This window comes from Myxine glutinosa, chromosome 1 (genome assembly GCF_964187855.1).
Source record: "Myxine glutinosa chromosome 1, kmMyxGlut1.1, whole genome shotgun sequence".
NCBI classification, from domain to species: Eukaryota; Metazoa; Chordata; class Myxini; order Myxiniformes; family Myxinidae; genus Myxine; species Myxine glutinosa.
Window position 1 is genome coordinate 12,644,086 of NC_136261.1, and position 116,721 is coordinate 12,760,806.

General features: G+C 42.9%; 2 protein-coding genes and 1 long non-coding RNA gene across 4 annotated transcripts; 2 read left to right on the forward strand and 1 right to left on the reverse strand.

The window, feature by feature from the left end:
* The first annotated feature begins 11,699 nt into the window (after nucleotides 1-11,699).
* Nucleotides 11,700-49,520, forward strand: LOC137414573 (uncharacterized). Of its 2 annotated transcripts, none has more exons than XM_078782556.1 (4): nucleotides 11,700-11,819; nucleotides 44,166-44,749; nucleotides 47,608-47,712; nucleotides 48,532-49,520. In XM_078782556.1, exons 1-4 carry the CDS (start codon nucleotides 11,702-11,704, stop codon nucleotides 48,730-48,732), a joined length of 1,008 nt encoding a protein of 335 aa, XP_078638682.1. In that variant the 5' UTR covers nucleotides 11,700-11,701; the 3' UTR covers nucleotides 48,733-49,520. The 2 variants fall into 2 exon arrangements, with proteins under 2 accessions (XP_078638682.1, XP_078638723.1); XM_078782597.1 differs by having other exon boundaries at nucleotides 44,196-44,749.
* A 13,914-nt stretch (nucleotides 49,521-63,434) lies between these two features.
* On the reverse strand, nucleotides 63,435-93,520 carry LOC137414572 (uncharacterized). Its single transcript, XM_078773031.1, has 6 exons — nucleotides 93,410-93,520; nucleotides 82,673-82,761; nucleotides 82,223-82,433; nucleotides 78,804-79,008; nucleotides 65,899-66,008; nucleotides 63,435-65,627 (listed from the first exon to the last, which is right to left on the reverse strand). Exons 1-6 carry the CDS (start codon nucleotides 93,518-93,520, stop codon nucleotides 64,662-64,664), a joined length of 1,692 nt encoding a protein of 563 aa, XP_078629157.1. The 3' UTR covers nucleotides 63,435-64,661.
* Nucleotides 93,521-94,262: 742 nt separating this feature from the next.
* LOC137417976 (uncharacterized) lies at nucleotides 94,263-110,216 on the forward strand. The gene is made up of 3 exons (XR_010982547.2): nucleotides 94,263-94,384; nucleotides 109,782-109,874; nucleotides 109,997-110,216. It is a non-coding gene; the product is annotated as an uncharacterized LOC137417976 (long non-coding RNA).
* The last annotated feature ends 6,505 nt before the right edge of the window (nucleotides 110,217-116,721 follow it).

Sequence of the window (116,721 nt, forward strand, 5' to 3'; positions counted from 1 at the left end):
ACATCTTCTATATTTAATTGTTGAATGTTTTCAACTTTTTTCATGTCTGTTAAATAATAATCTCAAATGTTTTTGTTTATATCTGTTTTTTCTGATATTTGTATACCTAGTAAAGTTTTATTTATTTTTTTGTATACAAAATCGAGGCTCGTGTAAGAGCTAACACATTAAACACAAAAAACATGCACGGACCCATAACATATACAATAAATAAATGGAGTGGGAGACAAGAGGGGAAAAGAGATGAAAGCACACAAACACAACAACAGTAGAGAACAGGAATGTCGGTAGATCTGTGGAAGGGAAGGGGTTGGGGAGGGGAGGGGGTTGGAGGGGGGAGGGGGTTGGGGTTAGGGGAGGAGGGGGTTGGGGTTAGGGGAGGAGGGGTACACAGTATAAAGCAAATTGACACTACTAGGAATTTCAGGAATGAAGTCAGAGATTGAAAAAGATGGATCTGGGATGAATTAGTGGGGGTAGAAAAGATCAATGTTTTGGATGGTGGAAGATAAGAGATGGTGGTGAACAGTTGTTTTAAAGACCTGGAGGGAGGACTGGGATCGAAGAGAGTGTGGGAGTTTGTTCCAGAGGCGGGAGAAAAGCGGATTGAAAGAGTGAAGGTGAGCAGAGACAGGTAATTTGTTGTTATTTGCATGCTTGTGGTTGATTTTGAAATGTTATATACAACAACAGGCATTTTAAGGCCATTTTCCCTGCGAGAGCGGGGGTTAGCCTTGCGGTCCCCATGACAATCTTCTCCATTTTGCCCCATTTTCTGCATCTCTCCTTGATAACCCCCTTGCCCGCATTTCTTCTTCCACCACCTTTAGCCAAGTCTTTCTCGGTCTTCCCCGTCCTCTACTTCCTTCTACATTCATTTCCATCACTTTTCTCAACCAGTCACTTTCATCCTTCCTCAACACATGACCAAACCATCTCAACCTGTTTCTCTTCACAGCATCCATCACAGGCTCTATTCCCATCATCTTTCGCAATTCATCATTTGTCTTCCTCTCTCTCAACGATACTCCACACATCCACCGAACCATTCGCATTTCCACCCTTTCCAGCCTTCGTTGCTGCTCTACGTTCATTACCCATGTCTCGCTCCCATAAATCATTACATTTCTCACACATGCAGCATACACCTTTCCCTTCAGCTTCAACGACACTTCTCTCCTCGTCAGCATGCCACTCAGTTCCCGAAACTTCTTCCATGCACATCTCACTCCAGCAACTGTTGCCGAGTCTGATCCACCTTCTCCATTCAACATGTCTCCTCGGTAGAAAAATTTGCTTTTTCATTCATTGTAAATCGTTCTAGCCTGGTGTTGGCTTAGCGGTTAGGGTGCCGGCTTGGGATCCTAGGATCCTGGGTTCGAATCCCGGTCGATCACTGAATTAACACCAGGGGGGTTGACTCAGCCTGTCATCCTTCCGAGGTCGGCAAATTGAGTACCAGTTCACTGGTAATTCCCTGTGTGTCGCAAGAGGCGACTTACAGGGTTGGTGGCAGGAAGGGCATCCGGCCACAAAACATTGCTTCAAAAAAGGGGACCATGGTGTCTGAAAAAGGCCAACCCCTGCTCTGCGGGGGAAAATGGCCTCAAAAGGCGGTTCTATTCATTGTAAATCGATTTTCTCATTTTAATGTAAACATGACCGTTTTAATCTCCGGACTTGTATGCTTTTTATGTTAATAAAACCAATTTATTTTTATTATTATTAAGGAAGGCGAAAGGGAAGGTTCTGATGTCACGTATGTCATGCTGGCCTATCTTTACAGTTTGGAAACAGCACGGACCCCACTCTGGGCATTGACAGAGAGAGAACAACAGAGGCTGCAGATGTGCGAGAAGAACTGGGTCAGGAGGATTGAGGGAGTGAAGAGAGTGGATAGAAGGAGAATGGATGAACTGAGGGAGGAGATTGGTGTGCAGATGAGCTTGACGGGGAGATTGGTGAAATTCCGGCTGAGATGGGCTGGACACTTCGTTCAGATGGGGGAAGAGAGAGCGGATAGGTTGAGGGAACAAGGTAGGAGGAAAAGAGATAGACCACGGTTGAGATGGGAGGATTGCGTGAAGAGGGATATCAGTAAGATGGGGGTGGTTGGAGAGTGGAGAGAGTTGGCTGAGGACAGGTGGGAGTGGAAGGAGTATCGTGGTCAAGGCCGGGCAGAAGCTTGGTACCGTCGCACCTCACCCCATATAAAAGGAAGAAGAGGAGAGAGAGATACTATATATCATTTTGGCCCCATCTCCCAAAGGTGAAGAATCATGTAAAACTAGAACGGGCACTCGGTAGAGCGCATACCTTCGCCGCAGCTACTGTTCTGTACTTGGCATGGGAGTGTAGGGAACAGAACAGTGAACAGTTTGGTGCTGATTTCATGCAAATCGGATAAGAATTGACCGAGTTATGACAAAAAACGCACATTTTGCAAGGTCGTGACCCCCCTGACCTTTGACCCCAACCGCTAACAAGGGTAATGTCTTCACTGGGTCATGTCGTATATCACAAGATCGGGCATTGAATTCTGAACATTTTGGCATTAGTTGCATGCCAATTGGATAAAAATTGACCGCGCTATGGTAAAAATACGATTTTGACCTTTTCGTGACCTTGACCTTGACCTTTGACCCGATTGCTCCCAAAATCTAATCAAATGTGTCCCGTATAATAACCAATCATCCCACCAAATTTCATGCAATTCGGTTGAATACTTTTGAGTTATGCGAATAACATACACACACACACACACACAGACATACAAATAAATACACAGCGATCAAAACATAACCTTCCGCTTTTGCGAAGGTAAAAATAAACAATTCACGTGTCCAGATGTGCAGTGCAATACTGGACATATACATGCTTATGACGATACTGGATGGGACTATCCTCACAATGTATGTACTTGTAGTAAGTGAGTGATGTATAACAGGTTACTTAACACTGATTCAATTCTAAATATGCTCAATTGCTTTCATTTGCAAATGAGAATAAGTGTCTGGGTTGTAATAGCAATGGTGGAAATTAAATAAAGTGAATTGCTTTTATCATTCATGTGTTGAATACATGTATCATTAAATAGCTGGATCTTTAAATAAAGGGTTCTGGAACAAAGTTGTCATTGATTTATTTAGCATTACATAATGGCACTAGAAACACCTCCCCTTCGCCCCTCTAAAAAACACTCCATAACACTTGGACATACTCCCCTCCCCCCTGTAACACTCCATAATGCTTGGACATAACCCCTCCCCCCTGTAACACTCCATAACACTTGGACATACAGCCCTCCCCCCCATAACACTCCATAATATTTGGACATACACTCCCCCTCCCAACCCCCAAGGGGTTAAATAATGTCGAATGGCCCCTTTTCCACAGCTGTTCTATTTATTTTCTTATGTTCCTTTAGATTAGACTTATATCTAATCTTGGTGAGGATCAGTTGGATTTTATTCGCTTCAATGTACTCATCACAAACTGGGACTACAGGCCATTGTTTTACGAATTGTCTTCAAAATGTACACTGCAACAAATGACGCTTGAAGCACTTGGGCCATGCCCCATTCCCCCTGGTCAGTTTTACTTTGTCTGTCCAAATTTTCCTTACAGCTGGATCTTTTGGGAAAACATGTATACTTACACCATCTTTGGTTGTGCCGTATTACTACAACCAGCAACTATCCATCGAGATGGCATTCTCAGTATTCAGAGTTCAGTGAGCGTATGTACGGCACACGTAAAAATAAGTCCCTACACAAAAGTATCCTACAGGTGATGTGGCGGGTCATGTGATATATGACGTATATGACGATGCCGTTTTTGGGGGGGGGGGGGGGGGATGGGGGTTGTAACTTAACTTTTTCTACTCCTCGGAAAATTATATTGAGTTAAGAAAATATAAAAGAATATGGCCAAAGCTTAACTTCATTGAGTGCAAAGAAAATAATTAAGCAGCGGGATCGCCGCGGAGGCTCCTGTCGTGACCGTGGCTGGATTCTCCATGGGGAAATCCCCGGAGTTAGGAAGGCAAAATAAATTATATTAAATATCAAAAAAAGAGCGATTAATATAATGGGAGGATTAGAATGAGTAAAACAATGAGACAAGTGAACTATGACTTAGAGAGTGAATTAGAAAATGTTTTCAGTGTATACAAAGCAATGCTTTCTGAAAGGAAGAAGAAAGCAGTGCAGAGCCTCTCTTTGGCTTCTGCCGGAAGGATGAAAGGCCTCGAGCTGATGAGCATACAGTATCAACATCCTCAACTTTTTTTACAACATCAACACCAACTCCTTCACCAAGAAGAAGTGCAAATAAGAAGCCAGCATGTCCTCTTGTGGACTTCTCAGACATAGAGGAAGGGGCAGTCAAACCTGAGCCTCTGCCTGACGAATTATCGACACCATGTAACCCCCACACCATGGCAGGATGGTTGAGAGGTATGCACACTCGTTTGAATCTCAACCCAGCTATAAACGGTGTGCTGTGCGTGCCGTCCCTCAGATGGACATTAAACTGGGTGTCACATGCGGAACTAGAACGGCACTCAGGAGAGAGAATACCTCCGCCAGGTGAACAGTTTACGTTTTGTATCCCTGAGTAGATCATAAAATCACAATACAGAATCACATTTAATCAAAATCATCCATCGACAACTTTTTGACATATCCTGCTATATATCGTTTTCGGCCCTATCTCCCAATTGTGAAGAATCACTTTTAAAATTCTATGAGCCGGATCCGGATCTTCACCAAAATTGAATCGATTCTTCCTGGTAACACGCACAACCTGTCCAACAAATTTTATCCAAATCCGTCCATAACTTTTTGAGATATCCTGCCATGTATCGTTTTCGGCCCGATTTCCCAATGGTGAAGAATCACTTAAAAAATTCTAGTAGTCGGATCCGAATCCGGATCTTCACCAAAATCTAATCATTTCGTCCTTGTCACATATGCTACATCTCTGCTAAATTTCGTCCGAATCCGTCCACAAGCTTTTCAGATATCTTGGTCACAAACAAACATACAGACAGACAGACAGACAGGGGTGAAAACATAACCTCCATCCACCTTTGGTGGTGGACGTAATTAGTTGGTGGACGTTAAAAATCCCTTTTTGGTGTCCTTTTTTTTTTTTTTTTTTTGTATACAATATCGAGGCTCGTGAAAGAGCGAACATTAATCACACAGAAAGACAAACCGACACATAAAACATATAACATAGGGAGCGGTAGACAAGATGGGGAGAGAGGGGGAAGGACACAAACACAACATTTGAGAGCAGGGACCGAGAGACATGGAGACATCGAGAGATCTGAGAGAGGGCGAGGGCTTTGGGGGGGGGGGGGCGTGGGAAGGGGGCAGTGGGAGAGGTATAAAACATATGGACACGGCCAGGACTTCCAGGAAAGAAGTTGGAATTTCAAACAAGGTGGATCTGGGGTGAATTAGCGGGGGTAGAAAAGATCAAGGTTTTGGATGGGGGAAGATAAGAGATGGTGGTGAACAGCTGTTTTAAAGACCTGGAGGGAGGAGTGGGATTGAAGGGAGTGAGGGAGTTTGTTCCAGAGGCGGGAGAAAAGAGGAATGAAAGAGTGAAGGTGAGCGGAGAGCCGAGATTTCGGCAGTTTAACCATCAGAGGGTTGCTGGCAGATCTTGTGCGACCTGTAGGAATATTTGGGGGACAGAGCACAGAGAGAGCTGGGGGTGCAAGGCCGGAGAGGAGTCGGTAGAAGACAGAAAGACCACCTACCTGCCTGCGGTGAGTGAGTGAAAGGCCCTCAGAGATAGCTTCATCGCGGGAGATTCCAATAATTCTGAAAGCTTTGGTTTCAACAGCGTGAAGCCGAGCTAGGTGTGAGGCAGGAGCACCGGCCCATAGGGGAGAACAGTATTCCATTGAGCTGCGGATGAAAGCCTTGTATGTGGTGAGGAGCTCAGGTGTGCCGAGGAAGGACTTCGCACGACGGAGGATGCCCAGTCGGCGACTGGCTTTGGAGGCCAGCTTGGAAATGTGGTTTTCCCAAGAAAGATCATGGCAGATAGTGAGACCCAAAATCTTGAGCGACAGAACTTCTTGGAGAGGATTGTTGAGAAAGTAGATGGGAGGGTTGTCCAGTCGATCTTTTCGGAGAGACATAGTAAGAGTGTGAGATTTGTCAGGATTGAAAGACATGTTCCACTTGTTTGACCAGTCTGTGATTTTGTCCAGGTCTTCAGAGAGTGAGGAGGCAGCAGACTGCCGATCTGAGGGAAGAGGAATGGAGCGGCAGAGAGTGGAGTCATCAGCAAAGAGATAGAGAGGATTTTCGAGAGAGTCAGAGAGATCATTGATGAAGACCAGAAAAAGCACGGGGCCCAGAACACTGCCTTGGGGAACTCCAGCCTGAACAGGAAGAGGAGATGAGAGAAACCCATTCAGGGCCACACGTTGACGACGACTAGAGAGGAAGTCCGCCAGCCATGCGTGGAGATTTCCATGGATACCAAAGGAGGAGAGTTTTGCAAAGAGTCGGGGGAGCTAACGCTGGCATCCTGGCCAAATTCCATCCCTAACCCATGGAGGCACTGCATCAGCAGCACTGCCACACCTCGGTCAATGATGCTACTCGCAGCTTTGTGCTGCACAGGAAAAAAAAAAGATTATGACCTATGTATAGTATTTTATTGTAATAATAATATTGTTATGAATTAAGGGTAAAGGAATATCTAGATCCAGGTAGATCTGCATAGGTAGGTGCTCGACTGTTGTGATAGGGAACCTCACCTGTAATAAGGTCTGTGTGTAGCCCGAATGTCGGATTAAGCTTGCATCTTCGTCCCCGCCACGAGGGGGCGGGGCATGCTAATTAGTACAGGGATTATGGGTAAAATTCCCTTGTGTGTCGTTCCCTCTGTGAGCAACCCAGTGTCCCTTATGGCAATGCATCCCATAGACATTAGATAGGCCCATTAGCGCACCACACATTAAATAAATCCCCGCCGCCACAATGACTTTGGAAGGACCAACAAGCAATAGCCAAGCCCAGGAGAACGTGTGATTGGTTGGGGTAAGAAGCTGGCCAATGATTGGTGGAAGGAAGCGGCACACTGATTGGCCACCGACCATTGACACCTCTGCCAATCAGTGCGGAAGGCGCGAACATTCGGCCAATCAGTGCGGAAGGCGCGAACATTCGGCCAATCAGTGCGGAAGGCGCAAAACCACTACTTAGAAGCAGGTCGCTGATTGGAGGGCAAGGGCCGGTGACGTCAGAAGGCGGGAAAGACCACAAAGAAACGAGGACTGGTTGGTAGAGGGAGAGAGCTGACGTCACACCGCAAGTGACAAAACGACTCGCTCGCCGGCATTTTTCTCCCTCTCTCTCGCTTTGGTATCTGCCCATCCCAGACCTTCCTTCTGCCCTTGCTTTTCATTCCGTTTGGACTTTTCTTCCTGTGCCATCTGAGAATTTGCCTGCTTGACGACGGACGTTGGAGTGCCGTCGATTCTCCTCCCTGGCGTCCACATACGAGCGAGGCTTGCTGTTGAAGCAGACGATACCGGGGTGAGCGAGTGGCTCGGGGCCTGGCAGCAGGTGAGCGGGGGCACATCGAGGCCTTTCTTCGTGCCAACCACAGCCGCGTTGGACGACGAAAGCTGCACATCTAGACAGATAAGCACAGACGCGCAAATAACGGTTCCTTTAATTCGTTCTCCCATCGTGTGTATTTGAAGTGTGTGTGTGTAAGAGCGCTCAATAGGGGGTGTAGTTTTTATCGTCGCGTTCCATTGTTCTCGGGTTCGGTAATAAATATTTCTTTCTTGTACATTTTACCCCCGTGTTCATTTGAGTTCATTCCCTACAGGATCGGAGCTGCTGGTGAGATTGCTACAGGTAAGAGCTCGCCGCTTCTTCCTCTTCCTTCTTCCTCCCGTGCTTGTATAGTCAAAGTCCGTCATTGAATAAATGCCTCCATTTAAGTTCGTTTGGCCATCCGCGAGCCCACGGTATTAACCGAGGACATTCGCGCGACAATATTTAAATTCATTTACTCTGAAAAATTTCCACTCAACGTTTTTTTCCACTCAAGTCAGGAATGCACTCCCCTTTCAATACATTAATCCAATGGGATTTTGAAGTTCAATTTACATTATTTCGATTTAAACGATGTTTTCCAGGAACGCATCCTGTATATATATATGTGTACATATGCATGTTTGTGTGTGTGTGTGTGTGTGTGTGTGTGTGTACATATGCATGTTTGTGTGTGTGTGGGTGTGTGTGTGTGTACATATGCATGTTTGTGTGTGTGTGTGTGTGTGTGTGTCTTTGTGTACATATGCATGTTTGTGAGTGTGTTTGTGTACATATGCATGTTTGTGTGTGTGTGTACATATGCATGTTTGTGTGTGTGTACATATGCATATTTGTGTGTGTGTGTGTGTGTACATATGCGTGCGTGTGTGTGTACATTTGTGTGTGTGTGTGTGTGTGAACATATGCATGTTTGTGTGTGTGTGTGTGTGTACATATGCATGTCTGTGTGTGTGTGTATGTACATATGCATGTTTGTGTGTGTGTGTGTGTGTGTGTGTGTGTGTGTGTGTGTGTGTGTACATATGCATGTTTGTGTGTGTGTGTGTACATATGCATGTTTGTGTGTGTGTGTGTGTGTGTACATATGCATGTTTGTGTGTGTGTGTGTGTGTGTGTGTGTGTGTGTGTGTGTGTGTGTGTGTGTGTACTTATGCATGCTTGTGTGTGTGTGTGTGTGTGTGTGTGTGTGTGTGGTCATAAAGCATAACATAGCATTATCTTTGCTAACGGAGCCGATTACAATATCCCTCTTTTTAGCCCCCGTTGGACTTCGTCCAAAACGGGTTATGGATTGGGTCTCGTCCATCCGTCCGTGCATCAATGCATCCGTCCGCAACTATATCTCAGACATGTATTGACCGACTTTGTTCATACTTGGCACAAAGACAATACATGATGACATGCATATGCACCTCATTTTGTTTCGCGATACAATGAAAGATGGCCGACTGGCAGCCATTTTACTTGTAAAGAAACCTGATGTTGAACATGCCCTCAACCATTTCTCGGACATGCATTTATCGATCTTGTTCAAACTTGGCACACAGATAATGAATGATGGGTTACATAGGCACGTCGTTTATTTTCGAGATCAGATCCAATATGGCCGGCTAGCGGCCATTTTGTTACTTAAACGTGTCCGTAACCATTTCTCAGACATGCATGGACCGATTTTGTTCAAACTTGGCACAAAGACAATACATGAGAGTATACGTATGCAGAAGATGCAGAAGATTTTGTTTTGTAATCCGATCAAAGATGGCCGACTAGCGGGCGTTAACACGGACAGAAAAATTACTAAAAACACATGAGCTATGCCATTTTATGTCCTTTTCTCTTTTTTTCAAAAAGTGTCAGGATAATTATTATTATCATGATGTACCATTAATCATTATCATTTCAATGGCATGTAATTAATCCACTTACGGACAGACAGACAAACTGACCCAAATGCAATACTCTCTTCTCTGGCGAGGGTAGATACAAGGATATAATGGCAAAAAATATATAGCATAATTATCTGCGCACTCTCTATCCATGCACTCTCTAGATACACACTCTTTATCTACACACTTAAAGATCCATACTCTTTAACCACACGATTTGTCTCCCACGAAAGTTTCTTTGGAAAATGTCTAACCATGTGAAACAGAAAGTACTCAAATCTCCGTGCCCGTGTCGTTCTGCCTTCGTCTCCTAGTTTCATATGTACTAGCAACGGTACCCGCCCTACGGGCGGGGCGGGGCTTCAATTGGGAGGCCCAAATGAAAAGGCAAAATATCAGAAATTGAAGGCTTTTATTATATTAAACGATTTTTATAAACATCCGTTAAATCATATCACACGCGAATCATCAAAAGCTAAACAGTATTTGTAGAATTTCAATAAAAGTCACATCACTGTTCATATCGGTAAATATTATTCCATCGTGTTTGGAAAAACTGGAAAATTGGAAAATTGGAAATTGGAAAAACGATATAGCCTGTTTTAATCCTGGGGGTCCCAGATTTACCCACCCAAAATTTCGTTGCGATCGGTTCAGCCGTTTTTGTGGTACCTGGGAACAGACCGACAGACATTTGGTGAATTATTAATATGTAAATGTACATGTCTTTACTAAACCTCGACTTGTCATGAAAAGTTTGACGGAGGATAGTCTGTTATAGGATGGATAGATAAAACTATTAATTATACCCAATGATGTCATTATCCCGCGCACGCGAAGAAGCGAAAAGCCGGGTTAAGCAATTGGTTCACTTTGTCTGTCTGTCTGTCCACAAACATCGGTTTTATGATCGAGGGACAACCTAGTTTCAATTTAATCTTGGATTTTGAACACGAATCGGAAAACAAACCTGTAGCTTAGTAGCACTTTAACTCTGAATTTGGCAAATTGTACGGATTCGGAAAAAATCATTCCAAACGAGAAACTTACTGTTTTTAGGACGTCATAAATGACACAAACAACAGGCATGAAAAACGAATGTAACGTGTTAATAAGATGGTGTGCAAGACGGTGCATCAATGATGGTAAAGTTCCGATAAAAGAAGAAAAGGCCTTGTTCAGCACCTCGAGCACTATATCCACAAGGAAACCGAGACACCGGAGGAGGTCACTCGGCTCATCAAGCCCGTGTCATCTCCACTATCCCAACAACCCAGAGACACATATTGGATTAATAAGAGAGAATTCTCCTTGGAAATAACAAAAACTACGGGGAAGTGTACAAGGCAGTCTTGATTTGGGGTGGATACTCGTACCTCCATGCACCGATAGTCCAGAGGTCTTGCAACCACAGCACCATCACGCTCCATGCATCGCCCTTTTAGTTTACATTGGGGAAAATGAACGTTGTACGTGGACATAGACTGATCAAACCTGGAAAGAGCTCATGGAGAGATCGAACGGAGACCAATGTGACGTCACAGCATGATTTTGACATCACAATGATCACTACCTCACAATGACTTGGTTTCACTCGCTTCCATCTCCAGGTGCTGTTTACACAGATAATGCTACGTAGAGCACATCCTTCAACATGTTACATCAGTGAAGGATACCAGTACATGGGAGGGATAGAGACTCAAACAGCTTAAAGCTCAGAGAGAGAGAGACAGAGACAGAGACAGAGACAGAGACAGAGAGAGAGAGAGAGAGAGAGAGAGAGAGAGAGAGAGAGAGAGAGAGAGAGAGAGAGAAAGAGAGAGAAAAACCCTGAAAATCATTATGTGGAATCACCATTAACGATGACTAAAGTATGATCACCTTGATGACTTTGTGCAATCTTCATGATACCTGTGGTGAAGCAACTTAATTTAAATTGGTTTCAAGAAGGGACACCCAACAAACGAGCTTGAAGAGACGCAAAACGAGGTTAAAATATTGGTCAGCTCTTCCATGAGCCTCGAACATGGTATCAAAAGCATCACGGGAAGGTCCCCGGAGGCTGCGCAACCATAGGTCCTGCCCAGTGCTTGCCTCTTGGTAACATTGATCCCACCCTCCCTTGCTTCCTCGATCCCTCAATCTTCGCCTCCCTCCTCGCCCCCCAAAAAACCTTAAATCTCAGGCCACAGCGAGCGGGCTGGTCAATGGGACATGGAGCGTCAGGCAGAGAGGGTTCGGAGCGACGACCCACGGACGGGCGTGCTTCCTGCGTGTTGCTTTGAACCTCGGGCGTCCTGTCCCTGGCAGAGACCACCAAGCGCAGAACCCGGTAAGAGAGTGAGATGCATGGAGAGTGAGATACAGGAGAGTAGGACGCATGGAGATGGACATGTGGAGCGGTACACGGGAAGCGGGACACGGGGAGCGGGACACGTAGAGCGGGACACGGGGAGCGGGAAGCATACAGAGGGACATAGAGAACAGTACACATGGAGCGTGATGGGAGCGGTACATGTAGAGTGGGGCAGCAGGACACGGGGAGCGTGACACGTGGAGAGGACCACATGTGGCAGGACACGGGGAGCGGGACATGTGGAGCAGGACACGTGGAGAGGACCACATGTAGCAGGACCCGGGGAGCGGAACACGGAGAGCGGGACGCGTGGAGCGGGACGCATGGAGCGGTACACAGAAAGTGGCATGCATGTAGTGGGACACGGAAAGCAAGGAGCGGGACGGATGGAGCGGGATGCATGGAGCGGGACATGGGGAGCGGTAGACAGAAAGCGGGATGCATGTAGTAGGACACGGAAAGCAAGGAGTGGGACGGATGGAGCGGGATGGATGGAGAGGGACGTGGAGAGCGGGATGAGGGAATGAGACGCGAGGAGCGGAACACATAAAGCGGGATGCATTGAGCGGGACGCGGGGAGCAGGGAGCGAGAAGCATGAAGCAGGACATGGGGAGCGGTACACAGAAAGCGGGATGCACGTAGCAGGGCACGGAAAGCAAGGAGCGGCACGGATGGAGCAGGACGCGGGGAGCGGGACGAGGGAGCGGGACGCGGGGAGCGGGACGCGGGGAGCGAGACGAGGGAACGAGACGCGGGGAGCGGAACACATAAAGCGGAAGACAAAGCGGGATGCGGGGAGTGGGACATGGGGAGCGGTACACAGAAAGCGGGATGCATGTAGCAGGGCACAGAAAGCAAGGAGCGGGACGAGGGAGCGGGACGAGGGAGCGGGATGCGAGGAGCGAGACGAGGGAACGAGACGCGGGGAGTGGAACACGTAAAGCGGGAGACATAAAGCGGGACACGGGGAGCAGGGAGCGAGACACAGAACAGGACACATGGAGCGGAACGTGGGCAGCAGGAGAGCCGGCCTGTGGGACAGCGTTACCACTCCATGGACTTTATGATCCTCTACATATTCTTTGTTAAAAGTACCTAATGATGCGATGATTCACTCAGACTTTGCGGGAGAATCGTCCATCGGTGCGATTTATCGGACTCGTACATTGGGCCTTCTAATTAATTACCCTCACTTGGTGCGCAGCCTCAACGTGTTTTATGAACAATGATAAAATAAACAGGAACTATTCCTGAATCCGCAGACTATTTCTGAATAAATGATAGAAATTTGGCTTATTTATAGGATACTTGCAGAAGTACTCGATGTTGCCCAGTCATGTTCTAATCTTGTTGGCAATTTTTAGAAATCAAATATTTTGTTTTTTTCTAATTTTCTGTGGGAGCCTAAAACAATGCCCTACACCCACTAAAGAATGGGGTCGAGAGCATTTAATATTACCTTTTACCTAACTACAAAGGCGTAGGCACTCTCAAGCGATAAAAGAAAAATCCAACTTTTTCTTTGAATTTTTGAAATTTCAAAAACTTTGAAAAAAAACGTTTTTTGTTTTTTTTTGTTGCTTAAATCACTCTTCACCACCCACTGATGAACCTCTGAAAGTTTGACGAAGATCCGTCACTCGGCTACAAAATGGCGATACACACCCACAAACACAGACAGACGCTCTCGTGTAGCATCGATTGATAAACATCATCCAGCTCATCGTGTCTGTCCGTCGTTTAAACGTAACGGGAGGCGAGCACGTGGTTATGTCGAATCACTGGAAGCAAATAACGCGCGAAGCAGTATGCGCACATTGTGGTTAACGATTTATTAAACTCTTCGTACAGTAAACGCACGTTGTGGTTAACGATTTATTAAACTCTTCGTGCAGTAAACGCACGTTGTGGTTAACGATTTATTAAACTCTTCGTGCAGTAAACGCACGTTGTGGTTAACGATTTATTAAACTCTTCGTACAGTAAACGCACGTTGTGGTTAACGATTTATTAAACTCTTCGTACAGTAAACGCACATTGTGGTTAACGATTTATTAAACTCTTCGTACAGTAAACGCACGTTGTGGTTAACGATTTATTAAACTCTTCGTACAGTAAACGCACGTTGTGGTTAACGATTTATTAAACTCTTCGTACAGTAAACGCACATTGTGGTTAACGATTTATTAAACTCTTCGTGCAGTAAACGCATGTTGTGGTTAACGATTTATTAAACTCTTCGTGCAGTAAACGCACGTTGTGGTTAACGATTTATTAAACTCTTCGTGCAGTAAACGCATGTTGTGGTTAACGATTTATTAAACTCTTCGTGCAGTAAACGCACATTGTGGTTAACGATTTATTAAACTCTTCGTACAGTAAACGCACGTTGTGGTTAACGATTTATTAAACTCTTCGTACAGTAAACGCACGTTGTGGTTAACGATTTATTAAACTCTTCGTACAGTAAACGCACGTTGTGGTTAACGATTTATTAAACTCTTCGTACAGTAAACGCACGTTGTGGTTAACGATTTATTAAACTCTTCGTGCAGTAAACGCATGTTGTGGTTAACGATTTATTAAACTCTTCGTGCAGTAAACGCATGTTGTGGTTAACGATTTATTAAACTCTTCGTACAGTAAACGCACATTGTGGTTAACGATTTATTAAACTCTTCGTACAGTAAACGCACATTGTGGTTAACGATTTATTAAACTCTTCGTACAGTAAACGCACATTGTGGTTAACGATTTATTAAACTCTTCGTACAGTAAACGCACGTTGTGGTTAACGATTTATTAAACTCTTCGTACAGTAAACGCACGTTGTGGTTAACGATTTATTAAACTCTTCGTGCAGTAAACGCATGTTGTGGTTAACGATTTATTAAACTCTTCGTACAGTAAACGCACGTTGTGGTTAACGATTTATTAAACTCTTCGTACAGTAAACGCATGTTGTGGTTAACGATTTATTAAACTCTTCGTACAGTAAACGCACGTTGTGGTTGACGATTTATTAAACTTTTCGTACAGTAAACGCACATTGTGGTTAACGATTTATTAAACTCTTCGTACAGTATACGCACATTGTGGTTAACGATTTATTAAACTCTTCGTACAGTAAACGCACATTGTGGTTAACGATTTATTCAACTCTTCGTACAGTAAACGCACATTGTGGTTAACGATTTATTAAACTCTTCGTACAGTAAACGCACGTTGTGGTTAACGATTTATTAAACTCTTCGTACAGTAAACGCACATTGTGGTTAACGATTTATTAAACTCTTCGTACAGTAAACGCACATTGTGGTTAACGATTTATTAAACTCTTCGTACAGTAAACGCTCGTTGTGTACAACGTAATACATTATGTACGACAGATCTGGCACGGTATTTGAAACGCGTCGCTTCGTGACCGGCCGTGTCTTTTCCCTGGTTATAGAAATCTCAAATGATCATCGAGAGCTCAGTCGAGGAGATTAATTAACGTTTTAAACCACCAAACCACACACCACATAATCGAAGGATATTTCATTCTCTCACCAAGCATCGACTCACTGTACCGACGAGTTAAAAATAATAATCTAAAATGTACAAAACAAAACCATGGAAAAAGATGTAAAACGACGAGTAAATGTAAAGACGACGCAATGAGGAAAGTAAGAATAATTGTCGAGTAAACGATTAAGTTCTCACAAGGGGTGATTGGTGTCCCCACGGAGCTGTGATCGCCGTGATGGTGATTTCCCACAACCTGCCCGGAGTAATCAGCACGAGTCGGTGTGACGAGCCTAATAAGTGCGATAGACCCAGGGAGTTGTTAGTGTCGGAAACCCCTTAATGGTGAGTGGGTAAGAGGGAAAGAGAGAGGGGGAGAGAAATGGGGATGGAAGGTGAGAGAGAGAGATGGAAGGTGAGAGAGAGAGATGGAAGGTGAGAGAGAGAGATGGAAGGTGAGAGAGAGAGAGAGATGGAAGGTGAGAGAGAGAGAGCTGGAAGGTGAGAGAGACAGAGATGGAAGGTGAGAGAGAGAGATGGAAGGTGAGAGAGAGAGAGCTGGAAGGTGAGAGAGACAGAGATGGAAGGTGAGAGAGAGAGAGAGAGATGGAAGGTGAGAGAGAGAGAGATGAAGAGGGGGAGGGTGAGGAAGTAAGCGAGAGGGAGAGGGAGGAAGAGAGAGGGAGAGAGGGAGAGAAATGGAGATGGAAGGTGAGAGAGAGAGAGAGAGAGAGAGAGAGAGAGAGAGAGAGAGAGAGAGAGAGAGAGAGAGAGATGGAAGGTGAGAGAGAGAGAGAGAGAGATGGCAGGAGAGAAAGATGAAGAGGGGAGGGTGAGTGGGTAAGAGAGAGGGAGAGGGAGGAAGAGGGAGAGAGAAAGAGAGAGAGAAAGAGAGAGAGAAAGAGAGAGAGAGAAAAAGAGAGAGAGAAAGAGAGAGAGAGAAGGGGAGAGTGAGAGAGGGGGAGAGAGGGGAGGGAGGGAGAGAGAGGGGGAGGGAGAGAGAGAGAGAGAGAGAGAGAGAGAGAGAGAGAGAGAGAGAGAAGGGGGGAGAGAGAGGGAGAGAGAGAGAGACTTGTAGGGCACATTACAGCCACGTCTCGGCAAACCGTTCGCTTTGCGCAAGAATTTGCACATTGCATGAAACTGAGCTGGATCGAGGATACACTGGGTGATGTAAATTTATAAATACCGAAAATCAATTAACATGTTAATATGTAAATGCATAAAATGCTGATATGGGTGTAATATGTAAATGCGTACTTTGAATAAGCGAATGAGTTGATGTGTAATCACGTGGATCTGTAATTCCTGCGTAAAAAAGATTGTGTAAATGCATTAAAAAAAACACATGAAAGTGTAAATATGTAAAACAATGATGGTATAAATAAATGTGTAAATGTGAAAAACAATGATTGCATAAATAAATGTGTAAATGTGTTAAACAATGTGTAAATAAATGTGTAAAGCAATGATTGTCTAATGAAATGTATAAATCTATAAAACAATGATTGGGTAAGTAAATGTGTAACTAAAGCAATGATTGTCTAATGAAATGTAAAAAACAATGATTATGTAAATAAATGTGTGAATGTGTAAAACAATGTTTGTGTAAATAAATAAATGTGTAAAACAATGATTGTGTAAATAAATAAATAAATAAATAAATGTGTAAAACAATGATAGTATAAATAAATAAATGTGTAAATGTGTAAAACAATGATTGTCAATAAATAAATAAATGTGTAAAACAATGTTTGTGCAAATAAATAAATAAAGGTGTAAAACAATGATTGTGTAAATAACTAAATAAATGTGTAAAACACTGATTATATAAATAGCTAAATGTGTAAAACAATGTTTGTGCAAATAAATAAATGAATGTGTAAATGTGTAAAACAATGTTTGTGTAAATAAATTAATGAATGTGTAAATGTGTAAAACAATGTTTGTGTAAATAAATAAATAAATGTGTAAAACAATGATTGTGTAAAACAATGTTTGTGCAAACAAATAAATGTGTAAATGTGTAAAACAATATTTGTGTAAATAAATAAATAAATGTGTAAAACAATGTTTGTGTAAATAAATAAATGTGTAAAACAATGTTTGTGCAAATAAATAAATGTGTAAATGTGTAAAACAATGATTGTGTAAATAAATAAATGTGTAAATGTGTAAAACAATGATTGTGTAAATAACGAAATGAATGTGTAAAACAATGATTGTGTAAATAACGAAATGAATGTGTAAAACCATGATTGTGCAAATAAATAAATAAATAAATAAATGTGTAAATGTGTAAAACAATGATTGTGTAAATAACGAAATGAATGTGTAAAACAATGATTGTGTAAATAACGAAATGAATGTGTAAAACCATGATTGTGCAAATAAATAAATAAATAAATAAATGTGCAAAACAACGTTTAAATAAATAGATTTGAGTGAGGGCCATGATACTCTAAGGTGAAGGTGGAGAAAAAGGGAAGTGAGTGAAAGTTGAGGAAGAGTATGCATGAGGAATTGGGGGCAGTGGAGAATGAGGGACCATGGGGAGTGGGTGCAGCAGGAGGGAGTAGTGGGGAATGGGGGACAGTGGTGTGGGAAAAGTGGGAGATCAGTTGAGAATGCGGCTCGGTGTTGAAGCCATGGATACACAGTACAATAAACCTCTGTGTAAAAGATTGTGATGTTCTCCATTCATTCTGATTGTTTATTATGACGGAGTGTCTAGATGCACTAAAAGCCTAGCATTCCCTCATCGCTACCATCCCCTCATCATTACCATTCCCTCATCACCAAGACCCTCATCAACCAAACCACTCATCACTACAATTCCCTCATCATTGCAATAATTCCCTCATCACCCAAGCCCATCATATCTACCATTCCTTCATCACCCAAGCCCCTCATCACTAATGTTCCCTCGTCACTACCATCATCCCGTCTTTACTACCAACCACTCATCACGACCATTCCCTCATCACTATCACGATAATGCATCATTTTGACAAACTATCTTGTTTCACATCCCGTTTGTAGATTTGAGTTTTTATTCATTTGATAAGTTATCTTCGGAGGATAGTTGTTTTTCATGTGGAATCGGAATTGCATCACATAATGAGATAACATGCAGGAACATATCAATGCAGGTGTTTTAACGGTGCTGTGGTGAATCGTCATGCAAGGTGAATCGAAAACACGGGTTGTTTAACGATTTGTGAACCATGAAAAGTTTCCTTTACGAGTCGATGGTTCGTGTATCCCTCGTAAATGATTCAACAAGCATGGAGATGCTTTTTATATACGTGGTGTTCCAAAACTCGCCCCCATGGGGATTTTAATGAATACCATGACAAATCATTTTTAAAAATGTTTAAATACATCGTGATGTTAATTAATACAAGGAAAATCATCATAAATGTTTAAATACATAGTGATTTTAATTAATACAAGGAAAATCATAATAGATGTTTAAATACATAATGATTTTAATTAATACAAGGAAAATCATAATAAATGTTTAAATACATAATGATTTTAATTAATACAAGGAAAATCATAATAAATGTTTAAATACATAATGATTTTAATTAATACAAGGAAAATCATAATAAATGTTTAAATACAGAATGATTTTAATTAATACAAGGAAAATCATAATAGATGTTTAAATACATAATGATTTTAATTAATACAAGGAAAATCATAATATATGTTTAAATACATAATGATTTTAATTAATACAGGGAAAAATCATAATAAATGTTTAAATACATTGTGATTTTAATTAATACAAGGAAAAATCATAATAGATGTTTAAATACATAGTGATTTTAATTAATACAAGGAAAATCATAATAGATGTTTAAATACATTGTGATTTTAATTAATACAAGGAAAAATCATAATAAATGTTTAAATACATAGTGATTTTAATTAATACAAGGAAAAATCATAATAGATGTTTAAATACATAGTGATTTTAATTAATACAAGGAAAATCATAATAGATGTTTAAATACATTGTGATTTTAATTAATACAAGGAAAAATCATAATAAATGTTTAAATACATAGTGATTTTAATTAATACAAGGAAAATCATAATAGATGTTTAAATACATTGTGATTTTAATTAATACAAGGAAAAATCATAATAAATGTTTAAATACATAGTGATTTTAATTAATACAAGGAAAATCATAATAGATGTTTAAATACATTGTGATTTTAATTAATACAAGGAAAAATCATAATAAATGTTTAAATACATAGTGATTTTAATTAATACAAGGAAAATCATAATAGATGTTTAAATACATTGTGATTTTAATTAATACAAGGAAAATCATAATAGATGTTTAAATACATAGTGATTTTAATTAATACAAGGAAAAATCATAATAAATGTTTAAATACATAGTGATTTTAATTAATACAAGGAAAAATCATAATAGATGTTTAAATACAGAATGATTTTAATTAATACAAGGAAAAATCATAATAGATGTTTAAATACATTGTGATTTTAATTAATACAAGGAAAAATCATAATAGATGTTTAAATACATTGTGATTTTAATTAATACAAGGAAAAATCATAATAAATGTTTAAATTCATAATGATTTTAATTAATACAAGGAAAAATCATAATAGATGTTTAAATTCATAATGATTTTAATTAATACAGGGAAAAATCATAATAAATGTTTAAATACATAGTGATTTTAATTAATACAAGGAAAAATCATAATAGATGTTTAAATACATTGTGATTTTAATTAATACAAGGAAAAATCATAATAAATGTTTAAATTCATAATGATTTTAAATAATACAAGGAAAAATCATAATACATGTTTAAATACATAATGATTTTAATTAATACAGGGAAAATCATAATAAATGTTTAAATACATAGTGATTTTAATTAATACAAGGAAAATCATAATAGATGTTTAAATACATTGTGATTTTAATTAATACAAGGAAAAATCATAATAAATGTTTAAATTCATAATGATTTTAATTAATACAAGGAAAATCATAATAAATGTTTAAATACAGAATGATTTTAATTAATACAAGGAAAAATCATAATAGATGCTTAAATACATAATGATTTTAAATAATACAAGGAAAATCATAATAAATGTTTAAATACATAATGATTTTAAATAATACAAGGAAAATCATAATAAATGTTAAAATACATAGTGATTTTAAATAATACAAGGAAAATCATAATAAATGTTTAAATACATAGTGATTTTAAATAATACAAGGAAAATCATAATAAATGTTTAAATACATAGTGATTTTAAATAATACAAGGAAAATCATAATAAATGTTTAAATACATAGTGATTTTAAATAATACAAGGAAAATCATAATAAATGTTTAAATAAATAGTGATTTTACTTAATACAAGGAAAATCATAATAAATGTTTAAATACATAATGATTTTAATTAATACAAGGAAAATCATAATAAATGTTTAAATACATAATGATTTTAATTAATACAAGGAAAAATCATAATAAATGTTTAAATACGTAGTGATTTTAAATAATACAAGGAAAATCATAATAAATGTTTAAATACATAATGATTTTAAATAATACAAGGAAAATCATAATAAATGTTTAAATACATAATGATTTTAAATAATACAAGGAAAATCAGAATAAATGTTTAAATACATAGTGATTTTAATTAATACAAGGAAAAATCATAATAAATGTTTAAATACATAATGATTTTAATTAATACAAGGAAAAATCATAATAAATGTTTAAATACAATGATTTTAATTAGTACAAGGAAAATCATAATAAATGTTTAAATACAATGATTTTAATTAGTACAAGGAAAAATCATGATAAATGTTTAAATACATAATGATTTAAAATAATACAAGGAAAATCATAATAAATGTTTAAATACATAATGATTTTAAATAATACAAGGAAAATCATAATAAATGTTTAAATACATAGTGATTTTAAATAATACAAGGAAAATCATAATAAATGTTTAAATACATAGTGATTTTAAATAATACAAGGAAAATCATAATAAATGTTTAAATACATAGTGATTTTAAATAATACAAGGAAAATCATAATAAATGTTTAAATACATAGTGATTTTAAATAATACAAGGAAAATCATAATAAATGTTTAAATAAATAGTGATTTTAATTAATACAAGGAAAATCATAATAAATGTTTAAATACATAATGATTTTAATTAATACAAGGAAAATCATAATAAATGTTTAAATACATAATGATTTTAATTAATACAAGGAAAAATCATAATAAATGTTTAAATACATAGTGATTTTAAATAATACAAGGAAAATCATAATAAATGTTTAAATACATAATGATTTTAAATAATACAAGGAAAATCAGAATACATGTTTAAATACATAGTGATTTTAATTAATACAAGGAAAAATCATAATAAATGTTTAAATACATAATGATTTTAATTAATACAAGGAAAAATCATAATAAATGTTTAAATACATAATGATTTTAATTAATACAAGGAAAAATCATAATAAATGTTTAAATACAGAATGATTTTAATTAATACAAGGAAAATCATAATAAATGTTTAAATACAATGATTTTAATTAGTACAAGGAAAAATCATGATAAATGTTTAAATACATAATGATTTTAATTAGTACAAGGAAAAATCATAATAAATGTTTAAATACATAATGATTTTAATTAATACAAGGAAAATCATAATAAATGTTTAAATACAATGATTTTAATTAATACAAGGAAAAATCATGATAAATGTTTAAATACAATGATTTTAATTAGTACAACGAAAAATCATAATAACAGAATGATTTTAATTAGTACAAGGAAAAATCATGATAAATGTTTAAATACAATGATTTTAATTAGTACAAGGAAAAATCATAATAAATGTTTAAATACAGAATGATTTTAATTAATACAAGGAAAATCATAATAAATGTTTAAATACATAATGATTTTAATTAGTACAAGGAAAAATCAAAATAGATGCTTAAATACATAATTATTTTAAATAATACAAGGAAAAATCATAATAAATGTTTAAATACATCATGATTTTAAATAATACAAGGAAAATCATAATAAATGTTTAAATACATAATGATTTTAATTAATACAAGGAAAAATCATAATAAATGTTTAAATACATCGTGATTTTAATTAGTACAAGGAAAAATCATAATAAATGTTTAAATACATAATGATTTTAAATAATACAAGGAAAATCATAATAAATGTTTAAATACATAATGATTTTAATTAATACAAGGAAAATCATAATAAATGTTTAAATACATAATGATTTTAATTAATACAAGGAAAAATCATAATAAATGTTTAAATACATCGTGATTTTAATTAGTACAAGGAAAAATCATAATAAATGTTTAAATACATAATGATTTTAAATAATACAAGGAAAATCATAATAAATGTTTAAATACATAATCATTTTAATTAATACACGGAAAAATCATAATAAATGTTTAAATACATCGTGATTTTAATTAATACAAGGAAAAATCATAATAAATGTTTAAATTCATAATGATTTTAATTAATACAAGGAAAAATCACAATAAATATTTAAATACATCGTGATTTTAATTAATACAAGGAAAAATCATAATAAATGTTTAAATACATAATGATTTTAAATAATACAACGAAAATCATAATAAATGTTTAAATACATAATGATTTTAATTAATACAAGGAAAATCATAATAAATGTTGAAATACATCATGATTTTAAATAATACAATGAAAATCATAATAAATGTTTAAATACATAATGATTTTAATTAATGCAAGGAAAAATCATAATAAATGTTTAAATACATCGTGATTTTAATTAGTACAAGGAAAAATCATAATAAATGTTTAAATACATTATGATTTTAAATAATACAAGGAAAATCATAATAAATGTTTAAATACATAATGATTTTAATTAATACAAGGAAAAATCATAATAAATGTTTAAATACATCGTGATTTTAATTAATACAAGGAAAAATCATAATAAATGTTTAAATACATCGTGATTTTAATTAATACAAGGAAAATCATAATAGATGTTTAAATACATAGTGATTTTAATTAATACAAGGAAAATCATTATAGATGTTTAAATACATCGTGATTTTAATTAATACAAGGCAAAATCATAATAGATGCTTAAATACGTAGTGATTTTAATTAATACAAGGAAAAATCATAATAAATGTTTGAATACATAATGATTTAAATTAATGCAAGGAAAATCATAATAAATGTTTAAATGCATAATAATTTTAATGAATACAAGGAAAAATCATAATAAATGTTTAAATACATAATGATTTCAATTAATACAAGGAAAAATCATAATAAATGTTTAAATACATAATGATTAAAATTAATGCAAGGAAAATCATAATAAATGTTTAAATGCATAATGATTTTAATTAATACAAGGCAAAATCAAAATAAATGTTTAAATACATAGTGATTTTAATTAATACAAGGAAAATCATAATAAATGTTTAAATACATAGTGATTTTAATTAATACAAGGAAAAATCATAGTAAATGTTTAAATACATAATGATTTTAATTAATACAAGGAAAAATCATAATAAATGTTTCAATACATAGTGATTTTAATTAATACAAGGAAAAATCATAATAAATGTTTAAATACATCGTGATTTTAAATAATACAAGGAAAATCATAATAGATGTTTAAATACATAGTGATTTTAATTAATACAAGGAAAAATCATAATAAATGTTTAAATACATAATGATTTTAATTAATACAAGGAAAAATCATAATAAATGTTTAAATACATAATGATTTTAATTAATACAATGAAAAATCATAATAATTGTTCAAATACATAGTGATTTTAATTAATGCAAGGAAAAATCATAATAAATGTTTAAATACATTGTGATTTTAATTAATACAAGGAAAAATCATAATAAATGTTTAAAAACATAGTGATTTTAATTAATACAAGGAAAAATCATAATAAATATTTCAATACATAGTGATTTTAATTAATACAAGGAAAAATCATAATAAGTGTTTAAATACATCGTGATTTTAATTAATACAAGGAAAAATCATAATAAATGTTTAAATACATAGTGATTTTAATTAATACAAGGAAAAATCATAATAAATGTTTCAATACATAGTGATTTTAATTAATAAAAGGAAAATCATAATCGATGTTTCAATACATAGTGATTTTAATTAATACAAGGAAAATCATAGTAAATGTTTAAATACATAGTGATTTTAATTAATACAAGGCAAAATCATAGTAAATGTTTAAATACATAATGATTTTAATTAATACAAGGAAAAATCATAATAAATGTTTAAATACATAGTGATTTCAATTAAAACAAGGAAAAATCATAATAAATGTTTAAATACATAATGATTTTAATTAATACAAGGAAAAATCACAATAAATGTTTAAATACATAGTGATTTTAATTAAAACAAGGAAAAATCATAATAAATGTTTAAATACATAGTGATTTTAATTAATACAAGGAAAAATCATAATAGATGCTTAAATACATAGCGATTTTAATTAATACAAGGAAAAATCATAGTAGATGTTTAAATACATAATGATTTTAATTAATACAAGGAAAAATCATAATAAATGTTCAAATACATAGTGATTTTAATTAATACAAGGAAAAATCATAATAAATGTTTAAATACATAGTGATTTTAATTAATACAAGGAAAATCATAATAGATGCTTAAATACATTGTGATTTTAATTAATACAAGGAAAATCATAATAGATGCTTAAATACATTGTGATTTTAATTAATACAAGGAAAATCATAATAGATGCTTAAATACATTGTGATTTTAATTAATAGAAGGAAAATCATCAATCGATGTTTAAATACATAATTATTTAAATTAATACAAGGGAAAATCATAATAAATGTTTAAATACATCATGATTTTAATTAATACAAGGAAAATCACAATAGATGCTTAAATACATTGTGATTTTAATTAATACAAGGAAAATCATAAATCGATGTTTAAATAAATAATTATTTCAATTAAAACAAGGAAAAATCATAATAAATGTGTAAATACATCGTGATTTTAATTAATACAAGGAAAAATCATAATAAATGTTTAAATACATCGTGATTTTAATTAATACAAGGAAAATCATAATAGATGCTTAAATACATAGTGATTTTAATTAATACAAGGAAAATCATAATAAATGTTTAAATACATCGTGATTTTAATTAATACAAGGAAAATCATAATAGATGCTTAAATACATAGTGATTTTAATTAATACAAGGAAAATCATAATCGATGTTTAAATAAATAATTATTTAAATTAATACAAGGAAAAATCATAATAAATGTTTAAATACATAGTGATTTTAAGTAATACATGGAAAAATCATAATAAATGTTTAAATACATAATGATTTTAATTAATACAAGGAAACATCATAATAAATGTTTAAATACATAATGATTTTAATTAATACAAGGAAACATCATAATAAATGTTTAAATACATAATGATTTTAATTAATACAAGTAAAAATCATAATAAATGTTTAAATACATCATGATTTTAATTAATACAAGGAAAAATCATAATAAATGTTTAAATACATAGTGATTTTAATTAATACAAGGAAAATCATCATAAATGTTTAAATACATAGTGATTTTAATTAATACAAGGAAAAATCATAATAGATGCTTAAATACATAGTCATTTTAATTAATACAAGGAAAAATCATAGTAGATGTTTAAATACATAATGATTTTAATTAATACAAGGAAAAATCATAATAAATGTTCAAATACATAGTGATTTTAATTAATACAAGGAAAAATCATAATAAATGTTTAAATACATAGTGATTTTAATTAATACAAGGAAAATCATAATAGATGCTTAAATACATTGTGATTTTAATTAATACAAGGAAAATCATAATAGATGCTTAAATACATTGTGATTTTAATTAATACAAGGAAAATCATAATAGATGCTTAAATACATTGTGATTTTAATTAATAGAAGGAAAATCATCAATCGATGTTTAAATACATAATTATTTAAATTAATACAAGGGAAAATCATAATAAATGTTTAAATACATCATGATTTTAATTAATACAAGGAAAATCACAATAGATGCTTAAATACATTCTGATTTTAATTAATACAAGGAAAATCATAAATCGATGTTTAAATAAATAATTATTTCAATTAAAACAAGGAAAAATCATAATAAATGTGTAAATACATCGTGATTTTAATTAATACAAGGAAAAATCATAATAAATGTTTAAATACATCGTGATTTTAATTAATACAAGGAAAATCATAATAGATGCTTAAATACATAGTGATTTTAATTAATACAAGGAAAATCATAATAAATGTTTAAATACATCGTGATTTTAATTAATACAAGGAAAATCATAATAGATGCTTAAATACATAGTGATTTTAATTAATACAAGGAAAAATCATAATAAATGTTTAAATACATAGTGATTTTAATTAATACAAGGAAAATCATCATAAATGTTAAAATACATAGTGATTTTAATTAATACAAGGAAAAATCATAATAAATGTTTAAATACATAGTGATTTTAATTAATACAAGTAAAATCATAATCGATGTTTAAATACATAGTGATTTTAATTAATACAAGGAAAAATCATAATAAATGTTTAAATACATCGTGATTTTAATTAATACAAGGAAAAATCATAATAAATGTTTAAATACATAGTGATTTTAATTAATACAAGGAAAATCATAATAAATGTTTAAATACATAATGATTTTAATTACTACAAGGAAAAATCAAAATAAATGTTTAAATACATCGTGATTTTAATTACTACATGGAAAAATCATAATAGATGTTTAAATACATCGTGATTTTAATTAATACAAGGAAAAATCATAATAAATGTTTCAATACATAGTGATTTTAATTAATACAAGGAAAAATCATAATAAATGTTTAAATACATAGTGATTTTAATTAATACAAGGCAAAATCATAATAAATGTTTAAATACATAATGATTTTAATTAATACAAGGAAAAATCATAATAAATGTTTAAATACATAATCTATCTATAATTCCAGTAATCTCTGTGTGTGTGTCTGTCTGTATGCGACCGCTGTTTCTCAACAACTACCGGTCCGATATACTTGAAACTTGCCAGGTATATTGCTGGGGACCCGAGGATGTGCCTTTTCAAGGTTTGAAATTAATCGGACAAGTGGTTCCCAAGGTATGGTCACCGTACTCGCAAGCCGTTCGCTTTGGCTTTGCGAATGGACCAAACCATTTCATGTAAATAGAGGGGGGGGGGGGGGATAGTCACCGTACTCGCAAGCCGTTCGCTTTGGCTTTGCGAATGGACCAAACCATTTCATGTAAATAGAGGGGGGGGATATAATTTTAGATATATATATAGTACGGGCACACCCTAGTGATTTTAATTAATACAAGGAAAAATCATAATAAATGTTTAAATACGTAGTGACTTTAAATTAACACAAGGAAAAATCATAAATGTTTAAATACATCGTGATTTTAATTAATACAAGGAAAATCATTATGAATGTTTGAATTGTTGGCTGGTTCATTCACACACATAACAGGCTTCACACTGAATCATTCAGAATCAATCCTAGGGCGCCAGTTATACAAATCCGTATGCGGCACGACTTTTCAGCCACCCTGTATTTACTCGATTTACAACAAATTCAGCAGAATTTATCATCAAATTTACATTTACTAGTTCACCCAATCCCCACGGCAGTGGCTTAAAGGGTCATGTTATTATCCTCTCTGGGCTATATACTATATAGATTACAATAGATCCAGGCTCTGGTCTGATAAGCAGATAATTCCTAAAGAACATTGGGTTTACTCCCTTTCAGATTTGTGTTAAGCAGCAGTAGCGATTGTTTAAAAAGGTAATCATAAGTGTTTGTGGTTTGTAATTTTTTTTTTTAAATTCTGGTGGGGGTTCCCCACAAACGCCACGATAAGCTATTTATACACGATTACACGGCTTTTTTTTTCCAAGGAGGAAAAACCCCTTGGGGAGAGGGGATATTGTTCGTATTAATATTGTTTTGTAATAACATCAATATTGTTACGGACCGCGGATAAGATGTTGTTTTGCCGAGCGGATGGCACCGCGGCAGAACAGTTACGCCGACAAACCCGATTCCTGGACGTTGGCCGAAATCGCGCCACAGGTATTCAATTTGGAAACCTCTAAAGCGACCGAATGTAAAGAGGAAGAAGAAGGAGACATACAGAAGAGTAACAGGATTTATTATTTACACACACTAAGCAAAAGGAGCAGTCAAGGTTATATACAGGGAAAATGGAAAAAGCAGGTGACACAGTGCAAATATTAACTTATACAAGCTTAATTAATACCCAGGGACAAGACACACAGAACAAACTCAGGTACACAAAAGGATGGAAAGGCAGGGATGGTTTGGGACGGCAGAAGAGGGTCCAGGCAGATGGTAGGTGTCGAGGTCCGGCTCCAAGCGCGCGCTCCGATCCACGCTTTGGGGTCGAGGCGAAAACCCGGCAAACGCAGCCTCGCGTCTCACCGACCGGCGATAGGGCCTAGAGGGTGTCGGCCTATTGCCGTAATACAGGCACCCCCTCACGTCTCTCTCTCTCAGTCTTGCTAGATCACGCCTCTCGTTCGTGCCTTCCACCGCCCTTGTACCTACTTTGTCAACTCTCATGAACCTTCAAGCAACTCTCTTCACAGAACTCTCACTTCAGAACTCCCTCTGTAGAACTGCTCGTGGGGCTCCCTCACTCATCTCTCTCTTGCGCGATCTTCGCACGCATATATCATCCTCAAGCGCGGGTGTGACACGCCCTCGTCGGTTTCGGTACCACCCTCCCCCCGTGCTCTGTGACCTTATATGGCAATGCCACGGGCTTGCCTCCTTATTTGGACATGGCGCCGAACGGCGCGCCCCTCGTGGCGAGCTACGGGCTTGTTCCCTTATTTGGGCATGGGGCTGAACAGCCCCGCCCCTCGTGGCGCGCCCTGGGCTTGCCTCTTCCCGGCGACCCCGCCCCTCCTGTTCAAACAGAGCACGGAGCACGTATTCACTATTTGCAGCGAAATGAGAGGGCGCGCACCCCACGCTTGTGAAGCTGCTTTACCCAGAGAGGGAGTTTGGGCTGGGAAATGTAATTATTGAAGGGGAGCTATTCTTATTTGATTCGGTGCAATGGAGTGTCAATTAATGGCCAACAGAGCCTTAAACTCACATAGAATAAAGAGATAACTACTTAGAAGGGCTTAAGATTGGCTAGGTGTATGCGATGAATTAATTAAGGGGACGACCTTTGACCTTTACAATTATGGAGGTATTTACAATGATCATGACATTTACAAAGAGTGATCTTTACAACAATTTACACTACAACAACAACAAAAAAAACCATTCTCATATCCACAACACTGCACCCTCCTCCTCTTAGGCACGTCCCGGGCCTATAACTTTAACTTTTAGTGTGGCACGTAGGTGTAGTTCCCTCGACATTTAACCTGACCCTGAGTGCGACAGTTTTAAAACATAAATAAATATGTCCCGCTGCTCCATTGCACCCTACCTAACAGACTCATGCCCACAGCTAACCGAATTGCGGAATGGTCTTCAAACTATACATTGACGGTGGGGAGCATTATTTACAATGACGTTACTTTATTTACAAAACTAACCCAGGACCTGTGATTGTTCTTTTGGGGGGGGAGAGACAGTCTGCTCTGCATGAATGCACCATGAAAGCACCCATAAACGCACCAAAACACCCTCAAGCACCAATCGGTGCACAGTCATCTCAGTTCATAAAAATAAAACCAACAAACCCTGGGTGGTGTCTTGCTCTTCGGCTCCCTCTGCTGGCTATTGCTATCTTCCTGGTGTTGTCATCTTCCTTTGCTGGCGGCCTATTTGCAATAAAGCTTGCACAAAACGTGTCCATTTTTATTTTATTTATGGCCCACAGGGCCGACTAGTGTGGTTCACCTGTGGGGCATCGGTGCCCTGTGATCAAGGTCTGCCAGCAAGATTTCGGGCCTTCATGGCCGGTTCCAGCAGAGGGGCCATGCCCCAACCCATGGGGTCCATAAGTGGTGCTCAGCCACAGATGTGTGGTCCATAATGTAGTGCATCGATGCAGACAGCTGGTTCTGGGAGCTCCGGGCGCACAATGGCGGACGCACGCACGCTCCCCTCGGCGCCCAGTGGCGCACAGGTCCTCATGTGGGAGACAAAGGGGGGAAAGACAGATGAGCGAGGGGTAAGGTCACAAGGGTACACATCAATAAGGCAATGCAAGGCGAAGTGCGTACGGAGAGCGAAGTGAGAAAAACTCGTCCCTACCGTACGTCACCCCCCCTTGTCACCTACTCTACCCTTGCCCTTACCCCATATTTACAACAATCTACACATTTACAAATCCGGCGCTACCGTCACATCTTCCCCCTATACCAAATTCGTCTTCACCATCCCACTATTCAAAATTTGCCATCACCAATTCATCATCAATCCTCATAAGGAGGGAGAGATAGAACAACAGCACAGTGTCACACCCACGTCATGATGCGTCTCACATTCCAAACATCTGCACAATAAAAATAATAAAAACAATCTGGCATGGTGTGGAGGTACGTCATCTCAGGTGAGTGGATGCAGATGGTGCGAGGAGATCTTCATCCTAACTATCCTCTAAATGACATTAACACACTTTACACTACCCGGGGTCTTTCCCTGCCAATCCATTGGCCAACTTACACTATGGGTTCTAAAAACCAATTCCCATTGACCAAACTGTGGTGCCTCTCAATTTGGGGTCTCACTCCCCCGATTCATCTTCCTGTGCCCTTGCACAATTTCAGGACTGGGGCGTGTAGCTCTCCCAGCAGGTCTACCCACCTGCACACCTCCACCACTGCAGTTGCCACCCGAGCTTACCTAGCTCCTCACCCTAACCTATCTAATTGGGGAAGGCCCCTCCTGGCTCTGTCACCCCTCGGTGCCCTCTGGCACTGGGCTACCCGGGTCCGTCCTCCGGATCCTCGGGCCCCATCCACAACAACTCTACCGGCTCCCAGAGCCCACCTGCGGCCTCACCTGGCCGACATCCTCACAGTGGTGGAGTGCCCAAACCAACTACACACACTAACAGGCTACACGCCCAGCCATTTCCACAACACTAATGCACCCATCCAAATACCATTCCTTCACCCACACCACAGATGCCAATATCCAACCACAATTTACCTATACCCTCTACCTAACACTTACACTACCCTCCCCGGGTATTCATGATGGGGGTCCATCCTTCCCCCATTCACACCTTCGCACCATCCACTCCACTCCATAGTTTCCACCATACTCACTCCACGACCATCCATTCCAATACTCCATATATTCCACACTCCATGTCTTCCACACAACCATTCTCCATACACCTGTCATTGCACACCTGTGCAATCACACCTGGTGCCACCTGCACCCTCCTTCCTTCCTGGACCATTTGGTCAGCATAACTCACATCACTATCACTCACTCACACACTGCTCCATACACCTGTTCAGTTGCACACCTGTGCAATCACACCTTTTAACTACACACTTTTCACAATACACTTCTGAATACACCTCCAACACTCACACGGCATCATCTAATCTACCTATTGCCCTGCTAACTTAGTGCTCCCCGTCTTCCCTGTAAACTAAGCACATACCACGTCATTATCATCCACTCTAATCTACCTGCGTCCCCACTACAGGTATCATTGTCACTACCTAATCTTAACGTTACCTATTGTCATCTTCTCTAGATCCCTACCGTTATATCCTAACCCTCCCGGGCTAGTTCTCACTGCCAAACCCCATAAACTAGTGCTCCTTTGCCCCCGCTGTGAGGGATGACAGAGTTGCCATCCCACCACATCGGGGACGTCCCACTATCAATTTTACTCGTCCAAACTCAACGAATCAAAAATTTGCCAATCATCTGCCAATCATTCTACCAATCATGAAATTTTTGCTTTTCAATTTCGGGTCCAAAACACTATCCTCATCATCACAGTCTGCTTTATCTGAGCCTCTCGGTGCGCCAATTCACTTCTACAGCCCGGCTTCGCACGGCCGAGCAATGAATGCGGGTTGCTTGGTGCCGGCGGTTGGATACGTCCGGCATTCGGTGCAGGGAAGGACGCTTACCCGGACCGAGATCCCACGCACCATCTCGGCACAGAGCCGTCCAATGGCCCGATCTCGACCTGCCGGAACGCCTCAACAAGAAGGGGTCGCCATGATGACCCTTCCTATCGGGCTGCCCGCTCCGCCTAGTGGAGCACGGACGCGGCCGTTCAAAGCGCGGCCCGGCGTGGATCTCGCACGGCGGTTCTTTCGAAACCGCCGCGGATCCCCTCGGCACGCAAAGCTGCCCGGCGCGCACCGAGGGCCCGATTCGGCTATACGTCGCTCTAACCGCTAACCCGGTTAGCGTCGATGCTCCATTCGCATGCTTACACCCCGCAGCCCGTTCCTTGCTCACACATCCAGCTGTCTTCATGCTATTTGTCATTGCACCTTCCCTGACACACCCAGGTACACTCATTGACTTGGTCACACACCTGACCACCGCACACCTTTGCACACACTCGTCGTTCGCATACCTCACCAACACACCTCTTCGCTCCCCCTCCTCGGTCACCTCCTCTGTGACAACCACAGGTGTGCTCTTACTTGCACAGCCAATCACGTGCCTCACTACCAACTCAAGTGTGCATTCCCACACACGCTCTACCATTCCAGGTGTACATCCTCTCTCACCTGCCACAACCAACTCATGCTCCGTGTCACTCTCACTACTCTTACCTCCACACTCGGTCGCGCATTCACCCTTACTCTCGACAGCGCACTCTTTCCTCATGCATCCATCCGTTACACACGTTTCTCACGCATCCTCTTGCGCACACTCTCCCGTTACACCCTCTGTAACACTCACCATGGGCGTGCACTCTTGCATCCACCCACTACCGCGCTCCGATGTGCTCCCTCGCACTCGCGCTACCACCAACTCAGGTGTGCTTCCTCGCACACGTTCCACCACCACCTTACTCTCCGTGTCACACTCACCCTCGCACGTACACTCCGTATTGCTCTCACTCCCTGTGTCACACTCCGTACACCCCGACGTGCATTCTTGCTCGCACTCGGTATCACACTCGCGCTTCGTAACACGCTCACCCCTTGACGCACACTTTTTTTTTTTCACACGCGACCCTTCACCAACGCCCGGGTGCTTCCTTGATCCCAATCGCGCGACAATTCTCTTGTCGTCAAACATCCTTCTACAAAATCTCCCCGCACAATACACAGCACGACTCACCTGGGGGATCCTTTTCTCCACGCGCACCTGTAAACTTCCATTTGGGTTAAGCACCGCATCGTGATGTGAGCAGGGACTTTGTACATAATCCATTTCTCCCTGCAATTCCCGGGCTACCTCCGTCGTCTCTTCAATTTTAATTCCCAGCACTTTTGCTTTCTCTTTATTCACCTCGCCGACCGCTGGCTTTAATAAAATTCCCTCTTCTACCTCAACGGTCGCCGGCTGCCCTTTACCCCGGGTCGCGATTTCTACCCCGGTCCAGTTACCCGTGCTTTTCTCCACTTCGCCCAACCAGTGCTTCTCGACCCGCGTTACCTCCTCGTGCACCCCTGGGACCTTCTCGCCCACCATGCGATCCATGGTCTCCCCACATTTTTGCATGCGGTCACCCATTCTGTCCCCAATTTTGCCGATTCGCTCCATTTTGCTTCCTAGCCTCTCAAATTTGCTGTCTATTCCCCCGATTTGGCTTCCCATCCTATCCATTTTTGCATTCAGTTGGGTCAAGAATAATCTGAGGTCAAACCCGGTTTGCCCAGCGTCCCCAGCCGCCACCGCGGGCTCGCCCTCCGCGGCGCCGCCATTTTGGGACTCTTCAACCATGTGCGCGAGAGCGCCAGATTGTGCGCCTGATACTCCCTCAACCACCTCCTCATTGCTCCCCTCCATTTCTTCCCTCTGATCCTGGGTTACCCCTAACCCCTCTTCTAGTTCCCCCACCGGCATCCGATCGCCTTGACTAGCCATGGCGCGATTTCAAAATTTGGGTTTTTTTTTTTAAAACAAATTTCGGAAGCTCGTAATTTTGAGCGCGTTAAGCGCGCTTCGGGTCCGATCCCGCTCCCGACACCAATTGTTACGGCCAATTGTACAATTGGTGTCCCCAAAATTTGGGCTAAATAAATTTAGTCCCAGGTTCGAATCACACTCCTGACACCAATTGTTACGGACCGCGGATAAGATGTTGTTTTGCCGAGCGGATGGCACCGCGGCCGAACAGTTACCCCGACTAACCCGATTCCTGGACGATGGCCGAAATCGCGCCACAGGTATTCAATTTGGAAACCTCTAAAGCGACCGAATGTAAAGAGGAAGAAGAAGGAGACGTACAGAAGAGTAACAGGATTTATTATTTACACACACTAAGCAAAAGGAGCAGTCAAGGTTATATACAGGGAAAATGGAAAAAGCAGGTGACACAGTGCAAATATTAACTTATACAAGCTTAATTAATACCCAGGGACAAGACACACAGAACAAACTCACGTACACAAAAGGATGGAAAGGCAGGGATGGTTTGGGACGGCAGAGGAGGGTCCAGGCAGATGGTAGGCGTCGAGGTCCGGCTCCAAGCGCGCGCTCCGATCCACGCTTTGGGGTCGAGGCGAAAACCCGGCAAACACAGCCTCGTGTCTCACCGACCGGCGATAGGGCCTAGAGGGTGTCGGCCTATTGCCGCAATACAGGCACCCCCTCACGTCTCTCTCTCTCAGTCTTGCTAGATCACGCCTCTCGTTCGTGCTTTCTCATCGACCATGTACCTACTTTGTTCAACTCCCATGAACCTTCAAGCAGCTCCCTTCACAGAACTGCTCGTGGGGCTCCCTCACTCATCTCTCTCCTGCGCGATCTTTGCACGCATATCTCATCCTCAAGCGCGGGTGTGACACGCCCTCGTCGGTTTCGGTACCGCCCTCCCCCCGTGCTCTGTGACCTTATATGGCAATGCCACGGACTTGCCTCCTTATTTGGACATGGCGCCGAACGGCGCGCCCCTCGTGGCGAGCTACGGGCTTGTTCCCTTATTTGGGCATGGGGCTGAACAGCCCCGCCCCTCGTGGCGCGCCCTGGGCTTGCCTCTTCCCGGCGACCCCGCCCCTCCTGTTCAAACAGAGCACGGAGCACGTATTCACTATTTGCAGCGAAATGAGAGGGCGCGCACCCCACGCTTGTGAAGCTGCTTTACCCAGAGAGGGAGTTTGGGCTGGGAAATGTAATTATTGAAGGGGAGCTATTCTTATTTGATTCGGTGCAATGGAGTGTCAATTAATGGCCAACAGAGCCTTAAACTCACATAGAATAAAGAGATAACTACTTAGAAGGGCTTAAGATTGGCTAGGTGTATGCGATGAATTAATTAAGGGGACGACCTTTGACCTTTACAATTATGGAGGTATTTACAACGATCATGACATTTACAAAGGGTGATCTTTACAACAATTTACACTACAACAACAAAAAAAAAAAACCATTCTCATATCCACAACAATATTAAGCTATCACAAGTGTTGTTATTACTTTTATTATTACAAGCGGCCTTGGAAAAACGGTAAGATTAGCTATCTTAACACGGATATACACCCTCACATGGATTTTGCCCAAGTTGGAAAACCTCTTTGGGGAAGGGGATGGGATGAAATTTCTACAACCTCCATCGTGTGACCCTTAGTCTTCCTGTTAAGTTTGGTTGAGTTTGGTTGAGATTGGGTAAGTAACAACCGAATATGGCTAGACAGACACCAAGTTGTGTATTTTAGTATGATAGCAGTTTAAACCTTTCAGCCACATTTTAACCGCATAAACAGACACGTCATGGATTTACTCATCAACCCCAATTTAGGACATTTATGGAGACATATCCATGAGTTCTTATAGGATTAGATGATTCGCGACTCCTTTCCCTCCCCCTATAAATATAATATCCTTTTCCCCCACCCCTCGCCCCCATAAATATAATATAATTAATTCTAGAGTACAAATAAATGTGTAAGCGTGACTTCATTTGCAAAAACAGAAACATACATATCAACATAAATGAGCATACCGACAAATATATACACAAAGAATTAAGTTAAGCACCCCCCCCGTTTTTTTACAACCTCGCACATTACAAGTTTGTTGTCGTCAAAACAGTGTAATATACCCATGATATTGCTATATTTTCTGGAGAAGTGATATTATGGTCACATAAAAACATAACAATCATGCCGTTTTCAATATTTTATTCTGAATAATTTAAGGTGAAATTTTTTGGGAATTTTAGGCATATTTTCACCTCAATTTAAGTATGGAGCTATAGGTCCATCACGGACAGTGTGGATGACGTTTATGTTTTCTAACGTACAGTCATTGTTCTGAGAAGACCTCTAGCGATCTTTGCGTCAATAACGTGTGTAGGACCCACGTGATCGGATCACTGACTCAACCCTACGTCTCATAGACCCTGTAAGCCGTCGTATGCGTTGCTGTGGCAGGTTGTTCCATTCCCGATGTAATGCACGTTCCAATTCATCCAGATTGGCTATTGGAGGGACCATCTTCGCAATTTGTCGTCCCAACATGTCCCAAACGTGCTCGAGGGGGTTCAACCTGCCACAGCAACGCATACGACGGCTTACAGGGTCTATGAGACGTAGGGTTGAGTCAGTGATCCGATCACGTGGGTCCTACACACGTTATTGACGCAAAGATCGCTAGAGGTCTTCTCAGAACAATGACTGTACATTAGAAAACATAAACGTCATCCACACTGTCCGTGATGGACCTATAGCTCCATACTTAAATTGAGGTGAAAATATGCCTAAAATTCCCAAAAAATTTCACCTTAAATTATTCAGAATAAAATATTGAAAACGGCATGATTGTTATGTTTTTATGTGACCATAATATCACTTCTCCAGAAAATATAGCAATATCATGGGTATATTACACTGTTTTGACGACAACAAACTTGTAATGTGCGAGGTTGTAAAAAAACGGGGGGGGGTGCTTAACTTAATTCTTTGTGTATATAAACAAATATACACACAAACGAGCATTTACTTTAGCAATTGTTCATAAAAAAAATTCCGTCACTGTGAATTTACTAACTAGAGTTCATAGAACACCTTACACCATGCAGTCTTCAGAAAAAGGATATGGGAGGGGTCTTTTCAACTCTTTGCTTTGTGTTTTGGACTAAACAAACAGTGCTGGATGTCACCATATTTAACAGAATGCTCAATCTCACGTTACTCTGCCCTCAAGGCATTAAATGGTGTGAATATATATTTTATCAAGTACTGCAAAACAGAAGGTTTTGGAAAGTGCCCAAAAGGCAGTTTGTGCTCTTCAATGTTCAAGAATATAATTAAACTAGCAGAGCCTACCCGTCGCTTCGCTGATGGACCAATTAGTCGTCCTGTTTGTCAAAATGAATTTACCTGTGCAAAGAGTGCTTTAACCTCAGCGTTGCTCAGGTAAAAAGGGAATTGTAATACCCTTTGCCACCTCCACCAGGTGGCACTACAACAACAACAACAACAACAACAGGCATTTTAAGGCCATTTTTCCTGCAAGAGCGGGGGTCAGCCTTGTGGTCCCCATGACAATCTTCCCCATTTTGCCCTATTTTCTGCATCTCTCCTTGTTAACCCCCTTGCCCGCATTTCTTCTTCGACCATCTTTAGCCAAGTCTTTCTTGGTCTTCCCCGTCCTCTACTTCATTCTACATTCATTTCCATCACTCTTCTCAACCAGTCACTTTCATCCTTCCTCAACACATGACGAAACCATCTCAAACTGTTTCTCTTCACAACATCCATAACAGGCTCTATTCCCATCATCTTTCGCAATTCATCATTTGTCTTCCTCTCTCTCAACGATACTCCGCACATCCGTCGAACCATTCGCATTTCCACCCTTTCCAACCTTCGTTGCTGCTCTACATTCATTACCCATGTCTCGCTCCCATAAATCATAACACTTCTCGCATACACCTTTCCCTTCAGCTTCAACGACACTCCCCTCCTCGTCAGCACGCCACACAGTTCCAGAAACTTCTTCCATGCACATCTCACTCTAGCAACTGTTGCTGAGTCTGATCCACCTTCTCCATTCAGCATGTCTCCTAGGTAACAAAATGTTTTCACATCTTCCAGCTTCACGCCATCTCCAAGATCCAACTCAACATTACCTCCATCTGCAGCTCCCTCTGTGCACACCTTACACTTGAATGTAGCTGCCACACTGGTTAATGACCCTCTCAAACCACTACATTTTTGATGAACCCACTCAGCGCATGTTGTGCATTGAATGGAATTCACTCCGACACCCTTCCTGCACACAGCACATGGCCACTTCCCAGTTCTTTCCACCTCACCACATGCTTTACCACTTGCCATCACCTTCGTTTTTCCAATATTCACCTTCAGAACTTTTGTCTCCATACATTCCTTCCACTTGTTCATCTTCTCCTTCAGTCCATCCATACTTTCTGCAATCAACACCAGATCATCTGCATACAACAACTCCCACGGTAAACCCTCCTTTACGTTCCGAGCCAGCACCTCCATCACAGCTACAAATAGTAGTGGACTTAGTACGGACCCCTGATGCACTCCCACCTTCACCTCAAACTCACCACTGTTCCCGTTCTTCGTCCTTACAGCTATGTGCACTCTTTTGTACATTGCCATCACGACTCTGATCAACCATTCCTCCACTCCTAACTTCCTCAATGCCCATGTCACTACTTCATGTGGAACCCCATCGAATGCTTTCTCCAGATCAACAAACCCAAGAAACAACTCTTCCTCTTCTCCATGTACTTCTCCTGCAACTGTCTCACAATAAAAAGCGCGTCTGTCGTTCCTCTTCCTGGCATAAATCCAAACTGCATTTCGTCGATCTTCACTTTCTTCCTTATCCTCCTCTCCAACACCCTTTCCAATACCTTCATTCCATGCTCCAATAACTTTATCGCTCGATACGAGCCACAGTCCAGAGGGTCACCTTTCCCCTTGTATAGAGGGACGAGGGTACTCAGTTCCCAATCCACTGGAATGCGGCCTTCTTTCACCACCAGATTGCAGATCTCTGTCATTCTCTTCACACCACAATTTCCCACTGCCTTCAACATATCTCCCACAACTCCCGTCGGCCCTCCCGCTTTTCTACTCTTTATTGCTTTTATCGCTTCCTCAACTTCTTTCTCGGTTATCTTCTCTGCCGGTCCTAAAACTGGGTCACTCTCTATGTTGCCATCCCATTCATTCTCTGCATTCAACAGTATTTCCATATATCTCTTCCATCTTCCTTTAATTCCATCTGGGTCCACAACGATTTGTCCCACTTCATCCTTCAAGCAACTCAGCCCCATCACATCACACCTCTCTTTCGCTATCTGCTTTGCAATCCTGAATACCGCTCTCTGACCCTCTTCCAAATCCAAGCGTTCTCCGAACATTTTTATGCATGCCTCCTGCACCTTTGCTACCTCTTTCTTTGCAGCCTTCTGGCTGCCTTATAACTTTCATGCTCTGCCTTTTCTGCCCCCATACCCTTCGCCTTCTGTCACTCCTTGAACTTCTTCCTCGTCTCATCAATCTTCTTTCCAACTTCATCATCCCACCACCATGTTTCCGAGTGCCTCGGTGGTCCTTTTGTCCATCCACATACCTCACCAACGTCTCCCAACAGACTATCTTTCATTGACATCCAACCACTTTCAAGCTCAACCACATCATCCTCGACCATAGTCAGCCTCTCTTTTAATGCCCCCCTCACTGTCACCTCTTTCAACCTCCACACCTTCATTCTCGGTTGGTACTTCACCCGCCGAGCTCTCCTCGCACCTTTCACCCTTATGTCGCAGACAACCAAGTGGTGCTGTGAAACAGCCTCCTCCCCCGGGATCACCTTTGTGTCCCGGAGGTGCCCCCTATCTTGCCTACGCACGAGCAGGTAGTCAACGGTTGTCGTCGACCCACCTGACGTGTATGTAACAAGCTTATTATCCTCTTTCTGGAACTGAGTATTAGAAATCAACAAATCAGCTCCATCAGCAAACTCTAAAATCCTTTCACCTTCTCCATTTCTCACACCATATCCGTAACCCCCATGAACTCCCTCAAAACCGTCCATACTCCTTCCCACATGTCCTTTTAGGTCTCCTCCTACCACAACAACTTCCTCATCGTTCACGTTTTCCATCAGCTTCTCTATTGCACACCAGAACTTGTCCTTCTCTTCATCGCTCCGACCAACCTGCGGAGCCTATCCCGAGATGACGTTCACCAAGAGCTTTCCAATCATCATTCTCACCATCATCAACCTATCACTCACTCCAGTCACACTCACCACACTATCTACAAACTCCTCAGAAAACAGGACACCAACACCATGCACGCCCTCTGGGCACCCTTGCCACACAAACTTGTATTTCTGTCCCTGCCTACCCTTCACCATTCTCACACCACTTCCCTTCCATCTCGTCTCTTGCACACAACATATGTCCACTCTTCTTCTGACCAATACTTCCACCACTTCTCCTGATCTCCCTGTCATTGTCCCTACATTCCATGTCCCAAACCTCAGAAACCGATGTCTACGTCGGGCATCAGACGTTTCGTCGTCATAAATGGAGTGATTTCCACCCTTGCTTCGATTGGGTGGCACTACAGGGTACACATTTCCATAGAGAATTTATGTCCCTCCCCATTCCTTTGTGAGACCGCGGCCACATAGCCTATGTTACTCCCCACACAAAGTTGTATTTGGACCCTGAGTTTGGCATTTGTAACTTAAAAGATGTGGCCTTGTATGGAACACATACAAACAGAGAGAGAGAAAGAGAGAAAGAGAGAAAGAGAGAAAGAGAGAAAGAGAGAAAGAGAGAGAGAGAGAGAGAGAGAGATAGATTTGCCTTTTATATGTGTAGATATTAATAAAATAAAGATTTTTAAAGTTAGAGAAATAACTCTTTTTTTTGGAAGTTTACCGCTGTTGATTCACCCTCTTTTACACCACCTTATTTAACACATTACAGTAGCTCTTCGTGCCTGTTGTTTCTGCCCTTTATTATGTCCCTAAAAACAATAAGTTTCCTGTTTGGAATGATTTTCAATTTTGTTTGACTGGCAGACAGAGCAAAAAAAACCATCATACTTCTCTGTGCACATGCGTAATCGGGATGAGTTTCCATACAATTTGACAAATTCAGAGTCAAAGTACTGCTAAACTGCTGGTTTGTGGTACGATTCATGTTCCGATTATGTTCTGGAATCTAGAGTGTTCAAAATAACATTCCATTGAAATCAAATAGTTCCTCAATCATAGGCTGATGTCTGTAGACAGACAGACAGACAAAGTGACCCAACTGCTTAACCCGACTTTGCGCTTCACACGTGGGGTTAACAAGCCTACATACTACCTTGTATATATGTATACGCATAGCACAAGCACATGGATGTAGATAGATGATTTGGAGAGTGAAAGTAAATGATGAACAAACATATAACTTGGTTCAAAATGAGAACGAGTTGCATTGTGGGTACGTGAATGGATCTCTCCGGTTGTACAAAACTATAATTTAAAATCAAGTGGGTTGCGGATCTCACAACTAGCTTTAATTAGAAAACTCGGGGTATAACACGATTATTATTATTATTATTATTATTACGAGAAGTATCCGCTCCCGACGGGAGCCGCCAGGGGGGTCATGGGTCATGTCTTTAAATTTATGTCTTTTAATACCACCATTAGTACCATAGAAGAGTACCCACCCTATGGGCGGTCTTGTTCCAAGTGTGCAACACGTTCTTGTGACACATCCCTTTATTTGGGCAGTGTACTGTGTAGACAACAGACCGATGTCTCGATCACTCCTGGAAATAGAATTAACCAAGATTACGTATATGATTTGAAAACATGCATACTGCTTATGTGTATATGTAATACATTTTGGTTACATAGCTCGTATAATTCCAATTGCACCCACCCGCCTCCTGAAAATGCCAATATGGGCGAAATATATATTTTTTCAAAACTTGAGAGAATCAAATAAAACTTGCACATGCACAACTTCAGAATGCCCTCATTAATCCCTGAAAGTTTAAGCTTCCTAGGTCAAATCCTCTTGGAGGATTAGATCATACATACATACATACATACATACATACATACATACATACATACATACATACATACATACATACACCTGCTCCATTATATATAGATTAGTACTGACTATACAACCTTTTCCCGGTCCCACCTGTGACTTCACTTTCCCCTGTATTATAAATCTCTTTAACTCCTTGAGTGCTGAATTTTTTCCATATGCGATACAAAAATATAGTAATTTTTCAGGCAAACTGAATTAGCTAGAATATAATACATTCAAATCCAACATGCATACATGCTGACAAATAGGACCAAACAATATAGATTGTTGAACAATGACAGCACACGCTCCCGTGAGGCCACAATCATGGCAAACAGTTAATAACCCTTCATCTTTGTATAAAAAAAAATACTATTATATAATATACTGTTATGCACAATTTTGTATAATCATATTATATCAAGAGAGTCGATCAGTCATTGTCATATACCATAAAATGGGGGGAATATGGACAGCAAGGTGAATAGGGACACAAACTGAAAAAACGTTCGGAAACCTTTTTCGCTGAAAATCGATAACCACACTGATTTGTTGATATTTGGGTTGAAAGTGTTCTCTTGTTTTTTTAAAAAGCAACTTATAGTCCCTATTAACCCCATATATGCGTTAAATAGGAATAAATAGGATTTTTATGGCTGTCCCTATTCACCCCGTTTTACGGGTGAATAGGGACAGTCACTAATACAAAAAAATAATAATCAATAAACAATCCTGAGTTTCCAACTTATTGCTAAATTGATAGCTCAGATGGATGCACATAATATACACCCATAATATAAACCACGGTGGCAATGAAAACAAATATGGGATAAAAAGTTTCTCCAAACTGTCCCGATTTCTTGATTATTATTATTTTGTATTAGTGACTGTCCCTATTCACCCGTAAAACGGGGTGAATAGGGACAGCCATAAAAATCCTATTTATTCCTATTTAACCCATATATGGGGTTAATAGGGGCTATAAGTTGCTTTTTAAAAAAACAAGAGAACACTTTCAACACAAATATCAACAAATCAGTATGGTTATCAATTTTCAGCGAAAAAAGTTTCCGAACTTTTTTTCAGTTTGTGTCCCTATTCACCTTGCTGTCCCTATTCCCCCCATTTTACGGTACAAGATATATATATACACAGACACCTTCTTGTTGCTCTTGTAAGTTCGATAAATGTTTATATATTTACCAAGGATCTGTTACATATGGTCCTTTGTTTGTGATGTTATAGGAACAATAATGGACTGATTGCTCTGAGTAATGACACACTAATACACTCCATGTCATGTCCCTCCGACTCAAGTTTGTGAGACCATTATGGCCGCATTTGCAGATCCTTCGGTCAAAGCACCGAGCAACGCGGACCTCAAAGAAAGCAAAAGTGTGAGCATTCCCACCAAATTCCCGTTGATTCCAGAAGGTGGGTTTTGCTCCAATGAATCCGGGCAGGGAGCATTCCCGGGAGCGGCGAGGAGAGAGGGTGGCCGGGAGAGGGACGACCATTTGCTTTGGGGCTATGCCGTACACCCTGGAGCTGGGCTTCGGGGAGGATTTTCCCAGCACTGCTTCCCCGAGCGGGGACCCATCGTAATGGCTAAAGGAGATGCAGTTACGGGGTCTTCGGGCAGCGCACACCAAGATGGGACGACACTGCTAGCTGGTACCTTTCCCAAGGAGACCTTCCGCAGGCCCACCAGGGGTTCCTCTGAGTCGCCGTGTCCTGGTCCAGGCATCGCCCAGCGTGGAAAGAGGCGCCGCCAGAGAGCCACGTTCAGTGCTGCACAACTACGCGAGCTGGAGCGTGGGTTTGCTAGAGCGCACTACCCAGATGTAGCTGCGCGAGAACTGCTCGCCTCGAGGACCGGGCTCAGCGAAGCCCGCGTGCAGGTGAGCATTTAATGCAGAGTTCAGGTGCATCACTGTGCGTACATGTGTGACAGAGCCTATGTAATAGTGCAGTGTGCCACAGAACCTTTACAATGTGTACAGTGTGCCACAGAGCCTTTACAATGTGTACATTGTGCCACAGAACCTTTACAATGTGTACAGTGTGCCACAGAGCCTTTACAATGTGTACAGTGCATTACAGAACCTATGTACAATGTGTAGTCGAGTGTGTCACATATGGCCTATACAGTGTGTCACCTTGGGTCACATAACCTACAGAATGTGTACAGTGCATCACAGGGCCTTACAATGTGTGTAGTCAATCACAAAACCTATACAATGCATACAGAGCACCACATAGCCTATCTATACAATGTGTCACTGTGGCCACATTCTCACAGAACCTACACAATACATATAGTTTGCCACGAGCCTTTGCATCATATACGGTGCATCACATAACCTATACAATGCATACTATGTGCCACAGAGCCTATACAATGTGTACAGTGTTCCACATAACCTATACAATGCATACAATGTGCCACAGAGCCTATACAATGTGTACAGTGTTCCACATAACCTATACAATGCATACTATGTGCCACAGAGCCTATACAATGTGTACAGTGTTCCACATAACCTATACAATGCATACAATGTGCCACAGAGCCTATACAATGTGTACAGTGTTTCACATAACGTATACAATGCATACAATGTGCCACAGAGCCTATACAATGTGCACAGTGTTCCACAGAGCCTTTACAATGCATACAATGTGCCACAGAGCCTATACAATGTGTACAGTGTTCCACAGAGCCTTTGCAATGCATACAATGTGCCACAGAGCCTTTACAATGCATACAATGTTCCACAGAGCCTTTACAATGCATACAATGTGCCATAGAGCCTTTACAATGCATACAATGTGCCACAGAGCCTATGCAATGCACATAGTGTGCCATAGAGCCTATACAATGCATACAGTGTGCCATAGAGCCTTTACCATGTGTACAGTGTTCCATAGAGCCTTTACAATGTGTACAGTGCATCACAAAGCCTATACAATGTGTCCCAGTGTATACAATATGTACAGTGTGCCACAGTGCATATATCAAATGCACTGTGGCAGTGCATATGCCACAGTGCATTTTTTTTCTGCAACCGCTGGTCCGATCGATGCGAGACTCTAAACATAGGAGGGACTCCCCATGGAGAATATTTCATTGATAACTCTGATGTCATAGGTCACATGGTATGGCAGCTATACTCTATTGGATTAAAGGAAAACAATTGGACATCTTTTTACAATGAGACAACTTTTTCTCTGAAACCGTTCAACGAAAAAAAATTGAAACTTGGCATGTCATCAAGTCCCAATGAGATATATAGGGTGATAACTATGACGTCATCGGTGAAGTGGTACTCCAGCCATAATCGTTTCAGTTTTAATCATTTTCCCAAAAAATCTGAAACTTCATATATCTGATCTACGATCCGATGCGAGTGCATATTTAAATTTATGACGTCATTGGTCACGTAGTCTGGCAGCCATATCCAATTGAAAATAATAATGTAAAAGATCTTCTTCTCCAGAACCGCTTAACAGATTGAGGCGAAACTTCATACATATGATCGACTAGCCATGGGGAATATTATTAGTTTGGATTTTTTTCCATATCCACCTTCATTGATCCAATTTATCGTTAATATGTACAAAAGCGGTCATTAAATATTCTAATAATCAATCAATAATATCAGTAAAGCTATGGATAATAGCAATGTATGTGACATAATAGGGTGCATCAATGATACGTGTATATGGGCCATAATAGCAGCGTGTTCAGTTAACGATGGAATTTTTGTTCAGAATGAGTGCGAAAATTGAGACCATGCGCTCCACCGAGTATCGTTATAGTGCATATTATGTTCGTCCTTCGAGTGGGACGTTCGAGTGGGACGTACAAACGAGTGGGACGAGATCGTACGGTTCTCAAGGGTGAAGGTGGTTAACTGAGGTGTACTATAAAACTATAAATACAAGCTACAGATACACTTAGGACATTCTTTCTTCTAGCAACGGTACCCGCCCTACGGGCGGGGCTTCAATTGGGAGGCCCAAATGAAAAGGCAAAATATCAGAAATTGAAGGCTTTTTTATTTTAAACGATTCATATAAACATCCATTGAATCATATCACACGCAAATCATCAAAATCTAAACAGTATTTGTAGAATTTCAATAAAAGCCACATCACTGTTCATAATCGGTAAATATTATTCAATCGTGTTTGGAAAAACTGTAAAATAGGAAATTGGAAAAGGTGGGAAAAAATTGGAAAAACAATATAGCCTATTTTACTCCAGGGGGTCCCAGGATTACCCACCCAAAATTTCGTTGCGATTGGTTCAGCCGTTTTTGCGGTACCTGGGAAGACGGACAGACATTTGGTGAATTATAGTAAAATTGTTGACTCACTTCTGTCATATTCGGGACATGAAAACAGGGCTGGAGAGTAAAATAGGTGATTTGTTATGTTATTGTGACGTCACAATTAGGTTTACAATGACTGGGGGATTTTAATATCGGAAATGTATTTGAATATAGAGTCGAGCAAAGGGCACATTTGAAATGACCGTTAATGAAACACTTCTAAGCTTTGACAGTAATGATCTCATGATGAAGTAATGTAACACGCACACTTATGACTGTTCGTCACACCTATACAGCGATCAGGTATATCAGGAGGTTGTACCTCTGACTCGGTGAATTCTTTTATTTTATTATTATTCACAGCAAATTAACTCCGTTTGCCATTTCCAGACATAACGCCGCATATACCTCCTGTCCCACAGGTGTGGTTTCAGAACCGCCGCGCAAAGTGGCGCAAGAGGGAGCGCTTTGCACTGACGGCCGCACACAGCCTCTCTACCTCTGCACCTCCAGAGAGCCTTCCCCAGGTGAGCCCCACCGGCACAGATCCAAGCTTGAATAGGAGGCTTGTGGTTATTCATTCGTCCATGGTTCTCCAAAATAAAAAAAACCACACCATTATGTGGTGTTCAACCTCAGTGTATTGTAGGACTCCATCATGAACGCACCTGGTTCCATCCACTGGCCATGCCAACTAAGGACGTGTGAGATTGCAGAGGTCTTAAGCAATCTCACGGTGTCCACCAATAGGGATGATAAGTGGCTCCTTGGTCTTCGTGCGTCGGTAGTCCTTCAGAGAATGACATTTTTTGTCTGGACTGCAATGTCTTGTTCGACGATGCAGAACAGGTGTATCGCTCTGTAATATTGGAGCCACGGGAGAAACCTTAGGGTAATTTGTTCTCTCCAAATGCCTCTGCTTACCTGGTGGTAAGTACCTGGTTGATAGTCCATTGACGGACCACTTTTAGGTGTAATGGTTCTGACGGTGTGGCCAGAAAGTGGTGTGCACTTATGCACCACAATTGCTGTCTCAGAGTGTGGTTGTTTTGCTGAAATGACACAACCAGGTGTTCGCTTGTCACCTGTGACCGGCCACCATCTCACCTACAAAAGGCAACCGTTATCTCAATATAAATGCATTTTTTGGAGATGTTACAATGGCCTCCACGCATCGTCTTAAACTGTCTGTTGTCGCCAACGTTGTTTGAAATGACATTTTTATAATTCCATAGCATGACACTACAGCTGGAAAAAAGGAATGATTGAAACCTTGAAAAAGCGAAGCCACGTGTGCCAGGTGACTGCCGTGTGTCATCGGAACGGTTGTTTTCCTTTCTCCACAGGCTTGCAGCCCGGCCTACCTTCCGCCCCAGTCTTTCCTCGGCATTTCACCACCACCTCATGCCTCCCCATCACCGTCGACGCTGGCCTCGCCTGGCCGTGGAGGACTGTTCGCCGGAGCCCCCTGTGTAAGGGGAGGCGGCGTCCTCGGAGGAGCTGCGGTCGGCAGTGAATGGCTTTTCTGGGGAGGGGGTTGGAGTTAGTCGACTATGCGACGCCGGCCTTCGTGGTACTTCACACTGTTTACTCCATTAAGCCTCCATCACCTCCACGAGACCTTCATCTGACTCGATGGAAACCTACTTGCCTCCATCTAGCTCTTACGACATCCCAATCAGTTCACCCTAGCTCGTTTTTTTGAGATCTCCGTCACTTCCATAACATTGTCATCCGGCTCCCTGAAGCTTCCGTCGCAGCGACTCAGATGGACGAAGCACCCGTCTCCCAGATGACACGTCCATCTCCACAATTCCATTCCGCAAGGCCTCCATGTGCTCCATCCGTGTCGATGAAACATCCATCTGGATCCGCTGACACGATTCGTTTGCTCTCCATCGGTTCGAGAAGCCAATCAGCGATCATACACTTCGTTTATCGTTTCCCTCCGATTCGTCCGGAACTCATGCGAGCTTCTTCTGCTTCCCACACCCCGTCATCCAGAAAACCTCCTCACCGCTCATCCCCTGGGATTACATTCCCCATACACTGTACACGTACAGTATATGGATGTATGTACACAGCAGATTTACCGAATGACCCTTCGTTTTGTCCAATTCGTCCGTAGATTGTAACAGTAAAGATGATGTAAATACGTATTGGTAACGTGTCTGATTTCACAGCGTTCATGCGGATTGTCTCTCGATGTATAATATGGACTCCATCTTGGATCGTTCATAGTACGCGGTCACGATCCGGTGGTTGCAACTTGCACGGACTGTCGATGCACGAAACGAATTCTGGGTGATTTGTCGAATAAATACACTCAACCAGTGGGACGCCTCGCCGTGCCCGATAATTGCACCGCGTGACCGGCACGCGCCATTGTTTGTGAAGTTAGTGTTTTAGGGATTGATACATTTCTGCCAAACTAACCTTCGGCCGAACGTCAGGCCTCAACAGCCGGTGGGTATTAGTAGTTGTAGTTATTCATTTCACTGCGCTCGCGAAGCGAAAAGCGGGGTTAAGCATTCAGTTACGTACGTACATGTGTGTGCCGTGTCTGCATTTTAAAAGTTCATTTTCTCGGCAACCGTTGGTCCGATTGACATGAAATTTCCTCCTGTAGACATTTTTGATTCAGAATTATGACGTCATAGGTCACGTGGTACAGACGCCATCTTGGAAAAATGTTACACCTCTACATCTCCCAAACCGCTCCATGGAAAAAATGGAAACATGGCTTATTGTAAAGTACTCCCCATGGGGAATAAGATATGTTGATGATGATGTCATCGTTGCCTTAATTATGACGTCATAATTCGACGAGTACAACGCTTCAGCTGATCAGTATGAAAAATCAAAAATTCCTCTGCAACTGTTAGTCCGATTGGCACGAGATTTTCAGAATATGAGCGGATCCTCCTGTGCAATTTTTAAAATGATAATTGTGACGTCATAGGTCACGTGGTACAGGCGCCATCTTGGAAAAATCGAAAAAAAGTTGCACCTCTATATCTCCGAAACCGCTCCTTGGAAAAAAAAATTGAAACATGGCTCATTGTCAAGTACTCCGCTTGGGGAATAAGATATGTTAATGATGATGTCATTGGCACCTTAATTATGACGTCATAATTCGACAAGTACAACACGATTCGATCAGTATGAATTTTTTTCTCTGCAATTCTTGGTCCGATTGACATGAAATTTTCACCATGAGAGGGCCTCCTCCTGTAGAATATTTTGATGATTATTATGACGTCATAGGTCACGTGTTACAGGCGCCATCTTGGAAAAACCTAGCACCTCTATAATCCCCGAAACCACTCCATGGAAAAAATTGAGACCTGGCTCATTGTCGACTACTCCCCATGGGGAATAAGATATGTTAATGATGATGTCATCGGTGCCTTCGTTATGACGTCATAATTCGACAAATACAACACTGATCCATCCGATCATTTTAATTTTTTTCAGCAACTGTTGGTCTGATGGACACGAAATTTTCACCATAGGAGCACCTCCTCCTTTAGAATATTTTAATGAAAATCATGACGTCATAGGTCATGTGTTACAGGCGCCATCTTGGAAAAACCGAAAAACGTTGCACCTCTATATCTCCAAAACCACTCTATGGAAAAAATTGAAACGTGGCTCATTGTGAATAACTCCATATGGGGAATACGTGTTGTTAAAGATGACGTCATTGGTGCCATAATTATGATGTCATAATTCGACAGGGACAACGCTTAGTCTGATCAGTTTGAAATTTATTGAGCATGATCTATGCAACAATTATTTAGAGAATATAAATTGATGATGTCATCGCTCACGTGGTCTGGCAACCATATTGGATCAAAAAAAAAGAAACGTTCAAAAACAGAAGAGTTGGCTCGCACCAAGTTGACTGCGCAGGGTAAGTATTATATGAATACCATCTAGTTCATTACCCAGCGCTCGCGAAGCGAAAAGCGGGGTTAAGCATTCAGTTACGTACGTACGTGTGTGTGCCGTGTCTGCATTTTAAAAATTCATTTCGTGTGCAGCTGGTGGTGGCATCATTGGCATTGCTGGGAGTGACTGTACCGCTGATGCAGTGCCCCCTGTAGGTAAGAGTGAGAGCAATAATTAGTATTTTGTCCAGGTGCCCGAGAAAGCTCGCCGACTCTCCGTGAAAGACACCGTGGGATCTTTGCCGTCCACCAACTGGTGCCGGCAAACGGGACGGCCGGCTTAGCATCCATCCGAGGGACACGCACACACATTGATGAAGCACCCTGGATGTAAAACACCGGGAGAGCAATTTATACGAGCTGGGTCAGGATTCGAACCCAGGCTAAGCGGCTTCGAGGAGATTGTGCGTACATCTCGGTCTAAGGCCTCAGGCCTAGGCCATCCTGTATATTACTATTAATAATTACATTAGACTATTAAGTAGTGCTAAGGTAATGGTAGTGGAGGTTGTGGTGAAACTGAATAAATCTTAACGACGACGCAACCTTACAAACACCGAAACACAACTCTTCTCCAGGAGATCTTCCACCACCCGCTATTAGCCGAAGAACACATTCTTCTCTCATTCCTCTCCTTGCTCTCACTATTACCCTCCTCTTCTTCTTCCTCCTCTTTCTCCTCTTCTTCACCTCATTTGTACAAAATTATATATTTTTAATCTTCTCGAGTGGAAACCTCGAGGCTCGATCTCCTCAACTTGGTGTGACAACAACTATTAATACGAAGAAGACGCTTGTTTCGTTTATTAATTCATTCCAAAGTTCGAAATGAAGGATTAATGAACTTAAGTCGTTTATTGTGATACTAGCAGAAGTACCCGGCATTGCCGGGCGGGGGAGTGGAAGGGAGGGGGAAGGGGAGGGGAAGGGAGGGGGAAGGGGAGGGGAGGGGAACGGGGGAGAGGGGGGGAGGGGAGAAGAGGGGGGAGGGGGAGAGAGGGAGGGGGAGGGGGAGGGGGAGGGGGACAGAGGGAGGGGGAGGGGGAGGGGGACAGAGGGAGGGGGAGGGGGGAGGGGGACAGAGGGAGGGGGAGTGGGGAGGGGGACAGAGGGAGGGGGAGGGGGAGAGGGGGAGGGGGAGGGGAAGGGGTAGGGCGGAAAGGAAGGGGTAGGGGGGAAAGGGAGGGGCATGGGGGAAAGGGAGGGGGAGGGGATGGGAGGGGAAAGGGGAGGGGGAGGGGGGAAGGGGAGAGGGTAGGGTGGAGGGGGAAGGAAGGGGGAGGGGGAGGGGGAGGGGGGAAATGGAGGGGGAGGGGGAGGAGGGAAGGGGAGGGGAGGGATAAAGATGGTTACTGGCAATTGATCACATCCACAAATGATGTAATCCACACAATTTATGTACTTTACATAACGTTAATAGGAATACATGGCCGTGTAGATGGGAAATACAGTTTGTTTGAAATAAATCACAAATATCAGATGAAAGTGAAAAAAAACCTTTGTGGTGTGAATGGCAATGTTCCTCGCTGAAATGTGAAAAAACTGAATTACGTGCGAACGCATAACTGTGAGATTATGGCGGCAAAGTTGGGACATCACGTGATCGCTCCGAGCGAATCAGCGCGATGCTCTGCCACCAGCTGAGATTCCGTGTATAATGTTCCTCGCTGAAATGCGCTGAGGTAAATATGAATAAAACATTCGATATATTTTCACTTTTACGTTTTGGCTAACTCGCTCGCGAACCTGACGAAGATCCTGAGCAAGGATCGCTACGTTATGCTAACGCTACGTTAGCTACGCTACGTTACGCTACATTATGGCTAAAAATATGGATCTAAAGATGAAAAAAAAAAAAACCTATGTGGTGTGAATGGCAATGGTCCTCGCTGAATGTGAAAAAACTGAATTACGTGCGAACGCATAACTGTGAGATTATGGCGGCAAAGTTGGAACATCATGTGATCGCTTTGAGCGAATCAGCGCGCTGCTCTGCCACCAGCTCAGATTCCGTATATTATATTCCTCGCTGAAATGCGCTGAGGTAAAAATATGGTGAAAAAAAATATTATGAAATTTTTTTTTTTAGGTCGGCCATGTTCTTCCCAGGCTCAATGGCCATGTCTATGCGAAATATCAAGCACGTGAGCCTCTCCGTTTAGGAGTCTATCGGTAACATTACACACACACACACACACACACACACACACACACACACACACACACACACACACACACACACACACACACACACACACACACACACAGTGTTTTATATATAGAGATTTTCTATTTTCCTCTGTGGGTTACACAATGAGTGCACGTGACGGGTTGTTGATCGCTGGTCGATAAGAGATGGACCTTCCCACATAGGCCTACACCCATTGAGGGTCGTGATGGTAAACCTTTCCACATAGGCCTACACCCATTGAGGGTCGTGATGGTTGACCTTCCCACATAGGCCTACACCCATTGAGGGTCATGATGGTCGACCTTCCCACATCGGCCTACACCCATTGAGGGTCGTGATGGTCGACCTACCCACATAGGCCTACACCCATTGAGGGTCATGATGGTCGACCTTCCCACATAGGCCTACACCCATTGAGGGTCATGATGGTCGACCTTCCCACATAGGCCTACACCCATTGAGGGTCATGATGGTCGACCTTCCCACATAGGCCTACACCCATTGAGGGTCGTGATGGTCGACCTTCCTACAAAGGCCTACACCCATTGAGGGTCGTGATGGTCGACCTACCAACATAGGCCTACATCCATTGAGGGTCATGATCGTTCGACCTTCCCACATAGGCCTACACCCATTGAGGGTCGTGATGGTCGACCTTCCCACATAGGCCTACACCCATTGAGGGTCGTGATGGTCGACCTTCCCACAAAGGCCTACACCCATTGAGGGTCGTGATGGTTGACCTTCCCACATAAGCCTACGTTTGTGAAATAAATGTTAGCTCTTTCATGAGCCTCGATTCAGTATACAAAAAAAAAAAAAAACCCATTGACATTGAAAGTCGTGATGGTCGACCTTCCCACATAGGCCTACACCCATTGAGGGTCGTGATGGTCGACCTTCCCACATAGGCCTACACCCATTGAGGGTCGTGATGGTCGACCTTCCCACATAGGCCTACACCCATTGAGGGTCGTAATGGTCGATCTCCCCACATACACCCATTGCGGGTCGTGATGGTCCATGACGGGATTTGCGACATTTCGTATCCTAAACGGAGCGAGCTTTTTGTGCGGTGTATGTTCGTAATCCTGTTGGCGATCACCTCACCCCATATTACAGTAAATTTGTAAAGCGCATTAATCAGCAGTGGGGGTTACCTGAGCAGTGTGGCTTTATCCGGGTCTTCCCTGGGGACGTATTCACCGCCGGCTCATCAGTCACACGCACTCATCGTCACGTCCACGGCGGAATGTCGTTGTCCCGGGAAACGGTTTCTTCCCCTATTTTTGTAACGTCCGCCCCCAGGCTCCAGGTTCAAGTTCTGGAGACCCGACGATGTTTACAGCCGTGTTCGAATCGACCCGACTGATCGTGCTTCGAACCACAACCACAACCACCACCACCACCACAGATTTGCTTTTACAAACTAATAATTATCAATACGGGTCGTCCTGGTGACTTTCAATGCTTTACGAAGTCTTAAGCTCACGCAAACAAAACTATTGCGTCATCATAAGTTAACTTATGACGTCATCGGTGACGCAAAAGGGGATTAAAAGATGGTTTTCTCTCTCTGATGTCAGTGCGATGGGCACTGCACGTGTGGAGTTGAACGAGTGCAGAAGCAGCTGTGAAAGCATGGGGGGGCGTCTGGGGGGGCATGTGGTGACGGACATCCTCCAGCTCTCTCTGCTTCACGGGTCGACCGGTCGACCCTACACGGGTCACCAGCACCTCAAGGGTCCTATTCTAAAATCAATATTCGAATCGACTTTCGGATTCAATAACTCGATTCGAAACTGGGATGAGCCCTGACGTTTGAATTTGTTCCACTGAAAAAGCGCGAATATAATGGAGATTTGCACTCATGCGTGAGGAGCCGTCTATTTATTACATACGCACATATGGCGGATTTTGGACCCTGTTCCTCCCATACTTACTCCATTAAATATTAATACAAGTCTCTCTCACCACCCACCCTCCCCCTATTCCCTCTCCCCTTTTACTGATTCTCTGAAACCTTTCCTTCTCTCCCAACACAATCCATTTATCTCTCGAAACATCCTTCCTTCTCTTTGTTTTCTCAACATACGTGATCTTAGTTTATCAGTATCGGCCACCGTGCGGGTGCGGTCCGAGCAGGCTCAGTCCGCCCCAACGCGGTCCACCTCGGGTCGTCCAGCGGGGCACAGACTGGACCTGGCTCAGCTCGGCTATACGGCATGGATTGGCTAGGCTGGGTACAGCTCAGATATGCACGGCTCGGATAGGTATGGCATGCCTCGGCTAGGTACGGCACGGCTCGGCTAGGTACGGCACGGCTCGGATAGGTATGGCATGCCTCGGCTAGGTACGGCACGGCTCAGATATGCACGGCTCGGATAGGTATGGCACGGCTCGGCTAGGTCTGGCACGGCTCGGTCTGGCACGCTCAGCTCGATACTGCTCGGCTGGGTCCATCATTTCTGTAATGGAAAAGTGAAACACGGAATCCCAAAGTATCGTATAACGGGTTGGATGGGGGGTGAAGATAAGCAGAATGAACATTCCTCGGCCTGCAAGGCCTACATCAAGTCCCAAACGTTTGGTGAATCCATTTATAGGACAGTTCCAGTTAAAACCCTGGGAACACGACCCATGAATCTCACCCCTGTGCAATACTCAGCCGGTCCTGAAGAAATCTGAGTTGATGTTGGGATGGAGCAGGAGCTGAAGGAGAGGTTGTTGTTGTTGTTGTTGTTTCATATGCAGCCTGTGGCTGCTGGTTGCATCATTTCCCTGGAGCGCGTTGTTTTTTTTTTGTGCCGCTGATGCAGTGCCCCGTACTCAATTTGCCAACCTCGGAAGGATGACAGGCTGAGTGAACCCCTTTGGCGTTATTGCAATGATCGACCGGGATTCTAACTCAGGATCCGAGGATCCCAAACCGGCACCCTAACCGCTAAACCAACACCAGGCTGCAGGAGGGGGTGAGTTTGTACAACACCAATCACAATAAAGCAAGAAAATGGCGCCTCTTCAAACACGTGCGTGTAAACCCATTCACTAAAACTTGTTCTGTACTTCGGTACAAATTAAAATATCAACTCGTGAAGACCATTTGGGACTGAGCGAGAGCACGTGAGGTTGTTCGCAACCAATCAGATCGGTCATGGGCGGTACGGAGAGTAGTCACCTGCTCGAACCTCAAGGACTTGTGTGGAGTGGATTTGGGCTACGCACAAACGTCCGGATGACGTCATCATGGAGAAGTAATCACGCAAGTTCATTCGGAGAAGAATACAAAATGGCGGATTTGGCAGTGTGTGTCGGCGTCGCGAAGACAGTCGCAAAACACGCAAATTAAAGTATTAGTCTCACATTTTCACCCTGTAATCGGGTTTTGTACACTCGACTCGACTTACACACCATGAAATATAATAAAGATTTTGTTTTTATTAACCCTTTCCTTCAGGCCATCTGCATCAACAAGGTCGCGTATTTATAATGTGCATCGCAGTTTTTGTAATGTGCACCATATATTTAAAATGGACCACAACACTTTCATACCTCATCATGTTAAGGGTCCGATGAGGAAGAGTGACCACACTGGAGATGGAAACAAAAATATGCAGCAACACCCTCCTGGAAGTTATTGCTCTTGGAGGGTTACGAGACACGGCCTACGTGACTCTGCCCTCGTGAAATGCAAGATTCCAGAGACAGACTTCTCACTTTGCGAGCGTGGGGTCTCAGTCATCGGTGAGCGTGGGGTCTCAGTCATCGGTGAGCGTGGGGTCTCAGTCATCGGTGAGCGTGGGGTCTCAGTCGTCGGCCAGCGCGGGGTCTTCCTGATAAGTGGCGCATCACCACCATCTTATTGAGCTATTTATATTCCATCACACAAATTATCTCAGAATCAGCATATGATTCAACAAATACCTGAGCAAGGTTTGATCTTGATGCTGGCCAAGGCTGGTAATAGCACCCATACACCAGTAAAGATCACAAGTGGCTGGTCTGGTTGGCCCATAAATAATAATGGCAGGGATAGACATGGTCGGGACTGACCCCTCGGAAGTGTATGTCACCAAACTGTGTATTAAGTGTATGTCACCAAACTGTGAAGTGTATGCCAAAGTGGTCACTGACCCAGCATGTCACCAAAAGAACATCAACTGAGTCCCTGGGTTCCAAATTAATGTGGGGTCCCAGTCTTCCAGGTGGTCAGCATGCAGGGTCCCACATCTCTCCAGGGTTTCACATGTGGTCCCTCCTATCACAAACCCACCTAAAGCATGAAAAAGTGAAAAAAGTCACTTGTTACGGGCACCTCACATCCATTTGTTCCTCTCCTGTCTGGTTGGCATCTAAATAGCCTTTGACATTTTTGCCATTGGTGCTGGAATATTGATCCTGTCGCCGACAAAGTTTAGCAAGCACATTTTCATACCGACAGTTATTGTACTGAGCATTGGAGAGGAATCTCCACTCACACACGCCTGGAATTGGAGGTGACCAGGTACAATATGTGTAGTGCGTCCATGCTGTAAAAAGGGCACGTTTGGCCTCCCTCCTGAGTGGTGGTGAAGATTTCCAGGTTATCCCTACACCGATTCCCATGAGTATTTCTCTTGTGCTTTCTGATACAACGCTCTCTCATCACGGTCAAAGCTCTTCAGGTCTTGCCTCTATATCTCAATGATGGCCCATGGGCAAGGGAGGAATTCTGTGGTCACTATCCAAAAGGTAGCTGCTTGAAAACGTCATTCATTCTCGCTCCATGACCAAACAATCTGAGCCTGCATTTCAAAAGGTTTCTCTCCAAAGAAGAGTGAAGTCCAAGCTTGTTCCTCACTTGCTGCGTTATCTACTCCTTTATCTGGTGAGCTCTGGTGGTGCCAAGTATGCATCACATGCAACTATTATGGAAGACCTCAAGCTTCTTGCTGGTCCTCTTCTTGTCACTCCTGCCATTTTTTATCCATAGAGAAGCACCCCGAGGACTACAGAGACCTCGACCAATGACTTCGTGAACACTGAAACGTCCCCATCCTCAAAGATAGACTTATGTAGTACGATGCCCCGGCATGCTCTCGAAACCATGACTCAATCTCGGGGCGACTTGTCGCACCACATCCCTTCTACCTGGTTACAATTGCGCCAAATTCCTTAAACTCGTGACCACTTCAATGGTTATGTTACTCATGGAGACAAAGTGCTACATCATTCCTTCTACAGACACCATCAGCTTAGTCTTTCATAGACTGTCAATCCCTTCTGATGTTACTCTCAGAAGCACCTCAATCACCTCTTCCATACTGGCTCTTCAGGTAGTGGCTGTACATGTATCATCAGTGAAAGGTATCCATCATAGTTGCCCGGCCTGGTAGCCAACCTTGTTCTAGTCCCTACCAAGTTTCCATTGTACCCTTGGAGTACTTTCACCCCATGTGGCTTCTGTTCATTAACGGGGTTAAGACAAAATTAAATGAAGGTTGAGGAAATTTTACATCCCTACCTAAGTCTGTTATCGACTTGGTTCTGTCGGTTTTCCCTGCCATTCACCGTCATGTCACCTTTACGAAAGGGCTTGATTAAGTCAACCATCACAGGTGGAATGCCATATCTCATTATCACAATCAGGATAAGCTGTTGGGTCACAGAATCATAAGCTTTGCACAAATCTAAAAAGTGCACAAACATATGAGTTTTGTGCTCAAAGATAGTCTTCACCAGGTGTCTGTCACAGAAAATCATGTCAACACATCCTCTACCTTGCCTGAAACAACACTGGGAGTTTGGAGGCACATCCTCAATGATCTTCTGCAAATGCTCTTCAGAACAGGTGAAGAGACTGTCGGTCACATCCAACAAACAAATTCCCCACCAGTTGTCACATCTACTGTCAAATCATCTTTCTTCGGTTTTAGAATTATCATCGCATCTGTCCATCCTACAGGTACCCACCGCTCTTTCCAGGCTGCTCGAAATAAATCCAACATTTAGACCGATCACTCCCTTCCACAATTTCTGGCAATATCCCATTTCCCAACTGTAGCCTTTCTTCTCTTTAACCTGCCTAAAGCCTGACAAAGCTCTTCTTCAGCGTGGATGCGACGTACATGTCCTCACGGGCCTCTGCTGCACAATCACCTGTTCATCAATGATACTTGCAATTTTGAGTACAGAAGGAGTGACTATGCCTTCTGTGAAGCGCAGCATCTGAGGCCCTGCATAGTGCCTATCTCTGATGTCTTGTGGGGCTAACCGGACCCTTCAAGGAACCAGTCTCCTCTTTGTCGCATATCTCTTCTGAACCAGTTTGTGATCTCAAACAACCATGAAAAAGTTCATTTACATTTCTGGATTAGCTTCTCTAACATTCTATACTAGTTTGGAACCAGTCTGGTTGTCTTCTTCCCTCCTGTCCTAGAATGTCGTTCTTCGCAGCTGTCGATACTTTTCCTTGAAATACTTCCCACTTCCTTTCACTTACATCATTCTCTTGTTTCTGTTAAACCAGCACAAACTTCTGAAACTCTTCTCTCCTGTCTGCATTCTGAAGTGTGTCAACAGTAAAACATTCCATCCTTCTTTACCTGTGATATTTTGGGGAGACTTAACAGAAGTTTCTGGTTTCTTCAGCATCAACAAGTGCATCAGGTGAGCATTACAGCCAAGGTGTTACTGTTGCTGCCTCATCAAGATGTAATAGCTACCCTGCTTGCTACCAGGATGCTGCCACATATACTTATGTATATTCCTCTTTGGAAACGAGGTGTTCATAACGTGGCCCCAGTCTACTGTCATTGGTCTTGCCCAAACGAAGATGGCTGTGTACTCCCTCCCAATCCATACAATCATCTCTTCTCTCACAGACATTCCAGTCTCACATTACTACCAAAACATCCGTGTCTGCAGCAAACTCAAAGATGTTCTGTAGTTCATTAAAAAAGCAAAAACTCCATCTTTTCTTAACCCCTGCTGTATGCGTGGGCATGTACACACTGATGACAGTGATGTGTGCTCCAAAGTCTACTCTCGACCACCATGATGCCTCCTCTGCTTGTGACCTCGATCCATATGGTATTGACAAGTTCAGTTGTCACCACTAAAAGGATGCTAATCACATCCCTTTCTTCCCCAAATTCTCCCCATACTTACCAAGTACAATGCCCACTTTCTCCTCGATCAACAGCCATTCCTTTGCGTGGTGTCGGTCTTCCTGAGTGGAGAATCGTATACAATGCGTGTCCAAGCCACTTTGTCTCACTGCCACCATATATCTTCAGCTCTGCTACCATCAGTGCTGCTTTCTTGTCCACCACATACTCATTCCAGCAGAGGTCACATTACCTTCCGCTTTCACTGTTGTTCGCATAGTCCAAAAGCCAAGACTTAACCGGTGCTTCATTCACTGTGCAATGTCCCTTCAAATGGAGCTATTCCCTGCCATGCCGGCCTAACCCGTGCTTCTTGTGCAAATTTTTTTTTAATTAAACACACCCAGGGTTTGCAAATCCACTGCAGTGTGACTGTGGCTGCCACTCATGTAGTGCCTGGGTGAGCCAGATCGGATACTGCATGGGCAATGGGCAGCCCCAGCACCAGTCACGTTAGCCAGCAACAACACACCAATCAATGATGTTGTTGTTTCTGTCCAGAACCATAATGTGGTATGACTTGAATTTAACAAACGCACACACAAAAATGAAACTTGTAAACAAGATTCAAAAAAATGTTTTTGAAAGCTGTCCCAAATAAGTAAATGACACCAGTCCTCATTTCTGGCCAATGCTTTCCCATTTGTTGTCTTTATTTCCAGCCAATGCTCCTATTCATTGTCCTCTCCAGTCAATGCTCCTCCCACTTGTTGTCTGTCCTCTCTCGTCATGTTGCTCCCATTTGTTGTCTGCTCCCATTTGTTGTCCTCTCCCGTCAATGGTCCTCCTCCTATTTGGTGTCTGTCCTAATTTTTGGCCAATGGTCCTCCTATTTGTTGTCTGTCCTCATTTCTGGCCAATGGTCCTCCTATTTGGTGTCTGTCCTCGTTTCTGGCCAATGGTCCTCCTATTTGGTGTCCGTCCTCGTTTCTGGCCAATGGTCCTCCTATTTGGTGTCCATCCTCGTTTCTGGCCAATGGTCCTCATATTTGGTGTCTGCCTTCGTTTCTGACCAATGGTCCTCCTATTTGTTGTCCTGCCTCGTTTCTGGCCAATGGTCCTCCCCTTTGGTGTCTGTCCTCCTTTCTGGCCAATGGTCCTCCTAATTGTCTCTCCTTGTTTTTGGCCAATGGTCCTCCTATTTGGTGTCTGTCCTAGTTTCTGGCCAATGGTCCTCCAATTTGTTGTCCTGCCTCGTTTCTGGCCAATGGTCCTCCTATTTGGTGTCTGTCCTAGTTTCTGGCCAATGGTGCTCATATTTGGTGTCTGTCCTAGTTTTTGGCCAATGGTCCTCATATTTGGTGTCTGCCTTCGTTTCTGACCAATGGTCCTCCTATTTGGTGTCTGTCCTCGTTTCTGGTCAATGGTCCTCCAATTTGTTGTCCTGCCTCGTTTCTGGCCTATGGTCCTCCTATTTGGTGTCTGCCCTCGTTTCTGGCCAATGGTCCTCCTCTTTGGTGTCTGTCCTCCTTTCTGGCCAATGGTCCTCCTAATTGTCTCTCCTTGTTTTTGGCCAATGGTCCTCCTATTTGGTGTCTGTCCTAGTTTCTGGCCAATGGTCCTCATATTTGGTGTCTGCCTTCATTTCTGACCAATGGTCCTCCTATTTGGTGTCTGCCCTCGTTTCTGACCAATGATCCTCCTTTCTGGTCAATGGTCCTTCTATCTGTTGTCTGTCCTCGTTTCTGACAAATGGTCCTCCTATTTGTTGTCCTGCCTCGTTTCTGGCCAAATGTTCCTCCTATTTGGTATCTGTCCTCGTTTCTGACCAATGGTCCTCCTCTTTGGTATCTGTCCTTGTTTCTGGCCAATGGTCCTCCTAGTTGGCGTCTGTCCTCGTTTCTGGCCAATGGTCCTCCCTACTTGTTGTCTGTCCTCGTTTCTGGTCTCCTATTTGTTGTTTGTCCTCGTTTCCGGCCAATGATCGTCACTTTTGTTGTCCTCTCCAGTCAATGTTCCTCCCATTTGTTGTCCGTCCTGTTTCTGGCCCATGGTCTTCCCATTTGGTGTCCACGTTTCTGTGAAATGCTTATCCCATTAGCTGTAAGCAGGTGGAGGCAGGTGGAGGCTTGAGGTATGCTGTTTTGCTTAGTGTCTGCATTCTCTGATTGTTGAAATGTAATATGCTAAAATGGTGATGGAATGATAAATCAACCGATCGGTATAGTCTGGGGCAGAATGAGCAATTCGATAAAGTTCAGATTGCTGATCAAACAACGCAATTGTGGGACCATGCACGTACGGCACAAAATGGACGTCTCTAAGCCCCAGCCTTTCGGTTCAGGATTCCCCAAGACCACACTCCTCCCCCCTCCAACCCCTCACTCAGGATTAGCGGGTTTACGAGGCTCGAGTGCAGCGGTCTGACTGTTTACTCTAGCCACATGACCCAAAGCCGGTGGGAGATACTCGAGTAGCACCAAGGGGGTCGCAAACTCTCATCCATTCTCTCTCGTGGAAAATTAAGTGTGTATAAGTAATTCTGGGATATGAATTGGGTGATCTAGGAAGTTATAAACATGCATATGTACAAAACCCATGAAGCAAAAGTCCTTCATGACCTCCACGCTGATGATCGAGCGAGGAGATCCTGTACAGGAAAAGGAGATGAAAGTCTTGAGTCTGGGATTTAGTGGAGTCTGGGATCCACAGCCCTGTGGAAATCAGTTTATGGTAAATAGGGCAGGAGATTGGTTCAGAGAGATTATTTAGGGATTTATGGATTCCGCCCTGCAATCCCACGGGATGGGGGCTGTATATCAAAACACAAAGGGTGTATATGTGTGGGAGTGCGATGTCATCCGCATTCTGAAATCTTATTCTGTCGTAGTTACTCCAAATGTTAACGAGTTTAGGCCAATCGGTCGTGCGTCATAAAAAACAAGTCAACCATTCCTGGTTATGCGGCTAACCTTAATAAAAGTTCATTAGTTTACAATATCTTCAGGAAGCCATGCTGCAGATTTTGATGTGATTACCTTTAATAACTTTAGATTCACATTTCAATAGACGAGCCAAACCATGCACAGGGCTTAGCACTACATTACCGGCTGAATTCAAGCTGGGTTCATAGGATGGCAACTGTTGTGCAGGTATTGATGGGCCCAATGGCCTTGTCCCGTGTTGAAGTTCCTTGTAAGGTTTTGAGTGCACCAATGTTGTAAATCCACAGTAACCAGTCCAGAGAACTAAACATAAACCCAATCGAACCACTGGCTTTTACCTGAAGGCTACAGTCAGGAGAATATAAAATATAATCTATTTCTGAACTTGCATCCGATATCCCAAGCGCTTGGTACATCGGGTTCGCAAAATGCAGACAACATCCTATAAGGCATCAACTAAACAGACTGTGAATTAATAAATCCAGGATATTTCCTTGCTGACCCAATACTTTCGGAAAATAAGTGTAGTTTAAAATTGATATTTAAAATTAGTAGGTAACCAATGAAGTCTTCGATACTTGGGAAATATGATCAGAATGGCAAAAACAATCCTACTATATTAAATAAGGCAATTCTCTGTACGCGTGTGCGTGTACGTCTGAATATCATAGGTCATGGCCACAACCCACTCCCGTGAGGTGGCGGGAGCCTACCTACAATTTTCGCTTGTACACTTGCCACAGTGCAAGTGCTTTACTGACCCCTGCTGCAGACAAGGAGAACTATTAGCCATGGCACAAAATGTATTTTCCTCCCCCCAAACCACTGACCCCAGCTCTCCACTACCCTCCCTCCACCAATACTACTACCGCATCCCAGGAGGTACAGATTATGTCAGGAGAAATTTCAACCACACAAAAGATCAGCTCTTTATTGGCCATTAACCTGTTCAGTGTTACTCTGTGGAAGCCCAGGCTCAAGATCTGCCAACTCTCAGTGCTTATCAGCTTTGTTCTCGCACTTCCTGATACTCAGTTCAAGTACATGTGCAAACATGTGTGGGTACGAGTAACCGCCAGAGAGCCTACAGCCAGTTTCCGGTCTATGTCGCTATAGATCATGGACCAGTCTGTGGTTGAACACAGCACTAATGATCTCAACCAGGATGTTAACCCTCACCTTACTGATAAAAAAAAGCCTGAGAGTCAAACCTCAATCTTCACAGACTAGAACCATGAAGCTCTCTTATTTAGTCTGGTTTTAGCTTCGAATGTGTTGACATGTGATCAGTCAAACTTGCTAAGCCGTCCAATGTTGCAGGATAGATGAATTGTAACCAAATAAGTAGTAGTCTGCAGCGTACATCTGAAGTGCATTTTGCAGGATCACACTGGGAACACGCGCAGCTTCAGCTGCAGCAGAGGAGTCCGACACCGGTTTGTACCAAGTTTGCCTTTTGGGGAATTGCACATCCGGCGGAGCTTTGACGTGTTGCAGGACCCAATCCGCCTCTTCCGGCAGACCAACGTGACGTCCGAGGAAGTTGTAACGGACCGCACAGGGTTGACAGAGCTTGAAGGCAGCCATCCAGTGCTCATCGTGTTTCGCTGGAATCAGGTCTGTTATGTATGCGAGGAACTGGGTGAAGGACACCTCAGGTGGAGAGGCAGGGTCGCTTTCCGGTTTCCTGACCTGGTTTACAAGCTCACGAGGAAAACGTGGATGATCTCCCAACGATTGAGAACTTGGATCGAGATGTTCACCATTAAAGGGAGAATGTAAAGGTGAAGGGACATGGCGATGCCTTCTACCGTCGTTTGTGCCATTGTGCAATGCACTCAGAGGTTTTCCCAAAATGGATTGCTCAGCGGCAATCATGTCACTGGTTTGATGTCGAGATGTAGCCCGATGCAAATCACCAATCGTTTTATCAGCTTTGGAATGGCCAATGTGCGAAGGGCCGTGAAATGAGTTATGGTCACCTGCAGCAAACACCTTTGGACGAAGTGTACTTTGCGCCTCTGAGCCATTTTGTACATCGATGTTCGTATGCATCTTGTCATTTTCAGCCAGTGTCTGGAGCTTCTCAAACTCCGTCAAGAGCACGTCACGCCTGTTCCGTTTAGAGGCGTAGTGCTGCTCCCAATGGTGCCGGATGTGAGGAGCGTAGCGCTGCTTGAATGCTGGAATCTCCAGCAGCTTGTTCCTATAGGCGGACACCAATCGCTCCAAAGGCTCCCGGCTAAACATGAACTTGTAGTAATGCTGTGGCGGTGAGAGTCAAGCATGAGAACGAATATTGGCTTACGGTAAGCAGATAATGAAATAAGAACCAACCAACCTATGACCTAAGTCTATGAAGAAATAGTTCTGCACCAATCAAATTTGACTCAGATATTAGTGGTCGGTGAGTCCTGGAGCCATTGGCATGGAAATTATGTTCTTTCCTCTGAAATAAAGATTTGTGAGGGAGAGGGGACAGGGGTTTTTGACTCTCCCTCAAATTTCATCAAAATATCAAGGTAAACACTCTTACCTGAAGTCTGTACTCTCTCTCCTTGGGAGAAAAGCTCGAGAGAAACACCAAGTCCTTCTTGTGGTCCATTTTCACATGTACATCGACATTGGGCAGCGAGCCACTTAGGACTGTATAACACAATAATACAGGAAACTCAACAACACCACAAGCAAATGTCCTTATAAAGGAAAGAAAGCACTTCAAAAGTTTAAATCAACCACAAATTTAACCATTTTACTAATTTACTCAAACTGGATTAACAGAGTGGGGTGTCGGCGTGATGCGACCAGCATGGGACGATTCCTGACATTCAGCTCCCCTCTTGTTGATACGAGGGGGTGTCAAAAAGTTGGGAATATTATTATAAACACCAATTATCAGCTGAATTTCAGGTCCTCATTTCAGAGGTAACTAGAACGGCACTCGGTAGAGCGCATGCCTCCGCCAGGTTGAACGGTTTACGTTTAGTATCCCACCGATAGGCCGGATCTGGATTCGGACCCGAATCAAAATCAAATCAGCTTGTTTTCGTCACCTAACCAACTCGTCCAAGAAGTTTAGTCATAACTCGCCCATAATTTTTTTAATATCATGTTATTTATCGCTTTTGGCACTATCACTCAATGGTGAAGAATCACTTAAATATTAAATAATTCTCATATCAGAGTCCATATTCAGATCTTCACCAAAATCGAATCGATTAATCGTTGCCACACACCCAACCGGTCCACCAAGTTTCGTCCAAATCCATCTTTAACTTTTTGAGATATCCTGCTATGTATCGTTTTTGGCCCTATCTCCCAATGGCGAAGAATCACTTAAAAAAATTATACCAGCCGGATCCGAATCCGGATCTTCACCAAAATATATTCATTTTGTCCTTGGCACGTACACTACACCTCTCTGCCAAATTTCGTCTGAATCCGTCGCAACGTTTTGAGATATCTTGTTCACAAACAGACAGACAGACAAACAGACAGGTGTGAAAGAAAATATAACCTCCATCCACCTTCAGTGGCGAAGGTCATTAAGAATCAACAAAAAGTATGAATGAATGGGCACCACAGATGTAAGCCAGTCAGGCAGGCAGATTAACCCACCCTGGAGATCATTCATCAACTTTGGGTCTTCCACCCACTCACCCCTCTCCCCCAATCGTATTCTTGAGATTACCTTCCTTTCCAGAAAATGCAAATATTTTAGGATAACATTCGAGCGCCTTCAGCACTCGGTAACCGAACCCGTGATACCAATAACATGCACAACAGAGTTATTTTTATCGTTCAAAACGGGATTTCTGAAACAAAAAGGTAATTTATTTTCCACGGCGTTTGGAGGAAGGAGCTTTCAGACGCATTTCATGGAGGACAAAGATATTAGTGGACGACTGACAAATCAACACCTTTTACAGGATTCGAACTTGCGATCCCAGAACCACGTGACACGTGCTCAAATAGGAATTCAAACTAGGATAACCGTTCGAATGGTCTGGTCGGTCATTTCCCATGGAAATAATCCTGGAAGACAGTACTTCCCTCCTCCAGCATAAATTTGCTTTAACCACAGAAAATATCATTCATTTGTGAGAATAATGTGGGTTGTACCATGTGCTTGGGCTGACAGGATGGCCGAGAGGCACACACACACACTCACCTCTAAGCCGTCTATCCTGGGTTTGAATCGTGGCCCAGCTATAAACTGTCATGCCGGTGTTTCACAGGTCAGGCGATTCATTAATGTGTGTGCCGTCCCTCAGATGGACGTTAAACGGGCGTTCCATCTGCTGACACTAGTTGGTGGACATGAAAGATCCCACAGTCCTTCGCAAAAAGTAGGTGAGCTATTGCCAGTACCTCACAAATTACAAATTCCTGCCCGAACCAGCAGAGGGCACTACATCAATGGCACAGCCATGCCCTCAGACTTGTGCTGCCTACGAACATAGGGCCATGTGCTTCACAAGCCTGAGCTAGCTCCAAGCATTCGGTCCGACATGTCAAGTCCACCTCCACGACACCAAATTTGTCGACGAAACAAAAAATATGGTTTGGGAGAAGCCAATCAGAATAAGTTTTTTTCTTGACAATCAAGTCACAAGATTCATGCAATTAAAGTGCATTGAGGTTAAGACCGAGTTGTTATTAAACATCGGGGCAATACCCCTGGTGCTCACCTGGTAGAATAATAAGTACACTGCACTGACAAAAGGTATTTTAAACAAATTTCAACGCTTGCTAGAAGACAGGGCAGCATGTAGAATCATACCAACATAATCATATGACTTTAAACAAACAAAATAAATACTTATTTTGGGGAGCAAACCCCTCAAGCCCCCCCAACCCCCTACCAGGAACAAACTTTGGTACAACACGGGTGGTGAAGGTTGTGGTCAAGTTTCATCGAAATCATGTGTGTAGTTTCAGAGAAGAAAGCAAATATCTATTTTGGGGGGTGGGGGGGTGGGTCAAACCTGGACATGCTTTGACCCCCCGTAAACCCCCTCAGACTTCGATTTCCTTAGTGCTGTGAACAATCTTCGGTAGATCATGGGGGATGAAGGTTGTGGTCAAGTTTTATCAAAATAGTGTGTGTAGTTTCAGAGGAAAAAGCAAATTGCTATTTTTTTGGGGGGGGGGGGGGGAGGGGGGGGTCAAACCTGGACCCACTTTGACCCCAGTAAACCCCCTTAGACCCCGATTTTTTTTAATGCCGTAAACAAACTTTAGTCACAACATAACAAATATAATTTGTGCCAAATTTGGTCGCAATCCCATAAGCGGTTTCAGAGAAGAAGTTTCAAGTGTTGACGGACGGACGGACAGACTGACGACGCGCCATCGCATAAGCTCCCCTGAACTTCGTTCCAGGTGAGGTAAAAAGCTCACCTGGATCAGGAGTAAGTGACTCAAACCCCCCAAAGACCCCTCAGACCCTGATATTTTTAATGCCGTGCGTGAATAAACCTTGGTACATCATGGGTGATGAAGGTTGTGATCAAGTTTCATTGAAATTGTGTGTGTAGTTTCAGAGAAGAGAGGAAATACCTATTTTAGTGGGTCAAACACCCCCACCCCATAATCCCCCTTAATGAGCGCAGATTTTGATGTGGTCAATACACCTTCATCAGGCATTAGGTGTGAAGGTTGCAGCCAAATTTCATCAAAATCGTGAGTTTCGTGCAAGCAATAATGGCTGAAGTGTTCACTCACTCACTCACCCACGGACACTGCTGATCGCATAAGCTCAACGGATCTTAAGTACAGTTGAGCTAAAAATTAAATACTCCAACAGGATTGTCTTTTTTGCTGGGGGGGGGGGGGGGGGGGGAAGACGTGGAAGCTTATCGCCTTGCAGTAATCAGGATGATCGCAAGGATACCGGAATTAAAGATCGGAGCAATTCATACTCACATCATCGCCGATTGGTTCACGTGGCTGACGACGATTGCCTTTGGTGAACGTCATGACCATGAGGCACTGAATGAACCGACTTGCTACAGTGCTGCAGTTGTCTCAAAACAAGCAAAGCATTTGTACAAGTTATTTTTCCTTGCAGAGAACAGGACTGTGTGTGTTTGGATGTGGCTTCAAGAATGCGTACATGTGCTGCACCGCGTGCTCGGGCTATGATCTGAAATCAATCCACACGATAATTTTCAGCGCACTCAGTTATTCAGCAAATGCTGTCCGATTGCATTCGGGACTCAGAGTGAGAATTTTAATTGGGATCCTGCATGTGCGAGCTGGTTGTACACGACCTGTAGCGACTGGTGGAGTCGTAACTGGTGTAGTCGTGACTAGTGTAGTGAGTGGTGACCTGTAGTGTAGTACTAGTAGAGCCTGTAGTGTGGTCGACTTTACGACAAACCACACTACAAGTATTCATATTCAAACCCCTTGAATTTTTCACATTTTGTTGTTACAGCTCGATTTAAAAATGGGTTAATTTGAGATTTTTTTTTGGTCACTGATCTACAGAAAGTACCCCGTAATGTCAAAGTGGAATTTATATTTTTTTATTTTTAGAAATTAAATTGTTTTTTTTTTTAATGAAAAGCTGAAATGTCTCGAGTCAATAAGTATTCAACCCCTTTGCTATGACGCTCAGGGCTCAGGTGCATCCAATTTCCTTTGCTCATCCTTGAGATGTCTCTACAACTGGATTTGAGTCTAATTGTGGCCAATTAAATTGCTTGGACATGATTTAGAAAGAAACAACTTTCTGTACAAGATCCCACAGTTGACGGTGCTTGTCAGAGCAGAAACTCCACCATGAAGTCCAAGGAACTGTCCATAGAACTCAGAGATATAATTGTGAGAAGGCAAAGATCAGTAGAAGCGTATAAACAATTTATCGAGGGTTGAAAGTCCCTAAGAGCACAATGAGCTCCATAATTAGGAAATGGAAAGAATATGGAACGACCCAGACTCTTCCTAGTGCTGGCCGTCCGACCAAACTGAGCAACCGGGCAAGAAGGACCATGGTCAGGGAGGTGACCAAGAACCCAATGACCACTCTGACAGAATTACAGAGTTCATTCGCTGAGATGAGAAATCCTGCCGGGAGGACACCAGTCTCTGCAGCCATTCAAAAATCGAGGCTTTATGGGAGAGTAACCAGATGGAGGCCACTCCTGAGAAAAAGCCACATGACAGCACATCTGGAGTTTGCAAAAAGGCACGTGAAAGACTGAGAGCATGAAGCAAAAGATTTTGTGTTCTGAGGAGATGAAATTCGAACACTTTGGCCTGAATGAAAAGCGCTACATCTGCCGGAAACTGAGCACAGCTCATCACCCATCGAACACCATCTCTACCGTGAAGCATGGTGGTGGCAGCATCATGATATGAGGATGCTTTTCAGGGGCAGGGATTGGGAGACTTGCAAAGGATAGAGGGAACAATAAATGGAGCCAAATAAAGACAAATCATTGAGGAGAACCTGATTCAGAGTGAAAAAGGACCTTAGACTGCTGTGAAGATTTACGTTCCAACAGGACAATGACCCCAAGCATTCATCCAAAGCAATACTGGAATGGCTTCAGAACAAGAATGTGAAAATGCTTGAGTGGCCCAGCCAAAGCCCGGACTTGAATCTCATTGAGAATCTGTGGAAAGACTTGAAGATTGTTGTTCATCGACGCTCTCCATCCAACTTGACAAAGCTTGAGCAAATCTGCAAGGAAGAATGGGAGAAACCTCACAAATACAGATGTGCATATCTGACACAGACGTACCCAAGAATACTTGAAGCTGCAATCACTGCCAAAGGAGCTTCGACAAAGTATTTACTTGGGGTAAGGGAGGGATTTTTTGTTGAATACTTATTTAAATGCTATATCTCTGCATTTCATTTTTTATTATTTTGTGAAAAATTCTAAAAATAAATTCCACTTTGACATTATGGGTACTATGTGCAGATCAGTGACAAAAAAGATCTCAATTTAATCAATTTCAAATTCAGGCTATAACAACAAAATGTGAAAAAGGTCAAGGGGTGTGTACATCTGAAGGCAGTGGACATATATATCTATATATATATAAAACACAGTTTGTGTGTGTGTAATGTTACCGATAGACTCCTAAACGGAGAGGCTTACGTGCTTGATATTTGACATAGACATGGCCATTGAGCGTGGGACGAACATGGCTGAACTCAAAATATTTGACGATCCATATTTTTTATTCATATTTACCTCAGCGCATTTCAGCGAAGTACCCGCTAATTTCAGCCGGTTCCAGAGCAGCTCGCTGATTCGCTCAGAGCGATCACGTGATGTTCCATTCCCACCGCCAGACTGATTCGCTCAGAGCGATCACGTGATGTTCCATCCCGTCACACGTCATACGTTTTTTCACCTTTTATGCGATCGTGTTTTGTATCGATTTTGTGCGATATGAATTAAATGTCTTTGAAACAGCTGTGAAACGTCTTTCCACAACCCTTCCGTAACCGATTGGAGCAGTTTATTGCCGAACAAAACGAGATCCGCGAAGCGAGTTGGTCGAGTCGTGCTGACCAAGATGGCGACACGGCGGCTCCACTTTTATCTATCTATAATTCCAGTAATCTCTGTCTGTACGTTTGTACGTTTGTACGTCTGTTTGTCTGTGACCGCTGTTTCTCGACAACCACGGGTCCGATATACTTTTAACTTGCCAGGTATATTGCTGGGGACCCGAGGATGTGCCTTTTCAAGGTTTCATATTAATCGGACAATTACTTACCGAGCTATGTCCAAAAAACGATTCAACCAATCAGAGAGCAGCGAACGATCGCGTGTGCCGAACGTGGCGGGCACACTCTGCCTCGGATGGCACATTTGAGAGCGTATTCATTTATTTCACGTTTGCAAACTATGTTGGCGTTAAACTATGTTTTACAACTAATAAAAACGAATTTGCGATTCATTCGCTTTCCTGCGCGTTTGTGCACGCGATGGCGATTTCTTTACCAAACTCCGGAAGCCGTTCGCTTTGGACCAAACCATTGCATGTAAATAGAGGGGGGGGTTCTGTGGTCGTTGCGAATGGACCAAACCATTCATGTAAATAGAGGGGGGGCATTGTCACTGTACTCGCAAGCCGTTCGCCGTTCGCTTTGGCGTTGCGAATGGACCAAACCATTTCATGTAAATAGAGGGGGGGGATATAATTTTAGATAGATATATAGTACGGGCATATATATAGTACGGGCATGCCCTAGTAATATAATAATAATAATGCATATATTTTATATAGCGCTTTTCAGGAAGCCCAAAGACGCTTTGACAGAGTGCAAAACATAATGCATAGCAAAACATAAAAACAATTGCAAAAAAAGAAGAATCAATAGGGAAATATTCAAAGCACAAAGGAGGGAGAAGGAGAGGAGATAGTCAGGGGTTAGATGCTGTGGGTTAAATGTTGAATGCAGTGTTGAACAGGTGGGTCTTGAGTGATGTTTTGAATGTGGTGAGTGAGGAGGAGTCTCTGATGGTGTGAGGTAGCGAGTTCCAGAGGGTGGGAGCAGCGATGGAGAAGGCCCTGTCCCCCCAGGATCTAAATTTGGTCCGGATGGGGGGGGGTCAGGAGGTTGGTACCAGCAGAGCGGAGGTTGCGGGTGGGAGTGTGTCTGGAGAGGAGGTCAGCCAGGTAGGATGGGGCCAGGTTATGGAGGGCTTTGTAGGTCAAGAGGAGGATTTTGTACTGGATTCTCTGGGAGATGGGGAGCCAGTGAAGCTTGTAAAGGACGGGGGTGATGTGGTCACGGGTCCGGGAATGGGTGAGTAGACGGGCAGCGGAGTTCTGAATGTATTGGAGTTTATTGGTGATTGTTGAGGGTGAACCATAAAGGAGGCTATTGCAGTAGTCCAGACGGGAAGTGATGAAGGCGTGGATGAGGGTTTCTGCAGCCACGGAGGAGAGGGATGGACGGAGACGGGCGATGTTTTTCAGGTGAAAGAAGGCTGTCTTTGTGATCTGTTTAGTGTATTTGTCGAAGGAGAGGGTTTGGTCAAAGATGATGCCAAGATTCCGGATGTGAGGGGAGGTGGATACTGGGAAACCGTCGATGTTGAGGGCAAAGTTATGGGTGGACTTGGTGAGCGTTTTTGGGCCAATGATGATTATTTCAGATTTATCACAGTTAAGTTTGAGGAAGTTGATTTAAAGCCAGGATTTTATTTCAGTGATGCAGTTTGTCAGGATAGAGTGGGTGGCAGTGGAGATGGACTTGGTGGAGATGAAAAGCTGGATGTCATCGGCGAAGCAGTGGAATTGGAGACCATGACGGCGGATTAAGTGACCGAGGGGGGACAGGTAAAGGATGAAGAGGAGGGGGCCAAGAACTGAACCTTGGGGGACACCTTGGGGGAGGGGAGCAGTGGGGGATTTGCAGTTATTGATGGAGATGAACTGACGTCTGTCAGAGAGGTATGATTTAATCCAAGAGAGGGCAGTGCCGGTAATGTTAAAGGTGGTTTCAAGTCGGGTGAGGAGGATGGTGTGATCGATGGTGTCAAAGGCGGCGCTGAGGTCGAGGAGGATGAGAATGTTGAGGTTGCCAGCATCAGAGGAGAGGAGAAGGTCGTTGGTGATTTTGAGGAGAGCAGTTTCAGTACTGTGGTAGGAGCGGAATCCGGATTGGAATGTTTCATACAGGTTATTGGCAGAGAGGTGATGTTTGAGTTGAGTGGCTACAGCGCGTTCCAAAACCTTTGACAGAAAGGGTAGGTTGGAGATGGGTCTGAAGTTATTTAGGGTGTCAGGGTTTAGTCCAGGTTTTTTCAGAATGGGGGTAACAGCAGCAATTTTGAGGGATGGTGGGACGATGCCTGTAGACAGGGAGGAGTTTATTGTTGCAATGATAAGTGGAGAGAGAGCAGGAAGGAAGGCCTTGACAAAGCTAGAGGGGATGGGGTCAAGAGTGCAGGTGGCAGTTTTCATTCCGATGAGGAGTTCAGAGAGGTCAGTAGGGGAGACTGGGGAGACTGGGGAGAATTGAGACAGGGGATGGCAGGATAAGGGGGGGCAGGTGGTTTGAGGGGGAGCGGGTGCGGCGGTGGTCAAGCTGTTGTAGATGTTTTCAATTTTGCGTTGGAAGAATGAAAGGAAGGAGATGCAGTTGTCTATTGTGAATGACTGGGTGGTGGTGTTCAGGGGGCTGAGGAGTTTGTTTATTGTAGAGAAGAGTGCTTTTGGGTTTCCGGAGCCCGAGTGGATAATTTGAGAGTAGTAGGCAGAGCGGGCGCGGGAGAGGGCATCTTTATAGTGTTGTATGTGGTCCTTGTAGGCCTGGGAGTGAACTGTGAGACCTGTTTTATTGCGGAGTCTTTCAAGTTGGCGAGCATGAGTTTTCATCAGGCGGAGTTCAGGGGTAAACCAGGGAGCAGAATGGGTGAAAGAAACTGTTTTGGTTTTTATAGGCGCAAGTTGGTCAAGGCAGGAGGAGAGAGTGTGGTTGTAGTAGTCAGTGAGGTCAGAAGGGGTGTGGAGGTCAACGAAGGGAGAAGTGGACATTTTTTCAGAGGGTCGATGAGAATGAGGTAGGTGAAAGAGCGTTTAGCTTACGGAAGTTGATAGTGCGATAATGCCTTGGTGCTGGGGTGGGGATGTTGATGGTCAGAGTGATGGCTAGGTGGTCAGAGAGAGTGAGGTCGGAGCCAGAGAGATGGTGCAAAATTAGTCCAGTAGAGCAGACAAGGTCCAAAATGTGACCACGGTTATGGGTAGGAAAGTTGACATGTTGAGTGAGGTTAAAGCAGGTGAGTAAATCAGTGAAGTCAGTGGTTAGCGTGGAGTCAGTGGAGTCCATGTGGATATTGAAATCACCAAGGAGGAGGATTGAGGGGGAGAGGGAACATAGCTGGGTCAGAAAGTAGGAGAAGTCAGACAGGAATGATGGGTGTGGTTTGGGAGGGCGGTAGACAACAGCCATGACTGACTGTGTGTGACCAGAGAGTTTAAAAGCCAGGTGTTCAAATGATGGAGCAGATGAGATGGAGATGAGGTTGGTCTTGATGTCTTGTCGGTGAATAACGGCAATTCCACCACCTCGGCCCTCCGAGCGTGGTTTATTGATGTAAGAATATCCATTGGGTGTGGTGAGGTTGAGCGTGTCGTAGTCCAGTGGTTGTTGCCAGGTCTCAGTGAGACAGAGAAAGTCCAGTTTATTTTCCAGGATGTAGTCGTTCAGGATGAGGCATTTGTTGTTGAGGGACCGGGTATTGAACAGGGTGAGCTTGATGTTGTTTTGTACGGCGGGTATGAATCCAGGTGATTTGGCCAGGGTTCGCAGACAGGAGGTGCGATTTTGTGCATTGTTGTGACCAGGTGTGTTGGGACGATGAGTGGGAGTGCGCTGAGCCGACCAAAGGATGGGGATGGAGTGACCTGATTGTAAATAAACAAACTTACGACCGGAGCCACGGTGAATGTACCTGGGTCGACGCAGGAGTCCATTCCATTTGATTGCAGAGATGCATGATGGGGTGGAGCGGGTTTTAAGCAGGAGAAGCCTTGCGGCGGAGTACCGCAGAGCCATGCCAGCAGGAGCGAAGGGACGAGCACGAGGCCAAGGGTGAGGAGGCGAAACAATCGTCACAACCCACGGGAGTGGGCCCGAGGAAACAGCGAAGGAGCCGAGCAGGTGAAGCCAGGAGCAGAGCCGGGACCATGCAGAGGGCAGACAGGAGCGAAGAGACGAGCACGAGGCCAAGGTTGAGGAGGCAAAGCGGCAAATGCAGCGGCAAACGACCGCCGCCGCTAATCAAGATCACGGCGGCAAACCGCCACCACCGCCGCTGCAAACAATGGGCACAACCCACGAGAGTGAGCCCGAGGAAACAGCGAAGGAGCCGAGCAGGTGAAGCCAGGAGCAGCAGAGCAGAGCCGGGACCGTGCAGAGGAAGACTCAATGGCCAAAAATCCGCCACGACCACCAGGAAAGCAAGATACGGACAATGGTCCAGTCAGAGAAGCGGCGAGCAAGTGACGCCAGCGTCCTCTCACGACCGGACCGGAAACGGAACTTTTCACGGAGTATGAGCGTTCTATATATTTTCAATTCAGTGCGCCCGTGATTTGTGGCATAGACATGACCATTGGGCCTTCACGGTGTAATTTGTGCGAGGCTTTTGTCCGAGTGAGCTTGAGTCGAGAGGGCGAATGTACGGGTTGGGAATGTACGGGTCTCCCTTCCCCCGCCCGGCAACGCCGGTACTGGAGGACGTCACAGGATCGGCGAGTCTCCAAAATCCGCTTCGTGCTGTTGCGAATATGCAGGACTATGTCCGATTGTTGTGTTGCTCTCCGACCATGAGAACTGCAACGTCATTGTTGACTGGCCCTCCCCTTCCCTCTCCCCATCCCCATCCCCCCCCTCCCTTCCCCCTCCACCCTACCCCCTCCACCCTACCCCCTCCACCCTACCCCTCCCCTTCTCCCCTCCCCCTCCATTTTCCCCCTCCCCCTCCCTTTTCCCCCTCCCTTTCCCCCTCCCCCCTCCATCCTACCCCCTCCCCTCCCCATCCCCCCCTCTTCTCCCCTCTCCCCCTCCCACTCTTCTCCCCTCCCCCCCGTTCCCCTCCCCTCCCCTCCCCCGCCCGGCAATGCCAGGTACTTCTGCTAGTACCATATAAAACACAGTCAGTTTCTGTGTTTGTACTGATGTCTGTCCCCATTGATAAGGACGATTCGAGTCAGGTCTTAGAGGCCAATCTTTTAGCATGAATGTGTGTTCACTACGGCCTATTTTTGGGGATAAAACAAACTCGAAAAACATTTTCCATAAAAGATTAATGACGTGGCTTCTATTGGAATTGTAGATGGTGGCTTGCAAACCGAGCCTCAAGGGCGGTGTACAAAAGCGTTTTTTTTTTTTTTTTAACAATAAATAAATACAAGGTGCAAGGGAGGTGAAATTCGCTGCATGTTATGGGCAACGAGCACAGAGTAAAGCGAGTATTCATTTACGTCCATAGGATGTCTAATAAGTAAAGAAGACTTAAGCACACATGACACTAGGCCGAGGCTTCAGACTTTGGCACGCTCACGAGGCTGCACCGTCGAATAAATTTTTCCAACCTGTCATTTTTGATGGGCTTCTTACTAGTGTATATATATATATATATATATATATATATATATATATACACAAAGAATTAAGTTAAGCACCCCCCCCCCGTTTTTTTACAACCTCGCACATTACAAGTTTGTTGTCGTCAAAACAGTGTAATATACCCATGATATTGCTATATTTTCTGGAGAAGTGATATTATGGTCACATAAAAACATAACAATCATGCCGTTTTCAATATTTTATTCGGAATAATTTAAGGTGAAATTTTTTGGGAATTTTAGGCATATTTTCACCTCAATTTAAGTATGGAGCTATAGGTCCATCACGGACAGTGTGGATGACGTTTATGTTTTCTAACGTACAGTCATTGTTCTGAGAAGACCTCTAGCGATCTTTGCGTCAATAACGTGTGTAGGACTTACGTGATCGGATCACTGACTCAACCAATCACTTTTTTTCACTTTGATCACTCAATTTCATCAATGGATAATTGCTAATGTCATACCAATCATTATTTGATCTCACATACCTTAGAATATATGCCAATGTATACATATACACAAAGAATATATATTAGGGGGTGCTTACCTTAATTCGTTGTGTAGGGGTGCTTAACTTAATTCTTTGTGTATATATTAGTAATCTCAAAACTACAAGAAAGTTACCAAGAGGTTTTAATTGATACAGATGCAAATGAAACTTCATATCTTTTGTATGAATCCAAAATGCCTGGCAGGTTTATGTATTTATTTATTATTTTACCAGAGCTCCATCCTCATCTTGCTCCTCCTGGCCGCTCACCGCTTCATCCAGCCCCTGCTCCTCCAGGTTGCACAGTTTTAACTAGAACACTTTCTCTCATAATCTTCCACAGGTGAAGACCAAGTCTGAACTCACCGCTCACCAACATGCTCATATAGGCCCTCGATTCTCACCTGTTAAAGTCTTCCTGAGTCGGTCTCAAGCTCGTAAATCTATGATTCCATGCCCGTTGTCCATCGGCACCTCACGGTGTCAACCATTTCCACTACAGAGCTTTATTACAACCTCTGAAACCCCGATCTCGCCCCTCTAAAATTCCTGTCTGTGCTGTGGTGCATCCGTGTGTAGACGCCCCAGTGTTTCTTTCCGCTTTGACCCATTTTGTCTCTTTATTCGTTGCCACCATGTCGTTCTGCTCTTTTATGAAGCTCAATACCCATATTAAAAGTGAATTCATTTTGAATGTGACAAATATGCACTGCTCAAGTGCAGGATTCGAAAGCCGTTTTGATAATAATTCAGAACTAAAAGCTTTTGCATTTTGAAAAGTTAAAGGAAAAGCAACAACATGAAGCAAGATTTTCCTGAAAATGCAAACGCACCTTTAATAACACGCTTCCAGTTGGAGCATGCCACTTTGGGTACGTAGCAATAGATGAATCCATAACGATCATTCACCAGCAAGTGGCGAAACAGCAGCTGTCTCTTTCCTGGACTGAGCTCCTGCATGGACCGCCCGATATCACCGGTGCCCGAGTGTTTCTCACACTCTTCCTCCATCTTGCGAAGACGGTAGACTTGATCAGCCTGAAAGGCAACATAATCCATGGTAAATGAAGATGGTAATCTTGCTCATCTCGGCGAAAAGGAGCATATGCAGCCAAGTATGATATAAAATTCAAAAGAAAAATTCACAGACTGATTTTATAATTATAATGCACAAAATGTTTAAAATACTGATCCCTCCAGGTCTTCAAAACAGCTGTTCACCACCATCTCTCATCTAGTTACCCCGATCCAAAATCTTGATCTTTTCTACCCTTGTTAATACATCCCAAATCCACCTCCTTCAAATTCCGTTGTCTTTCCTGAAATCCTCTGTAGTGTCCATCTTGTTTATCCCATGTAACCCGCCCCAGCCCTGTCCCTTCCACAGATCTCCCGATGTCCATGTTCTCTACTGTCGTTGTGCTTCCCTCTCTCCCCCTCCCCCCCCCCTCTCGTCTCCCACTTCCTTAATTATATGTTACTAGCAACAGTACCCGCCCTATGGGCGGGGCTTCAATTGGGAAGCCCAAATGAAAAGGTAAAATATCATAAATTGAAGGCTTTTTTATTTTAAACGATTCATATAAACATCCGTTGAATCATATCACACGCAAATCATCAAAATCTAAACAGTACATGGCTAAACAGTACATGGACGATCACGTACCACGTACGTCTCGCGTCTCGCTCGCTCTCATGTTGTACTGATAATGATCCTTCCGCAGGTTCACCTACGGAAACCTTGTTACGACTTTTACTTCCTCTAGACAGTCAAGTTCGCTCATCTTTTCGGCGCACCGGCACGAGCCGAGAACGGCCCGTGCAGGGGCTGATCCGAGGATCTCATCAAACCATCCGATCGGTAGTAGCGACGGGCGGTGTGTACAAAGGGCAGGGACTTAATCAACGCGAGCTGACGATTCGCGCTTACTGGGAATTCCTCGTTCGTGGGACACTGTCTCAAGCCCCAGTCCCCATCACGGATGGGGCTCAGCGGTTTACCCGAGCCTGACGGCAAAGGGCAAGGTACATGCTGGCCCGTCCAGTGTAGCGCGCGTGCGGCCCCGGACATCGAAGGGCATTAAACGTTCATTAAACATTAAACGTTCATTAAAGGATTACGAAACGAAAAACATTATGAAATTACGTTCACACCATCACGTCAAACACTACCATGAACACATACATCGTCACAACATCGTCACAATGAGAACATCGTCACAATGAACGTTATGCGACCGCGAATGTTATGCGGGAGTCCAAACCTGAGAATACTGGAGACCAAAGCTGAAATTGGAAAAACTAAATAGCCAATTTTACTCCTGAAGATCCCAGGATTACCCACACAAAATATCGTTTCGATCGGTTCAGCCGTTTTTGCGGTACCTTCGAACAGACAGACAGACATTTGGTGAATTATAGTAAGATATGTATTAGCTCTTACACGAGCCTCGAGTTAGTATACAAAAAACAACAACAACAACAAAAAAAAAACCAACACTGGAATGGCTTCAGAACAAGAATGTGAAAATTCTCGAGTGGCCCAGCCAAAACCCAGACTTGAATCCCATTGAGAATCTGTGCAAAGACTTGTGAAAAAGGACAAACAGGCACGAAGAACTAATGTAACATGTTAGACAGGGTGATGTAATGGACACTGGGTAAAACGGTGGTACAACCCGGAATTTATTTATATATACGCCTTTAAACCGTTATTTAAATTGGATTATATGGTTGAACGCGGGAACACACATTGCCTTGATACTTCCGAGCACACAATACTTCCGAGCACCATGCTATACATCGATATATAGCACGAGAGGGCGTGGCATGCGAGAGGGTCGGGGTGAAGAAGATGCCGATTGATGCTGCGTTCTACGTTGATCAATAAAGCCTGCACCTCCCAAACCGCAATTCACAGTCATGTTATTACAGTGTATAAAGGTGATGTATAGCCTGGTGCTGGCTTGGGATCGTAGGGTCCTGGGTTTGAATCCCAGTTGATCACTGAATTAACGCCAGGGTGGTTGACTCAGCCTGTCATCCTTCCGAGGTCGGCAAATTGAGTACCATTTCACTGGTGATTCCCTGTTTGTCGTAAAAGGCGACAAACAGGTTTGGCGGCAGGAAGGGCATCCGGCCGTAAAACATTGCTTCAAAAAGGGGACCAACAACAAACAACAACAACCACGGTGCCCAAAAAAGGCCAACCCCTGCTCTGCGGGGAAAAATGGCCTCCAAAGGTGGTTCTTCATAAAGGTGATGTATATGAGACTGCTTCAGTTGCGCTAAACTTCTGGATTTAAAAAACAAATCTTTTAAAAATCACTATTTCATTCAAATTGAAGTACATTACAGTATTATACTTGAACACTGCACCAGGTATCGTGTTCTATGGCCTCTCTAGTTACCCATGAGATCAAGCTATCCAGCAATCATCATAAAAATAGAATGACTATCATGATAATACAACACCAAAAACAAAACATTTGGATCCTCTGATGGACGGACCATACTCTTCACAAAGTGTTGACTCTGCCAAACCAGTTTCTTGGCAAGAGTTACAAGGAAAGCCATTGCTTTCCCAGCAGTAGTTATGACAGGAATTTGGAATGTGTTCAGGGTGCTGGCGATCAACTTGCCTAATCTTCGCAGGCGACACCGTGCGATCTTTAACATCCGCCAACAAATGCCGGCAAATACGAAGCTCCGTTTAACGTCCATCCAAGGGACGGCACACACATCGATTAATCTCCCGACCTGTGAAACACCAGGATGACCGTTTATAGCTGGGTCGGGATTCAAACGCAGGGCAGACAGCTAAGATATGTCTGTGTGTACCTCCATGACATCCTGCTAGCCCGTGCAAAAACGGCAGTAAAAATGTATCTTGTTCCTCTTTTCTCCCATTTGTGGAACTATCTTCCAGAGTCCATTCAAAATCGATCTTCCCTCCAGGGCTTCAACCAAATGGTGCACCACCAACTCGTGTCATCGCCCATTCTTATCTGCAATTTTTGTCTACCCCCCATGAACCCGACCTCGCTCGGTCCTCTTGCGGGTTCCTGGATTTCCTCCCGTCCCCTCATTTGTTGTTCACTCATTCCCTCGATTGTTGTATACAACTGTCGTCCCACTGTCACTGCATTGCCATATTTGTAAACTCGCTCTCTCCTGAGCCTCAATCTTGTAGACAAAATAAATAAACGTAACACCTCAGGATAAAACCAAACTTGCACCATCAAGGAATTACCTCTATCCTGAGGAAATCTTTGGTGACATCCACCACGCTCTTTCCTCCAAGGCCGTCCAGACGAGCCTCTCCACTCAGGTGTCTCCAGAGTTTCCCATGCTGGAGTAAAAGCAGAAGCAGAGCTGATGCCAGGATAAGCAGGAGCATCAGAGCCTTGGGGACTGTGAATCGCGACCATTGCCCACGGAAGCGCATTGCCAATAGATGGGAGCTGGAAAGCACAGACACAAGGAGAGCAGCAAGTACCGCAACTACTCTCCATTGGTACAAATGAAACGGAACTTGCATAACATCTACAAACTATCGGTACCATGGCTACACGTGAAAATTAGTCAGACATGTGATGGTATGACAAGGAAATGTGGAATCGCACTTAGTACAATATGATGTGTGACTAACATGTCCAAGAATCACCCACATTTTAACCTGACCTTTTATTTATTTTCTCACCTGGATTTTGAGGTGTGAGTTGAGGTGTGCAGCACACCTGGATTTTGGAAGTTTAACCAGGAGAGGGTTACTGGAAGAATCCGTGCATCCTGGAATTGCTCGAGAGGGTCAGAGGACAGAGAGATAGAGCAGAGGGAGCAATATTGGAGAACGGACAATCGATAACCACCGACGTGCTTGTGATGTGAGCACGGTAGACTGTGCGATAACAAAATAATACCTCCTATCATGAGAAATTTCCACTGAAAGATTATATTCATGGCTAATGCCATCATTCATGAAAATATAATGAAACATAGTGAGAGCACTGTTTTAAGAGAGGGTTCAGTGGAAATAAACAAAAATGCTTCCAGGGCTCTTAGGTATTTTTCATCTTGGATTAAAAAATAATAATAATCAGGGCTGTTGACTTCTTCTTTCACATCATTGTTGCAACAATTGCATCATTGCCTGGGTGCACGGCCATGCTGCTGATGCAGTTCCCCCTGTAGGTTACCAGAGGAATTTGTAAGTGGTTCATGGTGTTTGTTCGTACGCAGCATAAGGCTGTGGGGTAGCATCATAGGTTGGGGATGAGGCTGTGCCGCTGATGCAATGCCCTCTGCTGGTTAGGACAGGAATTTGTAATTTGTTCAGCGTGCCAGCAAAAGCTCACCTACTCTTTGTGAAGGACACCGTGGGATCTTTAACGCCCACCAACTAATGCCAGCAGATGGGACACCCAGCTTAACGTTTATCCGACAGACAGCACACACATTGATGAACCACCCTGCTTATAAAACACCAGTATAGCGGTTTATACCTGGGTCGAAATTCGAACCCAGGCTAGACAGCTTGGAGGCGAGCATGAGTACCTCCAAGACCACCTGCCAGCAGGGCTGTTAATATTAAAGAAAGTGGAGTTTACTTGGTGATATGATAGAAGCATAACAGATATCAAACATAAGGCCAATACCCTTGGATGCTCACCTGGTGGAATAAACAGTATACTACCCTGACTAAAGGTATTTTAAATCAATTTCAATGGTTGCCAGAAGACAGGGAAACATGTAGAATCATACTAACATAATCATAAGACGTTAAACAAAAAAATGCCCCCCCCCCCCCCATCCCGTATACCTCCTCAGATCCCAATTTTTCCCGATTGGTACATCACGGATCATCACGACCCCAATTGGTACGTCACGGGTGATTAAGGTTGTGGTGAAGTTTCATTGAAATTGTGTATGTAGTTTCAGAGAAAAGAGCAAATACTTACTTTGGGGGGTTGGGGGGAGGCAACATGCCCCTCCTCCCAAAGACCGCCTTCGACCTCGATTTCTTAATGCCGGCAACAAACGTTGGTACATCATGGGTGATGAACGCACAGTTGTCGTCAAGTTTCATCGGAATTGTATGTGCAGTTTCTTAAAAGAAAGCAAATACCTATTTTGGGGGGGCAACCCCCCAGTAGACCCCTCACGGCCAGATATTTTTTCATGCCGTGAACAAACTTTGGTACAACACGGGAGATGAAGGTTGTGGTCAAGTTTCATAAGAATAGTGTGTGTAGTTTCAGAGGCGGAAGCAAATTCCTATTTTTGGGGGGGGGGGGGGGGGGGGGGGTGGGTGGTCAAACCTGGATCCACTTTGACTCCCCCGTAAAACCCCTTAATCCCCGATTATTATGATTATTTTTATTTTATTTTTTTAATGCCGTCAACAAACTTTCGTCAAAGCACAACAAATAAGTTTTGCACAACATTGTCACATTTTGCACAAATAAGTTTTGAACAACATTGTCACATTTTGCACAAATAAGTTTTGCACAACATCGTCACATTTTGCACAAATAAATTTTGCACAAATAAGTTTTGCACAACATTGTCACATTTTGCACAAATAAATTTTGCACAAATAAGTTTTGCACAACATTGTCACATTTTGCACAAATAAGTTTTGCACAACATTGTCACATTTTGCACAAATAAGTTTTGCACAACATTGTCACATTTTGCACAAATAAGTTTTGCATAACATTGTCACATTTTGCACAAATAAGTTTTGCATAACATTGTCACATTTTGCACAAATAAATTTTGCACAAATAAGTTTTGCACAACATTGTCACATTTTGCACAAATACGTTTTGCAACATTGTCACAACAAATAAGTCACAAACAACACAGCACAACATTTAGTCAACCCAATGTGTGTAAAAAAAGAACACTAACCCATCCTTCACAAAAAAGGAGAAAAGAAAACCCAAACACCATTGCGTCAGTCTAAAGTGTTCTTGAACGTGGTGTTTGTCAGCACGGGATACCGCACAGGTGATCTGAACATCCTCGTCCTATATCCACGGTGACAATCTTATCAAAGTCATGAGTAGATGCGATTTTATTTACAATGCACCAATAGCAAGCGTCTGTGTGTGGCCATTTAATATGTTGTAGGCCAGTAGGGCCTCCTCATGCCTCAACCACAGCCTGGGGCCTTACTCTTACATCTGTTACGAGTTTTCGGTGTGCTCGAAGGGGATATTTCAGTCATTCCTCACAAAGTGCTTTCCTTAGTTCCTTCAGATTTTTGTGGTCTTTGTTGTTGACCCTGAAAATGGCATTTCAACACATTCCACAGACCCTGCCGTCACACTTGGACAGTGTCTGCCTATACTTGTCCAGTTTCCACATTTTGAGGCCCCAGGATAACTGTTCTTTGCATCAGGTGATGCGATGCATTGATCACACCTATGAAAGGCTTCCATGCAACCGATCTTTCCTTGTTTTTAACGGAATGGTCGATGAACTAAATGAGGGTTTGCCCGACATTCCTTCTTTCACACTGCGGTGGGTTTATGTGACGTCTGTTACGTATAAACAATTCGCCCAAGTTTTTCAAACATCTTGCTGTGATCATTGATGGTCTTTCTAGTCAGGTTCACTATGTTTTTTCATTCAAAAATTTTGGAGATTAGCAAAACTATACATTTTTGGAATATTCAGAGCATGAGGAATCCAAAAATCAATGTTGGCATTTGCGTAGACACCTGCATGGCCGCCATTTTGGATTTTCAAAATGGCCGCCATAAAATACATAAATTGCGCTATCTTGGCTTCGAGTCAACCTGGAATATTATTTAAATATGCTAATCCTATGTTTTCTGGGTCAATAAAACCATTGGTGGGATCATTAGACTTCTAATCCTAACACTTGCTTCACTTTTAGGACTTTCCAGATGACACTCAGGACAGTGATGAAGATCTGTAAAAGCATATTCCTGAATGGTATAGACCTAGTAGATCCTGTGTATAGGACTTATAGTTCAATCTGATACTAACAAGGCTGCTTTCTTGCTTTATAAACCCATACCTATAACTTCAAAGGACTTGCAATATCATGTATTATGGAATACAGTTACATCACAAATATAAAGACAATGGTTTTCAATTACCTCTGTTTGTTGCTTTTCTATAATCCTGAGCACTATTTTGAGGCCTTTATTGGATTCCTTGACCCAGAAAACATAGGATCGGCATATTTAATTAAGTTTCTAGGTTGACGAGAAGCCGAGATAGCGCAAAATATGTATTTTATGGTGGCAATTTTGAAAATCCAAAATGGCGGCCATGCAGGTGTCTGTGCAAATGGCAACATTGATTTTCGGATTCTCCATGCTCTGATGATTCCAAAAATGTACAGGTTTGCTAATCTCCCAAAATTTTGAACGAAATTAGATTTGTTAACATAGTGAACCTGACTATTCTTACAGATTGACAGTCAAGGTTGGTGTTACCAAGATGGTCTTCCACTTTACGAAGACGGCACTCAGAATTTACATGTGGATGGGCCAAGATGGTTGGCATCTTCAGGCCGGGGGTGACCCACATGGGAAAGGAGATTACCATTCCTCATCGAAACTCCATTTGCTCCGACCTCTGGGACCTTACGCTTCAGAACCGAGCAACGGGACAGTTCCCTGACTAATTATACCGAATGTTGATATTCACGGTTGTGCAAATCAGATGCAGGTGCAGCGATTCTGTAAAGCGAATGACGCGAATGACGATTGACGTCTCTTCAAAGCTGTCCATGCGCGCACGCTTTCGAAGTTAAGTAATTTTTCACAATTGTGTTTTTGTCGAAACTGTATCTTTCCTTCGGTGTGAGTACCTATTGGTGTGTCTTTAATAGGATTCTCGGTGTTAGTTTTTCATACCTGTGTACAGAATCGTCGGTTAGTTCGTGTCGCGTATTCTGAGGCCTAGTGTAGTAGGCTACCGTGTCCGACCTTGGCTTGAGGCTTTGTTTTTGTCTCAGCGGTTCTTCGATTGCGCTGCAATTACTTTCGGTCTCTGTTTTTCCCGGTCTTTTCACCCCATACTTCCTTGTTTTAAAATCTCAACTCAAAAAAAAAAAAAAAAAAAAAAAAAAAAAAAAATTCCTTCTCTGTTCTTATCCGTTTGTTCGTTCTTATTTGTTCGTTCGTTCTTCGACCACGTTGTTCGTGATCACGTGATCACATTGTTAAAAAATGTTTAAACTGTCCCCTGAAGAACTGTATTTCTGTCGTATACTATAACACCTTTTTCTTCTTCTTCTATAAAAGGATGCTTTCAACTTGCTCACCAAATCTATTCATTCCAAAAAAAATTTCGATCTCTTACAGTGCCTCTTTCATACATTCCCTAAACTCTCCAGCACTTCACCCCTCCCTCAGCGTCCTCAAACGTATTTTTGACTCGAAGCTCTCAAGAAACTCATTTTGCAATAAATGTTCGTTTCCCATTAATCGTACACTTTTCAAAATCCAATCTCACCCCTTCCCTCCAAAACTTCCCCATCACCCCTCCCCTTCAAAACTTCCCCATCACCCCTCCCCTCCAAATCTACCCCCTTGCCCCTCCCCTCCAAATCTTCCCCATCACCCATCTCTTTCAAATATTCCCCCTTGCCCCTCCCCTCCAAATCTTCCCCATCACCCACCCCATTCAAATCTTCCCCCTTGCCCCTCCCCTCCAAATCTTCCCCATCACCCCTTCCCTCCAAAACTTCCCCATCACCCCTCCCCTCCAAAACTTCCCCATCACCGCTCCCCTCCAAAACTTCCCTTTTGCCCCTCCCCTCCAAATCATCCCCATCACCCATCTCTTTCAAATCTTCCCTCTTGCCCCTCCCTTCCAAATCTTCCCCATCACCCATCCCTTTCAAATCTCCCCCCTTGCCCCTTCCCTCCTAAACTCCCCCACACCCCTCCCCTCCGAGACTCTCCCTCGCTCCTCCCCTCCTAGACTCCCCTCTCACCCGTCCTCCTCAAAGCGTCCTCCCCGCTTCTTCCCCCTTCCAACTTCATCCCCCTCAACCTTCTGCCTCGCTCTTCCCCCTCCTCAAATAACACCTCACTGAGCCTCACCCAATCACCATCAATCCTTTTGTCCGCCCCATTCTTCCCTTTCTCCAAGCTATTGTGAAATCTCTGACACACCTTCAACAGGTCTCCCTACCTCTTCCACATCTTACCCTACCGCTCACCCCCCCCCTGTTCTGTATCCGCTGCTCCCCCTTCCTCTTCTTTAACAGTATGGACCTCAAACATCTGGGGCCTTCGCTCAAACTTGACTGATCTCTCCCCATACAGGTTGCTTCTCACAAACCAGTCGTGATCTGCTTAACAGAAACTTTCCTCCTTCATGATGTCTCTGATTCCTTGGTATCTCTCCCAGGTTACTCCCTCCTCCGGTATGATGGACCTGAGCCTCGTCCTGGAGGTGGGGTTGCCATCTTTATAAAAAACTCTTCCTCACTTGCCCTGCACTGCCCTCTCTCCACCTCACCCCAAGCAATACCTTTGGCTACGGCTTCCCCTTCGCTCCCACCTTTTGTTAATATGTGTGTTGCACCGTCCACCAAACAGTGATGACTCCATCTACATCTCGCTGTCTGATAATATGGACCAACTTCTATCTACCCATGCCAACTCTCTCTTCGTCATATGTGGTGATTTCAATTGTCACCATGCCAGTTGGCTGGGTGTGGGTACCTCTCTCACCAGCCATGGCTCTTCAGCAAAGGACTTCTGTGACTCACTGGGACTGACAATCTGTCAATTTCCCAACCCGGATCTCAGTCAACGGAGCATCTTCTCTTCTGGACTTGGTTATGACTAACTTCCCTGAAAATGTCTGCTGCTCTTCTTTTGCTCCAATCGGCTCATCTGATCATGTGCTTGTTAAAGTGGACATCTCTCTGACCATTCTCAGAGAGCCTCCTCAGCGTCGACGAGTCTGGCATTTCACTCAGGCCAACTGGCACGGTCTTAAAGCAGCCATCAATCATCTGGACTGGTCTCCCATCTCTACCGCCTCTGACATCAACTCATCCTTGGAATTCTTCCAAAGTAAATTGCTCTCTCTCATGCACAGATTTATCCCATCTCGTCTTCAGTTGTCATACCCTTCCTCCCGTCCATGGTACACGGAATCTTGTGGTGAGGCTATTGCCCAGAAACAACTTGCTTTCGTCTCCTGGAAAGCAAATCCAACGGAAGGAAATCTCATTTCCTTTCACAAAGCCCGAAACAAGTGTGTGTCCACCCTCAGGAGAGCCAGGAAACAATATCTCCCCGTTCTCAGGACCGAACTCTTATCGGTCTCCCTCTTCCAAATCCTGGTGGCATCTGGCCAAATCTGTTTCTGGTGTTTGTTCCCCCTCCATCCCCTCCCTCACCTCAAACGGCCACACGGCTGACTCCGCACGTGAAAAAGCTGCATGCCTCAACTATGTGTTTGCCTCTAAATCTTGTGTCCCAAACCCATCCCTCTCTGTACCCACCGTACCCAGTCATACCCAGCTGCTCCTGGCCTCTATGTCCTTTCCTCCTGACAAGGTGGAAAAGTTTCTGTCAACCCTCGACTCTGATTCTGCAACTGGACCTGACGGCATCAGCCCACGGGTCCTAAAATCCTGTTCTTCCGCTCTTTCACTCCCTCTCTCTGTTCTCTTCACCCTCTCTTTTGCTCAAGATCATCTGCCATCTGCTTGGAAATCTGCCAACATCACCGCTTTGCACAAAAAAGGTGCAAAAACAGATCCCACCAACTACAGACCAATCAGATTTCTCCCAATTATCAGCAAAGTCATGGAATCCATCATTGCTTCAGATATGAAATCTTTCCTCTTCTCCAATGGCTTGATCTCTGATCATCAGTTTGGTTTCAGACCTGCTCACTCTACTCTGGACATGCTGCTGCCGCTTTCTCAACAATGGATGGAGGTCCTCAATGCCAAACAGGAAATTAGAGCTGTCTCCCTTGACATATCACGTGCCTTCGATACGGTCTGGCACCCCGCTCTGCTCACCAAACTCTCCTCTTTTGGTATCCATGGAAATCTCCACGCATGGCTGGCGGACTTCCTCTCGAGTCATAGTCAACGTGTGGCCCTGAATGGGTTTCTCTCATCTCCTCTTCCTGTTCAGGCTGGAGTTCCCCAAGGCAGTGTTCTGGGCCCTGTGCTTTTTCTGGTCTTCATCAATGATCTCTCTGACTCTCTTTGAAATCCCCTCTATCTCTTTGCTGATGACTCGACTCTCTGTCGCTCCATTCTTCATCCCTCAGATCTGCAGTCTGCAGCCTCACTCTCTGCAGACCTGGACAAAATCACAGACTGGGCAAACAAGTGGAACATGTCTTTCAATCCTGACAAATCTCACACTCTTACGATGTCTCTCCGAAAAGACCGACTGGACAACCCTCCCATCCACTTCCTGAATAATCCTCTCCAAGAAGTTCTGTCACTCAAGCTTTTGAGTCTCACTATCTGCTATGACCTTTCCTGGGAAAACCACATTTCTAATCTAGCCTCCAAAGCCAGTCACCGACTGGGCATCCTCCGTCGTGCGAAGTCCTTCCTTGGCACACCTGAGCTCCTCACCACATACAAGGCTTTCATCCGCAGCTCAATGGAATACTGCTCTCCCCTCTGGGCTGGTGCTCCTGCCTCACACCTAGCTCGTCTTCACGCTGTTGAAACCATAGCATTCAGAATCATTGGAATCTCCCGTGATGAAGCTAACTCCAAGGGCCTCTCACTCACTCACCGCAGGCAGGTTTGGTGGTCTTTCCGTCTTCTACCGACTCCTCTCTGGCCTTGCCCCCCCCAGCTCTCTCTGGGCTCTGTCCCGCAAATATTCCTGCAGGTCGCACAAGATCTGCCTGCAACCCTCTTATGGTTAAACTGCCAAAATCAAGACTCTCTGCTCACCTTCACTCCTTCATTCCTTCATTCCTCTTTTCTCCCGCCTCTGGAACAAACTCCCTCACTCTCTTCTATCCCACTCCACCCTCCAGGTCTTTAAAACAGCTGTTCACCACCATCTCTTATCTTCTCCCATCCAAAACCTTGATCTTTTCTACCCCCACTAATTTCACCCCAATTCCACTTTTTTGAAATACCAACTTCTGTCCTGGAAATCCTTGGTGTCCTTGTGTTTTATACTTCTCCCACCCCCCCCCCCACCCCCCCCCCCCACCCCATTCCCACGCCTCCTCCCCCCAAGCCCTCTCCCTCCCACAAATCTCCCTGCTCTCAAATGTTGTGTTTGTGTGCTTCCCCTTCTCTCCCCATCTTGTCTTCCGCTCCCTCTTTTTATTTATTTTGTTTGTCTGGTTGATTTGTTTGTGAAGTAAATGTTAGCTCTTTCACGAGCCTCGATTCAGTATACAAAAAAAAAAAAGAAAAAAAAAAAAAAAGCGGCGTCACCATGAAAAGCCTCGTTTACATTCACCTCTGAATTATCTAATCAGACTATAAACTTCCATAATGATGCCGTGCAGGGTAAACATCACAAGGTGGTGCCATACTATCCGACTGCCTCTCAGCAGGTTTAAAGCTGGCCGTCATGTCTGTACTCCTGCGGACTGATACCATGACTAAATATTTATATACTGTGCTTGTGGAAAAGTGATACAATACAACCAAGTTGAAAAAGGGACAACGTATACAAATGCCATCTACAGGTACAGAAGAAAATAATTTGTTGAAGGCATTTGTGGTGGGACTTGGCTGGAAAATAAACCCCAAAAAAATTTAAAAGGGCAGCGTTAACGCGTTTACACAAATTACAAATTTCAGAGTTACTAAAATATTCATTACGACAAAGAAAACAAACACGACGCTTCCAGTGACACGTGGCATGTTTCAGTTCATTAGTTAAACATGAATCCTCATCGATATTTGGAATCTTCTCATGTATTTAAAGTAGGAACAAAAAATTAAAGATCAAAATTTGTACGTGAAATTTCAGGTTTATTTTGAAGTTCAAACCACCCTGCTCCCCTCTACCTCACTTCATAGGATTTCAGCAGAACTCACCGATTTCCGATTCCTGTTGGACCCACTCACAGGACCAACTGATCTAACAAGGACTTACTTGCACGACCCAATGATCTGTGAAAGACCTAATTGTACAAATTACTGCTCCCTGAAGGACCTGCTTGCACAAACACTCATCCCCGAACCCAGCAGGCACCGTTTTCTCACCTCACAAATCCGCACATAACTTGCTTGCACGACCCACTGCTCCCAGCAAGACATGCTTGCTGATCCTAACAGGATGTGCTTGCAATGACCACCGATCCTCGATGCTGTAGGACCTGATTACACAAATAAATTCTCTGCAGGACTTAATCCCAGCAGTTGCTGCTTGCACAACCCACATTTCCCTGCAGGTCCTGCGTGCACGACCCACAACTCCCTGCGAGTTCTCCTTGCATGACCCACAACTCCCTGTAGATCCTCCTTGCACGACCCACAACTCCCTGTAGGTCCTCCTTGTACAACCACCAATTCCCTGAGGGTCATGCATGCACGACCCACAACTCCTTGTGAGTCCTCCTTGCATGACCACCAATTCCCTGAGGGGTCCTGCGTGCACGACCCACAACTCCCTGCGGGTCCTGCGTGCACGACCCACAACTCCCTGCGGGTCCTGCGTGCACGACCCACAACTCCCTATGGGTCCTGCGTGCACGACCCACAACTCCCTGTAGGTCCTCCTTGTACAACCACCAATTCCCTGAGGGGTCCTGCGTGCACGACCCACAACTCCCTGCGGGTCCTGCGTGCACGACCCACAACTCCATGCGGGTCCTGCGTGCACAACCCACAACTCCATGCGGGTCCTGCGTGCACAACCCACAACTCCCTGCGGGTCCTGCGTGCACGACCCACAACTCCCTGCGGGTCCTGCGTGCACGACCCACAACTCCCTGTGGGTCCTGCGTGCACGACCCACAACTCCCTGCGGGTCCTGCGTGCACGACCCACAACTCCCTGCGGGTCCTGCGTGCACGACCCACAACTCCCTGCGGGTCCTGCGTGCACGACCCACAACTCCCTGCGTGCACGACCCACAATTCCCTGTGGGTCCTGCGTGTAGACCCACAATTCCCTGCGGGTCCTACGTGTTACGTGTAGATAGACCCACCGATCGCCGCAGGACAACTCACTTCAATACCCCTCGACCGAACTCGTTTCTTGCACCATCCCCTCAGCACAGCCACAACTTCCACAATGTTTGCACCGATTAAAATAAAAAGTTTTCTCTCAACGTTGACACAATAAAATAACAAATCGGCTTTTATATTATATACTGTACATCACTCATCAGTCATCATACAATACATGCAAATTAAGGCATGAACCATCTGGATTACACCAACTACCCACAAATAAATAATGCAAAACGTTATACTTCACTGCACAAGCGCTACCCACTGACTCACGACGTCCTTGCTCGATTTCCAGCAGAATGTGCACACAACACACGCAGTGAAAACAAGAATATGGATTATAATAATTTATGCGCATAAATTAACCGCTGAATTTAAAACACAAAATTGTAGCCAATGCCAGGCAGATGTCTCAGAGGCCATTTTAACCGAGCTAATACATAATCTCCATTTATTTTCTTAATGTACCGTAGCAACAAAAAAAATCATAATAATACCAAACGTCCTTTTTAAAAACGTATAACCTACGCGAAAGCCAAATAACATGCCCCCTAAGTGACCATTCGCCCGCCATCTTCAAACCCGAATTTATATCGAGAAAAGAAAGCTACAATGTGCACCCTTAAGGTTGGTGTTATAGTCTTCCTTTGTTAAATGCCTGTGAATCAAATATAGTTTGTTACAGTAAAACGCTAGAGAGGATAAAGCACTGAATGGGATAAAGAGAAGGTTAAGCGAACTAAACAGCGTTCACTGATGTAATACACCGCTCTTAAAATCACTGGATGTTTTTCTCTACGGCTGGATGTTTTATTTTGTCTCGAATGGATTATGTATTTTAATATAACAAAATACAGTAGTAACCTTCTGTATTGTTTAATATTCGCTCTAAAATAAAGTATAAATATGCAATACATGAAAAATGCTCGAATGATTGTGCACACTTATGTGTTTTTTATTAATAGAAATATAGATGGTTGTATCAACATTGCTGGATTATCGAGAATAACAGGACTAGTTATATTGCGTCGTAAACGCACATTTGATCCTTCAATTAACATTGAAAATAGCTTCTCCAACTACCTCAGCATCGTGAGCGGCTTAGACTCGCCGGTGATTGGTTCTTGCGTGGCACGTGATCATATCCCGCGCTGCCATGGATTTGAGGAGCGATAATGATTTGGAATCGCTGAAGAATGTTTGTATCCAAGAGATCAATAAGGTAATTTATCACAATATGGATCTAAATAGAGTTTCACAATTGGTTCAATATTTATATTTTAAGCTTACTTGCCTTTAATAATGAAAGAGCATTGGGGCTGAGAGTTTCGACTTAGTTGGAGGAGTGAATGAGGAGAAAGTCAAAGTGCCCGGATTTCGACCCCTGTTTCTATCTTTTCACCTTTCCGACATTAAGATAACTCGTAAAGTAGCGAATACAGAGGGAATCGGGGAGGGGCGAATTGAGAAAAGGATAATGATTAATGATGTGAGGAGATCTTGTGTGGAGAATGGGGAGAGGTTTTATAGGAGGGAGGAGTAAGTGTAGTGAAGCGAGCGGTGTATGGTGAGTGAGGGGAATGAAAAAAACCACACCTTATTTGTGGAGGAACATCCAATGCTGTAAATAACTAGGTACAGGTACACTTCTGCACTCAATACCTCCAGGTACTGAATCTTCTTCTTCTTCTCTCTCAGGCTATGCCTCCTGGTCTTTTCACGGTCTTCTGTGCTGAACAATTATTTTATACTTATTTTGTGTGTTCCCTTCATTATCTTAAACGTCCCTATCATACCCACGGCCTGGGTTGAGATATCTGTCAGGTTGGAGTGGAGACCTCGGATGTTTGACGTCCACACAGTTAGGAACATGAGAGGTGGCGTTTGATAAACATCCCGATCAGTATCATATCATAGATTCATACCCAATTCGGTCAGGATGGTGTCGTCTCTATCTCGGCAAATCGTAAGAATGGTTCTTTTTGGGGGTTTTTTGCATAAAATTATTGATCATCATACTAAAATACGCCATTTAGTGTCTGTCCGTCTGTCTGATGAATTTTTGACGCCAATACATTCCGTCGTTACTTATCCAATCTCAACCGAACTTGACAGGATGACGAAGGGTTACATAATGAAGGTTGTAGAGCATTCATTTGCCCACCCCCCCCCCGAGCAGGTTTTTCCCCGCCATTGCCATCAATGAACTTGCATGTTGAGGTGTATAGCCGTATGAAGTTAGTTTTATCGTGGCGTTTTCCCCAAAGAAGAAGATTTATCGTGGCGTTTTTCCAAAGAAAGACGCTTTCAATAACAAAATTAATAATGACTGCAAAAGAATATTAATACTATTGATATTCCACCTCCCCAAGGTGTTTTTCCTGCCGTGATAACGTGTATAAATAGTGTCACGCGAATCCCTTCGGTTAATACCTTGGGATTGCAGATGGCCAAACGGGCTTCAACGGAGGCGACGATCAATGACGGATTCGACTATGCTAGCACGGGAGGAAGAAGCGGCGAGCTCTTACCTTACGTGATCCGAGCAGTCCTCAACCCTGCAAATTAATCTTACATGAACACGGGATTTGGAATGAAAGAGAAAATAATAGAAGGGTTTATTCAAAATAAATATCGGGACAGGGAAACGCGGTAATAAAACTAAATTCTAGGTTGGGACGTCCCCACTCGCAGAATTCGGAAACAACAATGGGAGATTGAATAAAATAAATGTCCCGTCGTGTATTTGTGAATGCGAGCTTATCTGTCTGGCAATGTAGCGTCAGGTCGATGTTTGAGCGCGTCGTCCGACGCAGCTCCGGTTGGCGCGAAGAAAGGCCTCGATGTGCCCTCTCCCGCTGCCAGACCCCGAACCACTCGCTCGCCCTGGTCTTGTCTGCTCAGCGGCACGCCTCGCTCCAAGCACCAAGCCTCGCTCCAAGCACCAAGAGCACCACGAAAAACCCAGGGAAGACGACAAATGCCCGTGAGCGAGTCGTCTTGTAACTTTCGGTCTCTCCGTCAGCTCTGTCCCTCTCTAATCGACGACCTGCTTCTAAGTAGTGGTTTTGCGCCTTCCGCACTGATTGGCTGAATGTTCGCGCCTTCTGCACTGATTGGCCGAGGTGTCCACGGTCGGTGGCCAATCAGTGTGCCGCTTCCTTCCACCTTCCTTTCACCAATCTGTGGCCAGCTTTTTACCCCAGCCAATCACACGTTGCCTGGGCGTGGCTATTACTTGCCTTGCACGATGTTTGTTGCTATGCCAGCTGGTGATGTGGATGGCTGCGGCCCCATCGGCGGTGCCCCGATCTGGCTTCCTGCCTGTTCTTCCTGTAAGTCTTATTGTGGCGGAGGGGAATTATTTAATGTGTGCACTAATAGATCTATCTAATGTATATGAGTGCGTTGCCATAAGGGACACTGGGTTGCCCACAGAGGGAACGACACACGAGGGAATTTTACCCATAATCCCTGTACTAATTAGCATGCCCCGCCCCCTCGTGGCAGGGACACAGATACAACTTATTCCGACATATGGCTAAACATAGAACTGATTACAGGTAGATTCCCGATCACGACAGTCGAGCACCTACCTATGCAGATCAACCAACATCTAGATAATCCTCTACCCACCGACATAACAATAGCTTCCAGTTATAATGGTGTTTCCGTGGGAGCAACGGCTTCTACAGGAAGTAAAAATATTATAAACCACAAACACGTATGCTTAGCTTTTTAAAGTCCCTAATGCTGTTTATAACACTAAATGAAGAAATTTGGAGGAATCCCGACATCCGTGAAGTAAGGTTTACTTACAGAACTGAGCGAAGATCTACTGTACTCCATATAACCCACAAATGTTGGGTTAATAACATGGCCCTTTCTGCCGCAACCGTGGCATTTTTCGGCGCGAACTTTTGAAACTCGCTCCTGATGTTTCATATGAAACTGAAAGGGAGGAAGACCGGGGTGTACTCATTTACCAAGCAGCTAGCTTGCGCTTGCCAAGCCAGCCGTTCCTTAAGGGTTTTGAATGGAGTGCTTGCTTGCTCGAATGCTTAAACCACTTGGTGATCTCTGCACAACAAACTTGGAAAATGAACACACATCCAATGTTCTTGAGACCCGACCAGAGATCGACTGTAATCTATATACCCCAAAGAGGAATGACCCTCCCTGCCACTCCCGTAATCAGCGGATGTACAAGTAGGAAAAAAAACACCAACTGCCAAAACTATAGATTATAAACTTAACTCTGCACATTGAATTTGTAATGTTTATGATGAGGTTGACCATTTGGTGGAATATTGCTCAAAAGAAGACTTAGACAAATAATGGGAGTGGGGAGGAATGAGAGAGGTATGGGACGATGCTTGGAGTGGAAAAGATGGATACAGAAGGAAAGTCTCAGGCAGGAAAAAGAACCGGTACATTTGGAAGGAGGAGGATTTGGGGACAAGGGGGGAGGGGTGAACTAACTAACATTACAAGGGAAGTGAGAAAATGTGGTATTGATGTAAATTGCATCTCCACTGCCAGGGCATGGTTCAGGCCTATCAAATCGGAGGAGACAATAGCTGCAGAGAGACACTATGACCTCATAGTCCGGCAGATATGTGAAGAATTGTGGTAGAATTGTGCCTTTGATGATACAAGCATGAAACTTGGCACACAGTTAGGGCATACCCTTACAGTGAAATTTGGATGTAGGGGCATTCCAGATTTCTCCTTGGCCCAAAATGGCGGCCATTTTACAAAATGGCGGCTAAGAAGGACATATTTACCTATTATTTCAGACTTGTCATTTGTGCTGCTATTGAAACACAATGTAATGAGCATATTATAAATTGTCATGTACATGCTATGCAATACCTTCATACTGGGTTCAAAACTGGAATCTACGGTGGCCTATAAGGGGCAGAACAAATGGTTTACCATTGCAATAGACAGGACTGGTCTAGCGGTTTAATTATTTAACTTTGCATGACTATCTGATTTCTCCTGGGTGTAATTTTGGTTCAATACCTTTATATGAACAACTTTGATGTAGCTTTATGAACTTTCCTATCATAGACTAGGTGACTATAAGGAACAATGCAAGGCTAGTGAAAAGTTACGAAAGCGAATTACTATATTTATGATAATAATGTATGTATTTCTTTTTCAGATGATAACTCGACTGCACTGCACCTTCGCTCATTGACTGTAGTAGCTACCTAGATTTGGTTCCCAATTTGTATATTTTGATTGGATGGTGGTGGTGGATAATGCTTAATTGACAATGGCCAACAAAAATTTCAAGCTATTAGACCCCCAAAGCCCTAGTACATCTGGAACAAACATGCCTTATCTGACAGATTGGGAGAAGTGTGTGTTATGTCAGGAGGTCACCGATGAGGCCCTTGCCTGTCCAGCTGATTCCAAGCGAACCACAGGGTCCGGATACCAAACTCTTGCAGATTATCTCCTCACCTTCAGCCAGATGGGCTGCCTGCCAAAATCTCTAGAACTGTCCCGCCTGGACGATGGTGAAGGTATCCAGTCAACCTTCCAGAGCCACAAGGCTAAGTGGCATGATTCATGCAGACTGAAATACAACAAAACTGAACTGCATCGGGCACAAAAAAGAGAAACGTCTAGTGAAGAAACCGCAAGTGTCTCAAGAAAGTACACCCGTCACAGAGTACATGTAGACCACACACAGCCACAGCCTGAAAAGTGTTTCTTTTGTGACAAACCAGCGGGTACTAATTCTCTGCGAAAAGCTTCCACCTTCGACCTCGATAAACATGTCAGGACAGCTGCCCTGAAACTAGGAGATCAGGCACTTCTTGCTAAACTGAGTGCAGGTGACCTTATAGCACAAGATGCACAGTACCACGTGAAGTGTCTGGTGTCACTTTAAAACAAAGCAAGGGCCACAAGCACAACACTGAATGAACAAGATGATATCAATCACGGTATAGCACTTGGAGAGCTAGTGTCCTACATCGATGATGCCCGCACAGATGCTCTTGTGACACCAGTGTTCAAGCTGGTAGACCTAGCAAGACTATACACCACCAGGCTGGAACAGCTTGGAACAGTCTTGACCAGGCGTGTCCACTCCACCAAACTCAAAGATCGAATCATGACATATTTTCCAGACCTAGAGGAGCACATGTCCGGTCGAGATATTCTGCTTGCTTTCAACCAGGATGTTGGCTCAGCCCTTCAGAAGGCATGTGATCACGACACTGACAGTCATGGAGTTTGTCTTGCTAGAGCCGCAAATATAGTTCGTAGAGACATGTTGAAAATGAACTCAACATTTAGTGGTTCATTTGAAGCCCACTGCCAAGAACATTCGGTACCTAATTCGCTTGTATCACTAGTTTCTATGATCTTGAATGGTCCTAACATCCAAGAGCAGTCAAGCCACTCGTCGGTATCAACACCTACTCTCACAATCTCACAACTCCTTATGTTCAACAGTTACTCACGCCGCAGAGAGAGTAGCAGTACTACCATGTCCACGAGGCACAGTCACAATCGGGAGACTCCCCTGCCTGTGTACCTGGGCACCCTTATCCACACAAAGACTCGAAAAAGAGACCTGGTTGATACTATGTTCAACCTGGGTCTCTCGATCTCCTATGGCAGGGTGCTTAGCATCTCCACGGACTTGGGGAACAGAATCTGCCGTTTCTTCCAAAATGAGGGTACAGTTTGCCCCCCTGAGCTAAAAAGTGACCTCTTCACAACTGGGGCAGTGGATAACATTGATCATAACCCCAGTTCAACAAGTGCCCACGACTCCTTCCATGGCACTGGCATTTCACTTTTCCAGCACCCAAATAGCGATAGCCGTGGAGTTCAACGGGTAAACCCAGATGACACATCAACAACAGATGCACACCTGCCACAGTCATACACCATCGTACCTCCTGTTGTTCTGGGTAAATGTGACCCACCTGTACCCAAGCTAGCGGGTCCCAACAAAAGCAACTGCCAACTCATCCCTGAAGCAATGCAGATTGAGTACAGGTAACTGATTATTGTGTTTGAACTGTGGACAGTTATATGTGTACCTAAATAACCAAGACTTGTTAACTTGTGTGGACTTGTTTGTTCTTAATTGTGTTCATTATCTTGCATTTTGACAGGTGGCTGGAGCAGATGGAGAAGACAGTGCTATCTGACACACCACTTAAGGGAGACGAGACAGTATCATGGGCTGGATACCATGCCAGCAAGCAGTCTATTCCAGAAGAACCAGAGTGTAGTGTGGCCCTAACTTCATTGCTGCCTCTCTTCTATGACCAGGCAAAATCTGTGGCAATGATTCGTCACTCCATGGATGTCATCAAGAAAGCAATCGATATTCTGAATCCAGGTCAGATCCCTGTAATCACACTTGATCAGCCACTGTACACACTTGCCAAACAGATCCAATGGAGATGGCCAGAAACACACGGAGAAGATCACTTCGTCATGGTCTTTGGTGGACTCCATATTGAGATGGCAGCATGGAAAACCCTCGGTGACCTTCTGGATAGCAGTGGGTGGACAGGCGTTCTGATGCTTGCAGGGGTTGCTACAAGTGGTACTGCTGATTCCTTCCTGAAAGTGACCCATGTGACACGCACACGACGAGCACACCAAGTCACAGCCAGTACTCTCTATCTTCTCCTGAAGGAAGCCTACAGCCAGTACACCAGTGGACTAGATGAGGGACAGGATACGATACCACTAGATGACTGGTGTGGTGAACAAGCCAATGCAAGTCCACAGTTTCAGTTCTGGTTCCTAATTATGCAGCTAGAACTGGCAGTCCTGATCTATGTGAGATCCGTCCGTGAAGGAAACTTCCAACTGTACACTGATGCTCTGACCAAGCTTGTACCATGGTTTTTCGCCTTGGGACATACAAACTATGCCAGGTGGATCCCAGTTCACTTGCGCGACATGGTGACACTTGCAACAAAGCATCCAACTGTATACGCACAGTTTCTGGCAGGAAACTTCACCATGAAGAAGACTACACGTGCATTCTCTGCCATAGCCTTAGACCAGGCACACGAGCAAAATAATGCATTGGTGAAAGGTGATGGAGGGGCTGTAGGTCTTACGGAGAATGCTGCAGCTTTGCGCCGATGGATGGTGTCTGGTCCAGAGATGGCCAAACTGATCTATAAGTTCGAGGCCACAACAGAAAAAAGAATTAGGAAAACTGAACTAAAACACCATGAACAGACAAAGCACACGCAGGTAGCCTTTGCTCGAGATGTGAGAGCACTCACCCGTGTCATAGGAGAGATGGGGAACCCATTCTGTGACGACAGCAAAGATCTCTTGGTGCTAGACAGCAGAGACCTGGCAGACCCAGCAGTCATCAACACCCTTTTACCAGATCGAGAAGCTGGGAAAAGAACAGTATGACACATATGTGAACGAGAGGCTTGTACATCAGACAAAGCCTATCACTGACCCAATAAAAAGAAACAATCTCCCTCTCTTCAGCCGACCCCCAGTCAGAGAGAAGTCAAGAACAGAGTTGAAGGTGGTATCTCTGAAGAATGACTGCGTTCTGTTCTCCAGGCTGTTTATTGCATCCCAGACATGGAATGGAGATCTTGATGAATTCTTTGCACATGAAAACCAAGCTTGTCCCCCTGCATTGTCACAAATGGGCAAAATCCGGCTTGGAACCAAGTCTGATCTGGTTGGGTGCTTAGAAGATCTGATCACCTCACGGGAAAATGATGATGTAAGCCCCCCTGTTGAAGTCATGATCCTGGATGGAGCAGCCATCGTGAACATGCTGGCACCTCGTAATGCGAAGACCTTCTCTGAGTATGCATCACTAGTATTCTTGCCATACATCACATCTCAGATACAAAATAAGAGCAGGGTTGATATTATCTGGGATGAATATTTCCCAGACAGTTTGAAAGCCGACACCAGGAAGACGAGGGGTAAAGGCACCAGGAGACGAGTTGAGCCATCTAGTTCCATCCCTCGAAACTGGCAGGCCTTCCTTCGCATAGACGAGAACAAGGTGGAGTTGTTTGACTTTCTAGCAACGAGGATAGCAAACATTGAGACTGACAAGCAAATCGTCACCACAAACCACAAAGAAGTTTTTTGTACACAGCCACGAGATGTTACTGGTCTTTCCCCGTGTAGTCACGAGGAGGCAGATACAAGGATACTACTCCATGTCCAAGATGCAGTCAGACAGGGCTATACCAAGGTGTCAATCCGCACAGTGGACACAGATGTTTTGATCCTTGCAGTGGCAGCAACTGGATATCTTGACATCGATGAACTCTGGGTTGCTTTTGGCACAGGGAAGAATTTCAGGCACTTGGCAGCTCACGAGATGGCTGTGGCACTGGGACCAAACAAGTGCCGAGGGTTGCCATTCTTCCACGCCTTCACTGGGTGTGACACCGTGTCCTGCTTCGGCGGAAGGGGGAAGAAAACAGCATGGGAAACATGGAAAGCCTATGATGAGGTCACCTCAGCTTTCTGCGCACTGGCTGCCACACCAACCATTTCAACTGCAAATGACAACATGGATCCACTGGAGCGTTTTGTTGTTCTGCTCTACGATCGAACAAGCAGCCAGGAACATGTTAATGATGCCCGCAAGCATCTCTTCACCCAGACTGGTAGATCAATAGAGGCTATCCCACCAACGCAAGAAGCCCTCAGACAACACATCAAGAGAGCTGCCTACCAAGCCGGCTTTTGTTGGGGCCAGATGATGATTTGCGCACCTGAGCTCCCATCGCCAAGTGAATGGGGTTGGAAACAGAGTAATAACGGCTGGGGGATATATTGGACAACCCTCACAGAGGCAACTGAGGCATGCCGACAATTGATTAGATGTGGATGCAAGAAGGGTTGCAGGAAACAGTGCAAGTGTGTTAAGGCCGCACTCCAGTGCTCAGCTCTGTGTCACTGTGCAGGGGAGTGCACACGATAGTATACAGGAGGAATAACACACCTGTTACATATACACAAACATGTGGAAGACTGTTTTGTAGACTGTTTTATAGTGAAAGTCACTTCCACAGCGTTAATGTGGCATTTTCACTTCATTTCCATTGTGTTTCTGGAGTTTGCTCAAAATAGCTCAAAAAGTAATTATTTTTGTAAAGAATAAGGACCAAATAAATGTTATGTGAGTTTGTTGACATTTAATTATGATCTTACAACCTGTTTACGTGAAAAAAACATCATAGGTGTGCTTGAGCAATAAGTAAATCTAGTTTTATAGACATCGGTACTGTGTATCTTATTATCCGTAAACGGCCATTTTTAAAATGGCCGCCATTTTGTCCCTAGGAAAAGATTTGAATGCCCCTATATCCAAAAATCTTCCTAGTAGTATGCTCTATCAGTGTTCAAAATTTCATGCTTGTATCACCAAAAGCACAATTTTTTCACATATCTGCTGGGCTATCAGGGACGTCCGATGTGAAGATGGATCCTGTTAACCAGATGATGTCCGGTTTGTCAGCAGCGGCCTGGATCGAGATATCTGTCAGGTTGGAGTGGAGACCTCGGATGTTTGACGTCCACACAGTTAGGAACATGAGAGGTGGCGTTTGAGAGGCTACAGGACTGGGGGCTGGTTGGGGAGAAGGGGAAGCTGTGGGGTGAGGAGGGATGCAGAAAGGAGGGATATGAAGTGAAGGGATACTGATTCCAAATTCCCAAATTTGACAAACACAGATAAAGATCATGGGATGGGAGGTAAGATTTTTATTGTTGTTGAAGGCACGCAGAAAGGTGGTGATGTTGTGGGAGGAGGGTTGGTGGACCAAGTGACGGACAGTTTTGGAAAATAATTTTGGTGAAGAGGAATAGACCCTAGTGAAGAAGAAGAGCACATGGGATACTCCTAACGGAGAAATAAGAAGAGGGAAGCATTTTATAATGCTTTTCAAGGAGGAGAAAAGCATTTATAATAAACGGAAATTCCGATTGGAGATATGGTATTTATAAAAGGGAGAAAAAAAGGAAAGGAGAACAGGAAGTACAGGCACAATGAATTTCAAGTAGAATGAGATTGTTGTGGAGTGAAAAAATAGCGTTTTTTTAAGCGAGGAGGGAAAATAGCAATGTTGAGGAGGTAGAAAGTACAATAATTGGGAAGAAAGAAGCATAAAGAGGAATACAGAGACAAAAGGGACTGATCTTTTTTTCACAACGGCTATCTGCGGAGCGGCTGAAGTAGGCCTTGAGCAGCATGAAAACAAATTCGACAAATACAGCAAAACAAGGTACGACTTACCACGAAAACACAAAGAGCAACACAGGGATTAAGATGGAACAAAACAATAAGGAGCAATCAGTTTGCAGATGTGTGTGGTTTTGTTCTTTTGGGCCTCTGGGCCTTTTGGGTTTTAAAGGGTGTTATGGTTCTAAAGGGTGTTGGAATTTGAAAGGATCTTATGGGTCTGAAATGGTGTTGGGGTCATAAAGGGTCTTAGTGGTCTCAAACGGTCTTAGAGTTCTAAAGGCTCTAGTGTTTAAGGTGTCTTAAAGGGTCTTTGAGGTCTTAGGGGGTCCTAAAGGTTTTAAAGGCCTTTAGGGTATTTGTGGATCTTCATGGTCCTTGGGGTTTTTGTGGTCTTCATGGATCCCAGGGTTGTACAGGTTTGAAAGTGTCTTTGGGGTCGTAAAGGGTCTTAGGGTTCTAAACGATTCAATATAATTAATACACATACTCGCGTTTTGTGCGGACAAACAAACAAATGGACCCAAAGGCAATCCATGTCCTCTGGCGAGGGTAAAAATGCGACTAATCCGATTCGGAAAACTTGGCTTTAATGAGGCTGAAGCGACAGCTGCAGATTCGACGAACACGTGGAATATTTCCCCGATCCCGGAACATCGTGACAAAAATAAATGAATATGCAACTTTATTTTACAATAATCGGGAGAAGTGGTGCAACATGCTCTTTTGTAGTAGTTAATTAAACTAGCAACAGTACCCGCCCTATGGGCGGGGCTTCAATTGGGAAGCCCAAATTAAAAGGCAAAATATCAGAAATTGAAGGCTTTTTTTATTTCAAACAATTCATATAAACATCCGTTGAATCATATCACACGCAAATCATCAAAATCTAAACAGTACATGGCGCCCATTTTGAAAAAAGGTTGAATTCTGCAAAACGGAAGCGGCCGCTGCACATCTTTCTCAGTCGCACGTTTATGTGTGAAGAGTGCGCGCCGAATCTGTAACACAGAAGCGGCCGTTACACCTGTTTCTCAGTCGCTTTGCACACGCTGCCGTGTTACTTCGGATCCGCACGTTTCTATATGACGCACGTTTTCACAATGCGTTCGGATCCGCACGTTTTTGTCCCCCTTCGCACCGCGGAGCGAAAGGAGAACTATGGTTTTCCCCTCCGTCCGTGTGTGCATGCGTGATTGCGTGTGTGCGTAAGCGAAGGACCGAATTCTAATTTGGTGTGTGGGTGCAACCCACGTCAAAATCCAAGATGGCCACCACCATGTTTGTCTGACGCCATGTATGTCTGAACCTTGTGAGCGGAATATCTTGAAAAATAAGCGAAGTACCAACTTCTAATGTGGTGTGTGGGTGTATCTAGGCATAAGGAAGAACGCTATTGCAAAATTGGGTCGCCACGTCAAAATCCAAGATGGCCGCCACCATATATATGTCTGAACCTTGTGAGCGAAATATCTTGAAAAATAAACGAACTACTAACTTCTAATCTGGTGTGTGGGTGTATCTACGCATAAGGAAGAACGCTATTGAAAATTGGGTCGCCACGTCAAAATCCAAGATGGCCACCGCCATGTATGTCTGAACCTTGAGCGGAATTTCTTGAAAAATAAGCGAAGTACCAACTTCTCATCTGGTGTGTGGGTGTATCTAGGCATAAGGAAGAACGCTATTGAAAATTGGGTCGCCACCTCAAAATCCAAGATGGCCGCCGCCATGTATGTCTGATGCCATGTATGTCAACCTTGTGAGCGGAATATCTTGAAAAATAAGCGAAGTAACAACCTCTAATCTGGTGTGTGGGTGTATTTAGGCATAAGGAAGAACGCTATTGAAAATTGGGTCGCCACGTCAAAATCCAAGATGGCCACCACCATATATATGTCTGAACCTTGTGAGCGAAATATCTTGAAAAATAAACGAGCTACTAACTTCTAATCTGGTGTGTGGGTGTATTTACGCATAAGGGAGAACGCTATTGAAAATTGGGTCGCCATGTCAAAATCCAAGATGGCCGCCTTGCGTCTTCCACTTTGTCAATTCACATCACTTCACCAACGGGGGACCTAGGCGTAACGCTTGTCACAATGAAAACATCGTCACTTAAACGATTTATATTTCATGACGCTCATTTTTACGTTCATTAAACATTAAACGTTCATTAAAGGATTACGAAACGAAAAACATTACGAAATTACGTTCACACCCTCACGTCAAACACTACCGTGAACACATACATCGTCACAATGAACGTTATGCGAACGCGAATGTTATGCGGGAGTCCAAACCTGAGAATGCTGGAGACCCAAGCTGAAATTGGAAAAACTAAATGGCCTATTTTACTCCTGGGGATCCCAGGATTACCCACCCAAAATATCGTTGCGATCGGTTCAGCAGTTTTTGCGGTACCTTCGAACACAGACAGACGGATGGATATTTGGTGAATTATAGTAAGATTGCGGTTACAAGACGGTAAAATCGTTGTTGTTTTTGGTGTTACCGCTTTAAGCAGGTGTACGTGTACTGCTGGGTTTTTTGGTTTCCTTCCTTTATGGTCGGATGCCGATTTCCCTCCTGTTAGCTTGTCCCAACCTATAACACCAAACTCTTCATAATTCCTCGTGGGAGTGACAAATTTTTCCCCAGCAGCGGCGGGAATCGATCCCACACCTTTGAAGTCAATGCAACAGGGCTTTACCCAACAGCCGCACATCATATTGTGTACCTGTTCATTTTATTTAAGGTTTGCACAAGTATTTGTACTTTACCATATCATAGATAGGACACCTCCGATATTATTATTGATGATGTAAATCACCCTCTCTCCATCCTTGTTTAGTCTTTCATCAGTCAGGAAGAATTCCACTTCCACGGGTCAAAACCAGTACATTGAGAAATTATTTTTACCCTAGCTGGAGGAGAGGGAATTGCATGAGTCCGTTTGTTACTTGCAAAATCGAAGATTTTTCAAGTATATTTGTCGGTTGCGTTTGTGGTTGTCTGTCTGTCTGTCTGTTTCTTACTTGCAAAATCGAAGATTTTTCAAGTATATTGGTCGGTTGTTTGTGGTTCTGTCTGATTGTCTGTCACCGGCCTACAGGTCACAATTCTAAACCGATCGTCACGAAACTTCACCAAGTTGTCTAGGTCTTCCCAATTGAGAAGCCTATTGATTTTGAGGTCAAAGGTCATCTGGAGGTCAGATTTCTAAAATCGCCATTTTAAATATGATTGACTTGAAAACTGAACAGCATTTGCATATCGAGTCACTAAATTGGGAAACGTACTATTTTTGAGGTCAATCGGTCAAAGGTCAACTCAAGGTCAAACTTCTAAAAATCATCACTTTTCATCTGAAAAACCATCAATTTTCATGTGATTGACTTGAAAATAGAACAGGATTTGTGCATTGCCTCACTGAATTGGGAAGCCAACTGTTTATGGGGTCAAAAGGTCAAAGGTCAACTCAAGGTCAAACTTCTAAAATCATTTTTCATCTGAAAAATCGTCACTTTTCATCCTGTTGACCCAAGCTTTGATCAAGATTGTAAATTTTAATCTTCATGAAATGGACAATTTGCTGTATCAATGCAACACTTTGGAGGGGGGGGGTGGGGGGTGGGGGGGCGGATTTTGCAAGTATCGTGCTACGCATGACGTCTTCTTGTTTGTTTGTCTGTCACCGGCCTACAGGTCACAATTCTAAACTGATCATCACAAAACTTTACCAAGTTGCATAGGTTGTCCCAATTGAGAAGCCTATTGATTTTGAGGTCGAAGGTCAAATGTCATCTGGAGGTCAAATTTCTAAAATCGCCATTTTAAATATGATTGACTTGAAAATTGAATACCATTTGTATATTGAGTCACTAAATTGGGAAATTAACTATTTGAGGTCAAAAGGTCAAAGGTCAACTCAAGGTTAAACTTCCAAAATCGCCACTTTTCATCTGAAAAACCGTCAATTTTCATCCGAATGACTTGAAAATTGAACAGCATTTGCATATTGTCTCAATAAATTGAGAAATCAACTATTTTTGAGGTCAAAAGGTCAAAGGTCAACCAAAGGTCCTATGACATCATAGGTCACGTCGTTCGGCCGCCATCTTGGAAAAACCAAAAAACCTTGCACCTCTATCTCCAAAAGCGCTGAATAGAAAAAATGGAGACATGGCTCATTGTAAAGAACTCTCCATGGGGAATAAAATGTGTTATTGATGATGTCATAGGTGCCTCCATTATGACATCATAATTCAACAAGTACAAAACTTCATCTGATCAAGATGAAATTTATTGAGCATAATTTAGGAATAAATTAGTTTCGAAAAAAAAAATGACCATCGGCCACGTGGTTCGGCCGCCATTTTTGTTTTAACACAAAAGCCTTAAAAACCACTGAAAATACATCCTGGTGAGGGTTTGCAATCTGATTGCTCTTTTTCTGGTTTGCTTTGTGTTACGAGGAAATAAAATGACCCATTCTCTAGATGAGTCAGATATCTGCTGTGTTTCAAGTATTAATTTGGTATATCCAAAGAATGCATTTGCAATGCTGTTTTTATGACGCATTTTTCTATGTTGAAGTTTGCACTATTTTATGAGGGTTTCAACAAAGGTATTCAAGCAATGTATGGAGTGCATTTATTGTTTATTGCACAATTATTGTACAAAATGACTGTGAAGATGAATTTTGTGTTTTCTACATGATCATTACATCAATCAATGAATTAACCAGGCTGAACAGTTTGTTTTGTTTCCCACTGATGGGCCGGATCTGGATTTAGACCGTAACCAACATCTAATCGGCTTGTTTTTGTCACCTAATCAACTCATCCACAACGTTTTGCAATATCATGATATACATGTACATCATTTTTGGTCCGATCTCTCAATGGTGAATAGTCACTTTAAACACTAGAACGGCACTCACTTAGTAGAAAGCATGGTTGGCCATATCAATCAATGGTGAAGAATCACTTTTAAAATTCTACGAGCTGGATCGGGATCCAGATCTTCACCACAATTGAATCGATTCTTCCTCGTCACACACACAACCTGTCCAACAAGTTTCATCCAAATCCATCCATACCTTTTTGAGATATCCCGCTACGTATCGTTTTTGGCCCTATCTCCCAATGGTGAAGAATCACGAAAAAATTCTCGTATCCGGATCTGGATTTTCACAAAAATCTAATAATTTTGTCCTCGTCACACACCAAAGTTCATCCGAATCTGTCCACAATGTTTTGAGACATCCTGCTCACAGACAAGACAGACAGGGTTGAAAACACGACATCCATCCACCTTTTGTGGCGGAGCTAATGAAACCAGCGATTCTTATACCATCATGTATTGTTTCTGCCTTTAGGAACTCGAAAAGGCCGTGGTTTTGCTGCAACGAGTCAAGACAAACATGTCTCAATTGGACGTGGAGGGAAGCGATGTCGATAAGATGGCTCAGGTTTGTCTAACCCTGCACACCGTTCCCTTTTTCACGAGCAATCGAGAGATGGTTCCACCGATTTGATAACGGATGCCTGATCGTTTGGTGAAATGTAAAGATCACTCTTTTGTGTTCGGTAGGTTTGGAAGTGTTTTGAGAACCATTTTGCTGAAGCATTCATCGCGCTTTCCCACCTTCCAGGACCACATCATTTATAATACTTGTGTCATGGAATGTTCATAAAACAATAAACGTATCAATTGATTATCAACAAGGTTATGTAATATCTTTAGCTTTGTATTGTATATGATGTTGGAGCTGTATACTTAACGGATATAAAAATAAAACTGTCCCATAAAATGTTTTTATTTATTTATTTTCAAATCAATACAGTACAGTAATGAGGCTGAAGCGACAGCTGCAGATTCGTCGAACACGTGGAATATTTCCCCGATCCCGGAACATCGTGACAAAAAGAAATGAATATGCAACTTTATTTTACAATAATCGGGAGAAGTGGTGCAACACGCTCTTTTGTAGTCGTTAGTTAAACTAGCAACAGTACCTTTTAAAATCAACTGATGGAAAAACCGATCGACTTGAAAATTGCACAGCATTTGCATATCGAGTCAATAAATTGTAAAAATACTATTTTTTAGGACAAAAGGTCAAAGGTCAACTGCAGGTCAAACTTCCAAAATCAATTTTCATCTGAAAAACCATCAATTTTCATCCAATTGACAAACTGAACAGCATTTGCATATCGAGTCACTAAATTGAGAAACATACTATTTTGGAGGTCAATCGGTCAAAGATTGACCGATAAACACTCAAGGTCAAACTTCCAAAATCATCACTTTTCATCTGAAAAACCGTCAATTTTCATCCAATTTCTTGTCACTAAATAGGAAAACCAACTATTTTGAGGTCAAAAAGTCAAAGGTCAACTCTAGCTCAAACTTCCAAAATCATCAATTGTCATCTGAAAACCCATCAATTTTCATCCGATTGACTTGAAAATAGAACAGCATGTGTATTGCTTCACTGAATTGGGAAACCACCTATTTATGAGGTCAAAAGGTCAACTCAAGGTCAAACTTCTAAAATCATAATTTTTCATCTGAAAAATCGTCACTTTTCATCCTGTTGACCCGAGCTTTGATCAAGATCGTGAATTTTAATCTTCACGAAATGGACAATTTGCTGTATCAATGGAAAACTTTTGGGGGGGGGGGGGGATTTTGCAAGTATCATGCTACGCATGACGTCTTCTTGTTTGTTTGTTTGTGTTCTATGCACGGCCACATGTTTTAAATTACAATCTCCAAACTCGGGGTGCAAATACAACTTTGTGTGGGGGGTAACAGGTGGTCACGCTGAGGTGTGGTGGGGCATGGGAGGGAGTGGGGGGAAATAAATTATGTAAATGTGTACCGTGTAGTGCCACCTGGTGATTGTGGCAGAGGGTTTTAAAAGTTCCTTTTTTACCTGCGCAACGCTAAGGTTGAAGCACTCTTCACACAAGTAAATTAATTTTGCAAATTGGACATCCGATTAATTTATCCATCAGCGAAGTGACGGGTAGGCTCCACTCGTACTTTATAAGAGGTACATAGGTGAAACTAGAACGGCACTCAGTAGAGCGCATACTCCCGCCGTGGGTCAAGTTGGAATAATACGTTTTGTTTAACATCCCCTCTCCCCAAAACAATAAATGAAAAAGAAAGTAGGCCCAAACTGTCAGATAATTTATTTTGATGTATCTCGGAATTACAGGAGAAAAACATCATTTAAGAATAAAAGCTTTAATGCAGTAAAACAGAAAAAACAAATTCCCCAAAAAATTCCCAAAAATAATTCCTGGATCCGGAATAATATCCTGAGCTTCACCAAAAACTAATCAATTCTTCCTTATCCCAAGGGCAATCATCCCACCAACGTTCATCCAAATCCGTTTAAAACTTTTCCAGATATCTTGTTCACAAACACGAACACACACACACACACACACACGTCACACACACACACACGGACGGACGGACACGATCGAATGCATTACTCCCTGGCGGGAGTAACTAGAACGGCACTCAGTAGAGAGCAAACCTCCACGTGGTTGGCCATATCACTCAAAGGTGAAGAATTACTTTTTAAAATTCTACTAGCTGGATCTACTCCTGGCTCTGGGGGGTTGCTTGTGTACATCTCTCTTCTACGGCCAAACTTTTGATTTTCCTGTTCTATATGTTGAGACCCTTGGAAAAAATCTGGGTAACACTCCCAGATCAAGTACGTTTTTTCTGCACACCCCAATACGTGATTATGACTTGAGGCCAATTAGCCGAAATAGCAAAATTCCGTTTTCATGGAATAATTCAAGAGTAGGCAGCTTTAGATTCAAATGTAACATTTATTTATCATGTTTAGACATAACTAACACATTTTTAGCATGGTTCAATACTATAAACTGTCTTTTTTAGGAAAAAAAACCGTCATTTAGCTTTTTTTTCTCCAAAAATCACTTTCAGTTTGAAAGGCGCTCAAAATCCGATCACCTCTCATACACCCAATTATGTAGATAAAGCAACCAAAATTTGTCAGAAGCTTCCTTATGAAGCCCTTTAATAGGGATAAACATGGGTTTCTTTGTGGCTTATAGTGTAGCAGCATAGCAAACCTGTTGTGCATTTTGTGATACAAGCACCAAATTTGGCACAAATGTACATTAATATGTTGCGAACATTTTCAGATATTGGGCCACTTGAAATTCCGTAATTTTTTTTTTCAAATTTTTTCAAATTTCGTAATTTCAAATTTTTCGGGTGACACCGGCACAATTTCGGTCTTCGAGGCCGGCCGATATAGTGGGGCGGCTTAGCCCAAATATTCAAAAGAATTGTGCATTTTGTGATACAAGCACCAAATTTGGCACAAATGTACATTAATATGTTGCGAACATTGTGTGGTCAGCAATGAAGACGAGAGTCTGAATTACATGTATGCAAAAGACCTTGTGAACCAGTGAAGCAAATACACGGGTAAGCATGAATTAAATCTAGGGCATGATATAATTTCCATGATGTTTACCTCTACACTCAATGGTGGAAGGAGGTAATGTTTTGATCCCAGCTTGTCTGTATGTCTGTTTGTCTGTTAGTCCACAAAATTCCAGACAAAGCTTGTAGTAGTGGTAGTTGTAGTGGTAGTGGTGATAACAGAAATTGTTATATAGAACTGAACTTATATTATTATTATATGCAGAAAATAACTTCATTTCTATATGCCCTGCAGTGGACAGGTTAATTGGTTTATGCACTGAAGGGGTCACCCTGGTGTGCACTGCTGTGTTCTGCCTCACTGAGTTGTTCAGGTATGATGTACTCAGCACAAGCTTCCGGTCGGCCCGGAGGTGGGGGTGCGGGGCCTGTCACGGAACGTCAAAACAAACGGCCTGCCGGGGCCGCCCAAAAGTCGGGCGTGAGGGGCGCGTCCACTAATGGACCGCCTCTCGCTTCCCAGATCGAGGGCCACGTGGTCAGGAGAACCTCGTCCCTTCCGGTCACACTTTGCCTATCGGCCGGCCTCGAAGACCGAAATTGTGACGGTGTCACCCGAAAAATTTGAAATTACGAAATCTGAAAAAATTTGAAAAAAAAAATTACGGAATTTCAAGTGGCCCAATATCTGAAAATGTTCGCAACATATTAATGTACATTTGTGCCAAATTTAGTGCTTGTTTCACAAAATGCACAATTCTTTTGAATATTTGGGCTAAGCCGCCCCACTATTATCAGTCTTTCACATTTTATATTTTCAGCATATGGTCCGACCTTGCCGATTTTTACAGCCGTACAAACGTAACTAATATCCATTTTTTGTTTTTCAGGCGTGGCCGCTGACGATGGAGTCTGTTACTCTCTCAGGACCGCCCGAAGACAGTTCGTTTGATGCGACTAACTGCATCATCTGCCAGAAAAGCGCGGGGGATAAAACTGTGAGCACAACTAATGGTTGCAAAAGGATACGAGAAGCAAGTTACATCCACAATGATCAAGTTTCCAAACGGCTTAAGCTGGTTAAAGGAGATGGGTTTGTTTATCATGTGACCAATGACTGTTACAAAAAATACACCATGACTTCAGTTCTCAATAGGAAAAGGAAGAGTCTCGCTGTATGCCAAGACCTGTCCCGTTCTGAGCAGGAAGAAGATAGAAGTACTCGTTCTAAGGCCGTCCGACATCCACCGAATACAGAGACGTCCACAACAGCCTTACGTCAAGTGAAGTGTATTATCTGTGACAGTAAATCACACAAACAACAGTACACGAAATATCGCATTAGTGAATCAGGCCGTGCTTCAGCCTTTCTGGCTGCGACAAACTTCTTTCAAGATGATGTGTTCACCCGAACGTGCGACCTTCAAGATGCGCATTCTGTGTTTGGAGCAGATCTGTACTACCACAGGGACTGCATGACTAAATACTTGTATAAGTATGACTCTCGTGGTAAAGCTTCCATACCAAAAGTGTCTGAGAAACAGCTTGCTTGGAATCAGGTTGTTAAAGAGTTAGAGCAAGGCCTAAAAGAAGGGAGGGGTTATGAACTTAGTGCTATCAGAGACTCTTTGAACAATATTGATGACAAATGTAATTTTCGTAATAGAGATGTAAAAGTTTTCTTGTTGAACACTTTTGGTAATGAGATTGATTTTACATATCCCAGTTCGTTCAAAAAATCAATGATGGTATTCAGTGTTCCGAAGAAAGTGTTAGCTGAGCGCATTCGTTCCCTTGATCCTGTTCAGGTATGCGCTGGTGTGATTAGGAAGGCTCTAGATGAGTATGATTTTGGCCTTGACGATAGCTTTTGTGATGCGCATGATCTAAAGCATTCCTTGAGCGAGATGAATATCCCTGAACCTGTACTACGTTTTTTCAGTCATTTGTACAATTTCAATCCTGACACATATGCAAAAGCAGCCGAAGCTGTCATGACAGAAAGTGATGAACCAGTTGATGAGGATGAAGAAGATGATGATGACTACGATACCGGTAGCAAGCCATCAGGTAACAGCCTCTCCACACAGCGTTGCAGAAAGATACAATCTGTCTTCCAAGTCATGTACTATATCCATCACTGCGGTAGAAAGACAACTCCAATGCATATTATGAATGCGGAATCAGTTCATGGTCTTGGGCGTGGTGGCAAAATTGTAACTACAGTTCTAAACCACGGAGGACTAGCAATCAGCTACCCGGAGCTGCGTAGGTACCAACATGACCTTGCCACGTTTACAGCACAGCACAACAACGATCGCGTTTCACTGCCGTCACACTTTGATCCTGGGCAATTCACCTCCGGTGCAATTGACAACTGGGACCATGAGGGGGCAAATGTATCTGAACATGACACTGTGACTGTTCTCTACCAAGACAAACCCCCGTCGTCGACCAGTAAACCAAAGATTTCTGACACGCAGGTCACACATGGTCCACAGTCTTGAATGCCGAGCCAGAAAAGTTATTGAAGCACTTTGGAGGGTTGCCGACCCTTTCTCAGCCTTTGATCAAGAATGCAGAATCCTACTTGGTCAAAGTACTGAAACCAAAAAGCGATGCGAAGAAATTTTCGAACTTGCGTGCGGAGATCTTCCATCATGTCAAAGGGAGTTCTCATCACAACCTGCCACCAACCAGCCAAGGTCTCCTGCCACATATGAAGCGTAGCTTTTTCAATGCCTACAATATCATGCATGCTTTGGAGCTTCATCAAGATTCTGAAAATGTGATCGCACTTAAGCCAGAGGATTGTGGTTATACGCATGACAAGGAACAGCTGATACCTGAGACAACGTGGAAAACTCTAGAATCACATTGGACAGTTGTCTGTTCATGCACTAAGTGTGCCTGGTCAACATGCCCCTATAGGACCGCCATAGTCAAATGTGTAAATTTTTGTCATTGCAAAAAGGCTTCCCCTGATGCCTGCAAGAATCCTGTCGCTTGATAAAGAGTACATGTATTGAAGTTGCACGGGTGGTAAATGGTGGTAATTGACAGCACGCGCTTCCTTGTTATGACAGTTATATTGGGTTTGTGGACATGTTATGATTTTAATTCATGAATCCTTAAGCTATGTAAGTGTAATAGTTTTGCTTAAGCTGAATTTTGAGCGAAATTTAGTCAACATCATTGCCAGGAGGTGTTTGGCGGCCATTTTGAAATTATGCAAATTAGGTATATTCAAAAGGGGTTGATTATGGTTCCAATGAATAGCTTGCTATCAAAAACCCATACGTAGACACCAAAATCAGCCGAATATCACACTTACTTCTAAAGTTAGACCAATTTAACCAATTTTGGTTTATACCGCTTTTTGGGGTAGGGGTAACCTTTGTTAACATTTGACCCCACTGTCACTATACAATATAATGAATCATAAATATGATGCATGGAATTATTAAAGGGCTTCATAAGGAAGCTTCTGACAAATTTTGGTTGCTTTATCTACATAATTGGGTGTATGAGAGGTGATCGGATTTTGAGCGCCTTTCAAACTGAAAGTGATTTTTGGAGAAAAAGAAGCTAAATGACGTGTTTCTTTCCTAAAAAAGACAGTTTATAGTATTGAACCATGCTAAAAATGTGTTAGTTATGTCTAAACATGATAAATAAATGTTACATTTGAATCTAAAGCTGCCTACTCTTGAATTATTCCATGAAAACGGAATTTTGCTATTTCGGCTAATTGGCCTCAAGTCATAATCACGTATTGGGGTGTGCAGAAAAAACGTACTTGATCTGGGAGTGTTACCCAGATTTTTTCCAAGGGTCTCAACATATAGAACAGGAAAATCAAAAGTTTTGCC

Bases quoted from the DNA above. Each gene is read 5' to 3' on its own strand.
- LOC137414572 (XM_078773031.1), bottom strand. From the start codon at position 93,520: ATGCGCATAAATTATTATAATCCATATTCTTGTTTTCACTGCGTGTGT. The intron at 82,762-93,409 runs GTGAAGTATAAC...GAGCAATTCCAG, and splicing joins CAGTGGGTAGCGCTTGTGCA to GATGCACGGATTCTTCCAGT. The intron at 82,434-82,672 runs GTGAGAAAATAA...TGTGCTTTCCAG, and splicing joins ACTCACACCTCAAAATCCAG to CTCCCATCTATTGGCAATGC.
- LOC137414573 (XM_078782556.1), top strand. From the start codon at position 11,702: ATGGAGCGTCAGGCAGAGAGGGTTCGGAGCGACGACCCACGGACGGGC. The intron at 11,820-44,165 runs GTAAGAGAGTGA...CTCCGACTCAAG, and splicing joins ACCACCAAGCGCAGAACCCG to TTTGTGAGACCATTATGGCC. The intron at 47,713-48,531 runs GTGAGCCCCACC...CTTTCTCCACAG, and splicing joins CTCCAGAGAGCCTTCCCCAG to GCTTGCAGCCCGGCCTACCT.